Genomic DNA, 130506 nt, shown 5'->3' with positions numbered 1-130506 from the left:
TATTCTGGAGAGTTTTACAGAAGCTTCAACTGTCTAAGAGTTGTGCTAAGAGTTTTTCTTTTCTACTGTTACAGGTAAGATTCATCTGTAGGAAAAGGTTACTGACTGCACAAGGTTTGATTTCCTGTTGATAATTACAAGGCATTTGATTTGATTAGTTAGCTAATTGCTATTGATTGCTGTTTAATTAGCTATTGTGTGCAAATAAGCAGAGGCCTACCCAGGTGTTAAACATTCCTAGTCGGTGGTGATTTTAGGAGTTATATAAGGGTTGTTGCAGTGGCGTACACATGACCCATGGGGCCCCGGTGCGAAAATTGATCCGTGCCCCCCCCCTCGTGCTTACTCTGCGCGGGCCGGGGCAGCAACACATGGCGGCGGGCACCTGGTCGCAGGGGTTGCAGGGCTGCGACCGCGGTATGTACGCGAGTGCATGCAGATGCACACACACTTAAAGGACCACTACAGACACCCAGATCACATCAGCTCAAAGAAGTGGTCTGGGTGTCAGGTCCCTCTGGTTTTAACCCTGCAGCTGAAAGCATAGCAGTTTCAGAGAAACTGTTATGTTTCACTGAGGGTTAATCCAGCCGCTAGTGGCTGTCTCACTGACAGCCGCTAGAGGCGCTTCCGCCATTTTAAGACACTGAACGTCCATAGGAAAGCATTGAGCCATGCTTTCCTATGGGCGGTTTGAATGTGTGCGCGACTCTTGCCGTGCATGCGCATTCGGAGCTGAGAGGCGGAGAGATCCCCAGCGCCATGGGAGTCCGGCGCTGGAGAAAGGTAAGTGCTGAAGACACACACACACACTCTCACGAACAAATGCATACACACTAGCTAACAGACACACACATTTACTGACAGACACACTCAGCGGCAGACATACATACACACTCACTTACAAAACATACACTCTCACTGACAAACACACACTCACTAACAGACATCAAACAGACTCACTAACACACACACACAAACACACTCAGTAACAGACACACACAGTAACACACTCACTGACACTCACTAGCAGACACACACAGTCTAACACAAACACCAACACTCACACTAACACACACTCACACTAACACACACACACACTAACACACTCACACTAACACACACACACACACACTCACACATTTTTTTTTTATTTAATCCCCCCCAGCCTCCCTACCTTTTGGAGTGCTGAGGGGATTCCCTGGGGTCCAGTGGTGCTGCTGGGCTCCTAGGCGGGCAGTCAGGCTGGCCGGTGCACAAGGGATCACTCTCCCCTGAGTGCTTCCTCTTCAGCTCCCTCGCGTGCCGCGTAGGGATGCCGTCGCCGGAAGATGACGTCATCTTCCGGCTCCGGTATCAGTGCGGTGCGCGAGGGAGCTGAAGAGGAAGCACTCAGGGGAGAGTGCTCCCTCGCGCACCGGCCAGCCTGACTGCCTGCCGGGTGTAAGCAGGGCCAGCCTCGGTGTAAGCCTCGGTGTAAGCAGGGCCAGCCCCAGGAGAAGAGGCTGGCCCAGTGGGTACATACAGGGTATGTACGCCACTGGGTTGTTGTCATTAGCTTGGCTAATATAGCTTGGTTGCTTCATCTAAGTGTTGCTTCTAAGCAGGCCCGGACTGGCCATCGGGCACACCGGGCAAATGCCCGGTGGGCCGCGGTGGCCGTGGGCCGAGGCCGGCAGGGGAAGTCCCAGGATCTCCCCTGCCGGTCTATGCAGGGCCGGCACTATCCGAGCGCCGGCCCCGCTGTATTCCATGGCGGGCCGGTGGGGAGATCAAAGATCTCCCTCACCGGCCCACATGCTATCCAATGCGGCCGCCGGCGGGGAGAGAGAGGGAGGGAGCCAGCCTGCACGGAGAGAGGACCCAGCGGAGCTCTAACTTGTAGCTCCGCCGGGTTCCTCTCGCGAGATCCGGAGCGTTGCCATGGCAACGACCGGATCTCGCGAGAGTGAACTCTAGCCCGCAGGCTAGAGTTCACTCACCACGAGGACCACCAGGGAACACTGCCACTCTGCCTCCCAGTCCCAGGTACCAGTCCCCCCCTCCCAGGCTAAACGTAAGAAGGGAGGGGGAGGAAATAATGCCCTTTATTTATTTACAGCCCCCCCCCCACTTTACACACAATCCATTCTAACATTTATACACAGCAGCACTCTCACACCCATCACACTCAGCACTCTCACACCCATCACACTCAGCACTCTCACACACATCACACTCAGCACTCTCACACCCATCACACTCAGCACTCTCACACCCATCACACTCAACACTCTCACACACATCACACTCAGCACTCTCACACACATCACACACAGCACTCTCACACCCATCACACTCAGCACTCTCACACCCATCACACTCAGCACTCTCACACACATCACACACAGCACTCTCACACACATCACACACAGCACTCTCACACACAGCACTCTCACACACAGCACTCACACACAGCACTCACACACAGCACTCACACACACAGCACACACAGCACTCTGACACACAGCACTGTCACACACAGCATACACAGCACTCTGACACACAGCACTCTGACACACAGCACTCACACACAGCACTCACACACAGCACTCTCACACACAGCACTCACACACACAGCATACACAGCACTCTGACACACAGCACTGTCACACACAGCATACACAGCACTCTGACCCACATCACTGTCACACACATCACACACAGCACTCTCACACACAGCATCCATCACACACACATACTGCACCCCTTACATACACACAGAACCCCCCCCAACACACTGCACCACACACATACACAATACTTCCAAATATATATATATATATATATATATATATATATATATATATATACAAATACACATATACACACACTACACTCTTAACACACACACACTCTGGATCCCCTATACACACACTAGATTCCTTGTAAGCAAACGCACACTACACCACCTATACACACACACTATAGCCTGTATGCACAGCCCCTAGCCACATATGCATCACATAACACCACAAACACAACATAACTAAAACCAACCTTATTACACAATACCACACCACAATCAGCTCACTCTACACACACGCAATACCACAAGCAGGCTCCAAACACATGCACAGTACTCTTTCCTAGCATTTTTGTCTCCGGGTATCCATTTATAGAGACACCAGAGACAAATTGCAAGGAGAGACAGTGCAAGCATGTTATTAAATTTGCTTGCGCTGTGCAGAACAAATACAGGGCTTTTTTTCTCATGCTAGAGCTCTTCAGCAGAGCTCTGCGCATGGTCTGCCCTGGAAGAGCATTGAACCAACATGCTCACTTTGAGAGGGGGCGTGCTTGTCATTGGTGATGACAAAACACACCTTCTCTGCCCCGCCCCCTTTGTGGGCCGCTGTGATAGAAAAATGCCCGGGCCGAATTTTTCTCCCAGTCCGGCCCTGCTTCTAAGTGTGGTTGGAGATATTCTGGAGAGTTTTACAGAAGCTTCAACTGTCTAAGAGTTGTGCTAAGAGTTTTTCTTTTCTACTGTTACAGGTAAGATTCATCTGTAGGAAAAGGTTACTGACTGCACAAGGTTTGATTTCCTGTTGGTAATTACAAGGCATTTGATTTGATTAGTTAGCTAATTGCTATTGATTGCTGTTTAATTAGCTATTGTGTGCAAATAAGCAGAGGCCTACCCAGGTGTTAAACATTCATAGTGGGTGGTGATTTTAGGAGTTATATAAGGGTTGTTGTCATTAGCTTGGCTAATATAGCTTGGTTGCTTCATCCAAGTGTTGCTTCTAAGTGTGGTTGGAGATATTCTGGAGAGTTTTACAGAAGCTTCAACTGTCTAAGAGTTGTGCTAAGAGTTTTTCTTTTCTACTGTTACAGGTAAGATTCATCTGTAGGAAAAGGTTACTGACTGCACAAGGTTTGATTTCCTGTTGGTAATTACAAGGCATTTGATTTGATTAGTTAGCTAATTGCTATTGATTGCTGTTTAATTAGCTATTGTGTGCAAATAAGCAGAGGCCTACCCAGGTGTTAAACATTCCTAGTGGGTGGTGATTTTAGGAGTATATAAGGGCTGTTGTCATTAGCTTGGCTAATATAGCTTGGTTGCTTCATCTAAGTGTTGCTTCTAAGTGTGTGTAGTTGGAGATATTCTGGAGAGAAACTGGAGGTAATCGGAGGTATTCAGGAGGATAAATGAAAAGTTAAGATTTGCTTGATTTAAATTATTCACCTCATTGGAATGGCAGACTTAGTTCAATGTAATAGTTGCTATGCATTTGTTTCACATTCCACTTTTTGGAGGTTTGGTTGTTGTCTAATCTGTAGACAGTTCTCTATCATGTGGCAGGAGATTGTATTTTTGAAGACTGAGATTTGTAAATTATCTGGTAAACAAACTCAGGCTGGAACTGCTGCAAAGCCACTGCCGCAGAGACATACTAGGAATGGCAGATGGATCACTGTAGGATCTGGTAGCCTTAGAGTTGTGGATAAAAGGCATATTGCACTGTCTGTTGCTCTACATAATTAATTGTCTGCACTTTCAGAGGGTAATGGTGATATGGAGACAGGCACTGAGGGTAGTGGTGTTGTGGAGAGAGGCATTGAGGCTAGTGGTGTTGTGGAGAGAGGCACTGAGGCTGGTGGTGTTGTGGAGAGAGGCACTGAGGCTAGTGGTGTTGTGGAGAGAGGCACTGAGGCTGGTGGTGTTGTGGAGAGAGGCATTGAGGCTGTGGAGAGAGGCACTGAGGCTAGTGGTGTTGTGGAAAGAGACTTGGAGAATATGGTGAGGCCTAATAGAAAGCAGTTGCTGTTAGGGGATTCCTTCATAAGAGGTGTGGAGATGGACAATGGTGGTCTTGTGAGGTATCTTCCCAGAGCTACTGCTCACAGAGACAGGAGACGTATCTGTAATATTGTTAAGCTAGCAAAGCAGGAAGGCGATTTGGATGTACTTGTCCATCTAGGGACAAATGACTTGGCTTGCAATGAGGTTTCAGAGGTTAAGGACGTTTTTAGTGTTTTTGCCAATGATATATAGCAGGTTGCTTCCACACTGTCATTCTCTGAAGTTATGCCTGTGCATAACACTCAGAACGACAGGCGGATGCGTATTAGGGACTTTAACTTGTGGCTTGGTGAATGGTGTCGGGAGCCAGGATTTGGCTTTATTTCTCATGGTAGCTCTCTTTCGAATGGAAATAAACTGTACAAAAAAGATGGTTTGCATCTTTCTCAAAAGGGAACAAATGTTCTCAGTGAGCAGTTCAGAGGTTTTGCAAGGATGTATTTAAACTAGGAGGGGGGGGGGGGCAAAAGGGTGATAAAACATCAATCCAATTGTCCCCCAAAACAAGGACAGAAGGTGCCTGTAGCAAGTGTGTTAAAAAATGATAAGCTGAGAGTCATGTCTACAAATGCTTGCAGTTTAGGGAATAAGATACATGAACTTGTGGCAATAATGGCAACTGATAGTGTAGATTTAGTCGCTGTTACTGAGACATGGTATAACGAGAAAAATGACTGGGACATAGCAATACCAGGGTACTCTTTATATAGAAAAGACAGGGAAGGCAGGAAAGGGGGAGGGGTGGCCCTGTATGTGAAGGATAGCATAAAATCTAGCCTAATAAAAGTTAGTGAGGCAAACATAGAGTCCATTTGGGTTACGTTAGAATTTGGTAATCACACAGTAACTCGTGTAGGTGTGATTTATAGGCCCTCAGGACAAATTGAAGAGTTAGATCATCTACTAGTTGAGGAAATAGCTAAAATGACAATGAACGGGGAAGTTATCATCATGGGTGACTTTAATCTTCCTGATGTGAATTGGAAAACAAAAATAGCTGCTTGTGCCAGGAGCACACATATTCTAAACTCCCTACTGGGATTGTCTCTAAAACAAGTCATTGAGGAGCCAACTCGTAAAGAGGCCATACTAGATTTAGTGTTAACAAATGGAGATTTGGTATCCGATATTACTGTAGGTGAAAGTTTAGGATCCAGTGATCATCAGTCAGTGTGGTTTAATATAAGAACAGTGACTGAGTCACACCACACAAAGACAAAAGTTTTAGACTTTAGAAAAACAGACTTTTCTAAAATTAGAATATGTGTAAAGGAGTCATTATCAGACTGGAGCAATTTAAATGGAGTCCAAGAGAAATTGGATTATTTAAAAGTTGCACTACTGAAGGCAACAGAAAATTGCATTAGGCTTGTCAGTAAAAGCAAAAAATTCAACAAACCACTGTGGTACTCCACAGATGTGGCCAAAATAGTAAAAAAACAAAAAGTTAGCATTTAGTAATTATAAAAAAAACCAGAGTGAGGAAGACAGAATGATCTATAAGATTAGGCAGAAAGAGGCTAAGCAAGTTATAAGAGCTTCCAAATCACACACAGAAGAGAAAATAGCACAGTCAGTAAAAAAAAGATACATAGATACATAAATGAGAAAAGAAAAGTAAAACAAGGATTAGTTAGATTAAAAACAAAAGAAGGAAGGTATGTAAAAGAGGATAAAGGTCTAGCTGACTGCCTCAATGAATATTTTTGTTTGGTATTTACAGATGAAAATGAAGGAAAGGGACCTCAGTTAAGAAAAAGGATAAATGAGTAATTTATTACACGTGAGTTTACAGAGGAAGAGGTTCTATTTCAACTCTCAAAAGTAAAGACAAATAAGTCAATGGGACCTGATGGAATACACCCAAAGCTATTAAAAGAGCTTAGTGGTGTACTAGCAAAACAATTAACAGATTTATTTAACCAATCATTGATAACAGGAGTAGTCCCAGAAGATTGGAAGTTGGCGAATGTTGTGCCCATTCACAAGAAAGGTAATAGGGAGAAGTCGGGCAATTTTAGGCCAGTAAGCCTTACTTCAGTAGTAGGGAAAGTGATAGAAACCATGTTAAAGTATAGGATTGTTGAACATCTAAAAACACATGGATTTCAAGATCAGAGACAACATGGATTTACTTTAGGGAGATCATGCCAAACTAATCTTACTGATTTTTTTGATTGGGTAACTAAAATTATAGATCAGGGTGGTGCAGGAGACATTGCTTACCTAGATTTCAGTAAGGCACATAGGCTTATCAATAAACTGCAATATTTAAGTTTGGATTCCAATATTGTTGAATGGGTAAGGCAGTGGCTGAGTGACAGGCAACAGAGGGTTGTAGTCAATGGAGTATATTCAAAGCTTGGGCTTTTCACCAGTGGGGTACCTCAGAGATCTGTACTTGGACCCATTCTCTTTAATATTTTTATTAGTGATATTGCAGAAGGTCTTGATGGTAAGGTATGTCTTTTTGCTGATGATACTAAGATATGTAACAGGGTTGATGTTCCAGGAGGGATAAGCCAAATGGCTAATGATTTAGGTAAACTAGAAAAATGGTCAGAGTTGTGGCAACTGACATTTAATGTGGATAAGTGCAAGATAATGCATCTTGGACGTAAAAACCCAAGGGCAGAATACAGAATATTTGATAGAGCCCTAACCTCAACATCTGAGGAAAGGGATTTAAGGGTGATTATTTCTGATGACTTAAAGGTAGGCAGACAATGTAATAGAGCAGCATGAAATGCTAGCAGAATGCTTGGTTGTATAGTGAGAGGCATTAGCAGTAGAAAGAGGGAAGTGCTCATGCCATTGTACAGAACACCGGTGAGAGCTCACTTGTACGCAGTATTGTACGCAGTACTGGAGACCGTATCTTCAGAAGGATATTGATACCTTAGAGAGAGTTCAGAGAAGGGCTACTAAACTGGTTCATGGATTGCAGGATAAAACTTACCAGGAAAGGTTAAAGGATCTTAACATGTATAGCTTGGAGGAAAGACGAGACAGGGGGGATATGATAGAAACATTTAAATACATAAAGGGAATCAACACAGTAAAGGAGGAGACTATATTTAAAATAAGAAAAACTTCCACAACAAGAGGACATAGTCTTAAATTAGAGGGGCAAAGGTTTAAAAATAATATCCGGAAGTTTTACTTTACTGAGATGGTAGTGGATGCATGGAATAACCTTCCAGCTGAAGTGGTAGAGGTTAACACAGTAAAGGAGTTTAAGCATGCGTGGGATAAGCATAAGGCTATCCTGACTATAAGATAAGGCCAGGGACTAATGAAAGTATTTAGAAAATTGGGCAGACTAGATGGGCCGAATGGTTCTTATCTGCCGTCACATTCTATGTTTCTATGTTTCTAATTGCTGCGCTTAGTATTAGATCGCTTAGGGCATGTTGGAGTAGCCGCGCAGGACGCTACGCTTCCCACGGGGACCCCTCCGTTTGGTACAGTGGGGGGTACTGTAGGGGGGCCGGTGTGTGACATCGCTGGAGGTGAGGGAAAAGATCTTGAAGGGTGAGTATGTGGACCTCTTCTCGTTTGATAGGGAATCTGCTGATAAACCGTGACGCAGTGAGGCGACGGAGAGTGAAAAAGGTAAGCAGCTCCCCCGCACCTTTGGTAATTGGTTGCAAGGATTTGCAACCTTTGCCAGCATTCTGTCGACGAGGTTTCCGGAGCGGGCCCCGTCGTTGTTTTCTTATTTAGATTTAATTTGGGGGGCTAAGAAAAGTTTATAGAGGACAATGCTGGTTTAAATATGACCAGCAGTTTAGGCAAAAGATGGCGGTGCGACCGCACATGCATTTTGGCATGCAGGATGGCAATCTTTGCTTGCTTCTAATGACCCAGAGTCGTCCATCCACATTGTCCTTTCCTTCGGCCGCCGGCGCTCCTGGTGGAGCGTCGGCCGGGATCAAGAAGTGCATTTTCTGGCTCTTCAACAAGAGTCATTGCAGGTGGTATAGCAGTTGTCGATTTAAACATGAGTGCTCCCACTGTGGCGGGGCTCACCCGGCGGTTCAGTGTTTTAGAAGAGGAAAACCCCTCCTCAGGACGGCGTCAAAGGATGATGTTCCTCGGGGGGAGGACCCCGGTACGGGCAGAAAGACTGCTGCCTTGGCTCGCGTGGTATCTTAGGCGTAGGGATGCTCGGGTGCTATGGGAAGGTTTTACTGAGGGTTTTAGGATCCCATTTACTCCGTCTGGGGAGGCGTCGTTTGCACAAAATTTGTCCTCAGTTCGGGGTAAGGAAGGGGTGCTGGCAGCTAAGCTGAGAAAGGAGGTGGTGATGGGACGGATGGCGGGTCCGTTTTTCATTCCTCCATTTGATCATTTGTGGGTGTCCCCAATGGGCCTTTTTCCAAAGAAGGAACCGGGGGTGTTTCGGCTGATTCATCACTTGTCCTTTCCAGCGGGTGCTTTGGTTAATGACGGAATTGCGAAGGAGGATAGTCGGGTTCGATACACTTCGTTTGATCGGGCTCTGGATCTCGTTCGGGAAGCAGGGCCCGGAGCCCTTATGGCAAAGTCGGACATTCAGTCAGCTTTTCGGTTGCTCCCAGTTCACCCTACCTGTTTTTATCTGTTAGGGTGTCAGTTTCAGGGGATTTTTTCTATGATATGTGCCTTCCCATGGGCTGCTCGTTTTTTTGTTTTTATTTTGAAGTTTTTAGTACGTTATTGGAATGGATCTTGGCGCAGGTGTCAGGCTTTTCTTCCCTCTTGTACTATCTTGACGATTTCCTGTTCATCGGTTCGGCACATTCTTCGCAGTGTGAGGATTTGTTGGGACATTTTAGGGCGGTTATGCTAGATTTGGGGGATCCAGTGGCAGAGGACAAGACAGAGGGCCAGAGGGCGGTGATTTCTTTCCTGGGTATTGTGATTGACTCCATCAGCTTGGTTTTTCGTTTGCCCATGTATAAACTAGGGATTCTTACTACCATGGTTGATCAGGTGAGGGATGCGCGGAAGGTACAGCTTCGGCAGATGCAATCACTGTTGGGCCACTTGAACTTTGCGTGTCGGATCATGCCTAGGCGGCTGTTTCTGGCTACCGTTGGCATTAGTCTTCCCCATCACTTTATCAGGGTTACCAAGCGGCTTAAGGACGATTTGAGTGTCTGGAGTGAGTTCCTAGTAGGGTACAATGGTCGGATGTTTTGGCGACGGGAAGTGATATCTAATGTGGCCCTGGAGTTGCTCACGGATGCCTCCGGCTCCTTGGGCTTCGGAGCATATTTTCGGGGAGGTTGGTGTGCGGAGCCTTGGCCAGCGGCGTGGCACGAGGTGGACCTGATATGAAACTTGACTTTTCTCGAGCTTTTCCCTATTGTGGTAGCAGTGGAATTGTGCGGGGAGGAGCTCTCGAACAGGCAGGTGGTTTTCCGCACGGAAAAACATGAGTGTGGTCCATGTGGTGAATCGTTTATCGTCTGGCTTGGTTCCAGTATTGGCTCTGTTGTATCGGTTGGTTTTGCGTTGTCTGTAATTTAACATTTGGTTCTGAGTAATGCATGTTCCCGGGGTGTCTAATGTTATTGCCGATTCTCTTTCTTGCTTTCAGTGGGATTGTTTTCGGGAGGTCGCTCCGGGAGCCGAGGTCGATGGTCTGATATGTCCCACGTGCTTGTGGACCCTCGATTTTGGAACCTAGCAGACCTGTTCAGGAGATTGCTGGCTACCGCTTCGTGGACAGCCTATCGGGCAGTGTGGGAGCGGTGGCTTCACTATGCGGGAGAGTTCGGTTAGTATTCCGCTGAGGGTAGGTTGCTGTCTACTTTGGCTTATCTGTCCTCCTTACGGGAGTGCACAGCTTCGGTGGCATCGGTGGAACGCAGTTTATTGGCTCTTTCCTTTCTGATGCATTGTATGGGATGGGAGGATGTTTCAAAAGAGTTTGTGGTCCAGAGGGTGCTTTGGGGATGGAGGAAGGAAAGGGTTCCTGATTGTAGGCGGCCGGTGTCTGTCCACCTGTTGGATGCACTGTGTGGGGTTCTCTCCGGCAGTGTGCTTCTCTGCCTTCGAGGTGCTGCTCTTCCGGGTAGCCTTTTCTCTATGTTTTTATGCCACGCTGCAGATAGGTGAGTTGGTGGCCGCGTCGACTAGGGCTCAGGCATCTCTCCGGAGGGAGGACGTTCGCACAGGGCAGAGTGGAGTGGAGGTGTTCATTCGGAAGTCCAAAACAGATCATCTAGCACGTGGGAGGTCGGTTAGCATTGGTGCTACTGGGCGTAGGTGGTGTCCGGTGGCGCTTGTAGGGCAATATGTATGTTTACGGGCAGAGGCAGCGGAGTCCTTTTTGCTTCACGAAATGGGTCAGTCCTAACTCGGTTTCAGTTCTCCATAGTTTTTAAGGCTGGGTTGCGGGTGTTGGGTGTGGAAGATAAGGGATACTCTCCTCACTCCTTTTGGATTGGTGCAGCGACACAGACGCTGCAGGTAGGGCTGTCCGATGCTGCAATTCAGCGCATGGGTCGTTGGGATTCCCGCAGGTTTCAGTTGTATATTCGTCCTCATCTGTTATAGGCCTTTGGTGGTTATGCTGTGTTGTTATGCTGTGTTGTTTTCTCTACAGGTTCCCCCCGGTATGTTTGGATCATCGGTCACTTCTTTATTTATTGGGCGGCCAGGCATGCAGAGCAGAGACCATACGGCCGGAATCTAGGGCTCCCACATGAGCAGGTTAGGGTTTGATGGCGGGAGATGTTTATTTTGTCACAGCTGCGGTTTGTCCTTCGCCAGCAAGTGGAACTGAGAGCAGTGCCCGGATGGGCTTGGGGAGTTGCAGCCTGGTCTGGCTGAGGACAGACTTCAGGCTGAAAAGGCTCGGGAAGAATTAAGTTATGTTAGCTGTCTGCTGGGAAAATCCAGTAGCTGACAGTTGGTTAAGTTATGCTGGCTTGATAATAAAAGCTGTGGCCGTTGCCCTTACCCACAATTTGGTTGTTTGTGAGTTATTGGGGGAAGGGTAATGGAAGGTAAAGGGAGAGGGTCAGCAGTCATGTGTTATATGAATAAAGCAGACTGAAAATTAGAACACATTGATCAGCAACACAAAACATCAGATGTGTCAGTATCGACTGTGAGAAAGCCTATATAGCTGCAGGCAGGGCCGGACGGGCCCACCAGAATACCGGGAAATTTCCCGGTGGGCCGCGGCATCTGGGGGCTGCGTAGGTATTTGCCACCAGGTGGCCTGTCCGGTGGCACACTCAGAGGGGGGCAGCCTCGCCAGTCCGGAGGCACTTCTAATGCTGAGGACTGAAGGAGGAGGGAGCATGTCTCTCTACCATGCTCCCTCGCGGTTCCCACAATCCCCAGCACAATACTGTGGAACGTGGCCGGCCCCCCTGACTCCTCTCAGGTGGGTGGGGGGTATGGGGGGGGGGGAGAAAGGTAGAGGGTGAATAGGACAAGGACCTGCTATTGCCTTGTGACTATAGAAAAAGCAGTTCAGAATAAAGACATGTGTACCTGTACGTTATTGAAACTGGAGTCTATTTGAAATCTGAGCTATATTTTAAATGTTTAATTTTGCATTTCAGTAATATCATAAGGGACCTGGAATTCAATTCACAGACAGTGACCTGAGAATCCATGAATTAGGACAAATTTATAGAACCCAGTCTTATGTAAAATTCACACTTCTAAAGATTATATAGTAAAAATGGGCATGTTTCATACATTTAAAGGAGTGATCATGCCATATATTTCTGCACTTCTCTAGATGTTATACTTTTTATGACTTGAGTTTAACTTGAACTATAAGGATGGGCAGTGAGAGTAAAAAATAGATTGACTGCATATTTCTACCCAAGTGTAGCTATCAGCTCTTGTCTGCCTGAAACCCATCTGTCATATAATTCTCCAATTTCATATTATGTAAATTATTTTTTGTAATCTATTTACAGTTTTCACTTGTGTTTGCTTTTTGACACAACTTGACATTGTCTTCAAAAATTTAAAATGCTCATTAGATGCCACATTAATGTCATTCATGTGTTTAGACAAGGGCAGTCTCTGATGGTGAACTAAAAAAGTTTAGTAACAAGGAAATATTCATTCACAGTTATCATGGGATTCGATTGATATCTGCAGTAATGCCGTGTTCTACCATAAAATAAAATAAAAATACAGTAAGTGTAAAATAGTGGATTGTGTTAGGTTGTAACAAGCTTACAATCTAAAAAAATAATGCATCTGTAATCTTTAAAGAACAATGGTATGAGAGAGACTCACTTTTATTTTTCTAAAGGGTGCAACGACTTCGGCTCTGCCTTCCCAGATAAGTATCAAAGAATAAACAAAAAATATGTCCAGCACTCCTTATTGTGAAAAGATGATGTCCCTTTATTTGCAATATAGCAATGTTTGATTAAGACACACAGTCGAAACATTGTAGTATTGCTAGTAAATGGATATCATCTTTTCACAATGAGTGCTGGTCATCTTTTTTGTTTATTATTTAATACATCCGTAATATAGGCGCTGACTATTTTACCTCTTTAGGACTCTCATAGTTGTCTCTCATTGCTTTGAAATCTTATGCTTCAAAATGCAGTACCATTTATAATTGTAACAGCTAGTTACTTAGAGGTATATCTACTGAAAATAGTGCCTATGGCGAGCACTAAACATGTGCCTCCCACAGCCTCTGTCCACACATCTGACACCCATCTTTTAGATCATTTTGCCAAAAAGTCAGAGAAAAAAATAATTATGCCTATTATTGATACCGGAGAAACTGACGGAAGCCAAGCACAGAGAGATGGACACAGGTTTCTTCAGGAAGGAAGAGATTCGTTATTCGGTTCACCGATCGGGACTCAGAGGGACTAATGTCACCAAAATACAACAAGTTCTGAGCCCCGGACAATAGTGCAGGCTCCTTATATAGGCATATAACTCCTCCCATATTAAGCTCCACCCACACATTCTCTTAACCAATCAAAACAAATAAGAATTAACTTCCTGCTTGACCGCATGGCTTGTCCAGCACAATGGAGGAGGGGAATACTACATCCTGTATTCTCGCACATGCTCCGTACACTACTGATCGTATCTTGCCACGTGCAACCAACCGACCGATACGTCAGCATATGCACGTACACATGCCACGTGGTAATCTCGGCCTACTAAATTTATTTTTACCGAGATTCCACCACATTCCCCCCTTTGATGCCTCTTGATATTTCACAATTACTTGAGGCATCACTTAACCTTGGTTTGCATACACGTCAGGTTACCACGAACCAGACCAGACTTTTCCTATGATGTGAATCCCTCAACACTCCTCTTCCTGCATTGGTTCTCCCTGATCTAGAGCCTTATATTTATATATGGCCATTATCTGTGCTGCAGCCTTCCTTTCTGCTATATTTTCTATCAGGCTTTGCACAGACCTAACCACTAAGGGAATAAGACATGGCAGGAGTAGACACAACATTAAAATCAGTATGACTCCGCCTACCAATGCCTTAAGCCCTCCAAACTGCTCATACCAGTTACCAAACCAACTACTTGGATTGTACCCTTTCCATACCTGAGTAGGCACATGCGCTAGTTTAACCATATGGCTAGTAAGCTCAGCTATTGCTTGCCCTTCGTCATCTATTTGAAGACAGCAATTGCTCAGGTTAATCTTCCCACATACACCTCCCTCTACTGCCAATAGGTAATCCAAGGCTAATCTATTTTGGTACACTGCTGTCCTCATCCTGGTATTATGCTTCGCTAGAAGATTGAGCGCTTGTGAGGTCTCATTAGTAATTATCTCAACCACCGCCTGTAATCTTATAATGCGGTTGAGCATATAAATTGGGGTTCTATATTCGAAGGTACCATCCTCTGCCCACGTGGCTGGCCCATAGTAATCTAAAATACGCTGGGGAGGCCATTCATCATCTCCCCAGGCACCTATCTCTATGGGTCCCCTTTTCTTTCTATGATTCACATCATACACTTTAACACCCAAAGTCTCACCTGTTTCAATAGGTAACAAGAAGAAGGATGGTTTGAGCATACCTAACACACATGCCCCTTCCCAGTCCTGTGGCAACTCCGAATAGGCCTTCTTACCACAGATCCAGTACAAATTTGCTGGGGCTTTCCAACTAGATGTGATAGATAAATCAAACCATACGTCCTTTAAATTGGCATATCTTGCAAACGGGTTAGATGGTTCTGAGACATTTGAAGCCGACCACCAAGTTGTATTCTTTGTATCATCATCATAAGCTTTTTGCCCTAGACAAGTTAATTCTCCTACAGAAGTATTAAACATCATTCCTTTCCTTGCTATGCAAACATAACCTATGATGGAGGTCTTTAATCTCCACTCAGATTTACCTCTAACACTCATCTGATAATCGGCTTGTGAAGATATTAATTGTTCAACTGCCTCAGAACCGGACATTACCTCCTTTGCTTCCCAAGGCCATTGGTCTCCCATGTTAGTACCTCCACACACATAGCAGTTGGTTACATTAAGACTACCGGCAATACTCTCAGCTAAATCTATGAACAGGTTTTTAGCGTTATGGGGGATCTTATTATCTATACTCATCTCTTCATAAAACGAATGGAATACCTGATGAGTTTGGGAGGTTACCGTATCGGTCTCTATCCCTATAAACAATACTGTCCCAGGGTCTAAACCCATCCCGTATATTTGAAACCCAAATAAATTACCATATCTATCTAAGAATTGCTCAGGATTGTTTATAAGAATATGGACTGGATTACATTCCATAGACTTACAGTATGGATTGGTAGGCAACTTAGTCACAATCATGTCCTTGTCTGCTGTCTGTCCCCAAGTTGCCCACCCCACACAAGACCAATATGGGCAAAAATTATAATCCCTATTTGGGCATCTAGGACTCACATACTTATTTTTACTACTGGTACATATATATTTATCATTAGACCCATACGTTCTCTCCCATCTAAGATCCCCACATACATTCCACGGCTTTCTACCACTTGATATTGCTTTACATGCATCAAATAGCAGAACACCCGAAGAATGTACGGATTCTAACACCGTTTTATTTATTAGGGTCCCTTGAGGATCTCCATTCCTGAGAGTCAACCAAATTGTACGGGGTTGATACTCCGGATTGAAGCACTTAGGTTCTCCTATCCCTAAATGGCATACACTATACTCTACATTTAAGTATCTACACCTAGACACATAACCTTTACACTCATATTGCGAATGCCAAATTAGGGTCTGGGAAATATGGTTACCTGTTCTTGTAGTCTTAATGCATACCTCACAGCTAGGAGTGTCGGTACCTCTACCTTCCTGAATATAAAAATACATATAAATAAACATTATCACAAATACATCTTTCGTCGGCTGCATCCTCAGTCTTCGTCCGTGCGATGGCACCTCAGCTTCCAGGATGTAAGGGCTGCAGGGAATGGAGTTCTGCTCGTCTTCACAGGGGTCCCTTCGAGACTTTCCTGGCTTTTAAATTTCACGTTGGTGAGCGGACAGGCTTTATTATGGCCGTCTCAACACTCACTTACCAATCTCTGAAACAATAACATTTGTAATCCACAAGTTTCCTCGTCACTCCGACTGAGTTGTGCGTTTTAACCGGATCTTGCAGGGATTCTCTGGATCTGATATAGCTTGCCAAGAATCCACCGCTGCTGGTTTAACCCTCGAGTGATGAATCCACGGAGTCACTTCAGCCACTTTTATCGCTGTAGGGGTAGACAAAAGAACAACATAAGGACCTCTCCACTTGGGCCCTAACGGTACATTATTCCACTCTTTAATCCACACTTGGTCTCCTGGGTGGTAACTATGAACTGGGGGATAAATATTCACAGGTAATCTATCTTGTACCCATTTCTGTACCTCCTCCATAGTCTTACCCAACTCTACAACCTGCTGCCGGGTAATTCCTTCTCCCAACTGACTCAAATCCCCCCTTAAGTTACCAAGTACGGGAGGTGGACGCCCATACATGATTTCAAAAGGAGAGAGACCCATCCTTCTGGTAGGTGTACTGCGAATTCGCAACAGAGCTATAGGCAAAAGGACGTTCCACTTAAGTTGGGTTTCCTGACACATTTTTGCCAACTGGTTCTTAATAGTTCTATTCATTCTCTCTACTTTACCAGAACTCTGAGGTCTATATGCCGTATGAAGTCTCCACTTTATACCAAGCATATGAGTCAGTTGTTGTAGGCACTGATGAACAAAAGCTGGACCATTGTCCGATCCTATAGAGCAGGGTAGTCCATATCGGGGTATTATTTCTCGTAGCAGGAATCTCACAACTTCTCCTGCTTTCTCTGTACGAGTAGGACATGCTTCTACCCAGCCTGAATAGGTGCACACAACTACTAGTAGGTAGCGATGTCCACCAGATTTAGGCATTACTGTATAGTCAATTTGTAGATCGGACATAGGGAGTCCCCCCATATACTGAACTCCTGGTGGCTTTACTGGTCCTTGCCTTGCATTATTTTTAGCACACGTTACACATCTTCGAACAATGGCTTGAGTTAAGTTGGACAATCTTGGTATGTAGAAATGTTTTCTGAGAGATTCTTCTGTACTATCTCTTCCACAATGCGTCCCGTTATGATAGTTTTGGACGATTTCTACCGCTAGTGATGCTGGAATAACTATTCTCCCATCTTCTAACTGATACCATTTGTTCTCCAAATATTTTCCAGGTTCAGTCTTTAACCACTCCTCTTCTTGAGCTGTATAAACCGGAGTCCATTGAGACAGTGGAGTTGGAATAAGAGCAGCTATATGTTCCACATATTCCTGTCTTCCTGATTCAGCGGCACGCTTAGCTGCACTATCTGCCATCCGATTTCCTTTGGTTACATCACCATCTCCTCTCAGATGCGCTCGACAATGTATAATACCGACTTCTTTCGGTTCCCATACTGCTTCCAATAGTTGTAGTATCTCAGCTGCGTACTTGATTTCTTTGCCCTCTGAATTCAATAGTCCTCTTTCTTTATACAAAGCTCCGTGGGCATGAGTGGTTAAAAACGCATACTTGGAGTCCGTGTAGATGTTCACTCTTAAACCTTCAGCCAATTGTAACGCTCGTGTTAGTGCTATCAATTCTGCCTTTTGTGCTGATGTTCCTTTTGACAGTGGCCGAGCTTCTATCACCTTATCTATCGTTGTTACTGCATATCCTGCATAGCGAATCCCTTCTTTCACATAACTACTGCCGTCTGTATAATATTGGACATCAGGGTTCTGGATGGGAAAATCACGAAGATCTGGTCTACTTGAAAATACTTCATCCATCACTTCCAAACAATCATGTTGACTTTCAGTAGGTTGCGGCAGAAGGGTAGCTGGATTTAAGGTATTTACAGTCTCTAAATGCACTCTTGGGTTTTCACACAACATTGCTTGATACTTGGTCAAACGGCTGTTACTGAACCAATGATTTCCTTTGTAATCCAACAACGTCTGTACTGCATGTGGAACTCGTACATAAAGTTCTTGACCAAGAGTGAGTTTATCGGCTTCAGCTACCAACAGTGCGGCTGCAGCTACAGCTCTTAGACAAGGTGGAAGACCGCTGGCCACTGCGTCCAGTTGCTTAGACATGTAGGCAACAGGTCTTTGCCATGATCCCAAGTACTGTGTCAATACTCCCACAGCCATTCTTCTCTGCTTGTGTACATACAGGTAGAATGGTCGTGTGTGATCAGGTAGACCTAATGCTGGGGCACTCATCAAAGCCCTCTTCAAATCTTCAAATGCCATTTGCTGTTCTTGAGTCCATAGGAAGGGGTCGTGTTCTGTACTCTTGATAGCTGTATACAGAGGTTTTGCCAATATCGCATAACTGGGAATCCATATCCTACAGAAGCCTGCTGCCCCCAAGAACTCTCGCACTTGTCTTCTATTCTTGGGTGTTGGTATTTGGCACACAGCTTCTTTTCTCTCTGGCCCCATTATTCTTTGACCTTCAGAGATATGGAATCCCAGATATTTGACAGTTGGCAGACACAACTGGGCCTTCTTCCTAGACACCTTGTATCCTGCCTTCCAGAGAATGTGTAGTAGATCGTGTGTGGCTTGCTGACATATTTCTCTTGTGACTGCTGCTATCAACAAGTCGTCTACATATTGTAATAGTACACACTCTCCTGGGATGGATTTGAAATCCAGTAGATCTTGACTTAGAGCTGAACCGAATAGGGTCGGTGAGTTTTTAAACCCTTGGGGCAGTCTTGTCCAAGTCATCTGGCGTTTCGAGCCCGTTACAGTGTTTTCCCATTGGAAAGCGAAGATACATTGACTTTCTGCGGCAATTCGAAGGCAAAAGAAGGCATCTTTGAGGTCTAAGACTGTAAAATAGGTAGACCCGCCCCGAATTAAAGCAAGCAGGTTATACGGATTGGGCACAACTGGGTGTATACTAACAACCGCATCATTGACTGCTCTCAAGTCCTGCACAGGACGATACTCATCTGTACCGGGCTTTTGAACAGGCAGCAATGGGGTGTTCCAGGGGGAAGTACAGAATTTTAGGATACCATACCGTATGAACTTATCCAGATAAGATTGAATATTTTTCTTAGCCTTCTGCGGGATGTGATATTGCCTTAGGCTCACTGGATAAACCCCAAGCTTTAGTTCGATTCGAATGGGTGGAATATTGCGGGCCAGTCCTGGTGGGTTGTTCTCTGCCCAAACTCCTGGTATGTTGAATAAGGATTCATCACTCTTAGGGTTTTGGCTAGTCAACGCTGTATAAAGTCGCCACTCTTCTTCCTTTGGTACGGATAATGTCATAATACCTGAAGGTCCATTAAACTTTAAGGATGTTGTTCCGTCTGGTAGGAACGTAATCTGCGCTTGTAATTTGGATAGCATATCACGTCCCAGCAATTGGACTGGACATTCAGGCATATAAAGGAATTGATGTTTTACTACGTGGCCTCCCAATGTACAGAGTCGACTTTTAAGAACCGGTTTTGCAGCACTCCTTCCAGTTGCTCCTATTACGGTAATAGTTCTTCCAGATGGAGGAGCAACCAGATCAGTCACCACTGAATGTTCAGCACCAGTGTCAATCATGAATGCACTCCTTTTTCCCCCTATTGATACATCGACCATATGCTCCGCTCGACCAAGGGGGATGGAGCCCGGTCGGTATCAATAGTTCTCCATGACCGTGTCAGCCAATCCTACAAAGTCCCTATCTTCTCTATCGCGGGACCTTTGCGCTGCGGGATAGTATCTATCTTCTCTTACACTTCCTCTGTTACCACTATTACTCCCTCCGGGACCTCCTCTACCTCTCGCTCTGCCTCTAAAGTTTCCATAACCTGCCCTGGGTGGGTCTCTCTCGTATTGCTCTCTTTTTGGACACTCGCTTCTCCAATGCCCTTCTTCTCTACAATACGCGCACTGATTCCTACTCAGGGGTTCCCTATTCCACCTACTATCGCCTCTATCTGGGCCCCGTCTATCTACGCCTGCGATCGCTACCGCTAGCAAATCCGCCTTTTTACGCATCTTGCGCTCTTCCTCTTTCTTACTTTCTGATTCCCTATTCATATACGAATACAAAGGAGAAGTAGGGATGCAAAATGAAAGATAAGCAATTCTAAGGTGCAGATATAAAAATATATACAACCTTGTAATGATGAAGTAAGCGATATCTATATAGAAATAAATAAATCGCATATAGTGTATTACAGAACCAAAATGTTAAAACACGCAAGATGATTGTGGTAACTCACAAGATTATAATGTAAAACAGGCCCATCATCCTCAGTCAGGCAGGATCTTCAGTATATGAAGTAAACAGACTCTTCTTCCTTTAGAAATGTGTATCTCCTCCTCTATAATTTGAACTTTAATCACACCAGGGAGGCTTCTGTAGGGTCTAGTAAGCTTCCTTTAGAAATGTGTATCTCCTCCTCTATAAATTGAACTTTAATCACACCAGGGAGGCTTCTGTAGGGTCTAGTAAGCTAGTAAGGATCCGAACACAACTTGGTAAATATTAAAATTACATTTGTCCTTGCACACACAGCATGGCAGCCTACTTCTCCTTTGTATTCATACTATTGTATTGGTGTTTGTAGAGGGCACACTGTTTAGTAGGTTTGCTATTTGCTGTTGTGTTGTTTAGTGGTTGGGTACTTTTTTGCCTATCCATATACACCTTATTTGCTACCTCCATTAGTTGGGTGATGGACATTCCTGCAAACCCTTCTAACTTCTGTAGCTTGCGCTTAATATCTCCATAAGCTTGGCTGACAAAGGCAGAGTTTACCATTCGGGAATTATCAGTGTCTTCCGGATTAAAGGGGGTATACAAGCGGTATGCCTCCAATAATCGGTCATAAAAGACACTAGGCGCTTCATCACTTTTCTGAATCACCTCAACCGTCTTCGACATATTTATGGCTTTCTTCCCTCCGGCTTTCATGCCAGCAATTATAGCGTCTCTATAGGCTTTTAGTCGAACCATATCTGCGCCATTAACATTCCAGTCGGGATCGGTATTAGGATAATGAGTTGCGGCCCATGCTGCTGGATTTGCTTGGTTTAAAGTACGGGCTTCTTCCTCCAGCGCTTTAATAGCCGCTTGATTTATCCTAGTCCTCTCCTCATTGTTAAATAATGTAATTAATAATTGCTGGCAATCAGCCCAAGTTGGATTATGCGTCTGGACTATCGAGGTGAACAGGTCGGTCATGGCTTGTGGCTTTTCAGTATATGAGGAATTGTGGGTCTTCCAATTCAAGAGATCGGTAGTCGTGAACGGGACATATACGAAGACTGGGTCAGCATACACCATTTGACCTAAAGCATTAAGAAAGGCTGACCCAGGATTCAAACGAAGAGGCATCTGGTAATGTTTGGGTTGTTGGGTACCGGTCAGTTGTCGGGTTAGTATAGGGCTTCGTGGAGGGGCGTCGGTTAGAGGTTCCGGTCGGGGGGTAATAAGGCGTGGGGATAGAGAAGCTTCATCATGGGGAAGGCCGGTGAATAAAATATTCCGGGCCGGGCTAGAGGAAGCCTGACCGGAAGCTTGAAATGGCTCCAAATCGGAATAGATGGACTTAACGGGGGCTGGAAGGGGAGGTTTATTACGGCGTGGGGTGGATTCTGAGCTAGAGGAGGAAGTAGATGGGTGAGGGGGTGTGGAACTTCCTGTACTTGTATCACCTTCCTCTATAGGGAAATAAGGAGGCGGCATAGGGATCTCAGACTCAGGGGGCGTGTCCAAAATGGGCTTAACCGTGGTCCTAGTGGACAAACAAGTCCTGGCCACCATGAGGCGACATTGCTCCTCGTGGCATATTCGGACCCATCTTGGCAAGTCGTTTACGGCCTGCCTCCAACAATCAATGTATGGAAACTGTCCGTAAAGTTCAGGCCTACCTGATACAGCCACGTGTACATGCTGTACCAGATTTGGATCCAAACTGCCACGTGGCGGCCATGCCGCAACCAAAGTAGGCCATTCCCTAGTGCACAAAGTGATCAAACGGGCAGAAGACATTTTAACCCCAAAATCACATACTGTGAATCCCTTTTTAAAATTCTTTACCATACATCCTAAGGGATCCAAAATCGTCGACTCCGACGCGCCCATACTTATCAATGGAGCGTCGTTGACAACGAATGCTATACACACGCTCTATTCAACAATCACACCCGTTTCTTCCGGCAACAGCACCACGTGGTACAGTTACCAAGTGAAACGTATACAGTAATACAATAAAAACACTCAGGGAATTCCCGTACACACACAGCTGTTACACCAGTCACTAAGTAATCAATATTATGCCCTTTGGCGAAACTATACCGTCACCCACGCTATAATTCTCTATATATGAATTACCCGTCTATAACACACCCCAGTAACATCGTCTTTTACAAATAGCAGTTACAGTACTGTTAGCATAGGTCAAAGTACAATTTAAGGTCACAATACAATTATTAGTGGTTATGGTGTTAGACATGCAATAGACGACAATTATTAGTACTTATATACAGTGTCAGTAAATATACAGGGTTATGGTACCGTGCACTATAATACAGCAACACACTATTAACACTCTCGCTAGACGGCAGAGCTCACGCTATCTAAGATATACACGTTACTAAACAATCTTTATCACATATACAAGGGAGGTCCACGCAGAAGTTCAGGGGTGCAGCCGTAGAGAACGTGGGCAAAGATAGACCGTCTCACGCCTCTGCTTCTCAGCTACCGTTGAACGATGAGCTTCCCGGCCAATGCACCAAATGATACCGGAGAAACTGACGGAAGCCAAGCACAGAGAGATGGACACAGGTTTCTTCAGGAAGGAAGAGATTCTTTATTCGGTTCACCGATCGGGACTCAGAGGGACTAATGTCACCAAAATACAACAAGTTCTGAGCCCCGGACAATAGTGCAGGCTCCTTATATAGGCATATAACTCCTCCCATATTAAGCTCCACCCGCACATTCTCTTAACCAATCAAAACAAATAAGAATTAACTTCCTGCGTGACCGCATGGCTTGTCCAGCACAATGGAGGAGGGGAATACTACATCCTGTATTCTCGCACATGCTCCGTACACTACTGATCGTATCTTGCCACGTGCAACCAACCGACCGATACGTCAGCATATGCACGTACACATGCCACGTGGTAATCTTGGCCTACTAAATTTATTTTTACCGAGATTCCACCACATTATATCTACACATATATTAATATACATGTATATATGCTTAATACACACAGAATTTATTTATTATATAATATGTAATGAGCAGATATTGGCCCAGTCTTGTTGCTAGGTGCATAATCCAGCACAATAACATATTTAAAGTGAAGAGCGCACCCACAGGACTTCAAAATAAACAAGATAACGTCAATGTTTTACAGTTGTGCCCTACATACATTCACCATTTCAGTCCCATTACCAAGCTTTCCTTAATATGTCAAGGTAGTTGGACTGAAACATTGGTTATATGCAAAGGCACGTCTGCTTAAAATAAATCTGCACTCTTTTTTTTTTTGTTTTTTAAGCTTATATGTGCTTTTTTTCATGTTGGAGTAATAATTTTTTATTTTAAGTTCTCTTTTCTAACTCTGTATCTGCACACTATGCTGGCGCGACGCATTATGGGGCTGGTAAATAATTTTTTTCCAGGGCTGCTTTTAATTCCCAGTCCGGCCCTGGCAGCAGGAAGACCGTGATAAGGTCAGGAAAAGCAAATCACCTGGTAAAACTTTCTTTTCAGCTATTAAGTCGGAAAAGAACTGGCTAGAACTGTAAAAATAAAGAAACTGTACATTTCTTGATCATATTGTCATAGATGAGCCAAAGATGAACTGGTACCACAGAGTTGAAAACAAAAAAAAATTTAAAAGGAAGGGAACCATACATGATCTAACCATATCACCTTAATATGTGAGACATGCTAGATGTATTATGGTGCGGTAGTGGTAGTCACCATTATGGCCTCACTTGTCGTTGTTGTGACTGCGAAGGACAGCAGCAGAATGAATGGTGAAGTGAACAGACAGTACATTTCTGCTCAGGTCCCAGAAAACACCTCCAAACCCATTTTTAGGGCACTTCACATTGCAACAGGACAGTTTATCCCAATGAATGTTTCAGAGCCAATAGAAAGAATGTTCTTGACTGTACAAGTCCTGCACATGACCTGTATACAATGGAGCATATATTTTATTTGATGCAGACCGTTTGCAATTTGCAACCAGGATTCTCTCTAATAATTTAGGCAAGTATTTCTCACAAAATTCATAGTGTATGGATATAAATAAATTCAAGTTTAAAAATCTTTTTATCTTTTCTTTCAAACCTAATACGATGTAGCACAAAGACAAAACAGCCAAGCTTTACTCAAAACTGGAAAATTCTTACCTGTAGACAAAGTCCAAATCTAGCAGCAAAAATGTTCAAAAATCATATATTCCACCCAAAGTCCTCTGTCTGCTTTCATTCTTGTGGCACAGCCAGAACTGGAGACGGCAGAGTAGTTCTATTACCTAAAATGTCTGCTAATTGTTATATTTGTTAGCTGTTCTAAGGCATGAGTTAAAACAGATTCTCCTTGTCTGTCTATTTTTATTATTTAAGTATCTCAAGTAAAATACAAGGCCCTAGGGCCCTCATCAGGTTGCAGTAACACCCCTATTACTAGCCATGATCTATGGGTAAATTCATGTCTATCAAAGCTGGCTTTCGCATCCTTTTGTTTTACTGGGCAGCATGAGTTTACACTGCTTCTCGTGCCAAGTTAAACACTTCTCCATAACACTGACACCGACTCTAACCCTTTCTATTAATGTTGTTTGTTATATGAAAATAAACCCGTCATCTTCCCCTGGGCTTCATTTGGCAGTAGCAACCTACTAATAATTTAGAACTGGAACAATGAAATATTGCTCCCTGGACTTCAACTTGGATTTCAACTGGCGTTCAAAATACTTCATGCTAATCCAAAACCCTAGCCAATAGCAGTATTGATTAGCCTGATCCAGTATGTAGAAAGACTATAATTTGCTTAGCATGATCATAATGTATGGCAGCCTCCAGATTACCAGTCTCTGGCTATTTATTCTGGCTCAAACATATGATCACCAATGCATGCATGAAGGGTGTATTATTATTATTATTATTATATTAATATAGTGCAAACTAATTTTGTTGCGCTTTACAATGGGTGGACTAACAAACATGTATTTGTAACCAGACAAGATTGACACACATAAACAGAGGGGTTGAGGGCCATGCTCAATGAGCTTACATGCTAGAGGGAGTAGAGTAGTGACACAAAGCCACTGCAGTCTCATTGCTTAATTTACTGCCATTTAGGAGTTCAATCACCTTTGTTTACACAGTCCTAGTCACACCTCCACGCATGTGACTTGCACAGCCGTCCTAAACACTTCCTGTAAAGAGTCATCTAATGTTTACACCTCCTGTATTGCAAATTCTGTTTAATAGCTTGTTAGACCCAACAGGAGCCTCCTTTGCGTGATTAACAATCAATTTATAGAGCAGGAGATAAAAACTTTTAAAGTAAGTTACATCTGGGGAAATGTGACTAGGGCTGCATAAATAGAAACAAAAGTTATTTAACTCCTAAATGGCAGTGAATTGCGCTGTGAATCTTCAGAGTCATGATCTATACCAGTGGTACCCAAACTTTTTAGGTTCAAGGCGCCCTTAATATTTCTGTATTTTTCCAAGGCACCCCAAGTCAAAATTTCTAGGTTGTATATCTGTACAACGCTGCAGCATTTACTGGTGCTATAGTGTAATGTATAGTGTTGGTGTTTGAAGGGATGCCTTGTATACATTTACAGGGAGTGCAGAATTATTAGGCAAGTTGTATTTTTGAGGATTAATTTTATTATTGAACAACAACCATGTTCTCAATGAACCCAAAAAACTCATTAATATCAAAGCTGAATATTTTTGGAAGTAGTTTTTAGTTTGTTTTTAGTTATAGCTATTTTAGGGGGATATCTGTGTGTGCAGGTGACTATTACTGTGCATAATTATTAGGCAACTGAACAAAAAACAAATATATACCCATTTCAATTATTTATTTTTACCAGTGAAACCAATATAACATCTCAACATTCACAAATATACATTTCTGACATTCAAAAACAAAACAAAAACAAATCAGTGACCAATATAGCCACCTTTCTTTGCAAGGACACTCAAAAGCCTGCCATCCATGGATTCTGTCAGTGTTTTGATCTGTTCACTATCAACATTGCGTGCAGCAGCAAGCACAGCCTCCCAGACACTATTCAGAGAGGTGTACTGTTTTCCCTCCTTGTAAATCTCACATTTCATGATGGACCACAGGTTCTCAATGGGGTTCAGATCAGGTGAACAAGGAGGCCATGTCATTAGATTTTCTTCTTTTATACCCTTTCTTGCCAGCCACGCTGTGGAGTACTTGGACGCGTGTGATGGAGCATTGTCCTGCATGAAAATCATGTTTTTCTTGAAGGATGCAGACTTCTTCCTGTACCACTGCTTGAAGAAGGTGTCTTCCAGAAACTGGGAGTTGAGCTTGACTCCATCCTCAACCCGAAAAGGCCCCACAAGCTCATCTTTGATGATACCAGCCCAAACCAGTACTCCACCTCCACCTTGCTGGCATCTGAGTCGGACTGGAGCTCTCTGCCCTTTACCAATCCAGCCACGGGCCCATCCATCTGGCCCATCAAGACTCACTCTCATTTCATCAGTCCATAAAACCTTAGAAAAATCAGTCTTGAGATATTTCTTGGCCCAGTCTTGACGTTTCAGCTTGTGTGTCTTGTTCAGTGGTGGTCGTCTTACAGCCTTTCTTACCTTGGCCATGTCTCTGAGTATTGCACACCTTGTGCTTTTGGGCACTCCAGTGATGTTGCAGCTCTGAAATATGGCCAAACTGGTGGCAAGTGGCATCTTGGCAGCTGCACGCTTGACTTTTCTCAGTTCATGGGCAGTTATTTTGCGCCTTGGTTTTTCCACACGCTTCTTGCGACCCTGTTGACTATTTTGAATGAAACGCTTGATTGTTCGATGATCACGCTTCAGAAGCTTTGCAATTTTAAGAGTGCTGCATCCCTCTGCAAGATATCTCACTATTTTTGACTTTTCTGAGCCTGTCAAGTCCTTCTTTTGACCCATTTTGCCAAAGGAAAGGAAGTTGCCTAATAATTATGCACACCTGATATAGGGTGTTGATGTAATTAGACCACACCCCTTCTCATTACAGAGATGCACATCACCTAAGTGTATTTTTATATAAATATATATATATATATATATATATATATATATATATACACATATATTAATATCAAAATACAGTTAGAATAAAATTACATATATATATATATATATATATACACATATAAAAAAAATACAAATTATTTTTAGTTTTTTTTATTTCTAATTAATTATTATTTATTTGTTATAATAAATACATATACACAATACATATAGTTATTATATATATATTATATATATACACGTGTGTAATATCACTCTAAGTGTATTTTTATATGAATATATGTATATATTAATAAAAAAAATACACTAAGTATGACGTTATATATAAGATATATATATATACATATTATATATAGATATAAAATATATATATGTATGTATATATATATGTATATGTATATATATATATATTTATATCTCATATATACATATATATACATATATATATATTTGTTAATTTATAAACTTTATTTTATTTATCTTTTGAAACGTGTTTTTTTTACTTTTTCTATTGCGGCCATGTGACCACTCTTTTAGAAAAGTGTGGGAAGGCCTTTTTGGGATTGGGATAGTGGGTAACTTTTATTTCAGTCACATTAGATTTCACCTGTTAGTTGAAAGCAGCAAGGTTTATTGTTAGTGTAAGTGTGCATTGATTATGGTATATGACCTAACACTTGAATGTCCATTGCGGCATTAATAAAAATCTCATATGGATATAAAACAGTGTGCAGGTAACTTTCTTTTTTTATTCTATATTTTTTATTTATTATTTGTTTTGGGAGCCAATTTTTTGTTTCTTACCTGCAGCCCCACACTCTAGATGATCCATGGTTATTACAGTACTGTAACACACACTCTCCAGGCCTCCACTTATCTGTTGTGATTGAATATACTTGACAAAGGCCCTAAGGGGTCGAAACGTTGCATTTTGGTTCTTGGGTCCAATTAAATTGCCTATTCTTTGGAACATTTTGGAGTGCCTGGATTACTTTTCTACTTATATATGCTATAATTGGTCTCTTTGGTACTGGGACTGATCCAAGAGCACCCTAGAATTCCAGGGGGCGAAGGGCTGAGTGCAGTTCCAAAACTTGTCTATGGGTGATTGAATACACTGACACACACAATGCTCACTGACACAAACACACAGAAGCTCACTGACACACACAGAAGCTCTCTGACCCAGACAAGCTCACTGGCACACGAACGCTCACTGACACATACACAAGCACTCTACACACAATAAGCAAGGATGCTTTTTGACCCACACAAGTTAACTAGAGACAGGCTCACTGACACAAACACACACAAGCTCAATGACACACAGAAGCTCGCTGACCCAGACAAACTCACTGACACACACAGAAGCTTTTTGACCCACACAAGCTCCCTACAGAAATATTCACTGACACAAACACACACAAGCTCACTGACACATATGCTCTTTGACCCAGGTGAACTTACTGACACACAAACGCTCACTACAGACAAGCTCACTGACACATACAAGATCACTACAGACAAGCTCACAGACACACACAAACTCAGTACAGACAAGCTCACAGGCACACACACGCTAACTACAAGCTCACTGACACATAAGCTCACTACAGACAAACTCACTAACACAAATTCACAAAAGATAAGCTCACTCAATGAGCTGCGCAATGAGCAGCGGCAAAGGAGCCTTGGATCTGGAAAAAGGTAATTAAAAAGCTTTTTTTTTTTTAAATATTTTAATGGGACCCATGTGGGTGGGGAACCTATAGAACTAGGGACAGGGCCACTGAAGTGTTAGGAATACAGGTTTCATTTCTAAAGCTTTAGTGTTTCTTTAAGCAGGGTTGTTGTTAAATTATTGTATGTGGATAATTCCACTCACTATAACAGTCTCTATCGGTCTTTCACCAAAAACTGTTTTTACTTTTCCTCTAAACAGCTTTCCTGCATATGTTTATGAACTTACCGCCTGCTCTTACCTTCTGGGCATGTTGCTCTTTGAATCTTGTAGTTTTATACTCATTCTCCTCTTAACATTTTTCCATATTATATGTTTGACTCTTATATTTAATGAATTTACTCTCAATGTAAAGCCATACAATAACACTTTAATACTTATTTGCTTATTTGCTCTGCTGGTCATTGTTTGTTTCTTAGGGTAATCATGTGGGTTTGTAAAGATAAATTTGCAAACAAAAGAAAATAAATCCCTTGGACTTCAACACCAGATAAGAGTAGAATTTATTGTGTCAATACCTTAAATCGTTAACCACATGTAGTATGCGGAGTTCAACGATGTATCACTGAAAATCCAAAATAATATGAAGGACTTCTCCATACAGCTGTTACTACCTTAACAATAAGAGGTATCATACTTTTGCAAGCAGAATGAAATACATTTCATGAATTGAATATTGGACTGGTGCAAAGATCTCTTGCAAAGGCTTGATTGCCATCACACATTTATATTACATTCATCTTCAATGTTCTAATATAAATGATACATGAATAAGTGAGGAATAAATTACCATATGTTACCTACTAATTTTAACATGGATTGAGTAAACTTTGCGAGAAGGGTAGATTGTGAGAAGGGTAGACAAAAAGTTCACAATCCAGTATCATAACCCTAGAGGATCATGGGAGTTAAAGTTTAGCAAACATGTTGTCATGTATTGTCAGCATCCAGAGGATCATGGGAGTTGTAGTTTAAGGAGAAAATAGACGGTGTTTCTACTAATGTGACCCACCGGCAGTGAAACTCTTAGATGAGGACTTGTTGTAGGTAAACAATATATGCTGATTGGAGCACAATGTATATTCATAAAAAAAATAATAATATTTAACTTTCTATGCTGTACTTATGTTCACCTTATAAGGAACACTCGTTGGGTTTCAGTCTAAAAATCACATCAATACCCTACATATTTACAGACATGTATGGCTTCAGACACCAAAAATGTAGAATTTACATGTGAATGTCTCACATAACTTTGTATTCAGTACAGTGAAGGCTTGTTTCCCGCATGAGAATACTAAGCTTATGACTAGCTGGTCTGAACTAGTCTGAACTCTGGCAATCTGCAGCAATCAGGGTGGGAAAAAATGAAGACACATCTTCAAGTAATATCTCCTTCCACGCACATTTGCCATCAAGCTTGCCATATACACAATATTTTCTTTGACACGCATAATATTATCATGTTGATTGGCAGTACATGAAAATACTGCCCTGAAGTATGTAGAATGTATATGCCGCAGGAGTGCTGCTTGATTTATCACTTGATTTAGTACCTGCTGCATATAACTTTTACATACTACAGGGAATAAATGATGTGTCCTGCATATGGTGTATATGGCATCCTTATTTGTCACAATAATATAACATATAGAAACACTCCATTCAAATTAATAGGATCTAATTTCCTAAGCATTCAGCAAGGGAAAGTATTTTATCAAACCTAGGGTACAATTCAACATTGCAGGCACTTCATATTCACTTCACCAGCCATATATACCAGCTGTGAGTATCAATATTCTGACAAATTACTGACACTTAAACATCTTTTATGTCTGAGAACTAGTTTGTTAAATATGGCAAGATTTTTTTGTAATTTTTATTTTTTAGCAAATTAGAACATTAATTATAGCTGCTGATGCATTGTTGTTCATATACAATTGGAACCTGGTGAAGGTAGACCTTCTAAATGTCTAGGTTTCTAAAAATGAAAGTAGAACTGTCACATGTAAGATTTATTTCTATTCTATTTTTTATACAATTCTCCATATATTTTTTTTTATTTACATTGTAAAATTGGCTATCCTGGCAAGGCCTGAGCTTACCAAGCAAATTAAATTACCCTGCAAAATGTGCTTGGGTGTATGGCATTATGCCCAAGCATGGACATGCTCAAACAGTATTTCTCTTAAGATGCTTGGGTACACAGGAGCACATCCAGAGCACAAAGGGAAGATGTTGTCCCTCTGGACACAGAAATGCTGCAGAGGTAAGTGTGTTTTTTCATTTCTCTCCACTGCACTACTTACTGACAGTAAACCCTTCAATAGTGTTCAATATTGATTTATTTTTGTACATGTATGCAGTTACAGTAGATGTCTACAGAGCTACAGACCTGAATACTTCTGTTTTGGTTTTTCATAAAATAACTTTAACAAGCAACTATTAAACTTCTTAACCCTCTTGGATGTATATTAAAAAATGACTTGTTTAGCACATACCAAGAAAGTAAAGTGGAATTAAGCAACCACAATAATATGCAATTATTCAAGACAAAATCCAACCAGTTGGTAGCAAAGACTCGTTCAGAGGCTCAAGTCGTTCTAATATGAAAACCTCCTGTGACACACTGCGTTAATTTTTGGCATATCGTATTGAAGACAGTTGCATAACATCCAAAGGTAGAGAACTATATAAGCCATTGCTACTAACATGCACGCACTAGGTTGCATTTCACAATTTCTCATAAAAAGCCGGCTAACTGGTTATTAACCAATTAATTAATAAAGGCGTGCAATAATTAAAAATGTAATTGCGTTTGGTGGAGGCAGGATAGAGATTCTCTGTTGCAAATGTTCATCTTCTGACTTTTTTTTTTTTTTTAAGAACAAATGGAGACATTAGTTGAAACCGTTTGACATGTAGTTATATTAGGATCTGAAATGTTTTATGTGTCTCTATGCAAAAAAAGTCATATTATATTACTTTATATGTACGATAATATGTAATATGAAGGCCTAATCAGTTACTCTAATGGGATCTGAACTTATTTCACCTTGTAAACATCAGCCAATTAGTTCCCAGTGTAAAGCCCAACATTGGAATGGCTGAACAGTTGGCCAAAAAACAATGCACATACTCTGTGGGACAGACACGTATTGCAAAGTTCCTATACAAACATGTAGGTTGGTTTCAAAATGTAGGTATCAGAAGTAATGGGCCATTGTTTTTGTTAACTAACAAGGCAAATAAAGTAATGTTTTGTGGTTTCATATACCCCAGTAAAATACATTCTGATAAAAGTTCACAGTTTATGTGCCATTGAAAGAAAATAATCTGTTCCATTCCAAATACAACAATGATACAAATATACACACATTATGATATATCTTCCATACGCCATCCACCTCAGTAATGTCTGTTTAGAATAGATTTCAAACATTTATCCACAAATATTAGTCATCCTAATTCTGGCACTGAGGCTGCTAGCAGTACAGAGACATTCGGCTCCTACGCATGGCTTCGCTAATTAGATAGGCAGGGCTCAACTCTGGTTCCTCTGTCATTATCACAATATTCTGCCATTCCCCAGTCTGATTTGATTTCTTTATGGTGTCCACCACACACAAAGCATAAAGACAGTCATCAAAGGTTGCAGCCATTGTAAGTGGCCTTCCGTCCCATGTTCTCCGATCATCTTGGTCTTGAAATGCTTGCCGTACGGCCTGTACCATCTTAATTGTTCCTCTGAGATATGGGGAAGGAATGTCACTAAAGGCCTTTTCGGGTAAAAGGGAGTTGCTGACGGGTGTAGAGTCTTTTAGAAGTAATTCACGCTCAGATGAGCTGTTTCTCTGCCCATAAAGGTCTGTACCTGTTACAATCAGTCTACCCTCTGATCCAACAACAATTATATCTTGTTTGAATTCTCCGGGAACATTAAAGTTAAGAGTGACAGTGCAGCATACTCCACCTTCTAGAACCATTTGAAATGTACAAAAATCATCACTGGTAATCTGTCGTATCCCTTTTATATGATCAGTCTGCTTCACAAAGGTTTTGAGGAGTCCATGGACCTTCACTGCTTTTTGGCTGGTCAGAAAAGTTAAAAGGTCGATGATGTAGCTACCAACAGAGTGAAGACCTCCTCCACCCATCAAGTCATCACAGCTCCAGTTATACTTCTTTCCCAGTAGACTGCCACTGTGGACCTGCACCTCGCACACTTGCATCTCACCCACATATCCTTCTTGTATCATCTGCTTCATCTTTACAAAAGCAGGAAGAAACCGCAGAACATTTCCCATGATGCTCATGAGCTTGGGGTAATAATGGGCAGCTGACATCATTCTGAAAGCATCGAGTGGAGTTGCCGTTCGGTCACAGATCACATTCTTTCCAATACCTGCAGAACATAGAGAAAAGGCCATGTGAGCATAGTATACGTTTTGTTTTTTTAATTCCATTAAAAGGAATATTTATTTCCATAGTTAAGATATGCAGACATTCCAACTTACACACAAGGAAGGTAAGTACCCAGAACTATATAAGCCATCTTTATTAAGAATATTTAGTAAAAAACTAATTAAAGCTGTACTTTCATCCAACGCGTTACATCCTATGCCATGCAAAACTAACAGACTAAACCACCCCGTAAGTCTATAAAATACATGCCCTTCTGTATACAGTAATAACAATAGTAAAACTGCAATACATTTGTATATACAAAGAGTGCTAAATAAAACAAAACAATTGTCAACAGTAGTGTTTGAATGGTGTTAAAATAGGAGGCAGACATGATTGTGGATGTCTCTACCATCTCTCCCAAGTGTGGTGAATAGCTTTATGGAGAAAAACCTGTAATAAATACAAGGACCTTTATTGATAAGCAGAACTAAATGGATGCACGTAATTCATTCACTGCATGTAAGGTGGTGGGAGAGTTAATATGTGACTGATTAATTCCCCCACGCAATGACCTATATATATTAACGAATGTTTACCTACATGAGGTCAGAGAGCAACAGAAATAAGATTAATGTAGTTGCATGCATATGGGATAATGGGACATATTTAGCTGTTTGGAAAATAAACAAAAAGTATTACATAATTTATATTTGTATTTCTTTATAATTACAAACCCCTGACTATACATACACTGGAATAAAATAGTAATAAAAAATTAATGCATTTTACGAGATTTTTGCCCCCTCTTTATTACCGTTATATACTCGAGTATAAGACGAGTTTTTTAGCACATTTTTTGTGCTGAAAAACCCCCACTCGTCTTATACTCGAGTTCTCGAGTTAATGTCTGTATTATGGCAACTTACATTGCCATAATACAGACAGGACCGCCGGGCTCATTACAAGCCCGGCAGTCCTGTTGGGGGCTGGCAGAGAGCTGTAACTTACCTTCACAGCAGCTCCTGTCAGCTCCCTTCTCTCTCCTCCGGTCGGCTCCCTCTGCAAGTCTCGCGAGAGCCGCGGGGTCAGCGCGTTGCCACGGATTACCATGGCAACGCTCTGCGTGGCCACAAGACTTGCAGTGGAGGTGACCGGGGGAGAGAGAAGGGAGCTGACAGGAGCTGCTGTAAAGGTAAGTAACAGCTTCCTGCCAGCCCCCCTCCTATACAGCCCATCCACTGGACCACCAGGGAATGAGAGCCCCCCTCCCTGGCCAGCTAACAAACAGGGAGGGGGACGAATAAAAATATAAATAAATACAAATTGAAATAATAATAATATAAAAATAAAATAATAATATTAAAATAATAATAATTAAAAAAATAAAATAAAAATTGCCACCCCCCACCAAAGCTCTGCATCACACACACACACTGCATTCATACACACACACTGCATTCATACACACACACTGCATTCATACACACACACACACTGCATTCATACACACACACACTGCATTCATACACACACACTGCATTCATACACACACACTGCACTCATACACACACACACACACACACTGCATTCATACAAACACACTGCACTCATACACACACACTGCATTCATACAAACACACTGCATTCATACACACACACACACACTGCATTCATACAAACACACTGCATTATACACACACACACACACACACACACACACACACTGTATTCATTACATACACACACTGTAAATAAATATTCAATTAATATAATTTTTGGGGGATATAATTTTATTTAGAAATTTACCAGTAGTAGCTGCATTTCCCACCATAGTCTTATACTCGAGTCAATAAGTTTTCCCAGTTTTTTGGGGTAAAATTAGGGGTCTCGACTTATATTCGGGTCAACTTATACTCGAGTATATACGGTAGTACATTACATATGAGGTCCAATAATAGACTATTTAATCTCACTGTACAGACAGACTGGTTGTAGCTTCTTGCAGAACTTCAGACCATGTGAGTATGGTTCAGAAATAAAGACCATAATCCTCGTTATAAAGCAAGAGGACACATAGTTCTTTAACCCCTTGAGGACCAAACTTCTGGAATAAAAGGGAATCATGACATGTCACACATGTCATGTGTCCTTAAGGGGTTAAAGGGACACTATAGTCACCAAAACAACTTTAACTTAAAGGGATGTTCTGGTTGTTCTGGTGTCTACTGCCTGTCCGTCCCTGTAGGCTTTTTAAAGTAAACAGTGCCATTTCAGAGAAAAGGCAGTGTTTACATTATTGCCTAGTAACACCTCTAGTGGCAGTCACTCAGCACTGACGTGTCAACACATAACATATTACAGCGTGTCATAATTTATTTAACAAAAATAAAGCCAAAATGGAGAAGCCATGTGTGTAAAACTAGGTACACTCTTACTGCTTTGATAGGAATTAATCAGTTGTGCTGCTAATCAAATGCCATTGATTAATTGATCATTATTAAATGAGACCACCTTGCCAAAGTTTTAGCAGTTTGCTGGTCTGGAGTTTTCAGGTGTGTTAACACAATGCCAAGGAAGAAAGACATCAACATCATGATCAAACTGGTAAGGGTTATTAGGCCATTTACAAAACCATTCTACAGTGAGAAAGATTTAAAAATGGACAAATTTCTCTGGAGAGGATGTCCCAGCAACTCACGCAAAGGTCAGACCATGCAATGCTCAGAGAAATCACACAAAAAAACAAGCGTTACATCTCAGGCTCTAAAGGCCTCAATTAGCATGTTAAAAGAAAAAGGCTGAACAAGTATGTTTTGTTGGAAGGATTGCCAGGAGAAAGCCTCTTCTCTCTAAAAAGAACATGGCAGCACGGCTCCACGTTGCATGTGAACAAACAACAAGACTTCTGGAACAATGTCCTTTTGACAGATGAGACCAAAGTGGAGATGTTTGGCCATAATGCATAGAGCCACGTTTGGCGAAAACCAAACACAGAATACAAACTATCAAGCACAGTGGTGGAGAGGTGATGATTTCGACTTGTTTTGGGAACCTTGCAGTCTTTGAGTTGACAATAAATTCCTCTCTATTCCAAAGTATGCTAGAGTCAAATATAAGGCCATCTCCAGGACAGCTAAACTGTGGCTGAAACCCGATTTAAATGCTGTTGGCAGGACCTTAAGAGAGCTGTGCATAAACAAATTAAAAATGACAAATAAACAAATGCCAGCAAACCTCAATGAACTAAATCAATATTGTAAAGAAGAATGCCAAAGAAGGCCAAAACACCTCCACAATGATGGGAGTGACTGATAAAGTCACACAGAAAACAATGACAAACGTATTGCTGCTAAAAGTGGTTCTACAAGCTATTTAAAGCGGCACTGTCATGCCGAATCCCGTTTTTTTTTTAACCCCCCTCCCGCCTCCACTACATCCAATTGACCCCCTAGTCACCCCCAAATGCCCCTAAGCCCCCCAGATGACCTATTTTTAAATCTGTATCTTCTGCCCCGATCTTTATTCAGGGCGCCGCCATCTTTGTGTGGGTAGGTGAAGTCCCTGTGGGACACGTCATCTACCCACACTACACAGACTGTGAGATTCCCGCACATGCCCAGTGAAACATCTGGACATGCGAACGGGAATTTCATCTATTCATTCATTCATCAGACAGACGAATGAATGAATAGAAAAAATCAGACGAACAAACTAACACTGAGTATCACACTGCACTCATACACACACACTGCATTCATACAAACACACTGCATTCATACACACACACACACACTGCATTCATACAAACACACTGCATTATACACACACACACACACACACACACACACACACTGTATTCATTACATACACACACTGTAAATAAATATTCAATTAATATAATTTTTGGGGGATATAATTTTATTTAGAAATTTACCAGTAGTAGCTGCATTTCCCACCATAGTCTTATACTCGAGTCAATAAGTTTTCCCAGTTTTTTGGGGTAAAATTAGGGGTCTCGACTTATATTCGGGTCGGCTTATACTCGGTAATTAGAAATAGAACGCTTCTAATAGGATGTGATCTTGTCTCCATCTCAGAGAGAGCTGTAACTGGGAAAGTGCTCATATGTATAGGGATCAATTATACTTTTATTATTAATGAAGTTACAAGTTCTTTAAGTCCTCATCACCATTCTGTTTTGTGCGGTGCTTCATTTTGCATTGGTTTTTAATAAGTGATTACACCAAGTTACCATTAAAATATTGTAATATCATGGAGGAAGGCATTCTAATAAGCCGGTATTTCCCTTTCTTTTTTACCCAATAAGCAATGCTTAAATTAATTAAATAACTAAAATATAAAAGAGTACATCAAGTTAACCAGAGTACACAATAGCTGCACAGTAACCTGCAGTGATGTCAGAATGTATGTGATCAACGTAAATTCAATTTCCCAAAACATACATAATTCATAATATAGATGCAAACTACAAACAATATGTAGGATTGTAAAAAAAATATGGCAGAGGCAAGGAACTGGGCTGGAGTACAGGACTGGAGGCACAGGATTGTAACATGTCATTAAAATGAATTGTATGTTTTGGGGACTTGGTTCCTTGTGTCCCCAGAAATGGGGTACCAGGGAACAAATGAGGAATGAGAGTCACACACCATTCCAAACCCAGAGTTGCTGAGCAAACGTGATCATCAGGTATGATTACATTTGTCACAATTCTTCAAAGGGACAAAGATGGGCAGATGTGTATTAGGGATGTGGTTGGAGGTATAGCCAAGGGATAGAACTAATTAAAAGTTTTTTTGTGACTACATCAGGGTCACATTCCTGGAACGTATGCTGAACAGGAGAGAGTGTTCGGGCTCTAGGGTAACTACCAGTGACGCAACTTGAATCCTTGGTGTCATCCACAATGGGTGCGGCAATCCAGAAAAGGGGCAGACCACCCACTGAAGGGGGTGTGTCAGTCTGGTATCAATGCATGGGATCAAATGGAGTGTCTGATGGTACCATTTTAATATGGTAATTTGATACCATATTAAAATGCAAATTAACTTGACTTCAAAGACCACTAAAGTTACCCAGACTACTTCATCTCAATAAAGTAGTCTGGGTGCAGTGGACCTGTCATTTTAATCCTTCAAGGGAAAACATTGCCATTTTTCAGAAATGGCAATATCTACAGTGAGGGAAAAAAATATTTGATCCCCTGCTGATTTTGAACGTTTGCACACTGACAAATAAATAATCAGTCTATAATTTTAATGGTCGTTGTATTTTAAGAGACAGAATAACAAAAAAAAAATAAAAAAATCCAGAAAAATGTCAAAAAAGTTATAAATTGATTTGCATGTCAATGAGTGAAATAAGCATTTGATCCCCTATTAATCAGCAATATTTCTGGCTCCTAGTTGTCTTTTATACAGGTAACAAGATGAGATTAGGAGCACTCTCTTAAAGGTAGTGCTCCTAATCTCAGCTTCTTACCTGTATAAAAGACACCTGTCCACAGAAGCAATCAATCAGATTCCAATCTCTCCACCATGGCCAAGACCAAAGAGCTGTCCAACGACATCAGGGACATGATTGTAGACCTACACAAGGCTGGAATGGGCTACAAGATCATTGCCAAGCAGCTTGGTGAGTTGGTGCGATTATTAGCAAATGGAAGAAACACAAAATAACTGTCCTTCTCCCTCGGTCCGGTGATCCATGCAAGATCTCACCTCGTGGAGTTTCAATGATCATGAGAACGGTGAGGAATCAGCCCAGAACTACACGTGAGGATCTTGTTAATGATCTCAAGGCAGCTGGGACTATAGTCACCAAGAAAACAATTGGTAACAGACTACGCAGTGAAGGAGTGAAATCCTGCAGCGCCCACAAGGTCCACCTGCTCAAGAAAGCACATGTACAGGCCCATCTGTAGTTTGCTAATAAACATCTCAATAATTCAGAGGAGAACTGGGTGAAAGTGTTGTGGTCAGATGAGACCAAAATCGAGCTCTTTGGCATCAACTCAACTCGCCGTGTTTGGAGGAGGAGGAATGCTGCCTATGACTCCAAGAAAACCATCCCCACCGTCAAACATGGAGGTGGAAACATTATGCTTTGGGGGTGTTTTTCTGCTAAGGGGACAGGACAACTGCACCGCATCAAAGGGACGATGGACGGGGCCATGTACCGTCAAATCTTGGGTGAGAACCTCCTTCCCTCAGCCAGGGCATTGAAAATGGGTCTTGTATGGGTATTTCAGCATGACAATTACCCAAAATACACACCCAAGGCAACAAAGGAGTGGCTCAAGAAAAAGCACATTAAGGTCCTGGAGTAGCCTAGCCAGTCTCCAGACCTTAATCCAATAGAAAATCTGTGGAGGGAGCTGATGGTTCGAGTTGCCAAACGTCAGCCTCGAAACCTTAATGATATGCAAAGAGGAGTGGGACAAAATCCCTCCTGAGATGTGTGCAAACCAGGTGGCCAACTACAAGAAACTTATGACCTCTGTGATTGCCAACAAGGGTTTTGCCACCAAGTACTAAGTCAAAGGGGTCAAATACTTATTTCACTCATTGACATGCAAATCAATTTACAACTTTTTTGACATGCGTTTTTCTGAATTTTTTTTTGTTATTCTGTCTCTCACTGGGCCAAATACTTTTTTCCCTCACTGTATCTTGAAGGGTTAAACACGCCTTTTGTGGCCATCATACTAACAGCCACTACTGCTTCCACTGCGCTGACAGAGTAAAATTTGGTCACGTGACATGGAAGCTCATACGAAAGAATTGGAGAAGCAATGAATATGTGTGGCGCTCATCGTGCATGGACATCAGGTCCATAAGAGATCTACAAAGAGCATTAAATTGGATCATCCACACACAAGGTCATGCATCGTTGATGATGTTGCAGGAGTTGGAGAAGTGAGCAGCGTCACAGGAGTCAAGGCATTTGAAAAAAGTGAGTAAAACCTTTATGTTTAAAATTTTACTGGAAAGTGGAGGGACGGAACCTGTATATGACTCTGGATAGGGATACTATAGCATTAGGAATATAGTGTTTCTTTAATTAAATATAATTGTATTAACACTATAGTACAATTAGATTTTCTTGGCCAGAACAATAGGGAGAAACATTGCAAAGCTACATTTGGCTTGCATGTTTTAACACATTATTTGGCTACAACAGTAATTGCATTTATGACATCACCACACAGTATTATTTATTCAGATGTTTTTAATCACTTAACACACACCCTATTCAGTAAGCCACTTTACAATTCTAGTTTGTTTTCAGAAAAGCTTGGGGAAAAGTAGACAGTTTCCTTTGCCAATAAAATTAGAAAAGAAGCATAAATTAAAACCATTTAGTTTCCTTTCACTGTTAATGAGAGAAAATTCTTAACCCTATGTCCATAGAGACTGAATTTCCATAGCCTCTGCTTGATTTCATGTGATTTATCTCCCATAGTCCTGCATCTTGTAAAACCACATTACTGATCTGAGTATTTAGTATTATTATTTGTCTGCTAAAGCTAAACTTGTGTCTTATGACCTTACTTGAGGTGGGATATTGTGAAGCAAAAACAAACATTCTACAGCAAAAATAAAATGTCAACATGTTTAAAAGATGTGATATTAAATCTCCTAGAACTTCAATTCTACAGAAGTTAGAACTGTCTGATATACCTATAGCTTCATCTAATGAGGAAGCTCTTGGCAAATCATTCTGGTAACTTGCATTTTTCCTAGGATTAAGAATACATTTACCAATACTGATATCAATTATAAAATGGCTTTTCCCCAAAACAGTTGACCAAGTGACAATAATGGTTAGTGATAAAATTCTGCTTTTAAAGACATGCTAATACCTGACTCAAATAAAAGTAAGTTATTCACGCTAGTGAAAATTCGAGGTGAATTTTCAATTTAAGGTCAAAATAGCCAAACTGGAAGTTATTCTTTTAAGTGCGCTACTCTGGCCTTAATTTTGAAATTCACTTTGAATACACTTTAAATTCTCTTTATAGTGAATGACCCTGTATCAGTGGCGGCTCTAGACTTTGTGAGGCCTTAGGCGAAACTCAAACATGAGGCCCCCACTAACACCTAATGTTAAAAATAGGGGTTGCATTGTGTGTATAAGGTGCTGTCGTTGTATTTAAGGACAAGCTTGCAGCGCTGGATACAGAGAGCTAGTGTCTGTATACATTGTTCAGAGGCTTGCTGTGTTGCGGCTCCCTGTGCCGCTGCATTGTGATCTCTCTGACTGTAGTTATGGCATAATATGCCAACTAACTTAATTTGCAATAAACTAATTTAATTATCAATTATGCTAATCGTTTATACATGACTGTGGGGTATGGTTACATAGCCTTGCAGTCGTGTATATATAAGTGCCGGAATATGTATATATGAGTGTATCTGGCATTGCCTACCTATGTGTGACAGGGTTTGGGGTGAGTGTTGCACAGTTGGAGTACAGGATTGTAAGGGTTTATGTAATAAGGTGAGTGTGACAGACTGATAGAGGATGAGTGACAGGGTTGGGAGGTGAGTGTGACAGTGCAAGAGAAGGTGAGTCTGACAGGGTTGATGGGGGGGGGGTTAATGCGATAGGTTAGGTGTGGCAAAGCAAGGATTTTGGTATGGTTGCAGTGGGTGAAAGTGATAGGATTAGGAGGGGTCATGTGAGTTTGGCTGGGTTTAGGGGCGACAGTGTGTGGGAACTGAAAGTATTTGGGAATGGTGATAGTGTATGTGGTGACTGTGTATGTGAAGGGGGTGTCAGTGTGTGTGGTAATGATAGGGTATGGGTGGGGGATGACAAGGTGTGCGGTGGAATGCTGTGACAGCGTGTGTGTGGGAAGGCTGTTATTGGGTGGTTGTGGGGTGAAAGGGTAGGGAAGCTGTGACATAGGGGAGCTGTGACAGGGTGGGGGGCTTTGACAGGGTAGATGGTAGCAGGGGGGCTTTGACAGGGCAGGGAGCTGTGACATGGCAGGGTTGGTGGGGGAGGTGTGACAGGACAAGGGGTGGTGGGGCAGGTGGTGATAGGGGGGCTGTGATAGGGTAGTGAGGTGGTAAGAGGGCAGAGGGTGCTAGGGTGGCTGAGGCAGGGGTGCTATGACAGGGCAGGAGGTGGTAGGGGGCAGAGGGTGGTAGGGTGGCTGTGACGGGGTGGCAGGAGGGCAGTGACAGGGTACGGGGTGGTAGGGAGCAGAAGGTGGTAGGGTGGCTGTGACAGGGCAGGGATGGTAGGGGGCATAGGATGGTAGGAGGTCAGAGGGTGGCTGAGCAGAGGGTGGTAGGGTGGCTGGGGCAGAGGGTGGTAGGGTGGCTGGGGCAGATGGTGGTAGAAGGACAGTGACAGGGAAGTGGGGTGGTAGGAGGGCAGAGGGTGGCTGTGGCAGAGGGTGGTAGCGTGGCTGTGGCAGAGGTGGTAGGGTGGCTGGGGCAGAGGGTGGTAGGAGGACAGTGACGGGGTAGTGGGGTGGTAGGAGGGCAGAAGGTGGTAGGGTGGCTGTGGCGGAGGGTGGTAGCGTGGCTGTGGCAAAGGTGGTAGGGTGGCTGGGACAAAGGGTGGCTGGGGCAGAGGGTGGTAGGAGGACAGTGACAGGGCAGTGGGGTGGAAGGAGGGCAGAGGGTGGCTGGGGCAGAGGGTGGTAGGGTGGCTGGGGCAGGGGTGGTAAGGTGGCTGTGGCAGAGGGTGGTGGGGTGGCTGGGGCAGTAGGGTGGTGGGGTGGCTGGGGCAGTAGGGTGGTAGGGTGGCTGGGGCAGTAGGGTGGCTGGGGCAGTAGGGTGGTGGGGTGGCTGGGGTAGTAAGGTGGTAGGGTGACTGGGGCAGTAGGGTGGTGGGGTGGCTGGGGCAGTAGGGTGATAGGGTGGCTGGGGCAGTAGGGTGGTAGGGTGGCTGTGGCAGAGGGTGGTAGGGTGGCTGGGGCAGTAGGGTGGCTGGGGCGGTAGGGTGGTAGGGGCAGAGGGGTGGTAGGGTGGCTGGGGCAGTAGGGTGGTAGGGTGGCTGGGGCGGTAGGGTGGTAGGGGCAGAGGGGTGGTAGGGTGGCTGGGGCAGAGGGGTGGTAGGGTGGCTGGGGCAGTGGGGCAGTCACAGCAGATTCTAAAATACTGTTCTAGTTAATGTGTTAGTGCATAGTAAAGTTACACATATTTCATAGATTTACTATTCTTTTCTGCTATGCCCTTTATAAAATTCTGAACACGGTACAATCTATCAGTCAACCTCCATTACATGGAATGTTTCCTGCGTAGAAAGTGTTGGCTGCACGTATCAATGGTTCTATTTTTATCCACAGATTAATATAGATAATCTCGGTCACCAGTTTCTTGCAGACCTCATGCATGCAGCAAGTGTAATTACTGCTTCATTTACACCCAACAATTATGAGCTGTTTATAAACAGTACAATTACAACTTGTCAGTCAGTAAAACACAACAGGAAACAGAGGACAAGCTGAGCTGCCTATCAACCACATGTTTAACAGCAGAAAAATTCAGCAAACTGGCTGTTCGTGAAGTAAACCATTTCTCTCACTCAAAATATTTAAATTGTATTTAATGGAGATTGCAACCTTTTATAGAAATTACTCTGTAAGGTAAGGGATCACAAACACTGTGAGGTTGTTGGACAAACAGCAAATGGTTTGTCAATAAAGATCTAAATAAAATATTTTTAGTATTATATTTTTGAAATCTATGGATTTTTAACTACCTATTATTATTATTATTGGTATTTAAATAACGCCAGCATGTTCCGTAGCGATTTACAATATTATTTTTACATTATTTACAATATTATTATATTAAGGGGAGATTTAACAAAATGAGACAATTACAAACACAGGAACAATAGGTTGAAGAGGACCCTGCTCCAGCGAGCTTACATACCTCTGTCATAGTAGCATAATAAATAGGATAGTTAAGTAGCAGACATATTGGAAAGATCATATCATGATCTGAATGATAAATGCAAAAGATATGGGTTAAAACAATGATCGACAGGGAACTAAGTTGGCGATGCTCACTTGTAGAATGCATTTTATTGTTTAATTAAACAAATGCAGGACACATTGAATCTGTTTTTGTTGCAATGCTTTTACTTAGGTTCTCCCTAAATTAAAAGGGTAGTCCAGACATGGACCCCGTCCTCACTGTGCCTAAACATCAGCTACACCTCCTGATTAGACCCAAACAAGGTAAAACAATCATGATCATCATTCAGCAATCATCAAAATGCTGTATCTCTCATGCAGAGTGAACTTGCAATCATTTCAAATCTGAACTGTTCTTGTGGGCTCAGTCGGATATACAAATAGTAGATAAGTTCTCTCTGTAATGGCACAAGTGAGCAAAAAACATGTTTATGGTCTAAGTTGGCGAGCTACTCGGGGCTGTCTGAGCTTTTGCCCATTCTCAGAGTTGTCATATTCTCTAAATGTAATTTTTATTTTTTATACCTCATAAACCACTAATCTCTCTGTTGTAATTATGGGGACAGGACACCATCTAACAGAAGGATGTAAAAGTGTTTTAGTACAGTTTGACACCTTACCTGGGTCCCACGTTGCATTTTTCTCCAGCATGAGCATGTGTATTGCTCTATAGGACAAAGCAGAACCCCTCAGAACTCAGCCCTCTGTGCCAATAAGTGCAGTCCTATATTGGTTATAGTTTACTCTATAGTAACATTATGCTTCTCCTACTGGAGAAGCCAGGACACTGCGGTTGCAGTACGGGCATACAGCTAGGTAGAGGCAGATAAAAACGAAATAATAAATATTTAAACAATAACATATATTACAGTTTACCTTTAAAAGGTATTTGCATGTATCTAGACAAACATACACGCTGTCGTTTATTTCTTTATTTCTATATACTTCTATATGTTTATATATTGGAAATATACCGTATATACTCGAGTATAAGACGAGTTTTTCAGCACATTTTTTGTGCTGAAAAAACCCCACTCGTCTTATACTCGAGTGAGTGTCTGTATTATGGCAACTTACATTGCCATAATACAGACAAGGGGCTGTTGGGGGATGGCAGAGAGCTCTTACTTACCTTTCCTGCAGCTCCTGTCAGCTCCCTTCTCTCTTCTCCGGTCCGGTCATCTCCCTCTGCAAGTCTCGCGAGAGCCGCGGGGTCAGAGCTCCGTGCGGCACTCACACCGCGAGACTTGCAGAGGGAGCTGACCGGACCGGAGGAGAGAGAAAGGAGCTGCAGGAAAGGTAAGTAAGAGCTCTCTGCCAGCCCCCTCCACTGAACAGCCAATGCAACTGGACCACCAGGGAATGAGAGCCCCCCTCCCTGGCCAGCTAACAAGCAGGGAGGGGGGACAAAAAAAATAAATAAAGATTTAAATAATATATAAAAAATATATATATTATAATAAGAATAATAATATAAAAAATATTAAAACAATAATAATACCGTATATACTCGAGTATAAGCCGACCCGAATATAAGCCGAGGCCCCTAATTTTACCCCAAAAAACTGGGAAAACTTATTGACTCGAGTATAAGACTAGGGTGGGAAATGCAGCAGCTACTGGTAAATTTCTAAATAAAATTAGATCCTAAAAAAAATATATTAATTGAATATTTATTTACAGTGTGTGTATAATGAATGCAGTGTGTGTATAATGAATGCAGTGTGTGTGTATGAGTGCAGCGTGTGTATGAGTGCAGCGTGTGTATGAGTGCAGCGTGTGTGTGTGTGCAGCGTGTGTGTGTGCAGCGTGTGTGTGCAGCGTGTGTGTGTGTGTGCAGCGTGTGTGTGTGTGCAGCGTGTGTGTGTAAGTGCAGCGTGTGTGTGTGTATGAGTGCAGTGTGTGTGTGTGTGTGTATGAGTGCAGTGTGTGTGTGTGTATGAGTGCAGTGTGTGTGTGTGTGTATGAGTGCAGTGTGTGTGTGTGTATGAGTGCAGTGTGTGTGTGTGTATGAGTGCAGTGTGTGTGTGTGTATGAGTACAGTGTGTGTGTGTGTATGAGTGCAGTGTGTGTGTGTGTGTGTATGAGTGCAGTGTGTGTGTGTGTATGAGTGCAGTGTGTGTGTGTGTATGAGTGCAGTGTGCAGTGTGTGTATGAGTGCAGTGTGCAGTGTGTGTGTATGAGTGCAGTGTATGTGTGTGTGTGTGTGTTGCAGTGGTGGGGGGGTGGGCAATTTTATTATTTTATTTATTATTATTTTTTATTATTTATATTATTTTCATTAGTATTTCTTATTATTATTTTTTATTTTCGTCCCCCCTCCCTGCTTGATACATGGCAGGGAGGGGGGCTCCTTCCCTGGTGGTCCAGCATTGGTAGTTCAGTGGGGGGGAGAGGGGGCTGGCAGAGATCTTACTTACCCGTCCTGCAGCTCCTGTCAGCTCCCTTCTCCTCCGCGCTGTCCGGTCAGCTCTTCTGTCAGCTCACACTGTAAGTCTCGCGAGAGCCGCGGCTCTCGCGAGACTTACAGTGGGAGCTGACCGAGGTGCTGAACGGACGGCGCAGAGGAGAAGGGAGCTGACAGGAGCTGCAGGACGGGTAAGTAAGATCTCTGCCAGCCCCCTCTCCCTCAGTCTGTATTATGGCAATGCAAATTGCCATAATACAGACTATAGACTCGAGTATAAGCCGAGTTCCGTTTTTTCAGCACAAAAAATGTGCTGAAAAACTCGGCTTATACTCGAGTATATACGGTAATATAAAAAAAATAATAAAAATGCCCACCCCCCACCAAGGCTCTGCATCACATACACATACACACACTGCACTCATACACACACACACAGCTGCACTCATACACACATACACACACTGCATTCATACACACACACTGCATTCATATACACACACTGCATTCATATACACACACACACTGCATTCATATTCATACACACACACTGCACTCATACACACACACTGCATTCATACAAATACACTGCATTCATACACACACTGCATTCATACAAACACACTGCATTCATACAAACACACTACATTCATACAAACACACTGCATTATACACACACACACACACTGCATTCATTATATACACACACTGTAAATAAATATTCAAATAATATAATTTTTGGGGGATATAATATTATTTAGAAATTTACCAGTAGTAGCTGCATTTCCCACCATAGTCTTATACTCAAGTCAATAAGTTTTCCCAGTTTTTGGGGGTAAAATTAGGGGTCTCGACTTATATTCGGGTCAACTTATACTCGAGTATATACGGTAGTACATTACATATGAGGTCCAATAATAGACTATTTAATCTCACTGTACAGACAGACTGGTTGTAGCTTCTTGCAGAACTTCAGACCATGTGAGTATGGTTCAGAAATAAAGACCATAATCCTCGTTATAAAGCAAGAGGACACATAGTTCTTTAACCCCTTGAGGACCAAACTTCTGGAATAAAAGGGAATCATGACATGTCACACATGTCATGTGTCCTTAAGGGGTTAAAGGGACACTATAGTCACCAAAACAACTTTAACTTAAAGGGATGTTCTGGTTGTTCGGGTGTCTACTGCCTGTCCGTCCCTGTAGGCCTTTTAAAGTAAACAGTGCCATTTCAGAGAAAAGGCAGTGTTTACATTATTGCCTAGTAACACCTCTAGTGGCAGTCACTCAGCACTGACGTGTCAACACATAACATATTACAGCGTGTCATAATTTATTTAACAAAAATAAAGCCAAAATGGAGAAGCCATGTGTGTAAAACTAGGTACACTCTTACTGCTTTGATAGGAATTAATCAGTTGTGCTGCTAATCAAATGCCATTGATTAATTGATCATTATTAAATGAGACCACCTTGCCAAAGTTTTAGCAGTTTGCTGGTCTGGAGTTTTCAGGTGTGTTAACACAATGCCAAGGAAGAAAGACATCAACATCATGATCAAACTGGTAAGGGTTATTAGGCCATTTACAAAACCATTCTACAGTGAGAAAGATTTAAAAATGGACAAATTTCTCTGGAGAGGATGTCCCAGCAACTCACGCAAAGGTCAGACCATGCAATGCTCAGAGAAATCACACAAAAAAACAAGCGTTACATCTCAGGCTCTAAAGGCCTCAATTAGCATGTTAAAAGAAAAAGGCTGAACAAGTATGTTTTGTTGGAAGGATTGCCAGGAGAAAGCCTCTTCTCTCTAAAAAGAACATGGCAGCACGGCTCCACGTTGCATGTGAACAAACAACAAGACTTCTGGAACAATGTCCTTTTGACAGATGAGACCAAAGTGGAGATGTTTGGCCATAATGCATAGAGCCACGTTTGGCGAAAACCAAACACAGAATACAAACTATCAAGCACAGTGGTGGAGAGGTGATGATTTCGACTTGTTTTGGGAACCTTGCAGTCTTTGAGTTGACAATAAATTCCTCTCTATTCCAAAGTATGCTAGAGTCAAATATAAGGCCATCTCCAGGACAGCTAAACTGTGGCTGAAACCCGATTTAAATGCTGTTGGCAGGACCTTAAGAGAGCTGTGCATAAACAAATTAAAAATGACAAATAAACAAATGCCAGCAAACCTCAATGAACTAAATCAATATTGTAAAGAAGAATGCCAAAGAAGGCCAAAACACCTCCACAATGATGGGAGTGACTGATAAAGTCACACAGAAAACAATGACAAACGTATTGCTGCTAAAAGTGGTTCTACAAGCTATTTAAAGCGGCACTGTCATGCCGAATCCCGTTTTTTTTTTAACCCCCCTCCCGCCTCCACTACATCCAATTGACCCCCTAGTCACCCCCAAATGCCCCTAAGCCCCCCAGATTACCTATTTTTAAATCTGTATCTTCTGCCCCGATCTTTATTCAGGGCGCCGCCATCTTTGTGTGGGTAGGTGAAGTCCCTGTGGGACACGTCATCTACCCACACTACACAGACTGTGAGATTCCCGCACATGCCCAGTGAAACATCTGGACATGCGAACGGGAATTTCATCTATTCATTCATTCATCAGACAGACGAATGAATGAATAGAAAAAATCAGACGAACAAACTAACACTGAGTATCAGTGTTCGTTTGTTCGATCAGTTTATTACAAGGAGGGAGCTACCGACGTGCAGCTCCCTCCTTGTAATATGTAAAGACAGAAGCGGTGGGGAGCTGTGCTCCCCACCACTTCATAAGCCCCCCAGGTCCCCCCCTCACTCTATGGGGGTCAATATGACCCCCATATTAGCATAAGGGAGATTAAAACCTCCCCAATGCCCCTACTCGCTATACCGCGAGTAGGGGCATGTCCACTAAACAGTGAGCTGCTCACTGTAAAAACATAAATGGTAATAAGGGGGGGGGACCTACTGTCCTCCCCCTGGCCCCCACCCCTGCGCGGTGGGTGGGGGCACTAATAAAATAATAAGGGGGGGGACCTACTGTCCTCCCCCCGGCCCCCACTCCTGCGCGGTGGGTGGGGGCCCTAATAAAACAATAAGGGGGGGACCTACAGTCCTCCCCCCCCGGCCCCCACCCCTGCGCGGTGGGTGGGGGCCCTAATAAAACAATAAGGGGGGGGGGACCTACTGTCCTCCCCCCCGTCCCCCACCCCTGCGCGGTGGGTGGGGGCCCTAATAAAATAATAAGGGGGGGGGACCTACTGTCCTCCCCCCCGGCCCCCACCCCTGCGCTGTGGGTGGGGGCCCTAATAAAATAATAAGGGGGGGGACCTACTGTCCTCCCCCCCTGGCCCCCACCCCTGCGCTGTGGGTGGGGGCCCTAATAAAATAATAAGGGGGGGGGACCTACTGTCCTCCCCTCCTGGCCCCCACCCCTGCGCGGTGGGTGGGGGCCCTAATAAAATAATAAGGGGGGGGACCTACTGTCCTCCCCCCCTGGCCCCCACCCCTGCGCTGTGGGTGGGGGCCCTAATAAAATAATAAGGGGGGGGACCTACTGTCCTCCCCCCGGCCCCCACTCCTGCGCGGTGGGTGGGGGCCCTAATAAAACAATAAGGGGGGGGACCTACTGTCCTCCCCCCCCGGCCCCCACCCCTGCGCGGTGGGTGGGGGCCCTAATAAAATAATAAGGGGGGGGGACCTACTGTCCTCCCCCCCGGCCCCCACCCCTGCGCTGTGGGTGGGGGCCCTAATAAAATAATAAGGGGGGGGACCTACTGTCCTCCCCCCTGGCCCCCACCCCTGCGCTGTGGGTGGGGGCCCTAATAAAATAATAAGGGGGGGACCTACTGTCCTCCCCTCCTGGCCCCCACCCCTGCGCGGTGGGTGGGGGCCCTAATAAAATAATAAGGGGGGGGGGACCTACTGTCCTCCCCCCCTGGCCCCCACCCCTGCGCGGTGGGTGGGGGCCCTAATAAAATAATAAGGGGGGACCTACTGTCCTCCCCCCCTGGCCCCCACCCCTGCGCTGTGGGTGGGGGCCCTAATAAAATAATAAGGGGGGGGACCTACTGTCCTCCCCCCTGGCCCCCACCCCTGCGCTGTGGGTGGGGGCCCTAATAAAATAATAAGGGGGGGGAGGACCTACTGTCCTCCCCCCCCCTGGCCCCCACCCCTGAGCGGTGGGTGGGGGCCCTAAATGAACCCCCCCCCCCCATCAAGGGGACTAGGGGTCCCAAGCCCCTAGTCACCCCCCCCCCCCACCCAAAACATTCTATCCCCTACCTACCCCCCTCACCCTAAAAATAGTGAGGGGGGAATAAAATAACTAACCTGTAAAAAAAATAATTAAACTTACCATTTGACGTCTTCTTTTTTCTAAATTCTTCTTTCTTCAGCCCCCAAAAAGGCCAAATAAAAATCCATCATACCCGTCGAGCTTTTAAAAAAAAAAAAAAAACGAGCGCAAAAAAAAAATTCATCCATGTTCACCCATGGAGGGCACGCCGCGTACTGAGCTCCGCAGGGCGGGTCAAGGCTTATATAGCCTTGCCCCGCCCTGCAATTAGGCTTAGAACACACTGATTGGTTGGTTTAAGCCAATCAGAGTGCTCTGTGTCATTTTACAAGCGTGGGAAAATTCCAAAGAACTTTCCCACGCTTGTAAAATGACACAGAGCACTGTGATAGGATGGTTTTCAAGCCATTCAATCACAGTGCTCTGTGTAATTTTACAAGCTTGGGAAAGTTCTTTGGAATTTTCCCACGCTTGTAAAATGACACAGAGCACTGTGATTGGATGGCTTGAAATCCATCCTATCACAGTGCTCTGTGTCATTTTACAAGCGTGGGAAAGTTCTTTGGAATTTTCCCACGCTTGTAAAATGACACAGAGCACTGTGATTGGATGGCTTGAAATCCATCCTATCACAGTGCTCTGTGTCATTTTACAAGCGTGGGAAAGTTCTTTGGAATTTTCCCACGCTTGTAAAATGACACAGAGCACTGTGATTGGATGGCTTGAAAACCATCCAATCACAGTGATCTGTCATTTTACACAGCGTGGGAAAGTTCTTTTGAATTTTCCCACGCTGTGTAAAATGACACAGAGCACTCTGATTGGCTTAAACCAACCAATCAGTGTGTTCTAAGCCTAATTGCAGGGCGGGGCAAGGCTATATAAGCCTTGACCCGCCCTGCGGAGCTCAGTACGCGGCGTGCCCTCCATGGGTGAACATGGATTAATTTTTTTTTTGCGCTCGTTTTTTTGGGGTTTTTTTTTTAAAGTGCGACGGGTATGATGGATTTTTATTTGGCTTTTTTGGGGGCTGAAGAAAGAAGAATTTAGAAAAAAGAAGACGTCAAATGGTAAGTTTAATTTTTTTTTTTTTTACAGGTTAGTTATTTTATTCCCCCCTCACTATTTTTAGGGTGAGGGGGGTAGGTAGGGGATAGAATGTTTTGGGTGGGGGGGGTGACTAGGGGCTTGGGACCCCTAGTCACCTTGATGGGGGGGGTTCATTTAGGGCCCCCACCCACCGCTCAGGGGTGGGGGCCAGGGGGGGAGGACAGTAGGTCCCCCCCCTTATTATTTTATTAGGGCCCCCACCCACAGCGCAGGGGTGGGGGCCAGGGGGGGAGGACAGTAGGTGTCCCCCCCTTATTATTTTATTAGGGCCCCCACCCACCGCGCAGGGGTGGGGGCCAGGGGGGGAGGACAGTAGGTCCCCCCCCCTTATTATTTTATTAGGGCCCCCACCCACCGCACAGGGGTGGGGGCCAGGGGGGGAGGACAGTAGGTCCCCCCCCCTTATTATTTTATTAGGGCCCCCACCCACAGCGCAGGGGTGGGGGCCAGGGGGGGAGGACAGTAGGTCCCCCCCCTTATTATTTTATTAGGGCCCCCACCCACCGCGCAAGGGTGGGGGCCAGGGGGGAGGACAGTAGGTCCCCCCCCTTATTATTTTATTAGGGCCCCCACCCACAGCGCAGGGGTGGGGGCCAGGGGGGGAGGACAGTAGGTCCCCCCCCTTATTATTTTATTAGGGCCCCCACCCACCGCGCAGGGGTGGGGGCCAGGGGGGGAGGACAGTAGGTCCCCCACCCTTATTATTTTATTAGGGCCCCCACCCACCGCGCAGGGGTGGGGGCCAGGGGGGGAGGACAGTAGGTCCCCCCCCTTATTATTTTATTAGGGCCCCCACCCACAGCGCAGGGGTGGGGGCCAGGGGGGGAGGACAGTAGGTCCCCCCCCTTATTATTTTATTAGGGCCCCCACCCACAGCGCAGGGGTGGGGGCCAGGGGGGGAGGACAGTAGGTCCCCCCCCTTATTATTTTATTAGGGCCCCCACCCACCGCGCAGGGGTGGGGGCCAGGGGGGAGGACAGTAGGTCCCCCCCATCTTTAACCCCCGCGCAGGGGGGGGGTTATTAGGTGTTTTTTTTTTTTTTTTTTTTACAGTGAGCAGCCACAGGCTGCTCACTGCTTACTAGACATGCCCCTACTCGCGGTATAGCGAGTAGGGGCATATTATTTACTAATACTAAGTAATCTTTACTTAGTATTAGTACATTTGGCTTCAAGACCAATTCAGGTCTTTCAGCCTTTTAGTAGATAGCTCCCTGATACCGTGGGAATTAGGGAGTTATCTACTAAGCGGCTGCAAGATGCAGCCACAGCAATGAATAGGATCGGAGTTTCATTCATTAGAATGAAATTCCGATCCGAACAAAGTACCGAATTGCATCCTAACACCAATGGAGAAACTCTTCTCATTCTGTTAGGATGCAATTCGGCAGTTTTGACGGCGTTCTGTCTAAGTGACAGGACTTTCGGCAATACTGACAGGAAGTATTGTGGGAACTGGGAGGAAAGCTAGGGATCATGGGAAAATTGCTCTGACCAGCGGAAATGAAGCACACTTTGCTCCTCCGCTGGTCAGAGCTGGTCAAGCGGAGGAATCCTCCATAAGGCAGAGTCCCTACTTTGTCTTATAATTTTAAAGAAAACTAAAGAAGACAGGAAGAAAAGAATAACAGATCCCGAGAGAGGGGGAGAAGAGGAAGAGATTGAGGAAAGGTAAGTTCGGCATGACAGTGCCGCTTTAATGATAAGCTGAACTTAGTTGTTCACACATGGTTTCTCCATTGGCTTTAATTTTGCTAAATTAACTATAACACAGTGTACTATACCATATGTTGTTCATCGGAGGTTGTATTTACCTCAATGAAAGACCTGCTAAGGAACAGATTATTGTTATTATGTCCTGATATGTAAAACCATAGAATTCAATGAGGGTGCACTTTATTTTTCCCATGATTGTAGCTCAAATTCTAGGTTTTGTTTTGGTCAAAACTACCTTCGCAAACAAAGATGGTGATTCAGTTACACCTTATGGTCATATTGTGCTAAGCCCACCACTTTGTGCAGGACACAGATAGTAATGTCACAATATTTATTTGATACAAAGCTGATTTATTATATGCATTGTTAATACATACATAAAAGCACAGCTTCATTAATTATTGTTAGTAACCTCATTTATATCTGACAAGGGACTCTTAGTAAGTGTTTAATATCTATTATATTTTTACAAGCATCACTTGAAAGGCTCTGAGGTCAGGAGGTTTATAACTGAACCTGCTTTAATCTTTTTTTTTTTTTTTTTAAATATGTAGGTGTGTTATATATTGAAAACAGAAGATCACACGCAGTGTAATAATATATGTTTCAGGTTTGCACAATGCTTTTAAAAAGCCATCTGTTTAATTAGATGCTTTGACAAAGTTAAAACATGATGGTATGATCAGAAAAAAGTCTGTTAATGGCTTTCGAGAATTAAAGCGGCCCCCGTTTTTTTGTTTTCTTTTCCTTATCCCTCCTTCCATTGTCACTGGCCTCTATTTCACTGTAGTATCTTTTCTTTCTCAATCGCAATACCTGGGTTCAGCCATTTTGCTCTTCTCTGTTCATGATGTCTGCTGTTCCCCTTTCTGTGGGACTGATTTTATTGATGAATCATGGGTAAATTCGATTGGCAACTATTACTGAAATTTGCAATCAAACAGGCAGGGGAGCTTATGAATATCTAATGGTCTTCCGCCATGCAATGCTCTTTACTAATGCCACATTGTACTATTACCTGCATAATCTTCCTGCTCTATTTTTATGACTCAAAGAAACCATAAGCATAAGTGCAGGTTTTTATTTATATTTCAAAATGCAGACCTCATTTGTTCTATTTGTATAGCACAAGGAATGATTGCAAATTACAGAAAGATAAGACAAAAATGTGTCCTATGAAGAACATAGCTTGGATTATTAGAAATAAAGAAAAAATAAAAAAAATGAGGGCTGCATATTTTTCATCTAAATTAATCACAAAGGTTTGGTGCTAGTTTAATTGAATCGACTGCACTGACAGTTTCCCCAAGTTTTCCTGACACAACTCAAGATTTCTCCAAAATCAATAGGGGTTCAGCACTAGCAAACCTATAAAGTTTTCTAATGGTCAGCAAATGCTATGTATCATGGCTTTTGTTGTACTTTGCAAAATGGCCCGGCCTCTAAGAAGTTTAACATTTGTAAACAGACCTCTAAAATATTATTTGTAACACCACAGACAGCTGTAGTGCTTATGGTGCCAGGAGTAGCCTCGTGCCTCATCTCCATTGTAAGGAGTCTATTGTAACTATTTTGAGACGCACTGACTTCTTACCACCGGGGCTATTCCCTGCATCCAGTACTGCACATGGAGTGTATAAGTTGTTGAACTTAGAGAGCTCATTTAAAAGCTATTTTGGGTGATTATTAAAGCTGAAACAAAAATAGAGAATATGAGAACTCTGAAAACGGATATAGCTTAGAGCATAGGTCCTCAAACTCCGGGCCCCCAGATGTTGCTGAACTACAACTCCCATGATTCTTTGAATTACATAGATAGCCAGAGAATCATGGAAGTTGTAGTTCAGCAACATCTGGGGGGGCGGAGTTTGAGGACCCCTGGCTTAGAGGAACTCAATAACCTGTCCTTCAGTAAAACCCCGCTCAGGTCTCAAAAATGTTTCTGCTCACTTGTGCCATTGCAAAAAGAACCTGTACTATTTGCATATCAGACTGATACCACCCATAAGGGTAGTCCAGAACCAAAATGCCAGCAAGTTTTCTCTGCAGATATTCAGCAAATACAGACGATCGTTCCGGCCTTCTTTGGGCTTTGTCAGCGAGGTGTAGCTGATTATTAAAGCGGTTTTTCTTTTTTTTAACTATTGCAGATAAAGTCATGCAACTGACTATAGCTCTACGTCATACGGACATAGCTTACATTTTGTAGAAAAAAATACAAAAACAAACATTAAACAATTTATTCTAAGCATAGCAGAAGCATTTCTATTTAAACTGATGACAGTTGTCCACACAGACAAGCAGAAAATATGAAAGGCAGAACCTACCGCCTGCAAACAATTCTCATCTCATAAAAGCTGATTTGTCCAATTTGCCCGCTATGCAACCAATTTTGAAAGCTCTAATTGCTAGGTCACTTTCATCAATAACATACAGTATGTATCATTTGATATGTAGCAAACAACAATATATAGAAGAATGCCATGTATAAATTAGCTCGTTTTTGGAAGACAGGCATAGAAAATATAATAACCATAAGGATAAGAATAGAAAAACAGAATGATGATCTACTATCAGTGGTGTATCCTGGTTTTGTGCTGCCCTAGGCAGGACAAAACTCAGGCGCCCCCTCTCCACCCTCACCCAACCCTTCCCCCCGCCCCGCCTTCTAAATACACACACACACTCACTAACAGACACACACACTCACAGGCAAACACACTCACACTTACAGACACACACTCACTCACGGGCAGACACACACTCACTAACAGACACACATACTCACACTAACAGGCAGACACACACACAGTCAGACACACACACACTGACACACACTCACTAACAGACACACACACACACACACACTAACAGACACACACACTCACACTAACAGGCAAACACACACACAGTCAGACGCACACACACACTAACAGACACACACACACATTAACAGACACACACACACTAACAGACACACAGTAATAGACACACACACACACACACACACACTCACTAACAGACACACACACTCACACTAACAGGCAAACACACACTCAGTGAGCAGAGCTGCAGACCATGTGTATTGCGAGAACTAGCCAATCAGAGCGTTGCTGTGGGTTACCACGGCAACGCTCTGACAGGTTTCGCGAGATTACATGGTCTTCAGCTCTGCGGAGCTGTAGACTGGAAGTAATGGCCACCAGACCAACAGGGAGCCCACACTGGACCACCAGGGAATTAATAAAGGTATGTAGTCTCCCCATCAACCCCCCCTCCCTCAACATCACCCCATCTCCCTCAACATCACACCCCTCACCATCACCACCCCTCACCATCACCCCCTGTCACCATCACCCCCATCCCCCTCCCTCACCATCACCCCCACACCATCAGTATCACCCCTTCCCTCACCATCAACCCCCTCCCTCAGCATCACCCCCCCTTCCTCACCATCACCCCCCTCCCTCAGCATCACACCCTCCCTTAACATCACCTCCCTTCAGCATCACCCCCCTCAGCATCAATCCCCTGTCCGTCTCACCATCACCCCCTCCCTATCACATTAACCCCCTTAATTCTGTCACACTCGTCCTTCCTGCCATGCCACAATTGCCCTGACACACTTACCTCCACTTACACTGTCACACTCCCTTATCAAACCATGTCATACTCCCTGTCCCTCATTCTCTCTCACAACCCCCCTGTCCATTTACCCCCTTTCGCCCTGTCACGCTCCCCCTGCCACTGGTACCCCTTTACTCACCTTGTCACAGTCACCAGCTGAAGACATTCATCATACACACACAGTGAAGAAACATAGGTTTGCCATAAACATAATGCACAAAGGCTACAGGCAGACCCCCATACACATAACATACTTCAAGCAGCTACCCCATACACATAGGGTCCCAGACAAAAATGCAAACATGCTCACAGCGACATACATTCACACACACAAGGATACTCTCTGTCAAATACACACTTTCAGGCACATATACAGGTAAACTGTGCATCAATCTGTATATGTGACACTTTTTTGTTAGTGGGGCCTCATGTTTGAGTTTTGCCTAAGGCCTCATAAAACCTAGAGCCACCTCTGACCAAGAGTGTATGTAAATTCTGCTGTACTGAATGGGTTAATAGCGATTCAGCTGAATCAAAATGGCTGCAACATCAAAGTGGATGAATACTCCAGTGCTTGGTCTGAGCACATGCAATAACCAGAACAAGTGACTTCTGATTGGCCAAGCTACTTCTTGGATTTGGAAGTGCCACATGATGACAAAAAATATCTAGGGATTTGAACTGAAATTTAAAACATATCTTTGTTTTCTGTTATTTTTTTTTCGTGTAATTTTCAACTCAGTGTCTCTTTAATCTAACGAGCTACTCTAAGTACCATTACCACTACAGCCTATAATGAAAACTGGAGGGACTGCAGGTTCGTGAGGGAACCAGGTAAGTCCTTACCTGTAACTCCTTTCCATGGGACAGTACCAGGGTCTCCTGGGACCATAACCACTACAACTTGCTGTGTACAAAGCCTATATAAACAGGGTTGGTGATCAGCAGCATGGTACTGAAAAGGGGAGAACATTTACAAAAAAGTATTTTGTAAAAGCAATAGTTATTTTTATAAAGCAAATAGCAGATCGTTTTTAAAATAAATGTTTATTTTCATACTGCAGCACTCACAGCTCATTGGATTGTGCACTCTAAAATATATATGCACGTCTCTTGAAGAGAACGGTGTGGGGGAGATGTTCTCACTTCCCCGTCAGGAAGAAAGTGCAAATATTTCACACAACATGAATAAAGGAGAATTATTAAAGTTCTTTATTACTGTTCTTTATTACTGTTTTGTTGATTCTAAACACTGAGGCAGAACTGCAAAATGCTCAGAAGATTCTACTAAACACCAATTCTAGTCAACCCTGGTTATCAAAGTGCAAATGCTTGACTGGGTCCTAAAGCCATTGCTGGGTGAGAACAGCTTGGAAAGTTATGAACGTTTAAGATGCTGCAATGCAAAGTGGCATGAGCTTTAGAAAATATTTTAATTTAAAAAAAATATTATTACAGAAACATAAAAAACAATACAGGTGGCAAAATACTGAAGCTTTGTCCCTTAATCAGAGACAGGCTGATATTATACAAGTGAGTTAACCCTTCATGTACCTATAAAATCAAACATACAACACACCCTTCAAAAAAGAGAAAAGGAACAATAAATGCAAAATTCACAGACAGGTTTAGAGTAGGGGGGAAAACAACATGCCCCAATCTTTCCCCTAATTTCCCACTGTTATATTTCCATTTATTTTTCTTTGTACATTGAGCTTAGTTGCGAGTTCTGCTTTTGCTATTGCTGTGTTTTATAATGTCAATTTTCCTCTTAAAATATATATAAATATACCGTATTTATCGGCGTATAACACGCACTTTTTCTCCCTGAAAATAGGGGGGAAATCGTGGGTGTGTGTTATACGCCGATATCCCATAATTACTTACCGGTCTTGAAGCATGGGCCGGTGTTCAGCGCGCACCGCGGTACTGGAACTTCTCAACTTCTCAACCTGAAATTGAAGTTCCTGTACCGGAGTGCGCGCTGTGAAGCCGGCCCACGCTTCAAGACAGGTAAGTAATTATGGGACAAGGGAAAGTGCACTAGGGGACACTATGGGAGTGGGGGGGGGGGCACTATGGGAGGGGGTGGAGAATACTATGGGGGGGAGAATAGTATGGGGGGGAGAATACTATGGGTGGGGGGAGAATACTATGGGAGGGGGGGAGAATACTATGGGAGGGGGGGGAGAATACTATGGGAGGGGGGGAGAATACTATGGGAGGGGGGAGAATACTATGGGAGAGGGGGAGAATACTATGGAGGGGGGAGAATACTATGGAAAGGGGGGAGAATACTATGGAAAGGGGGGGGGAATACTATGGAAAGGGGGGAATACTATGTAAAGGGGGGGAGAATACTATGGGAGGGGGGAGAATACTATGGGAGAGGGGGAGAATACTATGGAGGGGGGAGAATACTATGAAAAGGGGGGAGAATACTATGGAAGGGGGGGGAATACTATGGAAAGGGGGGGACACTATGGGATGAGGCGGGGAACACTATGGGAGGGGGTGGAGAACACTATGGGAGGGGGGGTGAATACTATGGAAAGGGGGGGACACTATGGAATGAGGGTGGGGGGAGAATACTACGGGAGGGGGGGAAATTTCCTGGAATTTCCTTCTTAAAGGTGCGTGTTATACGCCGATAAATACGGTATATCATGATAAAAAAGAACATGGTATTCTACTGCCAAAAATGGAAATATTCCAAAAAAAAGGTATATGCTTCTCTATAGTTGCCTTCTGAAGCTTTTGCTATAGTGGTGACTGTATCTTAAGGGGATTTCACAGCACGTCATACATCACTTTATAAATCATGTATATGTATACAGTTTATTCAGTAAGACGTAAATATAGATATTACGTGGCAGAAAATTAAGACATTAAAAAATGCTAAATTTCATTGAAGTGTACTGACAAGAGATATATAATATAAAATTGTATTAACTAGAACATGTCTCAAACACATCTTCACATGAGCTGAAATTTTTTAAAACATCCAAATGCCTAACACAAAATCCTCGACACACAAGAAGCAAAATCTCATTGACAGAATCGCTCATTCCAGATGTCAAAGTATTTGAAACATATGACATTTCTGTTGGTTATGTGGATATTTAAATATTTGTATACTGTGTGTTTCAAAATATGTAGAAAGATATTAATGTAATTGCACTAAAAGAACATATTAAAAAAGTTTTTTTTTTGTTTTGTTTTTTAAGCAACAATATAAATATAAACCTTAATCAATTCTACATATTTTGTACACAATGGAGTTTATTTGCTAAACACAGCATTTTGGTGAATTGAAAACCTCCTAAATTTATGCAAAAACATGCTAATTTGGAAGTTTTGCAGCTTGATTTTAAATTCACAAAAATTCCAGGTGTACTGAATAAGCCCCGGTGTGTGTGTATATGCATATGACTGCCTTTAGCCAAACTGTAAACACATATTTTGCTGACTTTAAATGCAGCAATTTAAATTTAATTCCAAAATCTTATCTCTGAAGTATTGATTTTGATTCTATGAATCACAAAAAGTCCTAAATGCAAAAAAATTTCCAAAGCACTAAACATAAATCTAAAATCAAAACAAACGTAGGCCTTCTGATTTGTGGAGCAAATGAAATCTAAGATATTTAAATTATTAAAACTGTCCATTCCTCTTGTGCATTAATTATTCACTTTAAGTGTTTGTAAAAAAAAAAAAAAAAAAAATTAAATGTGTCCAGCATCCATTTTTCTCTTTCAATATTATTTGGCATATCGTACTCTAAGGGCCAGAATTATCTTGGCAAATAAGGAGCATTTTTGGTGCAAAGTGCTTCCACAGAAACAATCAGAAAAAAATACTATGATTTCTAGTGAATTTGACTTCTGATTTACAATGCATATAGAGTCCCATTTAGAGGTAAGAAGGTCACAGTGGACTCCAGACTCCATGACCTCTTTTTTGACATGTAAGGGTTTTGGTGCCCCTAGTGTGTTCCTTTAGTCCATTAAAATGGGATCAATTCCAGCCCCAATTCCAGTCCCTTTTAATAAATAGGATTGCAGGTCTGCGTACAGATGTGTGAAGAGGTGTACAGACATCCATTAGCAGAATGTGCCCTTGCTACTGCTGTTATATGGATCTCATAAACCCCTGCAGGTTTTATAACTGGTACTAATTTTTATGATATTTACTGCTACCCCTGCTGCCAGATTACGCAGCCAATATGATTATTTATTCATCTGAAAAATTATTCTGTTGATAAATTGCCATAAGCTACATTTTTAAAATTATTTTGACCAGTTCTACTTATTTTTCAGCAGATATGAATAATCAAAAAATATATATTTTTTATATCAGAATGTCAAGATCGGAAAATTCCAGAATGTTCCTGTACCCCTCACCCCCAGCCCATGTCTATTCTGTAGCCCCACACCCCGACCAGCCCATGTTTGTTTCGGCCCTTCATCACCGTGCCAGCTTACATCCCTTCCTCTTGTAGTGTGCCCGAGCTGTGGACCAGGGTAGTGCAACTTGTTTCCTTTTTTCCGGTCTGACAGGAAGCGTTCATAGAGAGTACCAAACTGCTTCCTGTCAGACCGGGGAGAGAGAAATAAGTTCCGCTACCCTGGTCCGCATCTTGGGGATACTACATACACTGCATAACATAATGGATGAGGGCATCATTTTTTTGGAGGGGAGTTAGGGGGTCAGCATTTCATCCTTTGATTTAGGCAGCACAATGTGTTGGGAAGGCCCTGCACTAAGAGGATTTATTATAAGTACAGTACAGAAATAGTGCATAATGGTATCCTCATCTTGCCTACAAGGCCTATCACGAAATTTGAAAACATAAAATGTCTCTATTGTGTCAGAGTCTTTAGTGCAGAATCAAATTGCTGAGCACTCGGTACTCACAAAGCCTGCAGTCTTTTAGTTATCACAAGTTGATGCTTGATTGAAAACTCAACAAATTTTAGGAAATTATTCATTTTTAATTTTTCTATTTTTTAAAAAATATTTTCTTCCATCTACTTTTTTATTGAACTATTCTATTATTAATTATTTAAGTGTCCAATTATTTCCGGTAAGTATCTATGCTGTATTCTTTTTGTATAGACAGTTCTCATAGAAATTGCTGTGCGTATCGTTTATTTCTTCCAGTGTTATAGATTGTTGCAAGTAACTTCATCACTGACTTTTCATTATTTATGGATTACTTGTTCTAAGAATAGTTTGTGTTACATGATTTACTTTCTTTGCTCTCCGTGTCTGCCTCTTGTTTGTCTCTTGATTTTTTGATGATTTGCTTGTATACTATAGGATACTCTAATTTAGAGTATGTTGAAATGTATTAGCAACGTTTACAGAGATAATATCTTTTATAAAAACATGTGAGGCCTGTGTAGACTAGCCTTTAAAGTGAAACTGTCACTCCTCTAGAAATTACACAGCTGAATAAACCATTAAAATCACATAAAACTACTGTTGATCTTTTTTTTTTGTGATGCTCCATTTACTTTTACAATGTATATTAAAGGAACAATATAAGGTCAGGAACACAAACCTGTATTCCTGACCCTATAGTGCAAAGCCATATAGGGTCCCCCCCTGGCCCCTTTAAAAGTTAATAAAACTCACCTTATTTCCAGCGACGTCCGCTGCCGCTGGCCCCGTCCCCTTGGTGACATAATCAGAATTGCCGATTTTTAGCCAATCCCATGGGGAAAGCATTAGATTTGCTAAAATCAGCAAGGGTTCATGGCCAAACGCTGTTTTGGCCAATCAGCACTTCCTCATAGAGATGCATTGAATCAATGCATCTCTATGAGGACAATTCAACACCCCCATGCAGAGCGTGGAGACACTGAACAGCACTGCTGCCTACTGTGCAGCACTGAGCCAGGAAGCACCTCCAGTGGCCATCTGAGGAGTAGCCACTTGGGGGTGTTCCTAGGGGCAATTTAAACACTGCTTTTTTGTGCAAATGCCTGCATATAATGATTATACTCACCAGAACAACTACATTAAGCTGTAGTTGTTCTGGTGACTATAGTGTCCCTTTAACCCCTTAAGGACCAAACTTCTGGAATAAAAGGGAATCATGACATGTCACACATGTCATGTGTACTTAAGGGGTTAAAGGTTCAGTAGGTGACATCACAATCTAGTTCAATTTAGGCACAGTCAGGGCACACATTGCAAATAAGGAAATATTGTGAAAGTCTGTGCGCTCGCATTAGGTCACCCAGTCAGATGACGTCAGAGGAGGTTGACCACGACCCAGAGAAGACTCTAAGTGCGGGAAACGGGTAAATGAATAAAGGCTTATTTAAGCTTTTACATCGATGGGGGGCCGTGGCAGATAACTAAAGTGTTCCTTTAAATACGAAAACGACTGAGAAAAGCAAAACAGATTGCTAGCACCTCTCTGGAAGAAACTTGGAATAATGTCACACTAATGGACATACATCCCAGGGTCCAAGAGCAATTAATACTACTGACTTTACCTGTCTCAGATCATTACAAATGTAAAGGAACATGAAGAGAAGTAAATAGAGCAGGAATTAAATACTGGAAGGAAATGTGGAAATTATGTGTGGTCTAGATATGAAACCACAAAATGAAAGAGGTCTTGACATTGCAGAAGACCATGGGAGTAAGTAAACACCAATAGGCAATGCCACATCTTGTATTACAAGAGAATCTAATTCAGGCAAGCTTATAAACAACTGGGAGATGGAGAAAGTGCCTAATCAGGCAAAAAAAAAAACACACAAAAATAACGTCCTGATAAACAGAAACGTTCTAAGTTTATATTAAGTTGATCTGCTATATACCAGGGGAATAGAGGAATCACGTCAAATGTATCAAAGTACACAGTATAAATGAACTGCACATGTATATTACTATCAGGATAAATAGATTCACTAAGTTGAAATACTCCGAAGAAGAGTTCTTAAAGAAAAAATCTGGGCATCATAACAGTTTCATCCAGGTCAATCAGTAGCCCCCCAATCGTGATATAAACCATTCCAAAGATGACATGGACCTTAGTTCATTTACACATGTCATGCCTGAGACCACCCTGTGTTTGCTGCTCACCTTAAATAACCTCAAGGAGATACCAGGAAATATGTGTTTTATACAAACTATATTTCTTTCTGTGCGGTTCTTCTATTCATTGTATAAGAATTTGTGTTTGACACAGAACACGCTAATAAAAAATATTATGGCTATGTTTTTTAGTCCAAGATATATTTTGTAAATTGTATAACACATGTGAACCAATATTTAGACCAGGAATATACTTTGTAAAGGTTGACCCTTTTTTCTATCTCTTCTGTTTAATGTTATAAATAATCTCTTCTTGGCGTTGTTATATCTCTAGTCATAAGATACTTTATTTTAAGCGTGGTAGCAATCACGCCTTGCCTTTCTAAACAGCATAGTGAAAAGAGGCATTCAACTATTCTCAACTTCTTTAACCTCTATAATTTTTTCTTAAAGATAGATTTTATTTTTCTTGATTAACCCCTTAAGGACCAAACTTCTGGAATAAAAGGGAATCATGACATGTCACACATGTCATGTGTCCTTAACCCCTTAAGGACACATGCCATGTGTGACATGGCATGATTCCCTTTGTTTTCCAGAAGTTTGGTCCTTAAGGGGTTAAGGGGTTAAACCTAATTCTCCACTGAAATGGCAATTCACTTAAATAATTTTACTTTTATAAGATTTAAAGGTTACTCCAATCACCATGACCACTTTGAAATGGGCCTGGTGGTAGGAGTCTATATGTTCAGTGTTTCTGTTTGAAACGCAGCAAATGCAGAGAAATCAGCACTTTTGTGTCGGGAAATAGTTACACTCCCGGTTGCCTAATATTAATTCTTCAGGTTGCCTAATATCAATTTGGTGCAAAATTGTGTGCCTGCATGGGGAAACTTTGCTCTACTCTCCCTCACCTTTGTGCGCTCCCTCTTCTTCCTAACCACCTCCTTTCATAGCCGGTTACTTTTTCTTTTTTTAAAAAAAATCTCACGTCCTCTCCTTACCACTCCCTCCTTCCCCTCGCTAGGCCAGAGAGCATACATGTGCGCTGAGCCGGCGAAACGTTCCAATCAAAGGCTTGTCTATAGGAAGCATTTGACTGGACCGTGTGAAGCCCTTTGTGATGCTAGAAGAGCCATGCAGATCAATGCTGGCAGCTTGGCCCAGCAATTGGATTACAGGTACGTTTTCAAGTTTTTTTTTTGCAGGTTTGAAGGGGGTGATGGGGGGTTTACCAGTACTGCCCAATAGGCCATTTTAAATAAAAAATGCCATTGTCTAAAAAAATCATAACCCTTTCATAAGGATGCTTTTACGTTTACAAATGTATTCCTTGCCTTGCCATTTCGAAGAGGCTGTGGGAATCTCGGTCTTTCAGTAGCTTCCATGGACTCGCATTATGTACTGGTAAGAGGAGAAATTTCAGAGGAAAAGTTATCTTTTTCTGTCTACAAATATCACATCCAGCAGATCTTAGACGGTCTTTGCAAAACATGTTAGAGACCCACGAGTGGCCATAGCAGACATAATAGAAGCAAATATGAAATAAAAAAACAGCTAGGTTTTGAGGAAACATGGCATGAACTATTAAAGTTTGTGGCGTCTTATTTTATATCAGGCAGGCTCCATGCTTATTTATGAATCCCTGATGCAAACACAGAGTCCAGCAGTCACTCACTGCTTCCTAACTTGGTTCCATTCACAATGTTATGAGATGATGCTGTACTACTGTTCTCCATTCTCCAAAAATTAGGTTCCCTGACGTTTGTAGCCGTGCTTGCAGAACATCCTTCTTTCCCACTGCTGCGGATTGTTTTCCAGCCGGACCAACAGTAAGGCTGCATTTAGAATCGTATGACAAATACATATGTCTATTTTATTCTATGAAGGCTGCTTCTTTATTTATTTAAAAGGAGCAACAATTAAAATGAAAGATTACATTTAAAATGACAGGTAACTTTAAATAGTGGAATAAATGTCTGCATAGCGTTAAGTTGGTAAATTCTTTCCTGCATGCACCAAATCCATTTGTTTATTCTTAAAAAATCATTTCATGTAACATATACATTGCTGTGACTTCATCTGCAGACAATATCCTGCATAAGATACTTTTGGGCACATACACCATGTCCACAATGCTACACAACCATTAGATCATCATAATTAAATGGATAATGGTAAAAAACAAAGTCATCCTAATTTGAGTGTGATTCAGAATTTAGGAAAATAATCCTCTTTATAAAGCAAGAGGACATATAGTTACAATTTAATGTACTGGTTTTGGTGTCCATAGCATGTTCCTGCAGGCTCTACACTGTAAACGCTGCCTGATCAAGAAAAGGCAGTGTTTACATTGCTGCCCAGTAACACCTCTAATGGCATTCACACAGATGTCCACTAGAGGTGCTTCCTATTTCAGTGCTGCACAGTGTGCAGCACCTACGTTGAGTGTATCCACGCTCTGCATGGAGATGCTGAACGCTTCCCACATCAAAGTATTGATTCAATGCATCTCTATGAGAAGACGCATATTGGCGCTGTGCTTAATTTTATCACGCATACCCAATAGTCTCCTTATGCTTTCCTATAAGAAAGCATTGGATTTGCTGAGATCATCAAGATTGAGGATCGCAGCCATGGAAGCGGGACCAGATGCAGTGAGACCGATGCGGAAAGGGAGGAACGGTAAATAAACCACCTTATTTCTCCACACGGAGAGGGGCTGGACACTTAAAGATGTATTCAAGCACTACAGTGTTCAATTAACTGTTAACTGTTTAGACAGCACACATTACTATTGGATAAACTAAGCGTTCTCACTATAACGAGTCACACTACTCCTAGTGGTAAATAATGTGAACTAGAAATTTTTAAAGAGCTAATAAAATCAGGAATTAAATTAATCTACATCGGGCTGTGAATAGGATGGTGATAGTGAAAAACAATATTTAATATAAAACCTGATAATCTCTAATATGACTAAATATATTCTAAAAACTGTCCCTACAGTAAGGCTCACAGTTTTATAAAAATATACTATTTATGTAGTTTTGTTTTTAAGCAGAATTAGTTAATTGCATAACTTATACAATGTAATTGTTCATTAAGGCTATAAATAGTTACTTTTAAGCTGGTATTACAATTATTGTAGTTGACACCAGCACTTGGGAATTTCTACAATCAGGCCATATGTAAAAAGGCTAAAGAACTGGTGAGTAATATTCCCTGGAAGATTGTTATCATCCACTGGCTGTTTACACTGGCTATTTCCAATTCTAATCAGCTGCTGGTAGATTTAGTGGGTTTCACTAAAATAAATGCTAGGGTTTTTTTTGTTTTTTTTAAAGGAATGCTCCATGCACCATAACCACTACAGCCAGCTGTAATACCCACTACACACCTGGTCTTCTCCAGGAGAGGAAGCTGGATGTCTCTATAGATCAAAGTAGGACTATCGTTCATTGGGTGAGAGTTGACCAAACTCAGCCAATAAGTTCAGTCCTGCTCTGCTATATAAGGCATCCAGTCTCTCTTGTTGGAGGATATTGGATTAGGCAGATACAGTGCACAGACCCAACAGGGACCAAGTGGCCAATCCATGCTAAAATGTTTTCACATATGTGGGATGACACCAAGGCACTCATTGCACCATAGCCAAGCAGCAAGCTGGCTACAGTTGTTATGGTGTTTAGAGTGTTCCTCTAAGCGGAGGGTTGAAAATCATCTGTAGAAGATGCAAACCCCAGAGATTTGCAGAAAAGCTAGGAACATGAAAGTGCTATTAAAATGTGCTTTGTGTCATTGCATTAAAAAAAGAGGGGTCACAGTTTGGATGGCTGCATCATGTAATAACGCAGGTCCTAGGCTGCAGTCTTGTTATCTTGTGAAATTAACTTCACTGCAGGGTTACATGACATCATGTAAATCCCTCCTAAAGAAACACACGTTCTAAAAAGCTCTGCATGTAGGGACAGGAACGCCAAGACATGTCAAACAGGTCTAAATGTAGATCTACAAATCCTACAGATTGAGTAAGATAACAGCAGGGTAAGAATATTTTATTAGGAAATAACAATGTGGCTACCTAAACAGCCGTAATGCTTCATAAACACAGATTACTTTAAGGTAAGTCATTGAGCACTATCGATTTCACAATTTCTTTCAGGAGAATACAATTGTATAATGTCATAGCAGTAGGAAATAAATGTTTTTCACTGCTAGAATGGGGTAGTGGTGGAGCAAGAAATAGATAGATGCACTAAATGATAAGAATGGATGGATGTCCAAAAGTTCAACATGGTTCAATAAAGGAACACTAAGCACCATAATCACCACAGCGCACGTTATTATGCGCTTATGGTGCCCTCCCAATGTAGGCCATTTTGTAACAGCTAAACTTACTTGTGGTGTGCTGTGTATCGCTCCCCACTTCTCAGCAGTTGGAAGTGAGTTTTAGGAGTTGCATTAGCCCTCCTGAGTTCAGTCCAAGTTCAATTACTATTGCCTCGTTTCCACTGAGCGGATCGGTTCGGGTCGGTACAGTTTGGAAGGTTTAGAATGGACCAGCACATTCTGGTGAGCGCTTCCACTGCAAGTCAGACCTTCAGGGCCATGCAGGGTTTAGAAAAAATGCTCTTCCTGTCCACCAATCAATGGATTGTATAGTAGCTCCGCCCTAACCGAACCGTTCCATTTTCTATGGCCCTACATCTGAAGCAGGACCCTGAATGGATCGGTACGGTTCGCTTATATGGACCACTTTCATAATGGAAACACCCAAAATAGCGAACCGTACCGTACCGAACCGAACCGATCCGCTCAGTGGAAACGAGGCATAAGTGTGTCAGCTGATCAGAGCTAAGCCACGTAATCAGGGCCGGCGCTACCGCTTGGCAAAGTAGGCAGTTGACTATGAAGCACCGGTCCGAGGAACGCATTCTCCAGGTGGCCGGGAGGAGGAAAGCGCATTGTATGTAGCATGGCCGAGCAGACCGTGGTAGAGGATGTTCTGTATCCTTTATGCGGTCTGACAGGAAGCTGCTCACTGAGAGCAACGAGCAGCTTCTTGTCAGGGCAGATAGAGGAAACAAAAGATCTTCTATTGCAGATCGCGTGGCCATGCTATAGAATAGAGGTAAGCAGGAGGGAATAGGGAAAATACCCCAAAGGAACGGGACAGATGGACAAAGAGACACATGAAAGGGCGGGGGGGGGGGGGGACAAAGAGATGCACAGAGTGGCCGAGGGTGGGGGGGGACAAAGACACATAGATTGGCTGGAGGGACAAAGAGACACACAGAGGGGCTGGAAGGACAAAGGGACACACAAAGGGGCTGGAGGGGACAAATTAAATGGTTACCTATAGGGAAGATGACCATTTTGTGCCTAGAAACAATGACCCTTTAACATCTCCATTGTCATCTTCAAACTGAAAAGCTGAGTTTCACTGTGGTAAATAATATTTAGAGTAATGCTTGACACTCACATGATCTCATCAATGTAATAAGCTGGGTGCCAATTTAAAAAACAAAGAAACAAAAAGTCTAGACTTCAAAATATCATAATTAAATATAAATGCCATATAAAGGGAGAAGCAACTTTAGAACAATAGAACATGAACTGCCAGGTTATCATAGACATAGGCAAAACCTACACTGTGCTTCCTCATTTCATCTAAGATGGACCAGGTTACAAACTCTTTTATGACATCAGTTATATCTACTTAGCTGCTGCCAGCATAGTGCATGGTACACTTTGATTACTACAGATTTTTGTTACAATTTCTCAAACGCATTTTTGGCATACTGACAACATACATATTAGCACATAGAGAACAAAAATCTACTCAAAAATTTTCAGAAGAAGAAAATAAATCCTATGCAGACAGAATCGACCTTGTCAAGAAGACATGAGAAATTGCAAACAGAATATAATCAACTGGACACCAAAGTCACACAGACCACTTCATCTCAATGTAGTGGTCTGGGTGCAGTGGCCCTGTCCTTTTAGCCCTACAATGTCAAATGTTTACTGTGAAGAACCTGCACCTCAAAAGGACTATAATTCGCTGTCACAGACTTTATTTCCCTCCTAGCCCACTCCTCTCCTTCTCCTCTATGTGTTTTCAAGCCAGCACCCTCTCCCCTTGCCCGCTGGCTATTTTAGGGAGTCGGAGTACCTCAACACTGCCAGTGGGAACTACCTATGTTATCTTTGGAACTCTGGATCAGCCATGTTTAGCCCCTCGGCCCAGTCATCTTGTTCCCTGGTTTTCCTCCCCTTTCCCTATGGACTAGGAAAGTGCTTTTAAGAGTGAAGATACTATTGATCAATGCGGGCAGTTACTACCTATGAGCCAGAGTGAGCCCCCCATATCTTGAGCTGCTAGAGCTCCTGTTAAAAGACCACCTGCGGCATGGAACTATTTTTGGGCAGAACTTTCTTAGCGGCCGATCAGAACTTTGGACAATACCCATGGATCTCATGGCTATTTCCACAAAATGGGCGCTTGGTTCAGACCTATCTGGGATATATAATATGTGGGGGTTCAATTATGCTTTGTGGATGTTTTGGGGGGTATTCTGTGTTGCGCTCTCTGTATCTGACACAATTATTTCACGGACACAGAGGCACCTGGGCGGACTAACTGTATGTTCAATGGAGACCCCATGCTGGGTGTCTGGGTATATAACCTTGCGCTCGTTTCAATAAAACAGTTGTTTTACCCTTCATCAAGTCTTGACTGATGTTTGGGCAAGAAAACGCTATACACTATATTCGCCTTGCAGGACTTGGGAGATACTTACAATGGAGGTACCACCCTGGGTACAGGAGCTCAGTTATGGATAGAGGTGCAACACTGGCCGAGAAATGGAAGCCCATAGGAAAGCACTGAATACAATGAGGCGCATTAGACTGGACCATTGCTGAGGAGGTATGTCTCCTCAATGATGTTGCAGGTGGTGAAAAGGTGAACAGCATCCAGGGTTCTTTGGTGCTGAAACAAAGTGAGTAAAACTTTTTATCATTTCTTATTGCACACAGGGCAGTGGGGTGGGGGTGGGAGGGCTGTATATACCAAGAGACAAGGCTCACTAGAGCATTAGTAATACAGGTTTGTATGCCTAACACCGTAGTGTTATTTTAACTGTACAAAACGATTAAACAATAGATATGCAGCTGGTGCCACTGACTTGTGCAAGCAATGCAGCTGGTGCCACGGATTGTTTGTTGTCTTCCCATTGTAATATGCTGCCAGAATATGAATAAATATATTAACAATTATTAGCATTCCTTCCAATAGGTATGAAATCCAGAATGAATTGGGTTCCGGAGAGGGATATTGTCAGTGATGCAGTGAGCTAAAATGGTGAGGTACGAAGGAGTGCGGCCCCAAAAATGGGTCGAGTGAGCTTTGATTGCATATTTATTTAAAGTTCATACAGCATAAAAGGGACTGGCCATGCTGATAAAGAAATGTCCTGCAAGAGCATTTAAGCTAATTGAAGTGGTCTGGGTGCAGTGCCCCCAGTCTTACTAGAGACACTTTCTGGTGGCTAGGTAACTTTTGGTTGCCCAAATGATGCTGGACATCCTTGAGGACATCCAGCATCCGTTAAATGCCCATAGGAAAGCCACACATGTGCATTAGCCCCCCACACCCACTGAATGACATCAGAGCGCCAAGGGACATCGCCACTGGAATCGGTGAGTACACAAAGGGTTTTTAACACATTCTGTGCCAGGATGGGGGGCAAGGGAAGGGGGACTAGAGGGAACTATAGTGTAAAGAATACAACCTAGTATTCTTTACACAATAGAATCCCTTTAATGATATGCTCCCATTTAGCATTTTTAAATGAAATAAATAAATAAATGGATTAAAAAAAAAGAACAACAGCTGGGTGGTAGTCCCATATCAGGCTTGTCTTATCACTCTTGAGAGATATGTATAGTGACCTTTATTTCATAATACAATGAATAATGCATGTACTACATACTTCTCAAACATGATTTTAACCCAGGGTTGTCGGAAGACACACGAAACTTGTAAAATTCCTTTATTTAGGGCTGGTCATGTGGAATAGTGAAAAATGTGTGGGACTTGCCTGGTTGTTTTTTTTTTTTTTTTGGAAAGAAAGCAAAAATGCACATTCTTCCGGCTTTAATTGCTTACAGGATGTTGCTTTGTTCAAGACAACACAAGTCACTTCCACCTGCTGCTGGTAACTTTCCCTCTCACATAAACCCTTGTTTTTTCAGGAAATATGGCTGTACACCCGTCTCATATGTGGATCATGTTGTCCATCAAAAACACAGCATCATATTTACTTCTTCAGATGTTGGTAGTGAGTGGCAGCAAAACAGAAATAAATAAATAAAACATTGGACAGGAGTCAAGATTTCTGGTTAACGTAAGCCCCAATTGTTTCCTACTCCGGCTGTTAATTCTGCTATGTAGGTCATAGGCCTAGTCATATGAGAACGCTATAAATTCCCACTGCATTAAGTGAGTAGAATTGAAATATTGAATCAGACAACAGCTCATTAAGCAGACATGTAAATGTGTGCTCTCTATGAAAATAAATTAGTCAAGAAATAGAAACATAACAAGAGGTCCTTCAAATGGCAGCTATAGTTACATGTCAACAGAATTACACTGGCTGAGTAATTAAATACATTGTTCGAATACAGCTTTATTCAAGGTTTTCAAGCAATGCCGTCATAACGATATAGAAATGAATACTTTTTTACCGGAATGTGGGAATATTGCAAAACCCAGTTCTGGTCTCTGATGCCATTAAGACAGTATTTTACCAATAGACTAGTATGAACGTATAGCGAACATCTTCTTAAAGTGGCACTGTAGGCACTGTAATAATTTAATCTCATTGAATTGGTTATAGTGCACTGTCCCTCCATACAGTCTTGATCCATTTTTGAGTAGTTTAAAATCCACGGCCTGGCCCCTACTGGAGGTATGGCTAAGGCAGATATTATACGCTTCCATGCCATGCCAACTAATACAAGCAATGGCAGCTTTAATAGGCTGAAAGCAGTCAGCTGACACTCAGCAGCTGAATGCTGCTCTGACTATTTCCACCTTATTAGCCCAAGCAACACAGAGGGGATGGGCTGCTGGGGACTCTAATTTAGCATTAAAACATTAAATATGGTTTAATGCTCAAAGGAAAGGTAGGACCAGAGGACACCACATACTAAAACCACTTCAATGAGATGAAGCAGTGTCTACAGTGTCCCTTTAAGAAATGTGTCTAATTTGTTTTAAAGACATACAACATATTTAATTAGAGATATAAACAAAATACTTACCTCCTCTCCAGCCCTGATTACTGCACAATCATGCTGTGTATGTGGGTGTTACACTAACATGTGTTAGTCTTTTCCTGTATCCCAGGAATTGATAGACAGGTGAGGGGTCAGGCAATTTCTTTGCTTAGATTTCCTGAATCATTTTTACATCTACAAGCAATTCTGTTAGCAAAATGTTGAATGTTGTGATCTTCAAATTAAATTTGTTAGTACTATGACAGGTATATTTTCATTTTAATCCAATAATAAGCCATGTAACCAATAGAGACTAATTTAAAAACCAAGCTATACTTTGCATGTTTACTTATCACAAAGTAAAGTAATTATCAATTATTTAATTTCCTTGAAAGATTTCAATACTATCAATATACATACAGAATAGGAAACTGAATTCAAAATAAAGCTATTAAACTTGGTCTCTGGTGACCCCAAATGCGAGACACAAGAGATCAAACTCAGAAACACAGGAAAGAATGCTCATTTGCAGAGGCGTAACTAGAAACCACGGGGCCCCGGTGCGAGAATTGCCGTGGGGCACCCCCCCCAGTAGGTCAACCCCTTCCTACCCCCCCGCCACCCTCCTCCCATACGTCTGTCGTCCCCCTCCCATACGTTACCCCTCCACCCACACATGCAAACAGATACACATGTAGACACACACACATACAAACACACACACATACAAACACACAGAGACTCATACAGACATACATACACACAGACAGACACACATACAAAGAGACAGACACACACACATACAGACACACACTCACATACAGAAACACAGAAATACATGCACACACTCACATACAGACACACATACAAACAGGGGCAGTCACTTCCTCCCAGCGCAGTCTGACATCATCAGAGGGGGCCCGGTCGCGCTGTTAAAGTGGAATTACATAGCATCAGGTGCCCCTAACAGAATGTGCCACCCGATGGGTCCCTTCAATGCGGCCCCGCCTGTGCCGCATTACTTAGCTGGCAGGACCTGCGGTTGCAGGGGTCCGCAGGGAGGCTGGGCCCCCTAAAGTGACGGGCCCAGTTGCAGCTGGGATCGCAGTAGTTCTGCCACTGCTCATTTGGGACATTTGCATGAACCGAGAACTGCTGGGAGGTGGTATGCATGCATCTGTAACTATAGCTGAACTGAGATTTTTTCCACATCAGCATGTTTTGTCTAAATTTTACAATTCATTACTCAACTCTATAAACTTATGTTTCCTGAATAAAACACCAATAATCAATAAACTCTTAATTGGGGAGAAATTACATAATAATTGCAAATTTTAGGCCAAATGGCCAAACAAGAAAAAATCTCTAATTCAGTAATATCCTTTATTTTTTGCCTCAAATGTGAAATTTCTTGCCTAACATCCAAGCTACATTTTTGGTGCAAAAAAATAAATAAAAATAACCCTTAAAGGACCACTATAGTGCCAGGAAAACATACTCATTTTCCTGGCACTATAGTGCCGAGGGTGCCACCACCCTCAGGGTCCCACTCCAGCCGGGCTGGATGGAGAGGAAGGGGTTAAACACTTACCTTTCACCAACGCCGGGCTCCCTCAGTGCTGGAGATTCTCCACCTCCTTTCCCCGTCATCGGCTGAATGCGCATGCGCGGCAAGAGCTGGATTAACCCTAAAGTAAACATAGCAGTTTCTCTGAAACTGCTATGTTTACAGCATAAAGGGTTAATCCTAGATGGACCTGGCACCCAGCCCACTTCATTAAGCTGAAGTGGTCTGGGTGCCTGTAGTGGTCCTTTAACTAATAGAATCCCATTATGTCCTATTACACAGAGACACAAGATACAAAAAGACACTTGTCTAAAAATGTATCATAAAAGAAAACATGTTGCAAATGTTACTGAGTTAATATGCGAGTGACTATTTTGTTTTTTTACAGAAAAGGCTCCAATGCTACACTATGGATTTGTTCTACCTGCTATGCAAATGAGGGACATAAGTAATGCACATCACTAATTGAAGCACCTAGGTTTGATGAGGTCCTTGGCTCCAGATTTTCCTGAAAGTCATGTTTCAAAACACTGTGGAATGTAATGTGTACACACCCTGGTGCTGTGGGATCAGTGTAATCTCCTTGTTTTGTTCTCCAAAATATTTTTAGCAAATTAAATGTTGTTTGCTCTGGAGAAGAGTCAAACAACTTAAATATCTCCCATCAGCCTCATACCAGGAAATGTCTCTAAACATTGCACACTATGCGTATTACTCTACACAAACACAATTGCAAAACCAAAGAACATAGAAACATAGAATGTGGCGGCAGATAAGAACCATTCGGCCCATCTAGTCTGCCCAATTTTCTAAATACTTTCATTAGTCCCAGGCCTTATCTTATAGTTAGGATAGCCTTATGCCTATGCCACGCATGCTTAAAACTCGTTTACTGTGTTAACTTTTACCACTTCAGCTGGAAGGCTATTCCATGCGTCCACTACTCTCTCAGTAAAGTAATACTTCCTAAAATTATATTTAAACTTTTGTCCCTCTAATTTAAGACTATGTCCTCTTGTGGTAGTTTTTCTTCTTTTACATATAGTCTCCTCCTTTACTGTGTTGATTCCATTTATGTATTTAAATGTTTCTATCATATCCCCCCCGGTCTCGTCTTTCTCGTCTTTCCTCCAAGCTATACATGTTAAGTTCCTTTAACCTTTCCTGGTAAGTTTTATTCTGCAATCCATGAACCAGTTTAGTAGCCCTTCTCTGAACTCTCTCTAAAGTATCAATATCCTTCTGGAGATACGGTCTCCAGTACTGCGTACAATACTCCAAGTCTCACCAGTGTTTCAGATGATTGTTTAAACGTGTGGGGCACGCGGAGCGGACCTTTTTCATTGCATTTGGAGTTGCATACAAATTAAAACATTCTAGAAACAAGTCACATTGTATATGTTGGATGTTACAGGTAAATCTTTTCACATTTGCTCAGCTTTGCCGGGTCGAAATGGAGGATTTTTTAGATGGGTTTCTAAACTGGCCCATATGATTTTGACAGCAGCAAGAAAGAGTATTCTACAACACTGGGCCGACCCCTACACCACCCAACAATAGTCTTACTGAAATTATCTTTTCTTTTTCATATGCACTGAGTGGGAGGACTCACTCAACAAAAGTACCCAAATTAAAAAATTCTTCACAACCTGGCAACCCTGTTTTAATTCCCTAGATAACTTATCTCAGTTCAAAATGAAATTCTCCCTCCCCCACCCCCACAAATCTTGAATCTAGCACCTGTTTGAAAGTATTAAATCACACTCACACATGGTTGAAGAGAGCATTCAAAGTTCTTATGGTTGATATTTTGTTAAAAAATTTAGCATCGATTATTACTTTATTTGACGATTTTACTTTGACAACATGGAAAATTTCATGAAAAAAAGTCGACTACTAAGCTTTTTTATATTCCTTTTATAATTGTTGTATATAAAAACTTGCTGATTACTCTTCATTGCTCCATGACAATAAAAGAGTGTAAAGCTAATAAAAAAATGTTTACAAATTGTTTTTCTAAAATAAGATTACAAATGTCAAAAAAAAATTTACATTTACTCCAGCTCTGAGACAGACATCTGCAGTCTCATCCTCCTATGACATCATCAATCCTTCTGACATTTGTACAATTTGACACACACAATGGCTGGCGTCATTATGCAAAGTGAAGGCTGGACAGAAAATTGATTCAATGAATGAATCTATTTGTGTCGGACGCTCCTAGTAGCTGTCTGTTTGATTACCACCAGTAGTTGTTAAAACTGCAAATTGTAAATAGTGCTGTTAGTCTCGGAAAATAGTCTGAGAAAATTGTCTCACAAATGGCACTGTGACAACAGCAACACGGCAGTAGCAGAATCCATGTCCCCAAATTACTCGATTACGATGAAGTGATTTTGGTGCTTAGATTCTGCCTTAATGTACAGTTAGATTTCATAATAATAATGCAGCATTAATGAAAGTTAGTTCGCATTACCCTCAAACAGGTCAGCAGTGTGAGGTAGGCCATTATCTGGCATTCTGCACTAAGTGCTAATCAATCCTAGTAAGACATACTCAGTGCCAGGTACCATAATCACAAAGGTCATAAATAAGTCTCCAGAGTGCTAAAGCTTAAAGGGAGAGAGTGGGCACTGGCCTTGAATTATTTTCTAGTTTTTGTTTTCTTCTAAAAAAAAAAACCTTCTCAATCACATTTTGCTGTTGTGTACACTGAATAAACAAAACAAAATATAAACATGAAATGCAAGTGAAGACAGGCTGCAGATTCTGAATTGACCAAAATAATACTCATGTGACTCAGAAACTGTCTACAAACTGCAAATATGAAATAAATATATATTTTGTGAGCCATGGACGTAAGCCGCACAAGATGGATGCTTGAATACGAGTTCCGAAGCGGGGGTAGCAGATTAGCATATAATAATAATAATAATAATAATAATAATAACAACAAGCAGCATTGACGAGCAACAATTCTACAAAGTGTGTCAAAGTAAATCAAGGTGGCAGCACATACATTTTGTTTAGAAGAAATCTAGAAGAAATCTAGAAGAAATCTCACACAAAATCTCCCATGCATGCAGAGCCTCAGGATAGCGGAAGAGGCTCAGGGAGCACGGAGCAGTAGTAGTGGATACAAACATGTGCCCAGAGACTCACAAAAAGCTTTTCCCAATCCTCGCAAGACTTACTATTTACAAAACATATTTCCACATGGCAATGCAGCATGAACCACCTACGAAAAGATTTGCATTAGCCGGGAGCCAGAACATCCCATGTGGAAAATAATTTAACCCCTTAAGGACACATGGCATGTGTGACATGTCATGAATCCCTTTTATTCCAGAAGTTTGGTCCTTAAGGGGTTAAGCGACTTTGCATAAGCTCATAAAAGTATGGCAGACAAAGTTCATCAACTGGAATATCGTCTTGAAATGTGCAAATCGAAAAAACAAAATACACTTGAGAGGTGTTCCAAAATCAGTAAAACCAACGTACCAAAATTTGAACACAGCCTCTTCAAAACCTTAGCCCCAGATTTGCCGATAGACCTACTTCTTCTGTACAGGGTACATAGGCTTCAGCACCATAAGCACATACTTGATACGGTCCCCAGAGACATGTTTCTAAGAGCGCACTATTTTCATGCTAAAGAACTCTTGCTGAAGAACAGCAGTACTAAGTGGGATTTGCCGCCAGAGTATGCCTCCATTAAAACCTTTACAGATTTATCTGCCGCCACACTCCGAAGGTGCATAACCTACCATCAAGTGATGGAATCCCTCCGAACACATCAAATCCAATATCAGTGGTGGTATCCTACTCGTTTTTTGTGACTGGAAACGGAGTGACATCTACAATAGAGTCCCCCAAAGAAGGCACTGGCATGCTGCAACAGTGGAAGCTATTGGGGCAACCTCTGTCATCAACTCATAATTCACCTGTAAACTAACATCCGACTGACAACAAAACCCGAAAAATCTATCAAGATTTACCGGAACCTCCAGAATCCAAATGAAGAACACGTGCAAGTAACCATGATTTTCAAAGTTTGATGTTAGCAGTAAATTAAGAACTATACAGTAGTTGGTAAAATGTGTACTAGTTATAATATTGGGCACAGTTGCAGTGGAAAGTCTTATATGTAATTTACTTGTTATATTTGCATTGATATTGTTAGCATATTCACACCAAATTACTGCAAACTATTCCTATTGGTCCTATAGCAGAGTTTAAAAGAAGACATCTGTTTTTAAATATATTGCTACAATTCTGGGCATACTGTTTTCTTACTTTAGGAAGTCAGCATTATATACTGCACAGCACAAAGAATAGATTAAGGATTCTTTCCAACATTGCCAGATTAAGGTCAAAGGGACACTATAGTCACCAGAACAACTTTAGGTTAATGTAGTTGTTTTGGTGTCTACTGTCTGTCCCTGTAGGCCTTTTCATGTAAACACTGCCTTTTCTCTGAAATGACATGACATCTCTAGTGGCAGTCACTCTGCCTAGGGACATGACATCTCTAGTGGCAGTCACTCAGACACTAGAGGTGCTTCCAGGGTCAGTGCTGCACAATGTGCAGCACTGACGTTCAACATCTCCACACTCTGCATGGAGGCAATAAATGTTCCTCATAGACATACATTTATTTAGGGAACGGTCTGCAAAGATTTCAGACAAGAGAAATGCAGTTTTTACAAACTGTTTTTATTTATAACTCCAATTATAAAATGTATAATTAAATGCATGCATGGTTTCATTAGGAGTATAACTCTCAAACTACGACTTTTATTTGGGCAGTGGAGGTCCCTTTAAGTGTTTTTGCAAGACTTCAGTTAGAGGTTATTGACAATTTTCTCCTATTTCTCTCTTTGTGAATTTGCATCCATACCTACAGTTTACAGTTATTTAATATATTCCCACATGCAAATATAGTACAGTTGGGCTGGGTGCATTAGTAATGATATCACCACGAGAAGCAGAACCAGTATCGAGCAATGTATGCTCATGGTTGTGCTTCCCAAATCCATGTTGGACTATGAACTGTTAGAAGCCTTGGTTTATCAGTGTTTGACATTCTATGTCACTTTATGTTTAAATAATATTTTTTCTCATATATGTAAGACTGGGCACTGCAATTCCACCTATTGTACAGCTCTGAAAAAGGTTTGTACGCACTCCCTGAACCAAAACAGTGAGAAATGGGGAGAACGCCTTGTGGTACTTGACCAGTCAGTGTCTGTAAAAGGGTCTGAGACCTGTACTCAGAGTGAAGGTGCGGCTCTCTTGCCATATTGGGGATGTTGTGGTGGTGATTGCAGAAGACAAAGCTATCATAGAGTGCCACATTCTGTGGTGCCCAGCCGACGCTTGCACAAGTGTCTGGTAGTGCTGTGAGGCCCAGAGCTCTCAGGAGATCAGGAAGATTCTCTGGGAGGGAGCCTGAGAATTCACTGCCCTGGACCCTTAAAAAAATCTTTGCACAGAGAGCAGAGACTCAGACAACCGAATTGGAAAGAGCTCAATTCTCATGCTCTCTCAAATATGAGCCCCATCAATCCAGGGGTTATGACATCCTGAGAGTTAAGCTAAATAATATTTATACATTTCTATTTTTATATTAAATGATGACATTCAATAAGGACCTATGAGTGGGCACTGGGACTAAGGCCAGCCTTACTTGCTTTCCCAGGGGGCTACCCTTCTTGTTTCACAGGTTTTGACAGAGGTAACAGCATAATGTCCCCTTCTTTAGTAAGATATTGTTTGCATGATGGCTGAGGCTTTTCATCCCAAATTTGTTTATTAAATATGTGCCTGCTACTGTAGCCTGTCAATCCCATAATCCTCTAATAGTGGTAATGCATCTAATTTAAATCCCAAATTTGTGTCTGAGTATTGCAGGACAAAGACATCATGGCTTGCAGTGCAGTATGGGGCACATCAAAATCCGATTGGGGTTCATCACTAAAGTCTTAATGACCCTGTGCCAAATAGGGGAAAAAACATTCCACTGCATACGGGGGCTATTCGGGCTGCATAATCAGGAAATCATTTGTGCTGTTTCGCAATGTTCAGATTTTGCAATTTGGTGTGGATTTTAGTCCTATTGAAAGTCTCTGGACAGCTGAAATCCAGACCTAATGTTTTAAATCCGTGCCTGGATTTAAAAAACAAATCCAAACTGTTACCCCTCTGGCAGCGTTAGCAGATATTGGGTAAATAGATAAAAATCCTCGGCAGTGCGAGAGTTAATTATGTGCCGACTTGCCAGCACTTATAAGATGATTTTTCAGCAGTTTGAAAGATAACACCATAAATTGGTACTTTATAAACTTGTGACTGCCACCTTCGATCATATCCACAGGCTATAACGGGCCTCCTAATTTCTGAGTTTTTTTTTTTTTCAATTCTTTATTTTTGTTGTGCAGGTAGGTACATGGTTAGGTCAAGCGCCACAACAGCGCACACGTTGTATACATAGAAAACAGTGGCAGCAGTACATGCACATTTTTATGTTTAGGATTTTAACTATTCTATCTGAACCAATATAGTGTGCTTAATAATAAGTAGTATACATGGTAGGTAATGGTGAAAGGTTAAGGAGTTATGCCTGTGAAGGCTTGCTAGGTGTAACAAAGAACAAGTAACTTATACGGTTAACTTCGAGTATGAGCAGGTGCGTTGCCAGAGTGAGGTTACATATAGTATTACAAAATTTAACGTCGTATGACGTAGTAATGATGTTGGTTGCAGGGAACAGTAGTTTGGTCGGGGCCCTAGGGTGAAGGTGAATGGCTATGACGATACTAATTTCTGAGTTTAATGACACTTTTGGAAGAATTTTGGTTCATCAAAGATGACAAATAATGCATTTTAGACAAAACTAAATTATAAAATGAATGGTTCGAAATGAAACTAATATTTCACCAATGCACATCTCTAGAAAACATTTTAACATTTCGACATGCATATAAGTAAGGGATGTCAACCTCAGTGTAACCTTTAAAATGTGATGCTATTTATGATTTAAACTTTTAATATGAGACTAAGATTGTAACCCCTTAATTATGAAGAGTTAAGTAAGCAAAACTCTTTATATGACAACAGTCCTGGAAAGTCATCTGACATGAGAGGGATGAGGGGTCCATGATAAATGAGACATAAGTTGAACATTCCACTCATGTACATCCTGCATCATGCCCCTCATGCAACTGATTAAAAAGCACAGTCCAGGGGGGCGGGGCCTGTCTGCCATGGAGGGAAGACATGCCTAACTGAAGCTCCTGACTAAGCTGCGAAAAAAAGCTAAAAAGGCACCTCCAAACCTCATGAAACGGCACACACTGACCTTAAGCGACGACCTGGTACTCAGTCCACACGGTGAACCGGTGACGCGGACCGTGAACGGACAACAGGCAACAGGCTTTACCCGCGGAGGCATGCGGCCGGGAGCGCAATGGCGGGGAGCAGCGGCCGAGTTCCCAGTACGGAGCGGCCCGAGAACTGAGCGCCACACGTGAGTACCCCACAAACCCCCCCCCCCCCCCATGGACCGGTGGGGGTGATCCCGGTCCACTACTGGGAGTCCTCCCAGGCATGGTGGGCACAAAGAAACCCATCGGAGGGCCAAGAGACTCGCCAAAGATGGCGGTGACCACGCGGCTTGTCAGCAGCCAGGACGAGCAAGGATATGCGGCCAGGCTGGAGAGAATCTTTCAAGACTTCTGGCGAAAACTGAAGGAAAAGATGAACCATCCAGCCCAGACCCACTCGGCTGCCAAACTGCCACAGAAGCGGCACATGAACACAGGGCCCGCACTAAACCAAGCTCCAAAATGGCGGCTATGCAAACCATACCTGACTAGAACAGTGAGAAAGAGGGATACAAGGCGTACCTGCCCACGGACTGCCTCACAATCGCAAGCCACAATACCAGGCATCATCTGCAGGATCCCAGCTAGGCCTAGAGGCCTGCCTCCGGGCCCAAAACTTTCCCCACAGCAGCAGAGGTGCGGCACCCGTACGATACAACGGACCACCCAGAACCTCTACTACCTTATTGAGGCAACCATCGTGGGCCGCCCACAATGCCTTCCCAGGCCGAAGACCACATGGAGTCAGTCTCCAAAGCACCGACCACATCGCCGGAGGCTTGCCTGTCGTGGGCGGTGGCAGAACACCCAAGCTCCCCATGGCGCCCAACAAAGGGATGACCCGGCCTCACCGAGAAACCGAGTCAGTGGTACACAGGTGCAGGCCTTCCTACCGACTTGGGGCTGGAGGGCAACCGACACTCACCCGCACCCTGCTGCTCCCCTGTGGACCCTCCAGACAGACGGTGCCAACTTCCCCAGCAGAGGTATCGGATAATTACAGACTCCCTACCTCACAGGCCCTGCGGTAAAAGCTCCCAGCTGTGAGACACAAGGGTCCCTCTCTGACCTGTTTCAATTGACACACTCTGATGAACTCCCGCCTAGCGGACATGTTCCCCCTGTGTACTTTATACTAACCGTTCTTCATGTAGTAAGCCTGACACTTAATACCGAGTGACAATGACTCATTAATACACCAACATGTGCCTGGTTCGGCTTGTTTCATGTACCGTGCTTACCCAGTGCAAATATAGTCGGACGTAAAAAGGCCTTGGCGGGCTAAATTACACATAGCCCACCTATCTTTTACGCAGTGTATCTCATAATCCTAGCTGGTTCAACGTTAGGCCTGATGTCATTTTTTATATTTGTACTATGACCAGCGCAGTTAATGTTATTTCGAGGAAAATATATACACTGTAGTTAAGGTTAGCTTGCATATCTATGTTCACGCACACTTCACTAGATACTTATATCAGGCAAGCGCAAGTTTAAAACCTACGCAATATATCCGCAAAGTTGCATCGTATTAAATTGCTATTTAGCCTCAGGTCCACTAGCGGGCGACCAGAGAATACAGGGGTGAAGCCTCATATTGCATTCAGCCTAACATTGACACGGCAAACACACACTCTCATGCTGCCTACAAGAGAATTACTACCTTAGGCTTATTCAGTATGTTGTACACTCTTTATGCTCACACACAGTTGAGACGCAGCAATTTAATGTATCCCTAAACACGCAACTCTTAAATAATCCAATCGCAATAACTTGCCGCGACAAATAGCATGAGTATATCTACATCGCTCGTTAGGCTCCAAGAGTAGCATCAGTTTTCTGTTAACTACCTTACAATACTGTTATATGCATGCCTTAATACACTTTATTCATATAAAATGAGGCTGACAATGCTTGGAGATGATGTATCGTGAATTGTGAGATCCCCATCCTGCATGATGTTTTATTGTCTCCCCATCTTTATTCTGTACCCATGCAATCTTATGCCTCAATAAAAAGAAAGATTGTCAAAAAAAAAAAAAAAAAGCACAGTCCATGGGGCTTCCTACAGATATTCAGAGCTAACAGCTTGTAATGAATATTAATCGAAGTCTGTGCGTTTGCTATCTGGGAGTGGGAGTGAGAAGTTTGATGACGCAAGTGTTGATATCGTCACACACTTTTCTATTTCAGAAATGCCTTTCATTATACCCAAGAGAGATTTTTCTATCATTTAATGTAAAGGTATTTGAAGTGTTTGCTCTGCTACTTGTAATGAGTGGGCAATCAAGTAAGAATATATATATTTATACATAATACATAACTATCTATGCATGCATGTATTTCTATACAAACCTGTATTCCTATCGCTATAGTGCCCCAGTACCTAGGTATATTCTTTTTTTGTGTGTGCAAATTATCTGTGATAGTATAATCACCAAATCTCATAATTCAATGATTAAAGCCTTAAAGTGCTAAAGGTACATTCTGAACAAAGTAAAGTGGAGGATTGTGTTGTAATATAAAAGAAGAAGTGGTAAAGATGATGCACTCACACTTGTTTTGCCATGCTTCCGTCCTCTTGCTAATTAGCACTAAGTCAGTGGAACGGAAAAGATAGATAGTAATTTTCAGCAAACATTGGCTAACTGGCCCTAATCCAATATATGTATAATATAAAAGTTAACTGCCGTGTGATGTGTGCACACATATTTGTGTGTTTTCTAATAGTATTTGAACATATGGCCACAGCATGATAAGCTAGCACAAAATGTTATCTCAGTTCAGATGGATGTAAACATTTTTATTTTCTAATCTTGTCATATGAGCGTGGTCATGTGCACTTTTCCTTAAAGGAGCAGTACAGCCTATTATTTTTTGGGGGATCAGTGAAACAAATCACTGGCCAAGCATTTTGAGTTCTTCAGAAGACTGATTATAGCACACTACCTCCCTGCTGTAAACCAATCATTGGTTGTACTTACTTATAGATCAGGTCCATTCAAATTGAATTAATGTTCCCATTGCATTTTCTATAATGGATGGATTTCAACTCTGCATCAAAATTATCCCCCACCATGGCTGTTGTATGGTGAACTGAATAGAAAGCAAGTCTATGTAAAGGGATACTCCAACAATCATGACCACTACAATTTATTGCAGTGGTTATAATTAGGGTTACCATATCCATCATGTGTTCAGGGAAACATATAGTTTTGTCATATTAATGAGAACACATGAAAAGTATTGTCCTGCAGTATATATATTGCATATTCTGCAGGATTCTTCATTGCCTAATTACACCTTCTTCTGAATTCTACATACTACAAGGCAACACGATTTATGTGAGGCCCATCAATATGTATATGTGATATGTGTTCCCGGCAACATGGTGCATATTAAAACCCTAGTTCAGGGGTAGGCAACCTACGGCACTAGTGCCATGTACGGCACTCGAGGTGTCTTTGCACGGCACTCAAGGCTGCTAGAGCCAAACAGGCTCTGGCCTATCAGGAGTCCCAGTAAAACTTAAGATATCTGCTAATCCGAAAAGGTGGTGAAGGACAATCCTCAATTTATGCAATGCAGCACGTAGAGGTAGTGATCTCAGATCACTTCCTCCCAGCACCTGTGAATAGGAATCCACACTGTAATAGAGAAGCTCTGAGTTGCTGTTGCAGCTCCTGTCCTTGACATGTACCTGGCTGGCCTAGTCCCCACTGGAAGGCACCCACACTGCTAGATATACACAGAAATGCAGAATAACCCTCCCCTGCTACAAATAATATGGACAGCCCACACACAAACATACACACAATCCGCACACATGAAACACGACTAACAATCCACATGCATACACACAACCCCACATGCAATACCTCAAACAGCCCCCACACACTACCAAACACACACTGTGACATATCCATCCACACACACACACAATTCCACAAGCAGCCCCCATACACAGCCCACATTCATATGTATCATACACAATACCATAAACTACTCATGAACATATACAATATAATAGCTCATATACGCAGGGCCGTCTTTAATGCAGGGCAAACTGGCCAGCTGCACCGTGAGCCCTGCTGGCCTCAACAATTTCTAACCCTCTGGCCTGTAATCCGCACACTAAGGAGGCCCACCGGCCCATGCACAAAGGACCACCTGGTGGGCTTCTGTCAGCAGGGGCCCGGTCGCACGCTGAGGCGCTTTAACAGCGGGAGCGGGCCCCTTGCTTTTCGGCAGCGGCTGGGCGGAAGTGACGGCCGCGCACCACTTCCTCCCACAAAGAGAGGGAAAGAAGAGTAGGCAGATTGGAGGGGGGCTGGCCGAGAGCGCTAGACCCCAACTCCCAACACCTTTCAGCCACCAGCAGGAAAGGTAGGAAACTGGAGGGTTGGTTTTAAAGTGTATGTCTGTGTCAGTATATCTGTCAGTGTGTGTGCGTGTCATGGTTGTGTGTCAGCCTGTCTGTGTGTCAGTATGTGTCAGTATGTCTTTGTGTGTGTCAGTATGTGTGTCAGTATGACATTGTGTGTGTCAGTATGTTTGTATGTCAGCATGTCTGTGTGTGTCAGTATGTCTGTGTGTGTGTCAGTATGTCTGTGTGTGTGCGCGTCAGTATGTCTGTGTGTGTATCTGTGTGTGTGTGCGCGCATTTCAGTGTGTATATATCTGTGTGTGTGTGTATATGTGCATACATCTCAGCATTCACACACTAACACTACACACAAATACACCCCTGCATTCAAATTTCAACACTACGTACAAACACATGTCTGTGTTACACACCAAAATTATATGTAAATACACCCCTGCATTAAAAAACCAACACTACACAAATACATGCTTGCAATCACGCCAACACCACAAACAAACATATTCCATACAAAAACCTGTTTACATTCAAACACACAAAAACTGCTTAGTGCTAAATACAGACCTGCAAACATGGGTAAATGGTAGAGCCCCAGCTGTCAATGTATTCTGGAGTTGCACGACAGATGGGGATCTACCTTTTAATCACCCCCAAAAACTCTTGCACCTCTCTACTTTAGGTCCGCCACTGCATTGAGGTGGAGGACGTGATTGCATGTCTGGGGAGGGGGGACAGAGTCCAGGGGGCCCCAAGCAAATGCTTTGCCCAGGGTCCAGTCACTATTAAAGACGGCCCTGCATATATGCACAAATACAACGACACAAAGCAATTACAGAAAAAAATAACACAAGCAGAATACGGCAGCATACACACCTCGATAAAAAAAAAAAAAATAGGACCGGCACGCTACGGGACATCACAATCCTATATCGGCACAGTGCTGCTAAAAGGTTGCCTACCCCTGCCCTAGTTATAATACAAAATTGTTTGCTCAGGTAAGCAGGATTCGATGCACCAAATCACAATAGTACCTTTTACATCCACTGTACTGACATAGTCTCCCTAAAGTAAGCATTCTAAGTCCTATCAGCGGGTACTTATGGTATTGTGGCATGTAGCTCTGTATTTCAAAAAGTTAATGTATGATACATAGAATCTATCAAATTCTTCATCAATCATTCCAAGCACTGATTATATAGTTGCAATTTATAAGTTACAAATAGACAGACAACAAAAATGTAGAAAGACAAACAGACAGACAAAATGTGCATAGACATACTAACATACAGGCAGGCAAGTATTCACTGTTAAAAGCATAATTTTGAATTAGATGACCTTTACATGTAGCTAACAGGTTTACAGTGCTGATATCCTTAATGTAACATTACAAGAACGCTACGTAAAAGCTTTTGTTTTTCCACTCTGATATAACATATCACACAGTCATTTCTAACCTTTTGATAGCTTACTCATATGCAAGGGTTGTGTATATTTCTCCTTTTGTTCTTTTAACAAATTGTATTGTAGAGGCAGATACTACATACTAAATGCAAATCTTTATTTTCTGCTTTCTCTAGCAACTGTTTTTTTGTATTAGAATGCACTGTTTTTCTGAAAATGAAAACAATACTGAACAAAACAGAACTTTAGTGTGAAACAATTACAAATATATATTAAAAAAAATCTAATTGAAAGTAGTATCCTCTACAGTTTCTACCATCAGAATGTACATCTAAGACAGTTTTGCCATTACCCCACGGCTCTTTCACCAGACAAATAGGGGGATTCAGAACACTGATCTGACTAAACTGATCTGAAGACTCCACTTGTTTTATAGCAGGAATATAATTTATAATTAACAAAAACCTGAGTTGCAATGCATAATAAATTGACACTTTATAAATAGTGATAGGTGAGCCCAATATATATTTTATGACCTTGAATATAGTAACATTTTACGAACTGGGACTTGTAAGCATCTCAAAAGGTTTGAAAGAGGAAATGATCACATTCAATGCAGGAAATGTATAAAGAAGTACAATAGTTTAGTTCGCTTCCTTAAATTAAAAGACTCGTTAACATGGTGTAAACATCACTTAAACTGTTTCGGTCTTGACCCACTGAGTAAATGTGGCCAAAATACTCTAATATAAGGATGTCTTTAGATTTCCTTCCCCACTTTTTGATTGCTTCATTTTTCTTTTCTATAACATAAACTATACTTGACAGAAGGATAGCATTGTGCTGCTTGACTTTATTGCTCATGACAATCGAAATACATGGTCTTGTTCCAGGAACTCCAATGCAGATACTATCTAAACAACTTTTCTTCCAAACAACAGCCTTACTTTGAGTTATTGAAATGTTTGTTCCTATATGTAAACCCTGCAACAAAAATACTTTGATCTTCAAAAGGAAAGCACGGCTAAAATTGTATTTCTTATGCACAAAAAGTAAATACAAACTTCTCCACTTGGCATGCATCTGACAATATTTATTTTAGCGTGTGCATGAGTGCATTTACTTAAAGTGCATGCTGGGAAAATGTTTGTGAGTTTAAGTACCGTAAATGTCTGAGCACTGATATTGGTGTTGAAATGCTGCACTCTCAAAGGCCTAAAGATGGTTGGAGCATATGGGTGTGAAATATTCACCAGGTAAGGTGTTAAATCAAAGTGAATTTAAAATGTTTTCCAATTTGGCTATTTTAATTTGAATTCCTGCATTTCATGCTTTCTTAAATAACCCTGTCTGACTCCATCCCACTCCAATACTGGTTCACCTACAAACACTATGGTGAGGTTTATGGCTTTTCCTCTTGAAACAAGATTTGTACCACCAGTTACATGCAAGATTTTTTTTAGTTTTTTTCTAATTTTTCTCACATCCAATTGAGAGCCTGGTGGATGGCTAATTCTGTATGTTTCACTCTCCGCAGAGCAGTGGAAGCCAAAGTATTACTTTTTCGTCTCCAAATGCCCTAGACAGAACTAGACATCTTGTTTTCTTCCTCAGATAATGACAGTATTGGTGCCATACCATTAACCACTCTGGTCACTATGGGATTTGCTACTCAAATCATGGAATTACACAAATTATATAATTATATGAAGATATGGATCTCCAAATGTATCAGTTTATTATTTTGTAGACACAAAATCCTGCAATATAAGAGGCATAGTAGATTCCATGGGTTCTGGGGAGCAATTAGTTTGCCCCCTGTTAGTCTCATAAAGATTTTCCTTGAATGTTCTTTATGGCTTACCTCTCAAGTCCTGAATGCTATTTCTTGGGATGTCACGCTATGTTTTCAATTTGCAGGCAACAAGGTGACACTTTGGAAAGTGCCGGATGGAGAACAGCATTAAGCTCATTGGGAAGACTGTGATTGGACTGCCATGAGCATGCATGGCTGGTCTGCAAAGCTTCTCAATAAGATTTTTTTTTTTTAATGTTGAGTTCCTTTTAACAATAACTACTACACATAAGGGGAACAAACTGTAAATCCTATAAATCAAAATAAAACAAATCCACATCCATCCATCATGGTTTTTGGTTGAAGAAACCGGACCTATATACATTTTTTAAAGATAATAAGCAGCCACAATATTTTCCAGTGACACGTCCTGTATTTACCTAGTAAAGCACTATTATCGAATAAACTTCGTTATCTCTTATTATCCAAGACCACACAAGCCAACAAAGAATGCGTGTTATGAAGCTCTTTACAACTGAATATACAAACTTGTTTGATCTTAACGGATGTAAAAAAATAAATACAATGGTAAAATTAGCTTTGCTATGTTAGCAGGGGATATATATTAGCTCAAACAATAACTGGTATTTCATGCACTTCAAAAGAAAACAAAAAGGTATTAAGCTGCCTTTACGGTTTATAAGAATAAGGCTTTGGAAAGCAATACTCCATTGATTAGTCACTTGTTCTTTATATGTATTTCTGTATTATTTACTGTAGACATCAACAAAGTCACATTAACCCAGCAGTGTGCTCAATTCACACAAATGGATATTTAAATAAGTCAATTGGTAAATGTGTGGTTGGGTTATAAATGGAAAGCCTTCTCAACTACATGTTGGGTGTTCATTTTTTTGTTTAATGGGACCACTGCAGAAACCGTAACAACTAAATCTCAATTAAGTTGTTATAGTGTGAGGAGGTCCTTGGCATTACCTTAAGGGGTTACATAGTTACATAGCTGAAAAGAGACTTGTGCCCATCAAGTTCAGCCTTCTTCACATTTGTTTTTTGCTGTTGATCCAAAAGAAGGCAAAAAATCCAGTTTGAAGCGCTTCCAATTTACAATTTTCTTTCCACTCAGTTTTATGAATAGGGAGCTGACACTCTCAGCCTATCAGCAGACAGTCCGATTGACCATCAGAAAACGTTGCTGGGCAGAGCAAAAGGGCACTGTCTTTTTTGGGGGTTACACCTTTTGTTAATGGTTTAACCTCTTAAAGTGAGACAGTGCTTGGGATGGAACCATTGAGATGAAGTTATTATGGTGCTCGGATTGGTCCTTTAAATGGGATCTGTTGTCATTTACAAGGATGACAGTTCTTCTTTTGCTTATCCCTACATATAACAATGAAGCACATACTGGGATGGGGTGCGCATTGAAGGTAAGAATAAAACACTGATATTCCAGCTGTACTTTAGGACAGCTGCTGCTCACAGGTTCCTGAGATCAATATTCACAAAGAGCATCAGTTTTCCCATGATTCTCTGATTGCACATTAGGGTTCCCCAAGAGATTCATGGAACACTGGATTTTGTATTGGATGCTAGGATGTACCTAAAAAGCCGTGCATTTTAGGAAAATCCAAATAAAATAAAAAGAGATATTTTTTGTAAATGAAAGTACAATTGATGGTTAGTTTTAATTAGCTATTCGAAGGTGCTATTACTTTCAACTGGTTGCGAACATTTAATTAAAGAATGAGGCCTTGCTTCTAAGGTGACATTTCCTCTTTAATAGAGAAACAGAACTGACTTGCTCTTTCCAAGCGTATTATAGTGGTGGCACACAAACCCACAGACCATAATTATGTTGGGCTCAGGAAATGCAATGTACTACAGGAGGCATGTGAGATATACCAATGAAGCAGCTACTCTGAAAGGTGATACTTTTCAAGTAAACCACAGATCTCCGCAGCTAAAACTAAAAGCATTTTGTTAACGTTATAACCCAACAAATACATCATTTAATTTTTACGTTTACCCTTGATTTTTTTTTTTAACATAATACAGTTTTATTTTATTTTTTAGTAAATCTGTTTATTAAGATGATATAATCAACGGAAGTGGCTCGCAGGCCAGGCGACAATACAACAGTTTCAACATATGATAAGGCAAGCATAGAATATTCTAGGACCAGAACAGTATAAGTAAAACAATCTTAGTACAGTTAATACGTCTCAAAATCAGGAGAACAGAGTATTGACCTAGGTTAACAAATCCTGTGGTTACTTCCCTTCATCTGTGGGTGCAGAGAGCGGGAATCATTTTTGAGCGCCTTCATGTTATATGTGTGTGTATATGAGTGTTTATCCATGACGTGTTGTTATTTTGGCTAGACATGGATTACAGTTGGCACTTGCCTATGGTGAACAGGGGGTAAATACGTCGAATAAGCAGTTACTACCTCAGAGAGTTGAGGCCGGTTCAGGGGGCAATATAGTTTCAGGAGAGGGAAACCAGTGAGTCTCGAGTTTAGCGCTATGTGAGGTCGAGTCAGCAAAGGTCGGATGATAGAGTATGGGCAATGACACCATCAAGTCTCCCACATATGTGGGATTGTTGGTAGTAGGGTCCCAGGTACATTCCGGAGTACATCCGAGGGTAAATATAATCTGTTCAGTGGTGTTGAAGTACCCCCTGCTAGGAAAGGTATGTTAAAGACCTATCATACAGCACCTCCACGTCCTGACGCCCCCATTCTAAGTGGCTAAATGTTCGGACCTAAGGTAGAAAACTAAGTCCCAGTGCGAGTTATATTTAAGGTTCACTACATTTAGAGTTTGGGCAAACGCAGCCTTCCTGTTACAGCACTCAACTTCCCTTTTAAGTAACTTAGTGCTAGTAAATTCACAGTTGCTACTATGCAGTCTAATTTGGTGGGGTAATTCACAAATGTTTTATTCAGTAAACAGCAAAGTATAGTAAATTGCATATTGATTTCCAAAATACAAATATTACACATGCAAGTTGCCAGCCAGCCAGCCATCCAGGCACTTGGGTCCAAATCCCTCAGTCCCTCTTTTCTATCCTAATGTCCTTGTTTTCTAGAAGATCCATATTGTTAGTGTGTCTGAGTGTATAACAGAGCGTCACTGCAATAATACGTTGCACACTATTGTGTCTTTAAACTACAACAAAAGAGTTTAGAAATCAGTCTGTTTAAATAAGATACATTGTTCAAAATTACTATTGAGTTGCATAAATTGTTATTAGTACCCACAATAAAGCGCTACGGAATTTGTTGGCGCTATATAAATAACAACATAATAATAATTAGTAAGGCACCTAAAATTTCTCAGAACAGCATCATCCCTTTACCACACCCTTAAAATGAAAGTTTCCCTCTGTGTTAATTTGATATTTTTTTTTATTTCATTTTTTATGATTCTTTATTTTAGCTGTGCATGGAAGGTATGGAAAATCACTGAAGAAATGCTTTCACATACTCACCATGCCTTGAGCTACCAAGAGGGCCACATTGGGCATACTGTAGGGTGCACAAAGACCAAAAAACATTTTGTGCTTTTGGGAGATTACACCTGTGTCCCCAGGAGGAGCTTCCAAATTAGAACTGCCCCACCAGATCCAAGACACATGTGGTTATGCAGTATATTTCCAATACTGTGTTCACAACCAGCTGCCTACCACCCTAAAATCACCCACACCAAAGTATCTGATCAAATGGAATCCAAGCCTTTAGATTCTGCATAAAAATAATCTATATATGATGTTGCATAACAAGACTTTCTGAGTAAGTTTAAAGGAACACTATACATACCCAGACTACTTAATCTCAATGAAGTGCCATGTGGCCCCCTTCCAAAGCAGCAGCTGAAAACATTGCCGTTTTGCAGGAATGGCAAGGTTTATTTACAGGGATAACCTGCCTACAGTGGCTGTCAGAGAGACCATCTGAATGATGCAGCGTTTTGATGTTTGAAGTTTTGAAGTTTGAAGTTTTGATGTGCATGCACACTAGCCTCCCAATGCTTTCCTATGAGAAAGATCATTCATCTAAATTATCTCAGCCAAAGAGGTGGAGCATCATGAAGGAGCTGAGTGTTGCAAGGTAGAAATGGTAAGTAAACTGCATTTTCTTAAGCCTTGCAGAGGGGTTCCAGTCACTTAGGGCATTATAGTGACTAGGGCACTATAGAGTTAGGAATGTATATTTGGATATCTAATTCTACAGTGTTCCTTTAATGCACAATCGAAAGCTGGTTACAATTAAATAAAAGAAGACCGTGGATTGGCTGTCTGCAATTAGCATAATATTGCCAGGAATGTTATTTGATCCAGACTGATCATTGAAATTTGATTAACCACATGAATTATCTGCTGATCAGAACAAATGAAAATTATTTATGTCTGCATTTTCTTTTCTTTGACTCATTTCAGTAAGGATTCTCTGACCCTACTATAATAAGATTCTGAAATTTGCAAGTCAGAGCATAGTTAAAATAAATATCCAAAAAATATCATATTATCCAAATAATTCCTTTGCAATAATAAACCTAAATAACTATTACATGTTCTTAGTCCAGGATTTGGTATTATGCTGCTTAAAGAAATACTACCTGTGAATGCAGAACATAGTTTACAAGTTTGCTTAATACAAAAACGTGATTCCTAACATTATAGTATCCCTTTGCATCCCCCTTTTGGGTCCCTTTGGCGGCAAACAGAAGGTTAAATAATACTTTTTTTTCCCACTTACCTGATTCTGGTGCCGATGTCCCTTGTCACTGGGTTGCGCTCCGATGATGACAGCTGGAGGGGAACCTAATGTGCGCATTGAATCAGTTCTTCCTATGGTGACGTCTAGCGTCGTTTCACGGAGTCAAACTCTGTGAAAGGCCAGGAAGCACCTCGAGTGGCTCTCTGGTAGCCTCCCATTAGAGGCATGCTTAACCCTGCAATTTAAACACTGCAGATTCTCTCAAACGGCAATGTACGTATTAAAAAAACAAAACAATGAAAGAAAGCATCTTCATATGGAAGAACTAATTAGGGTGCAAGTGTATGATGTCACACATGCAATTATGCTCAATTTCCTTTGGTGACGATGGATTGCTGAATGGACAATGCAGTTATAAATAGGTAAAAATATTTGGAAATATTGCCTACCAGGAGCCCTTCACTTTTTGTCAACCATAGCTTCTTAGACTCATACCCTCTACAATAAGCTGCAGTGGTTATCGTGCATGGATCTTCCCTTTCACTGCAACTATCCAAACTATATCTCAAAAATCATTTTCTCTAGCAGGTCGGTTTTTAAAGCAGCTTTGTCGCTATCTGGTGTCTTTGTGTAATTTGAAAACACTCCAACAATGACATCATTGCAGGGGGTCTTATGGTCACAAGGAGAAGGCAGGTTATACTTATCTGTACCTGTCCATCGTGAGTGTCGCCGTGAGCTTCTGTCAGGTCCTTTTCAGCTCTTGGAATTTCAGCTGTTAGGAGGCGATATCAACATGCGCAAGAGTACAGCATTGTGGTCTACGGAAGATCACGTGAGATCCTCCATACAGATAGTTTTTTTTTCCCTACAGCCATCACTGGATACAGTATGGAAAGCGACAAGCTTGACAAAGGGTAACACCTCCCTTTGTCAAGCATAGGAAATATACTTTCTCAGTATATCTTTTGACAGGGTTGAAATTTCAGTGAACTTTAAACACAGTCCACGTGAGTACTTCATAAAGTTTCTATGTTTATGAAATAGTCATTTGGATATGGAGGTGACAGACCAGCATTAAAGATACACTCTTCATTTTTCTTTACAGTAGATTGAGCATATCAATCATTGTAGTAACAGGAATATTGTGCATATATTCTGTCATGCAGGAACACACCAGTTATGGTACGTAAAAACTAGAAACAAAATGTCATTGCAGCAAATGTTTATTGATGAATTCAAGTGCTGAATAGGCTCAAAAAAGAGGAATCAGTTAAATAATTGGAACTCTTACCAAAATTGATTTTTTTTCCCTTTTTGCATAAGCACTATTTCTTTGCAGTAAACATTCATTGATTTATTTATTTAACTATGTATGTATATATATATATATATATATATATATATATATATATATATATAAATACTCTTATGCATGCATGCTTATTTATATGACTGTGCATTTATATTTGTGTATATGAGTTCATGTACATGTATGTATACGTGTTTATGTATATGTACATGTGTTCATGTGTTTGTGCGTTCGCATATATATATTTATGTGTGTGTTTATGTATAAAGTGTACCATCTTCTGCACTGTCTGCTTGTTTTGTTTTTTTTCTCCCTCTCCCCTCTCACTCTGATCTTCAGAAAGATATTTAGGACCATCTGCAAGAATGTTGTCTATTTTCTATCAAACTTGTGTCTTATCTGCACTCATGTCGCTTTAACCCCTGTATCACATCTCAACCTTGAATTCTATGTGTCATCTTGCTCAGAAATGCTTCAGACTTAAGAAAGGGAGGTTCTCCCAAAAGCTTGTCATTAAAAAAATTCTGTTAGTCCAATAAAAAAAGGTATTACAGGATACGAATTGTATCTGTTTTTTACATCTATATATAGATAGATAGATTTTTTTTTTTTTTAAAGTTATTTAAAACTAAGAACAGGCTGAAAATAAATCCTTGTAATTTCTGTCAGGTTAATTCTATTCTTAGAGAATGGAAGCTCCCTGCAACACGGCCTATAAAACACTCAAACAACACCCATGCAGTTGCAAAATCTATAAAAAAAACATTCCTATACCTTTCTAGCACAACTTGTGTTTACATTATTCAAAATTAACTCTTTAATATTTCAGTTCAGGAGTAGGGCCCATTCTAGCACACCAATAATGCTATGAACAATGTGTAAGTGCCATTATGTTCATCCATGGGTGTTGTTAAAGGGACATACATAAATGACGTACACAGTATAAAATAATAGGTTTAAAGGGACACTATAGTCACCAAAACAACTGGACACAAGATAGCAGAATTTTTTTCAGGAATAGGTACAGGAACTATTCAGGTTATTGCCCATTTGAGGTTATTGCCCATTTTAGAAAGTTACACCCAAATTACTAATTATTTCATATACATAGCTTTATGAATAAACATGTAAACCACACCCAGAAACATTTTTGAAATTCCACTGCTGTTTTACAAGAGGCTTAAATGTTCTTGGCCTTAAATGTGCGGTTTCGTTTTCTCAACTAATAAAACCACTTGTGCAGCTAAATTAATCATATTCAGTAGGCTTCTCTTTAGATCCATCATGTAATGCGGGAGCAGACAGACTACTGGATTTCAGAAACACATCAGATGTTATTAGGGTAAAGAAATTTAAAAACATAAATAACATGTCAAAGCATGTGTGATGTGATCCTGTTTACAAAAATCATCACATTTTAGAAGAAGCTGGTATAGAAGCAATAGAAATATCAATAAAACCCATCAAAAAAGTACATTCAAAGAAGAGCTTGAAATACATGCTCCATTTTCTCTTAAAGGGACACTGTAGTCACAAGAACCACTACAGCTTAATTTAATGGTTCTGACAGGGTTTTTTTTTAGAGAAAAGGCAGTGTTTACATTGATGCTTAGTAACTTGGTGCTTCCTGGGTCAGTGCTGCATAGTGTGCGGCCCTGGCGTTCTGAACGTCCTGGATAGAGATGCTTTGATTCAATGCATCTCTATGAGGAGAGGCTGACTGGTGCAGCATAACATTTTGTGCAATAGCCTCCCAATGCTTTCCTATGGGATTATCTCAGCCATGGAGGCGGAGACAGCCATGGCATGCATTGGGGGAAAAGTGAGTAAAATCAAATTTTCAATGTGATCAGAGGGGGCTGGTAACCTAAATAGCCATACCAGCACTCTAGGGTCACTAAACAGGAACACCTGACACTATATTGTTAAATATTAAGCACGTGACAAATCAATCCAGTTCTGTCCAGGCACATATTGCATTGGTGGAGGGGAAAAATAAACAATGTGTCTGCTTGTTCTTCTCTCTCTCTCTGCTATTGCTAACATGTGGAAAGGGCAAAATTTATAGCAATGGTTGTCTGGAGTCAAGATGGAGGCACACGTTTCATAAATAGAGCATGGTGGATTTCTAAAATTAAAAAAAAAAAAATTATGAAGCCACAAACATATTTTTTTTAAATATAGGAGATCAGTTAATATAATGCGAAAAATCTTGGGGAGTGACGAATCCCCTTTAATATTCTTTTCATCTAACTAAACTATATAATTAGGGTTTATCTTGACACGGCTTTCAATTTTAAACTCTTGGAGATTTATAAAATCTTTTAGATGAGTACGTTTTTGACATCTTTTAAAATAAAATCCTTTTTTAACTATATATCACATGTAATTTTGGAATATACTTTAGTCAACTCTAATGTTGGGATATAATATATATTACTAAATAAAATGCATAATGCCGGATGCCGAACAACAGGCGATTTGGTGTATTGGAAAGATTTAGAGGACTGTGCAGTGAGCACCACTAATTTTATCGCGAATAACCTGTCTGCTATTCTGTTTGTAATGTTTATGGTTAAAAGCTATACTGCATCTCACTGAGCCAGCAGACTGTGCTCTGAATCTGATTTTGACAATCACCATAGGATCCAACGCTCGCTATTTAGTAATAGTGGAACATATTCAACTCATTCCTTGTTACAACCTAAATTGGTCTGTGGAATATTGGATTGTAAGTATCATATTTATTTGTTGTTTGCTGTGCACCATTATTGTGTTTTTTGTCATTGTAGGGGTATTTGTTCTATACTTTAGATGGTTACTGCATGTTTGGCATTTTATACACTGATTTGACACTTCATTTCATATTGTAAATTTTGTATGTATTGTATGATATTAAAATGATTAACATAAAGTATTGACTTTTTAAAATTGCTTTATAATCCTGGAAGTAACAAACAACTTTAAAAATAGATATCCACAAAGCATATACTTATTAACACACATTATGCGATGTAGCCAAAGTTAATGTGAAAAAAATTCTCATTTGGTATTTTGATAGATGGGTTTGTGATTGCGCTAATTGGTCAGCTTTTCACAGAGGCTCTGAGCAAGTTATGAGATTATTCTATGTGATTGCAGGAACAAAATAATTTTTGTATTTAATATTTTTCACGTGCATGTTAGGTATTACATACAGGCTCTTGGTGCCCCAATAGCATTCCTCGAGCTCATTTTCATAATTGAGAATTGGAGCTTAAGTGAGACAGGCACATTTTTAAGATATATATGTTTCACAGAAGTGTGTACATTGTGGAGTTAAGTGTTTACAGGCTTTGTACGCGTAAGTGTAAGATCGCTCATTTGTCTAGTGGGCTTCTTAGTTGGTTACATGCTAGGGTTACCACGGGCACCCGCTCTTTATGTGTATGACTGTGCGGGGCTGTCTGCATTTGCTCCCCCTATGGGGTCTGTATGCATGTGTGGTAGTTGGGGGGGCCTCTGTCAGGGCTAGAGTGTGCTATTGCCCGGTCAGTGTTAGGCTATAGTGTATGTGTGATCATGTTTGCTGGCTGGAGCGGCTGTGTTTGCGGGTGGTTAGGCCAGCATATTGTAGTAAGAGTTCAGAGTTAGCCAATGCCCTGGCTGGGTGGTAGGTTTGGAGGTATCAGGAGATCTGGAGTCAGTCCAAGCGGGTTCACCCCAACGCCCCAGGCAGTCTTGGAGACCAGCATCTGTGAACCACGAACCCGGTTTAATACCATAGGAGGCCGCGTTCTTCCCTAGTCGGGGGCTGCTGTGGATCCTGATGGAGGGTTGCCGTTTGTGGCGCCGGATCCTCTGAGCCGGTGGGTGATGCTCAGGATGTAGTCCCCTGGGGGTCTCCCGCCCGGGTGGGCCTGTCCGGTGAGGTTGCGCGTTGGTGCCATATTGAGTGCCCAGGGGGGACCCACCTGGTTCCCATCCGCTCTTCCTCCGCTGAATAGTCGTTGCTTTTAGCTGCCAGGGGGAGACATCTGGCTAGTCCCAGAGGCTGTCGCAGTTTGCAGGTTGTTGCAGTATACTGTGCTGGTTTGCCTCCCGTCTCTGCTCACGCTGTGTCTGCACACGCGGCTGTGGGATGGCCGCCATCTTGGGTCGGGCCAAGAGAACCGGTCAGAGAACTGGGAGGGCGGCCGTCTCTCTCCAGCTCAAGCTCACTAGGCCTCGAGCCTCAGACGGGTTGCTCCTATGTCGTGCTGGGTCGGTAGCGGTATCGCCGTGTTCGCCCGGTGCTCGTGCGTATTATGGGCACCTTTTTCGGTCAGTGGCTGTAACTGGCACGCAGCTGGCTCCGATAATTTAGCTCTGGCGCTGGAGCTCAGACGAGACACGTCTGATCCGTTCGGCGGTCAGGTCCCGCCCCCAAAATAATTTATTTTGATAACCATATTCTGTTTTAGTTTCTGGTTTCATGAAGTGTCTATTAAGAAAATCCCAAAGAGATTGAGATTGTCAATTTTGATTTGGATCATTTGACTGTTATTATTTGCATGAGTTCAGGAGACACTGAAATGACCACTATAGCCACCTAGACCACTACAGCTCTTAAGAAAACAATAATGTATTAAACAAATTATACATTTTCTAGTATGGTCCTTTTAAATCTAATTAAATTTCATTAATTCATTAAAATGTAATTTTCTTTTGAGATTGGCACCCACAAGGCACGAGTTTGCCAAAGTCACAAAATTCACAGATGCTAACCTCTTGTTTTTACTATACATTATGAGTGACATAAATCAGAAGTCTGTATCACTGTCCAGATTCAGTTTGAAATGTTGAGACTGTAATACGGGATAAATCTAGCTTTTCTAAACATAAGAGCTAAATAATCCCCAAAGAACCTCTAAAAGAGGAACAAATAAATAAAATGGGTCAGTTCAGGTCAAGCTCTTAAAGGGACACTCTAAGCACATTAGCCTAAAGAAAAAAGTGGTTTTGGTGTATAGATCTCGACGGCAGTGCAGCCATTACTTACCAAGCTGGATGCCTTTAACCATCCGCTGACCGTTGGCATAGTGACAGACGGTGAGAGTGCCCCTTTAAGGTCTGTGCTGAGAATCATAAACATTTCATCGCACCATTTTCAGAAACACATAAAAATATATACTAAGAATGGCACTTTAACTAATACAGCCCTAAAAAAACCCTTTTTTTTAAAAATATTTAAATATTTTTTTTCAATCTCATTAAAACCACACATCTCTTTGAGAAGCTTTCGAATGGTGATTTGTCAGAAACACTTAATCGGACATCATGGGCCAGCATGTCGGGGGAACACATTTAGCACCTCGTACAGTTTGTACCCTGACAAACCTTCACAACATTATTTTTAGATGTTCATATTATTTTGTGCACATAAAGAATTCAGTCTGTACTTATTTAAAGGGACACTATAGTCAGCAGAAAAACTACAGCCTATTGTATTTGTTCTGGTGAATATAATCATTCCCTTCAGGCTTTTACAGCCTAGGAATACCTCCACTGGTAACTCCTCAGATGGCTGCTAGAGGTGCTTCCTGTGTGCAGTACTGCCATTCAGTATATCCACCCTCTGCAAGGAGACACTGAACTTTCCTAATAGAGATGCATTGATCCAATGCATCTCTATAAGGAGATGCTGATTGGTCAGGGCTGTGTTTTATTTGTGCTGGATCTGCCTCTATCTGCCTCCTTGACAGTCTCAGCCAATCCTATGACTGTGGCTATGGCTATGTGACTGGCTGAGAGAATCACTTCTGATTATGTCAGCCAAGCAGGCAGATCCGGGGCAGAGGCAGCAGCAGACTGGGATAAAAGTGAGATTTACCTATATTTAGGGAGGCATGGGGGGCAGAGGGGCTAGATGGTTGTTTTAACATTGTAGGTTCAAGAACACATGTTTGTATTCCTGACCCTATAGTGTTCCTTTAAGAACCTCAATAAAGTTATTTGCGTGCTCTTAAACGTTTATTAAGACCAAGAGATCATGGAGGTATCACAAAGTAATGCTAACACCTTTACTTTTTTAAGCAAAATTATTCACCCCACAAAATGATATGGGAATTATGTCCATTAGTTTGAGCAAAGCAAAAGAGAAATTAGATTTTATTTTGCTCTATTAATTAATAACACTCCCGTAAAAGAGGTTAATTAGCTGAAGTAACTTTCATGCTGGGTTAACAAATGAAATCACTGCAAAATGTTATAAAGGAAACACGCAGTTCTTTTCTCCAATAAAGTAGGCACACTAGGTGAGAAGTTAAAAGCACCTAGAAGCAATGTGGAAATGCAGGAATTACTAGTGACTGCCTACTACTGAACTTTGACATTTCACTATGTACAGTGAGAATGTACACATTCAGAAAGGTCATTTACCTCTCCAAAAGCAGTCTAACTCTGGCATTCTTCGTTTCCACAACAATGCTTTTTTTATGTAGGACAACTTAAACAGGAACTTCTTAAAGCAAGGCATTGCTCTGCACCCTAAGGGAGTGGAAATGGTATCACTGTGGAGTCAGAGAGATTCCAAGGCCTGTACCTGTAAACAGATCGTGAAAGTATCACCTCAATGTACCACATTAGGAGATTCCTCAAAGGGAAGTGTTCCTCTATTTAATGGAGTAAATTACAGAGAAGGGACAGTTCCCCTTTAATAAAAGATAAATAAATTATAAAACATTTGCTGATAAGACATCATTTTATTCCTCTGCTTAAAGATCCAGGGGATATGGTATGTACATGATACCAGTCATTTTGTGCTCCGGAATGCTTAAATTTGTTTTATTACCAAATACTTATTAATTTTAACACGTGAACACGTAATAAATGAAATGACAATATTGAAAATATATTACAAGAAGATAGGGATGTTTGTGACAATTCCCATCTTACACATTTTCTTCATCTAATATTTCCTTTTTTCGGTTTGGTTTTGCTTCATGTCAAGCGATAAATAAAAGGCTCCCTCTCCGATAACAAGCACAAAAAATGAAGAGTGCATGACCTAGTTCAAAGCCAAGACAGAGTCTATTTTTGTCTCTACTGCAATTGATCCTCATGATTGACAGATCTGTACGCCTTAGTATTGTCTCTCACTAACACAGTAATGGTCGGGGTGAACCTCCTAAATACGTCATGTCTGACTCTTACTTGATATTGGTACTCTGTCAGGAACAGCCATTTTTTAAATAGGAAAGAGCAATGAAAAATTAATGATTTAGTAAAAGGGACATTTTCAAATCAATACTTGCATGAGCCAATCTGACAACAATGTCCTGTGACTGGATCATGGTGATGATCACTTTGTTACATTCTGCTTTTGGATCACTGACAAATTATGTTTTTCTGTTTCCAAAATTTCTGTCTGGATAAAAGTCCATTAAATGTTTATCCCCATGTCATTAGTGCAGTAAACAGGTGGGAAGTAACAAAGTCCCACAAGGCAACTCGTACAGAGCTGTTCCCTCAGGACTATGGTTGCTCTGTTTCTTCCTGACAAATCAAGGACGTGCGCCTTCCATTTTGGCTGCCATGGTAATAAACTCACCACAGCAACAGGTACCCAAGTATCCAAGAGAAAAATAAATATGAGATGGTGATTTTTTGACAATTCTTTCCATCTATCAAATTCCTCCCAACTGGAAGTTTCTAAACCTGAATTCTGTTTCGCAACTGTCCTATAGATTTTGTACTTGTTTGCTGCTAGTGTAGACAGACGAACACTCTGTCACATGAATTTTTCACACAAAGACACCAACAAATAGTAGGTAACAGGATGCAATATCAGATTTAATTGCTTTCACTTATAGATGAAGAATCAAGCAAGCATGCGCATTAGACCTTCCCCATAAGAAAGTATTGAGTCAATACTTTCCTATGGGGAGTTGGATGACGCTAGACGTCCTCATGCAAAGAGTTAAATTCTTAAAATGCAGAAAGCACCTACAGGCTTGTTTTAACCCTGCAATGTAAACATTGCAGCTTCTTTGAACATTGCATAGTTAAAGGGACAGGGACATTGTACTCAGATCACTTCAATGAGTTGAAGTGATCTGGGTGCCTTTATACATGGCTGCAACTGTCCTAGGCGCGCTGTGCAATAGTTACAAATGCCAGTCCACCTTTAACCCCAACAGTTCAGGAATTTCCACATTCCATATCACTAGGGATACTGGGTGTTCCTAGATTTTTGGCAAGGTGTATGTATCTATTGTTTTGCTTATGTATCTATGATATGTTTGTGAATATAAAAACACACACACCCCAACCCCCCAACCTTCTTTATCTCATGTGTGTGTGTTTTTAATAAATACTGGAATAGTCCAACTACAACATGTCCATTCACTCTGTCAAGATAGGCTTTTCACAATACCATTGCTTTCTTAATTAAACCTGTACTGAAGCAACTTCTGACTTACAGAGAAGTCGATCTACTGGTAGAAGAAATCTGGTCTCTAATCTCTCTATTATATGTTATAAATCTGATAGTATCTAAGACAAAAGCTCTCAATGGATTGCAAATTGTGTAGATACCACACCCAACACTGATATATGGAAAGCAGCAATTCTATCATGATATAATTAGGAGAAATCTAGAGATCTGTGCTGGGAGCAGATAACACATCGGTGAAGGTAACCGAATGTGCTTATATGTAATATAATAAATATTTAGATCCAGTCGTTTGTACTAGGTGTAAAATAAAGTAACGCTATGCAAAACACTTGTCTCAAAATAAAACTCTATGGCTGACTCAGTTTTACTATTCACTTCCTGTTTGACTCCTGTGGTATATGTTAGTATGCTGATAACTTCTGCGTTTGTGTGTTTTCATAAAGTGTTAAGTACCTGTGTGATGAAGGAAGAGTACATGTTTACATTGGATTAGCTAGATACATGTAGAATCAGCACTTCTGAACAAACCAGTAACAACAAGCCATCACCATTAAAACTAAGGCAGTTCCATGCTGGCCTAGATACACCAAACAACCTCACCGACATGCTAGAGATGTGGGGGACAGGAGGGCGCACTGCAACACATATTCTGGGATTGCCCCAAATTGCCACGATTCTGGCATCAATTTAGCAATGCTATCATTAAAATCACTTCGGTGACAGTCCCATTTCGCCCGGAATACTTCCTCCTACACATATCTAACCTCACCACACAAATATGTTATCTGCCACCTCCTGTTGGCTGTCAAAATTAGCATAGCAAGCCATTAGAAGGGGGCCGATCCTCCTTCCCTCCAGGAGGTGCGGAACAGAGTCCACTCTACGCACGACTATGAATGCATGGCGTACAGGCTGAAAGGGCAGGAACACAAACATACCAAACTGTGGGGATGTTGGGCAAACTCGTCTTCCCCTTGAGACACAGATACAAGGACAGGTGTAACACACTATAGTACACACCAACACATTTCCTTAATGATGGATCGCTGCATAACTCTACGAGAAGGAGGCGCAAGTCCCTGCGGGAACACAATACCCAAGGGGGGCTTATCAGATATGCTCCGATTCCATATCTCTATGTATGCTCCCATGGGAGTTTTGTGACCTCACAGGCGCAATTTTTCCTGCCCATGTTTGTCTCGAGGGCCCTATCCCACTCCCCCCTTCTCATAGTCATGCCCTGACATATATTCAATTGCAACACTAGGCCTGCTTAAACTAACAGGTTTTCATAAGAGCACACAATTGCCACACGGATATTTGAGGTAGATAACCCAATACAGAGGCGAAACACGCTCCACCTCAGCAACATGGCATGAGGCACAAAACAATGGTAAAAGCCCCATCCTGCGCACATACACTGAGGGGAGAGAACACATATATACGATAACAAGATCGGGTGACTGCTACGGTGGAAGCAGGCCCCCAAGTTACGGAATAGCGGTACAGCGCAAGACTAGTCGTTGCTCTTGTACATCAGGGGGGCTATTCTTACTATGCCAACCCAAGGTACTGGAGCACAATATCTGTATGAAGTGGGCTGAAGAAAGGCAAAATGTGTAACCCAACTTCAACCACACCCCCAGAACCGCTCGCACACCCACATAACGATACGCTGATGACACGACGTGTAATGTATGATCTTTATACAAGCTGCATACTAACTGTGATTTATGCTAACTGTGATTTACCCTTTGTTTGCCCTCTGTGACGGCTACACACATGACGATTTACTTTCGTCTAAATGTTCATTGGTGACAAAATGCCCCCCCCCTTCTCTTTTTTATTTTCTGTACCCCCATTTGATGTTCATTTTCTTTATGATAATCTCAATAAAAACAAGATATTAAAAAAACAAAAAATAAGGCAGTTTATTCCTCACCACCTTCATTTCTGCATGTTCAATAAATACCAGTCCATATTACCCAAGAAACTGCGAGGGGAAAAATGATAGGTTGCACTGGGGGGTTACTCTAAACACCATGACCACTTCAGCAATTTGAAGTGGCCTTGGTGCCAGTAGTATGTATGTGCAATGCTTTGCTTTGAAACACCAGACATATGGACTCTAACCCTTTAAATGCTATACGGTATTCTGCGTCTGACAGTTGATATTTCTAAGGTGAATCTATCATACCTGTAGAAAATCAATATAATTAACAACTGAAATTTCTGAGCACAATAGATACTACATATACTTTTAACATACTCAAGGTTATTGAGCTGCAAACAAAACTTGGTTGAATATTTTTCCAGACTAACTATTTCACCTTAAAATGTTACATTCACAATTGACAGTTTAGTAAATAATCCTGAATAAATCATCCAGGCGTATATACATAGCTCTTTTCTACCTTAAAGCAGAATATTAATTGGAGATGTATGCCAACAGATCAGGCAGTAGAACAGAACTTTAATGACACTCTAACCTATATTAATATTAATATTGTATCCGATCCTGCGTACATATGACAGTGAGATAACTGTGCTACAAAGAACATGCTGTACGGAAGACACAAATATTCTCATCTGGTAAAAACTAAAAAAGATATATATATAGATTTACAGCTGACCACACACAAACTGCAATAATACAAAATATTATCTAAATAATTTGCAACTTAAAGGGGAACTCGGTTCTTGCCTTCTACTAAATACCAAGTCTATGGATGGCAACTTGACAAATGCCCTGTTGTGGTACGAAACATTGCTTTGCATCTGCTTCAACAAATCTGCTCACTGGATTTAACTTGAGTGCCTGGACCATCATTATTTTTATGCCAAGTTCAGCTGGTCTGAAATCTGCAGCAGGACGGATGGCTAGATAGGGGTGTGCGCATGTGCACCAAGATGACAGGACAAAACCTATATACCAGGTTTTACGGTCTTGCTCTCACTTATGAGTTTAAATGCCTTGCACTGTGAGCAATATCAAATCAATCACACCAGGTGACATGTCTATTTGGTGATCAGGAATACACCAGGTGACATGTCTGTTAGGAGATAAGGAATACACCAGGTTACATATCTGTTTGGTGATCAGGAATACACCAGGTGACATGTCTGTTTGGTGATCAGGAATACACCAGGTGACATGTCTGTTAGGAGATAAGGAATACACCAGGTTACATATCTGTTTGGTGATCAGGAATACACCAGGTGGCATGTCTGTTTGGTGATCAGGAATACACCAGGTGACATGTCTGTTTGGTGATCAGGAATACACCAGGTGACATGTCTGTTAGGAGATAAGGAATACACCAGGTTACATATCTGTTTGGTGATCAGGAATACACCAGGTGACATGTCTGTTTGGTGATCAGGAATACACCAGGTGACATGTCTGTCAGGAGATAAGGAATACACCAGCTGACACAATCTGTGTCACAAAAAGATATTAAGTGACTTGGCTCTTCTGGTCTAATCTTCTATACTTTAGATTGAAGGTTCTAAGGTACATGTCTCTATTCTCCACATTTGCCCTATGTTTCCTCACTGTACAACACTTAAAGAGTCAGTCTACGCAATATTACAACTACAGCCCGCTGTAGTGGTTATGCTGCCAGGAGTTCCCTGGCATTGTTCTCTGGTAAGGGGGCAATTCATTTAGCAACAGTAAATATCAAACCGTGGCTCAATGTTTTTCCCCAGTAAGGGAGGCAAACCCTTTAGCGCTGGCTTGCTGCTTACCTGGGTCCGAAATGCGTCGACCTTCCACCGTAGCAGCTGATCTGCATGTAGCTTTTGCAAAGGTTGGATGTGGATCCCACTGGTCATTCATTGGCTGAGAGCAACAGCTGAACGCTCTCTGCCAAAGAATAATATGCTGTGCAAAGAAATATGCACAGAATTGACATAGAGAGTTCAGAGCTGGCTAATTAGACTACCAGAGGATGAGTTGTTACTCCTCCAGCAGTTTATTTAAATATCACATAAAATGCACATACAGACTTTAAGCATCATGATGCCTTAAAAACACTTAAGTTGTCATGGTGCATGGAGTAACTCTTTAATAGGGGGTTTATTCACTATACAGCAAATTGCCTCTTTATAAATACTACAATTTAATGTACATAACAGTCCAGCACACCCAATGGCTCAGGATTCACTAATTTTCAAATTCAATATCAATAGGATACTGATTAATCCTAGACGTTTGGATTTCAAAGCTATAACATTACTTAATCGTAAAGACTACAAATATGGAGGCCAAGAGCGGCTGTATGCACAGCCATACAATCCTCAAGTCACACAGCAGCATTCCACTCGTTATTTATTGATTACCAGGATTTATAAAGCACCAACATTCCGCAGCCCTGTACAATTTGGAAAAAGACAGTACAACATAAACAGAGCAAACACAAAAGGTAAAGAGGGCCTTGCCCATGAGCTTCCAATTTAAAGTTTAAAATGGGGAGAAGAGACAAGCACCAGCAAGGGGAATTTGGAGGTGATAGCAGAGAGAAATCATAGTAAAATTGCAGTAACTGATAACATGTGAAGGGAATGAGGAGGTGATTGACTGTGAGATCAAAAATCTGGAGAGCATATTATAAAGTTAGATGGGACCAGAGCGGGTGGTACTTGGTCAAAATAAAGTTGCTTTGTGGAATTGGGCCTAAGGAATATAGCTACACAATATAAAAAAAAAATACAAATTGCAATGAGTAGGAGTGTGTGGGGGGTAGGGGGGAGAGAGGTGTAGAGCAAGGTAAAGTTTGTACCTGTAAGTTGGGACATGCAAGATGCTGTGCACATCATTAGAAGGCAAGGTGACTGAGAACATTGCAGTGCTGTCTATTATCAGATGCAGGGTAAAAGGAAGTAATCTTCATATTATTTAATCTATACATTTGCTGGCAATGTCACCACCACATCCTCTCAGATCTATTTGCAATTTCTGGATGGCAAGGTTCACTTTAAGACAATACAGAACTCCAAATATGCAAAATGAGCGAGTTAAAAACATTTCCCAAACTGGCTACTTTGATCAGATGTTTGCAATTTGGTTGTCATGTTACCAAAAGTCACTAGGCACTGATCAATCCCCCATATATCCATATGGGCGGAAAAAAGAATTACAGGAATTCATTGAAATATATTAAAAGCATTAAGTTAATTCATAAAGTACTTGTGATATCAAAGAGTCACCAAAAAGGTCACATTTTACTTGGTAGCTAAAGACACATTTAGCAATGAATTTAAAACGTTTACACGTAGGCTTGGACTGCATAGTAAATAAGGACCGAACTGCATCAAAAGACATCGGGAAAAAAAAACCCAACAAATTAAATATAGATAAGCAAATAGTATAAATATATGTCACAGCCTCAAACATGACAGGAGCCAGCATGACAGGAGCCAGCATGCTGTAAACATAGTAACAGGCAGGCTGCAGAGAGCCTATGCCTTGCACCGCACATTGCTGTGACCCTCTTCCTCTGGATCACCCAGTGGCCCCTAAGGGCCAAGTGCAATGATTTTCCCTCTAAATAATGCACACATCTCAGCTCTAAATACCTAGTGCCAGCAGATGTGCCTGCATTAGTAGTTGTGAGGACATGCAGGCTGGGGGCAGAACACCATGGGGACTTGTTGATGGGATGGATGGTGTCTGCACAGGTGTACAACACTCACCCAGGGTTTTGACTGCGATCTGCTTGGTGAGAGGTGGAGGCAGGTTGATGCAGACCAGGTCCACGTCCTGGTGCAGCAACACGTCGTCTATGCGGTTGGTATAGAAGGGGACACTCATTTCCTTAGCCAGCTCCTCAGCCTCCTCCTGTGTCCTTCCCCATAAAGCCTTGACAGCGAAACCTTCATCCTTCAGCAAAGGGATGATCACCCTGGATGTCAGACTGGTGCCAAACACCCCTACCCCAGGCAGCATGGTGGATCAGGGTAACAGACACAATGACAAGGTGCAGTGGGAAGGTTGCTGCAGCCTCATGCAGAACAAAAATAAAAATTAGACTGGGGGCTAGTGTTACTTCTTCATGCCCCCCTCACCTCTCAGGCTGTAGGGGACAAACGGGTGGCACAATCCCACCTCTTCTCTCCATGTCCAATGCATGCCAGCATGCCCCCTCCCTTCTCCTCATCAAAGGACAATGCGATCCCAGAGGAAATAAATAATGTTCTTCGTGTAATTCTATGCAATAGAACGCCCAGGGACAATGTCTCTCTCTCTGGCTGTACAGTAAATAGTCTCTTGGCACAGGCAGTCCTGGGAATGGGGCAGTCAGTAAATCAGCCAGCACTAGCCTTGTTCTGCCATGATCTTCATTGCTGTGATACAGAGGAGGGGGTGGAGATATCTGCTGTCACCTAATGTGTGTGTATTCTATTCCTGGGACGCCCTCTGTAGTGTTTCATCTGCCATTGGCTATTGCTAAGGTTACTTTTAACCATTGCTTGGCTTTACTACAGTGCAGCTGCAGAGCTGCATGCCATGTATGATTCCTGTGTTAGTGCTGCACTCTGCAGAGCTTTCACACCAATATGCCTTCCAACGGTCGAAATAACATGGTCCACAATTAAAACAACAAAAAGCAACTTCCATTTTCATTATGAAAAAGTAAATAGCAGAATTCTTGTAGGAATTAGCATTATGTATAAAAAGATAAACGCTCCATACAATGCAGCAATGTACAATGGGGATCATATCATCTAAGCATTGTTCTAGCAGAATTGCTAGATAATGTATATATATATTTTCTAAAAAACATATGGTGGATTGGTCCGAATTTGACCAAGTATCTTCATTGCACGCAGACTTTTCTCTAAACATGGACCCATATGAGATTGTTGCATCTGTAATATTCATAATATTCTCTCTGATGTGCACATGCTACTTCTAAATAATACCGGTATGTTTTTGAATTTGCATTAAAGACTTTACTTTTGGGTTCCAGAAAGGTTTGTAATTACATCAAACGTATATCTTTGTAGGGGAATGTGATATTATTAAAATAATGTTTACATGATCCTCTTTGCATAACTCCCAACATTTCAAAAGGTCACTTTAAAGGGACACTACACTCACTAGAACCATTACAGCTTACTGTAGTGGTTCTGGTGTCTGTAGTTTTTTTTAGAGAAAAGGCAGTGTTAAGATTGCTGGCTAGTTACACCTCCAATGGCGGTCACTCAGATGGCCAATAGAGGCGCTTCCTGTATCAGGAGTTCAGCGTTTCCACGGTCTGTACGGAGGCGGTAAACGTTGCCCATAGAGATGCATTGATTTAATGAATCCCTATGAGTAGATGCTGATTGGCGCAATGAGGCACTCACTGACAGACACACACACACACTCACTTCCTGACAGACACACACTGACAGACACACACACACTCAATGACAGACACACACTCTGACAGACAGACACACACATTTACACATTCTTGCACACATTCACAAATCAATTTATTTATTGCTCCTTACCTTTGAGAGGTGTGGGGCATCTCCCACTGCTTCCTCTCGCGTGCAGTTTAGTGATGCCAGTGTCAGGATTACAGTTGATCCAGCACGCAGAATAGTATCACACCTAGGACCAAAAGGTAAGGTCTAACCGGACCTTAGAATGGCCGGACCTAACGTACCAGAGAATAGTCGAAATACTAACCGAGGTCAGGAACACAGAAAGAAAACACAGTTTCAAGGAATAGCCAATAATCAGGGAAACCAGAATTCATGGAAGTCAGAATGAAGCCAAAGTCAATAACCGAAGAAAAACGATCAGGAACACACTCTTGGATAACCAGCAAAGGGAAACCACGACAGGGCAATGAGTGGAAGAAACGAGTGAGTTTAAATATCCCTCTTATGGATCCGATTGGCCGTATCCGGCCTTTGACCCCCAAACGTGCGAGCGCATCCTCTGTGTGACGTCACCCACACGTCGACGTCAATACCACTGTGGACAGACATGGGGCTATATAACAGTGTGGACCGCAGCGGCTGGCATCCACTGACATGTCGCAAAAGCCCGGTCTTATGACATAGGACCGCCGAGCAGCACTTCTCCTATTCCTGGAAAGGTGATTATTGTTGTGTATAGCATATGGAGAGGATGTAAATGTGACAGCCGGCCTGGAATGAAATCGTATTCCGGTACACGGCATCACCACACAGGGTGCGTGCGAGCAGTGAGGAGCAGGAAGAACAGACTCATGCTCCCGCCAGCATCCTCTCCTCCCAGCCGGGTAAATTTTAACAGAGTAGGCACCTGCAATGTGGGGAGAGCAGGTGCCTACTCTGCCTTAACATGTCAAACTCGCGGCTCGCTGGGCTGCAAAGATATATTCCTTGTGGGCCTGATGCGCCCCCGAGTTTGACATGTTAGTATAGATCATGCCTCTTAATTTTCACTGCTCAATCCTCTGTCATTTACTAATTAAATCACTTCTGTTTCTGTTTATGCAGTCCTAGCCACACCTCCCCTGGCTGTAACTGACACAGCCTGCATGGAAAAACATGGTTTCATTTTCAATCAGATGTAACTTACTTTAAACTCCCAGTTTAAGGTTGTCAGATGAGTAAAACATTAAAGATAAATGGCAAAATCTTAATAACTTTTTTTTACTGTTTGTTTTAAAGGACTACTATAGGCACCCAGACCACTTCAGCTTAATGAAGTGGTCTGGGTGCCAGGTCCAGCTAGGATTAACCCTTTCTTCTATAAACATAGCAGTTTCAGAGAAACTGCTATGTTTATAATAGGGTTAATCCAGCCTCTGTGATTTTCACAGTGAGAAGACGCCAGCGTCCATAGGAAAGCATTGTAAATGCTTTCCTATGGACTGGCTGAATGCGCGCGCGGCTCGTGCCGCGCATGCGCATTTAGCCAAGGAGGAGGAGAGGAGGAGGAGAGTTCCCCACACGGCGCTGGAGAAAGAGGTAAGTTTAACCCCTTCCTCCCCCTAGAGCCCAGCGGGAGAGGGACCCTGAGGGTGGGGGCACCCTCAGGGCACTATAGTGCCAGGAAAATGAGTATGTTTTCCTGGCACTATAGTGGTCCTTTAACTAAATAAAAGCCCACTGGAAATCACAAAATAAAATCACTGGAAATCTACAGTTGCAGTATCAGTTATGCCTTTAAATTACTATTGCAATGCAGTACATGCAATTGGGAAGTGAACAAAAGGTATTGCTTCACTTTAAGTATATTTTCGTTTTACATACATGCTCTGGTCCCATTGTGTACTTAAAAGTGGGGAATGCCTGTAATGAAGATACAAAGAGCACAAGGAAAAGGAACCAAGAATAAAAAAAATAACAGAAGTGTTTTAACAATTGTCAAGGTATGTTCTGAAAATATGTATAAAATGAAAATGAGAGTGTGGCGGAACCAGCCCCGCCACTTGTGCCTGGAGAGGACTGCTTGCCAGCCTCTTGCCATGTGATTATGGTCCCTGGGAGGTTTGGCCCTTGAAATAACAGATTTGGGCATATTGTATTTTATTATGCTGCTGCTGGCCCTTTAAGAACCATCTGGGGACATACTGTGACTTTTGGGAACAATGCCCCTTTAAGACTATGGCCCCTATGACTATTTTAGCAGATTGGATTTTAAAAGACTTGCTGCCCCTTTAAATTATATTGGAGCAGTTCTGCAGCTTTAAATTGGCACTTCGGATGCAGCCGAAGTAGTCGAAGTGGCCGCAATTCGACAAACGAACACGTGGCGGCGGCCATCTTTGTTCATACGAACGAGGTCAGCGGTATGTGTAGTCAAATCCATGGAACTGAAATCGGCTACACATTTCAACGAACACCGCTGACCCTTACCTTCTCCTACACTCTGTTTTCAGCTGCAGAGACTAAGTCCCGTTCGGCAGTTTGAACTCACTGCTATACTAAGCTAAATGCACGAACGGCCCCATTCGTGCATTCGAATGGGACTTAGTAATTTTTCTGTGTAAAATAGACCGACCGCACAGCCCAAATCTATGGAACTGTTTTGGGCAGGAAAATGTGCTTGCGGTCGGTCATAAAGGACTCCAAGCTAACATTTGATCTACTGGATGGATTTGTCTGATTTTTGAAAGTGTTTATGTTTAAAGTGTGCTGATTCTGAATACGTAATTTATGATTTAAGATTGGACATATATTTTTAAAGTTATAGTACATGTATAAAAACTGTATTTTCCTGTTTGTGATAATTATGTTAACCCATTGTGTACCATAATTATATCACAGGCAGAGGGGAGGATTTTAGTTTAATAAAGATTTAATAAGAGAAAATCTTGTGACAGATCAAATGGGAGCAGGAATCAAACACGATATACATTGTCCTGTCAATCAATGCTCATTCCAGCACATATGTAAGCATGGTGTTTAGAAGGTTAACAAGGCTTAATTTTCAATATTGAAATTAAATGCAAAAAATTATTTGCTTTGAGAAAAATAGAGCTGAAGTTGCATATTTAAAAACTCAGTTACCAAAATAACACACCAAGCACTATAAATATTAAAGGGATAGTCTAAGCACCAATGAAAGTAATAACAGACCAGAAACACTGGAACAGAATTGGTGAAATATAGTTCTTCTTGTTCTCTATTTTGGTGCAGGTCCATAGTTACTTTCTCTGGGGCTTGTCTTTTTGGGAGATTTGTATTTGGAACCTGCACAACAGGCTATTCTGGAGCATTTCTGCCCCTACAAAAGCTTGTGACAAAACTTGCCATTCATTCTATAAAGACACACACCAATGTCTGTCTGCCACGACTCACTCCAATCCTGCTCTACCCACATTCACGCACATCAACATATCATAATGCAGATTTACAAAGAAAAATAAAATGCCTTATACACACACACACAGCAGCTAAAACACTCACAATATCATGGAGCAATATGTGTGAGCAGACATAAAATCCTGCCCATATTTTAATAGGTCCAAGATGTAAATTTATATGTATGTAAAGGAATAAAGGCCTGGTTACAGCCACCTATTCCAACCTCTATGTGAAATATATGCAGCTGGAAATCTCTTTCAAGTTACCAGTTAGTGAGATTAGTAACATAGGTTTACAATCAACTATCCTCAGAGATTGGGGGTGCATAGTCAGTCAACTCGTATACGCACACCACAAGCTCAGAAAGCAGAAAATGCTTTGAGCAGTAAATGCGTTGGGTTTTATTATATACTCCCAACATTTTATTTTTTAAATTCTTTATTTTTGAGGTGTGTTGAAATTCAAGTTGGTTACATGTGACATGGTTACAATGTACATAGGTAAAGCATAAGCAAGATATGTTTGTTGTATGTAACGCACCATTTTTTGGTAGTATATAACGTGGTTAAACATGGTTAAACATTGGACATAACAAAGATTTTACAAGACGTGTGTATAGTTTGTGGACCCGATATGTCCTAGGGTCAGTCTGTAATTTACAGGCTCTATTTTCATAGACATATGATAGCAGTATTGTGGCAAGTTGGAAATGCATAACATTTTTTTTATAAGTGAAAAAGGTAGCAATACAGCAAATAAGCTATTAACAATATGGCATAAACTTAGTGCGACTAGCTTGAGGCCTCGTGGTGAGATCGACAGGCTTGTATGTTTATGAGAAAACAGTAATGTACTATTCGCCTGTCCTGTCCCAAAGCACATAACTTTTGGCTAACAAGACAGGTTAGGTACATGTTAATTAGATGTAGTTGGTTACTTGATAGATTGTTTGGTAGTAGGATTAGTGATTATAGTGGGTGTCATCGCTGTACATTATATGAAACTCTTAGGCTACTAAACAGCGTTTATATTAAGCTAGACATATATAGAGAATTGCGAATTGTGCCTGGGGTGTAGAGCAGGCTATTTGTGTGAATGTATGCGCATGTAAAACAAGGAGAGAAGAAAAAAAAATAAAATAAACGACAAGCACCTTGTTTGTAGTAGAGACCTCAGGCTCGGACAGGTTAATAGTCAGTGATACGGTAGCACTGCAGTTAGTAATATATAGGTGGTGGCGCCGACTGACTATGTGAGTGAGAAGTATAAGAATAAACTAGTGCTTTACACATGTGACTCATTAGTCAATTGAGAGCCATAATAGTTGACTGACTAAATATATCTTAATATATCATATTAGGCACAAGGCAGATGAAAGTGATCAAATGGCATAAGCAAGGCAAACCATAGTACATGCTGCGACCTTTGTGTAAGGACCCATAGGAGAGGTGATGACCAGATATTTGGTAACAGTAGGTTAGCATGGAGATTGATCAGCACGATTTTTATAGAATGACAAACATATTCAGCGTTCCTATCTATCTGTTCAAAGCATAACATCCTTGTTGGCGGTGATTGTTTTAAACGTGCTGGGTGAAGATTGCAGTCTAATGGAGAGTGAGGTAGGCTAGTTAGGGTGAGCCGCCTCCCCATGTTGGATCCCTAACAAGACATACTAAAACAGTAGAGACGATAGTACAATTGAAGGTTACATGAGCATACTTCTATGCAAGGTAGGAACATAAAATATTCAGTAAATTAAGCCTTATGCCGTACCGGCTGTGTCTGGAAATATGAGGCCCTTAACAGATAATATATCTCATAACATCTGATGGTTCTACACAGTTTTCCTCTGTTGTCTTACTTTTTCCCTTTTTCTTTTAATTTGCCGAAGTAACATGCGTGTGTGGCGTTTGTGTTTCTACACTGCTCTCAGTGTCTGGGTTCTGTGTCTATTTGAGAGCTAGGTTAGTTGGATCCATGAGATGTTGCGGCTAGGTGTGCTATGGCTCGTGTAGTGGCGTCTAGTAGCCTCTGGGAACTACGCAAGGGATAGCTGTAGTCTGCTAGAATTTAGGGTGTCATGGCTTCTCAGGATCTCAGGATTCCCCCGTGAAGGTGATCTCAGGATTCCCCCGTGAAGGTGTTCCTGGATCTCGCGTCCCCTTAGTGGTCTATGGGGTCTATGGGGTGGTTAGGCTCCCGTAAGGATGTTCCCCACCTGTGAAGTCGTGAGGCGACCTATCACTTTGTCCCCTGTATGGAGAAGGGTAGTCAGAAGTGATTAGGTAGGCGCGTGTGCTATGCCCCCCTCGAGTTGTTGCTCCTAGGTGAGCTGGACGGCTGCTCCACCGCCCTGCTGAGTCTGATGGACTATGAGAGGCGCTCAGTGGTAGTGGCAGTGGTGTGCTAAGTGTCGTGGAAGCTATGCTTCTCTTCTCTCATCCCATGGGTTGTATGGGTGATGTGCGTGCGTGGTTCAGCTACAAAGTGTTATGTGTCAATAAAAACAGAGATAAAAGAAGTGAAAACGTGGTGAAAGAGAAAAAAAAACACACAAAATGAAAAACAAGGCAATGTGAAAGTCAACTCGCACCAGTGTGGAGAGCTCCACAGGTGTCCAGAACGTTCCCTCTTCTCTGGTAAGAGCGTCCGCTGTTCAGGTTGTAGCCAAGACATATGACTCCGGCGTGGACGTGTGCGGTACGAACTCTGGGGCTCCTGCCGGATTCCATTGGTGTCTCTGTCTAGGGGTAGCCTCGTGGACTTGTTGGTTTAGTGTGTCAACAAGTCCCATTTTATGTAGGATCAAGTCGCATTCGTCTGGCTCCTGAACCGTGTATGTGGCATCTCCGTGGAAGATTGTGATGGCTCTGGATGGGCGCCATTGATAGCGGATGTTGTGCCGCCGCAGAAGAGTGGTAAGCGGCTTTAGAGTGCGTCTCCACACTAGTGTACTGCCCGATACGTCTGTGAAGAAGGATAAGATCATCTCCTCAAACTGGGAAGATGGCCTCTCCCTGGTAGCCGTCATCACCGCTATCTTATCTTTAGTGTGTTGAAATTGGATTACCAGGTCTCTCGGGGCTGTGTCTGGCGCTTTGGCAGGTCGGGGCACTCTGAAAATGCCAGTGATTAGCGCCGATTTGGCACCCTGTTGTGTCAGCAGGGCCTCCATAAGACGCTTGATAAAATTTGGCGCTTCAGCCTCCCCTACTGTTTCCGAGACACCCCTTATCTTTACGTTGTTTCTCCTCTTGGCATCCTCGTGGGCAGCGAGACGGTGTTCAAAGGAGCGGTTCTGCTGCTGTAATTCCTTCACTGCATGCTGTAGTGAGGCTATGTGCTGTGTTCCCGTGTGGGAGGTTTGTTCCAGCTTGCTGATTCTGCCCGTTAGGCCTTGTAAATCTCCCCGCAGTGCTTTCACGTCTGCTGCTATTTTTTCGTGGTGTTCTGCAAGGAGCTCCCTCAGGACAGCTGCGGTTACCGGAGCGGAGTCCGGACTTGATCGTGGGGCTGCTGGCTTGTGCGGTGCGTGACGGGTCAGAGCAGGTAGCATATCTAGCTCTGTATCAACAGAAAGGTCGTCCGAGAAATCTGACCCGCCATCCACAAGGGACTCCATCTTGGGCTCGTGTGCGCCCTGGGCCTGCCGCCATAGGTCGCCGATTGTGAGTCCCTCTCTGGGCGAAATCGCCTTCTTTTTGTTTGTCTTTCGCCCCATTGGGTCAACAGAGGTCTGGGGGCTTTCTCCGTGGCTGTATGAGTAGGATTGCCGGTTATTTTGGCTGCTTAAGGGCTGCAAGGCTCGGAGCTCCGAGATCCTGCGACCGGTTGCTTCTGTCAGGGGAGGATTTTGTGTATAGTTGCTGGGAGTGTTTTCTGTAATGTACGTGTGTTATTGGTTGTTCTTTAAAACCTTGTGGGCAGTACTATGTGTGTAGATTGTGAATAAAAGAGGCTGTATGTGCCAGTACAGTCAGTTCTGCTTGACCCTCAAACGAAGTGTTGTCTCGTTATTGGGGGAATTGGATTGTATGCTGATTGCCAGTAGTGTAAGCTGATTGTATGCTTTTCCTGTTCAGCTGTTTACAGCATTCATATGCTTGAGAGCATTCGTATGCTGCTCCGGTTCGGTCGTTGTGGTGTCTGCTGCAGTGCTTGGAGTCCTCAGGAAGCGCTAGGAGCATCCTTCAACGGAGGTACCCAGTCGGGGTGCCCGTCGATCTGTTACAGAGAGTATCGTCACTGTAACAATACCACAAGTCACAAAAAACAGCTGATCATGTTAGAATTTGATCCACCGCATACTTAGACAAAATTTCACAGATGGGAAATTGTTTGACAAGGTATCACAAATGGAAAAGAAGATACCAAAACCATCACTGTGCAAATAGGACATCAGGTCTCTTTGCGAGTGAATGAAGTCCTCAGTTGGTTCTTTTACGTCACAAACTGATAATATAACCAATGAGTCATATAAGTGTTTTAAAATCACAAATGTGGATGTATGTTATAAATATAAAGATCTCAAGGCATGCGGTGGAGATTCTGATTCTAAAGTTTAAACCACAAGAAATTACAGATATGGGAACTCAAATTCAAGAGAATTTATTTGTAGACCAGAAGAGCCCAGGTAAAGTGTTGGAGGAGAACGTCAATGCCCAAGAAGCAGAGAAGACCAATAATCCTGTGCAAATCAAACACAACAGACTTCAGACTGACAATGCACAAAAAGCTTCACACAAACAGAATACATTAATCGTGATGCTGAAGTTAGTTTTATTTGAATGCTGAGGTTAGCTTCCTATTCACCCAGCTACTTATTCTAATTATCTTCTTGATCATCCATCTTCTTTTTAATGAAATTGATTATTTACTAAACAACAGTAAACTTCCAAAGAATGCAATCAAGCTTGAGCCAAAAGACATTGACCTTAAAATATATCACAAAACCTGGCATCCTAACATTAATGCATTTCCATGGGAAATTATGAATAAGTAACCAAGCTTTTTCCCTATGAAAACCATCTTGGCTCACTCAGGTTTGGTTTGTTTGCTACTAATTGGGCATCCAACTAATGGAAAAAGTGCAATCTGGCCTGAACCAAATGATATTGATTACAAAATGTGACTCACCCATATTTATCTCGTTTCCTACTAATTGGGCATTCCTCTATAGAGAAGAAAATCAATGATAAATATTGAAATATATGGCGCCAAACAAGGAATCCTGACATAAATGCATTGTAATGGAAAATTGCAGATTATGCTATATTTAGTGTACCTATAATCTTAATTTTAATAATGAGAGGAGGCGACTATTTTGCTTAACCACATAAGGACCAATGACAGTTCAGGACCGTAGTCGGAAACATCCACTTGAGGACCGATGATGGTCCTGAACCGTCATAACGCTATTATTTACTTACCTGATCGCAGCCGTTCCCCTGGCGATGATCGGCGTTGCACCCGGTGAGGAGGGACTGCGTGACAGCCCAAGCAGTCCAACCTCGGCGAATTAGGACCCCGCGGCCATGTGATCGCAATAGGCGTCCAAGTATCTGCCTGCAGGGGGTCTCACTGCATGTGTAAAATACATTTTTAAAAAATACTAAATTAATAAAAATATAATTTAGATGTGTGTAATATATGTCTATATATCTTATATATATGTCATACTAAGTGTAATTTTATATTAATATATAAATATATTAATATAAAATACACTTATAATTAAATTACAAATGTATATATATAATAACTTTATATATTGTATATATATATATATTTTAAAATACAAATAATAAGTAAATTAAAATAAATAAAAAAAGTAAAAATAACAAAAAAATTAAAAAGAATTATATTATTATTATTATTATTATTATTATTTTATTATTTATATAGCGCCAACAAATTCCGTAGCGCTGTACAATGGGTGGACTAACAGACACATAATTGAGATCAGACCACTGGACGTACAGGAACAGAGGGGGTTGAGGGCCCTGCTCAATGAGCTTACATGCTAGAGGGAGTGGGGTATAGTGACACAAACGGGTTAAAGTAGGGGAATTAAATAGTTTGTTAGAGAAGGGTTTATTGAGTGCTTGGTAGGTCATTTTTGACAGTTGCAGGGAAGGAGTCAAGGGGTGGGGGATGAGAAGCCTGCTGACAGTTTAATTGATACGCTTTAACGAAGAAGTGAGTTTTCAAAGATTTTTTGAAGGAGTGGAGGCTGGGTGAAAGTCTGATTGAGGAGGGAAGGGAGTTCCACAGAATAGGTGCAGCCCTAGAGAAGTCTTGAAGGCGAGCGTCAGAGGTGGGGATCCGGGCAGAGGATAGGCGTAGGTCTTGGGATGAGCGCAGGGGTCTCGACGGGACATACTTGTGTATGAGGGAGGATAGGTATGTTGGAGCAGCATTATGTAGGGATTTGTAAGCAAGTGCCAGAATTTTGAATTGGGCCCTATATCTAACTGGAAGCCAATGCAGGGGCTGACAGAGCGTGGAGGCGTGGGAGGTGCGACCGGACAGGAAAATAAGCCTCGCAGCCGCGTTCATTACAGATTGCAGCGGTGCAAGCTGGGAACATGTAAGACCGGTCAGAAGGGGATTGCAGTAGTTGAGGCGAGAGAGAACAACAGCATGAACCAATATCTTAGCCGCGTCCGGCGTTTAGATATGGGCGGATGCGCGCTATGTTCTTGAGTTGGAAGCGACAGGATTTGACTATCGATTGGACATGGGGAGTAAAAGAGAGGTCAGAATCGAAAAGAACCCCTAGGCAGCGAGCCTGCGAGGTAGAGGTGATAGTAGCGCCGTTGACTTGGATGGAGACAACAGGAGTAGAAGCACTTGAGGGAGGAAAAACTAGAAGTTCTGTTTTGGACAGGTTGAGTTTAAGGAAGTGAGCAGCCATCCAGTTGGAAATAGCAGAGAGGCAGTCAGAAACACGAGTCAAGGTGGGCGGAGAGAGATCAGGGGAGGACAGGTAGATTTGCGTGTCATCTGCATATAAATGATATTGGAAACCAAAGGAGCTGATGAGTTTACCAAGGGAGGCAGTATAGATAGAGAACAGTAGGGGGCCGAGGACAGATCCTTGGGGGACGCCGACAGAGAGGGGTTGGTGAGAAGAGGCAGAACCAGAGAAAGAAACACTGAAAGAGCGCTGGGAGAGGTAGGAGGAGCACCAGGAGAGAGCAGTATCCCGTAGACCAAAGTTACGAAGAATGTGAAGAAGCTGTTGATGATCAACAGTGTCAAATGCGGCAGAAAGATCAAGGAGGATTAGGATAGAGTATTGGCCGTGAGATTTAGCGGCAATTAAGTCGTTGGATACTTTGGTCACAGCAGTTTCGACAGAGTGACCAGCGCGGAATCCAGACTGAAGGGGGTCAAGCAGAGAGTTGGATTCGAGAAAGTCTGTCAATCTGGCGTACACAACTCTCTCGAGGATCTTGGAGGCAAATGGGAGTAGCGAGATAGGGCGGTAGTTGGATGGGGAGTTGGGATCAAGGTTGGGCTTTTTCAGAATCGGGGTTACGGTTGCATGTTTGAAGGGTGAGGGAAATGTGCCAGAGGAAAGGGAGAGATTGAAAATGCTAGCGAGAGGAAGAGCAAGAGAGGGAGACAAAGTGCGGATGAGATGCGAGGGAATAGGATCGAGAGAGCAGGTGGTGGGGCGGGAGGACAGGAGCAGTGCAGAAACCTCTTGTGCTGTAGCAGGTGCAAATGTGCATAGGATGGCAGGGGGAGTGGGGTTGGGTGATATAATGATAGGGGAAGGAGAGAGATTAGAGATCTCTTTCCTGATTGTAGAGATCTATTCAGTGAAATGAGATGCAAAGTTTGTGGCGGACAAGGTGGTGGAAGGAGGGGTAGTCACAGGGCGAAGAAGAGCATCAAAAGTGTGAAACAGGTGTTTGGGTTGATGGGACAGTGTGCTTATGAGGGTTTTGAAGTAGTTTACTTTTGCAGAGGAAAGAGCCATGCTGTAGGAGCGCAGCATAAATTTATAGTGGACAAAGTCAGATGCAGAGTGAGACTTTCTCCAGCAGCGTTCAGCAGTTCTGGAACATTTTTGGAGGTAACGGGTCAGCTTAGTGTGCCAGGGTTGTAGTTGGGGGCGCTTGCTGCGTTATATATATATGAAATTTTATTCTAGCTGTATTTTGATATTAATATATATATAAATTTATATATATATATTTATATCAAAATACTCTTAGAATAAAATTATATATACATGTATATATAAATAAATACAAAAAATTGAAATATATATATATATATCCATATTCAAATTTACATAAATAATTTCATAAATATACACATAGACTTCAAATACATAAATATGTATATATATTTAAATTTTACGTGCATATTTTTGTAATATTTTTACATAATTAAGTAATTTTATTGATTGCAATTTGAGGGACCTGCCTGACAACCCAGGCCAAAAGAGAATTTAATTTGCTAGCACTGTATTTAACCCTGTAATTTTATATGACACCCTAAAACCTGTACATGGGGGGTACTGTTTTACTCGGGAGACTTCGCTGAACACAGTTATTAGTGTTTCAAAACAGTAAAACATATTACAGCGATATTGTCAGTGAAAGTGACGATTTTTGTATTTTTCACACACACAAATGGAACTTTCACTGATGATATAATTGTTGTGATATGTTTTACTGTTTTGAAACACTAAAAACATTTGTGTTCAGCAAAGTCTCCCGCCATGTACCCCCTATGTACAGGTTTTATAGTGTTTTTGAAACTTACAGGATAGTTATGTTTCCTTTGAAAGCATATGGTAGCCCAGGAATGAGAATGACCTCCATGATGGCATACCATTTGCAAAAGAAGACAACCCAAGGTATTGCCAAGGTATGTTCAGTCTTTTTTAGTAGCCACTTAGTCAAAAACACTGGCCAAAGTTAGTATTCATGATTGTTTTTTGCATTTTTAACACACAAACAAATATAAATGCTAACTCCGGCCAGTGTTTGTGACTAAGTGGCTACTAAAAAAGACTGGACAAACCCTATATAGAATACCCTGGGTTGTCTACTTAAAAAAATATGTACATGTGAGGTGTGATTCAGAGATTTATGACAGATAACACTGTTACACTGTCACTATTGATCAATTTTAAAAATATATATTTTGAAACAGCAATGTCCCACTTGTACTTATATCCCTATAACTTGCAAAAAAAGCGCAAAAGGGCATTTATTTTTAATTTTTCACCATATTTTTTTTTTTTTTTTAAAGTTAACATTTGTATGACATGATACAAATAATGGTATGCAAAGAGAGCCCTTTATGTCCTGAAAAAAACAATATATAACTTGTATGGGCAAAAAAAGGGGATGATCTGCTGAACCAATCACAATTAAAACAACATAGCATATAACTGTGTATATAGGCAAATTGTAGAAATTGCATTCAAAAATGGCCACTCACACTTTCACAGAAGTTTGCAAGCCTTGACATTTCTCTTTTCAGAATAGGAGTTCCAAATCTTCTATCTGGGTTAGAATCTCCATAGATGTATTTGTATATATGTGCTCAAGAAGAAAATATAATAAAAATAAGATGCACGTTCAGAGTGAAGTACAAAATAAGTATTTAATAACTTACATCAAAGTTTAAAATCATCAGTGTAGTCCCTCTATGTCACCACCAGGGGTCCTACGCGTTTCATCCAACAGAATAGGACTTCCTCAGGGACTTGTGTGGTGTTTGACAGGTACAAATAAACAAGCAATGAACAATAACATTCCCCTCCCACCCCAGTCCTTATATACACCCCTCTATGTCCACATAATAGGTGATTTCCTACAGGTGCTTCGTTTTTCTTTTTCCGCGGCTTAGTTTCGTGATTGCCGCATGTGACGTCATCACGCTCGACGTCCGATGACGCATGCGTTCCAGCATGCGTTCCATTGCTGGAACCCGGAAGTTACTTTGTTTCTAATCTTAGTCTCGATCGGGCGTGTATTAAGATTAGTAGAAACAAGGAAAAAAGGGGGGGAGGGTAGTAAATACTTCACTCTGATCAAGATTTTTCAACATTTAAAAAACAATCAATAATTATTATTCCTCATGCATATCATTTATATTGTATTAAGATACATAAATAATAAAAAGTATATGAAAAATATATATATATAAAAAATAAAAAGTAGAATAATCAAAATTTAAATATAAAATAATTAAATAAAATAAAATAAAATATAAAAATGAAATGAAAATAAAAATGAATCTAAAGATAAAAATCACAGAATATATATATATACAAAAATATAAAAAAAATATATATTAAAAAAATATATATTTTCTTTCAAGAGCACAAACATTCATATGGTGAACATAAGGGTGCAATACCCAGATATATATTGCATTCTTCCCATTATTTTTTAATGCAAGATAGATGCTTTTTCTTATTTCATGTATCTGTGACATTATGAGTCTATATTAACTCCAAAATTTCTACCAGTCTCGATGGTTGCCATTTACAGATCCCAAAAGGATACATTTCCCCAGCAATTTGTATTCCTCTAATTCAAAATATATGTTAAGTTTAATTTTATATAATTGAAGGTAATAACCAAAATCTATATATAAAAGTCTTATTTTGATCTTGATCAACCAAAGAAAAAATGCAATATTTACAAAAGGAATATAAAGAAGAAAGTACATACGACATAAAAAAGTGTTTCAATCCTCAAAAAAGCTCCACAGATCTATGTCTAAATTTAATCCATGAGGCTGTAACGTTTTCAATTTGTTTATACAAAAGGTTTCTCTCTGCGAGCGTCTCTTGGCAAGATTACCCCCTCTCCAATAGGGTTCTACATGCTCAATGCCCATGAAGGAAAAATCCGACCAGTTGAACCTGCTGCAGTTGTTACAATGAATTGGGACAATATGTTTAGTTGATTTTTTTCGGATGTTATTTTGATGTTCCAACAGGGACGCCATCAGGGGGTGACAACCATGACGGTTGTCACGGGCCCGGCGGCCCTGGGGGGCCCGGACTGCTCTGACAGTCCTGGGCCCCACTTTCCCTCTCTGCACACATAGATAGCGAATATCGCGATCTATGTGTGCAGCCGCGGGCCCCCCAGCTTCCCTGTTACCGCAGAGGGGGCCCAGGCAGCACACAGCCTCTTCTCTTCTCTGCTAATAACTCTTGCGAGACCCGGTTGCCATGGCAACGCTCCGCAGGTCTCGCTAGAGTTATTGGAGGAGAGAAGAGAAGAGGCTGTGTGCTGCCTGGGCCCCCTTTGCGGTAACAGGGAAGCCAGGGGGGCCCCACCATGCCACCGGACCACCAGGGATGGAATCTCCCCCCTCCCTAGACACAGGTAAGCAGGGAGGGGGGAGAAACAATTTAAATAATTTTTTTTTATGTTAAAATGCCCCCCCTCCCCCTCACCCCAGATTGCACATTTACACACACACACTGCATACACTGACACAACACACACACACACAATACACACACTGCATACACTGACACAACACACACACTGCATACACTGACACAACACACACACACACACACACACTACATACACTGACACAGCACACACACTGCATATACTGACACAACACACACACACACACACACTATATACACTGACATAACACACACACACACTACATACACTAACACAACACACACACACTGCATACACTGGCACAACACACACACACTACATACACTAACACAACACACACACTACATACACTGACACAACACACACACACTGCATACACTGACACAACACACACACTACATACACTAACACAACACACACTACATACACAGACACAACACACACTCACTGCATACACTGGCACAACACACACACACACACACTACATACACTGACACAACACACACACTGCATACACTGACACAACACACACACACTACATACACTACCACAACACACACACACTGCATACACTAACACAACACACACTCTGCATACACTGACACAACACACACTGCATACACTAACACACACACTGCATACACTAACACAACATACATACTGCATACACTAACACAACCCACACACTGCATACACTAATACAACACACACACACTGCATACACTAACACACACACTGCATACACTAACACACACAGTGCATACACTAATACAATACACACACTGCATTCACTAATACAACATGCACTCTGCATACACTACACACTAACACACTCACTGCATCCACTATACTGACACACACTCTGCATTCGCTACACATTAACACACTCTGCATTCACTACACTAACACACACTCTGCATCCGCTACACACTAACACACTTTCTGCATTCACTACACATTAACACTCTGCATTCACTACACTAACACACTCTGCATCCGCTACACACTAACACACTCTCTGCATTCACTACACATTAACACACTCTCTGCATTCACTACACTAACACACTTTCTGCATTCACTACACATTAACACACTCTGCATTCACTACACTAACACACTTTCTGCATTCACTACACTAACACACTCTCTGCATTCACTACACATTAACACACTCTCTGCATTCACTACACATTAACACACACTCTGCATTCACTACAAATTTACACACACACTACATTCATTACACTGACACACTGCATTTATTACACACTAACACACACTCTGCATTCACTAAACTATGCACACACTCTGCATTCACTACACTAACATACACTCTGCATCAACTGTACACACAGCATCCACTACACAAACATCCTGTATTCACAGTACACACACTACATCCACCACAAATTGAAACACTCTGCGTTCACTATACACAGACACTGTGTCTAATACACACACTACATCCACTACAGACACTGCATCCACTAAACACATTTCATCTAGTACATACAAACACTACATTCACTACACAAACACACACAACATCACTGTACACACACTACATCCACTACTCAAACACTCTCTGCATTCACTACACATTAACACTCTGCATTCACTACACTAACACACTCTGCATCCGCTACACACACTACCACACCCTCTGCATTCACTACACATTAACACACACTCTGCATTCACTACACATTAACACACACTCTGCATTCACTACACATTAACACACACTCTGCATTCACTACACATTTACACACACTCTGCATTCACTGCACTAACACACACACTACATTCATTACACTGACACACTCTGCATTCACTACACACTAACACACACTCTGCATTCATTACACACTAACACACACTCTGCATTCACTAAACTATGCACACACTCTGGATTCACTATACTGACACACACTCTGCATTAACTGTACACACAGCATCCACTACACAAACATCCTGTATTCACAGTACACACACTACATCCACCACAAATTGAAACACTCTGCATTCACTATACACAGACACTGCGTCTAATACACACACTACATCCACTACAGACACTGCATCCACTAAACACATTTCATCTAGTACATACAAACACTACATCCACTACACAACACACACACTACATCACTGTACACACACTACATCCACTACTCAAACACTCTCTGCATTCACTATACACACTGCATCCGCTACACAAACACACACTCTGCATTCACTGCACAAACAGTATCTAATACACACAAACACTACATCCATTACACACATTCTAATTCACTTCCACTATACACACCACATTCAGTCCCGCATCATTGTCAGCGGACTAGGTAGGGCGTGGGCGGGCCCGGGAGGGAGGGGGCGGGGGAGGGGGGGGACCCAGACCTTGTGCTTTGTCAGGGGCCCCAAAATTTCTGATGGCAGCCCTGTGTTCCAATATAACTTGTATGGGAACAGTAAATGAGAAAGAGGAAAATTACAGCTAAACACAAACACCACAAAAGTGTTAAAATAGCTCTGGTCCTTAACGTACAACATGGCCGAAACAGTCCGGTCCTGAAGGGGTTAAAGGAATACTGTAGTGTCAGGCATACAAACATGAAGTGGCTGTATAGGTGTCCGGGCCCCTCTCTTTGCAGTAAAATGCTGTTTTTACTCATCTTTTCTCTGGTCTAGGAAGCGCATCTAATGGCTGTCTGAGTGAGCACCAATAGAGAGGTTCCTAGGCAACAATGTAAAAAATAAAAGGCAGTGTTTACAGTGCTCAGCCTGCAGTGACACCAGGACCACTACAGTAAGTTGTAGTGGTTCTAGTGCATTAATTGGAAATAAAAAGATTAATGTACGTACATTTATTTTTTTTAAAACACCCTCCTTTCGAAAAAAATATTCTGCACTTGCGTGAAAACTGGTGGGCGGTAAGGAAATTTTTTCAACCAAAAAGATGCATTAGTGGGCGGTAGTTAGAAAAA

At 41.8% G+C, this 130506-nt stretch overlaps 1 protein-coding gene across 1 annotated transcript; it reads right to left on the bottom strand.

Moving 5' to 3' along the window:
- Positions 1-29919: 29919 nt before the first annotated feature.
- On the bottom strand, positions 29920-111648 carry GFOD1 (Gfo/Idh/MocA-like oxidoreductase domain containing 1). The gene is made up of 2 exons (XM_063451710.1): positions 110997-111648; positions 29920-33820 (listed from the first exon to the last, which is right to left on the bottom strand). Exons 1-2 carry the CDS (start codon positions 111247-111249, stop codon positions 32901-32903), a joined length of 1173 nt encoding a protein of 390 aa, XP_063307780.1. The 5' UTR covers positions 111250-111648; the 3' UTR covers positions 29920-32900.
- Positions 111649-130506: the final 18858 nt, after the last annotated feature.

This window comes from Pelobates fuscus, chromosome 4 (assembly GCF_036172605.1).
Source record: "Pelobates fuscus isolate aPelFus1 chromosome 4, aPelFus1.pri, whole genome shotgun sequence".
Classification (NCBI taxonomy): domain Eukaryota; kingdom Metazoa; phylum Chordata; class Amphibia; order Anura; family Pelobatidae; genus Pelobates; species Pelobates fuscus.
Note: the sequence above shows the minus strand (reverse complement) of the source record. Positions and strands in the feature narration are given on the sequence as shown.

What these genes read in the sequence shown, in the direction of transcription:
- GFOD1 (XM_063451710.1), bottom strand. Translation starts at nt 111,249, where the DNA reads ATGCTGCCTGGGGTAGGGGTGTTTGGCACCAGTCTGACATCCAGGGTG. An exon ending in GATCGCAGTCAAAACCCTGG is followed by an intron (nt 33,821 to 110,996) that starts GTGAGTGTTGTA and finishes TATGTTCTGCAG; the next exon opens with GTATTGGAAAGAATGTGATC.